This window comes from Chiloscyllium punctatum, chromosome 25 (genome assembly GCF_047496795.1).
Source record: "Chiloscyllium punctatum isolate Juve2018m chromosome 25, sChiPun1.3, whole genome shotgun sequence".
In the NCBI taxonomy this organism is placed as follows: domain Eukaryota; kingdom Metazoa; phylum Chordata; class Chondrichthyes; order Orectolobiformes; family Hemiscylliidae; genus Chiloscyllium; species Chiloscyllium punctatum.
The window spans coordinates 69,560,048-69,698,790 of NC_092763.1; the positions used below are offsets into that span (position 1 = coordinate 69,560,048).

A 138,743-nucleotide genomic window follows, 5' to 3' on the forward strand; every position below is an offset into this window, starting at 1 on the left:
TAGAAATGAAAAAATAAGCAGGATGAACACGTGGCTTGAGAGATGGTGTAGGAGAACATAGAAAAACATAGAACATAGAAAAATACAGCGCAGTACAGGCCCTTCGGCCCTCGATGTTGCGCCACCCGAAGCCTACCTAACCTACACTAGCCCAATAACCTCCATATGCTTGTCCAATGCCCGCTTAAATGACCATAAAGAGGGAGAGTCCATCACTGCTACTGGCAGGGCATTCCATGAACTCACAACCCGCTGAGTAAAAAATCTACCCCTAACATCTGTCCTATACCTACCACCCGTTAATTTAAAGCTGTGTCCCTAGTAACAGCTGACTTCATTAGCGGAAAAAGGTTCTCACTGTCAACCCTATCTAAACCCCTAATCATCTTGTACACCTCTATCAAATCTCCCCTAAACCTTCTTTTCTCCAATGAGAACAGCCCCAAGTGCCTCAGCCTTTCCTCATACGATCTTCCTACCATGCCAGGCAACATCCTGGTAAACCTCCTCTGCACTCGTTCCAATGCCTCCACATCCTTCCTATAATATGGCGACCAAAACTGCACACAATACTCCAGATGAGGCCGCACCAAAGTCTTATACAACTACAACATGACCTCAGGACTCCGGAACTCAATTCCTCTACCAATAAAGCCCAGTACACCATATGCCTTCTTCACAGCACTATTTACCTGGGTGGCAACTTTCAAAGATCTGTGTACATGGACACCAAGATCCCTCTGCTCATCCACACTACCAAGTAGTCTAACATTAGCCCAGTAATCCATCTTCTTGTTACTCCTACCAAAGTGAATGACTTCACACTTAGCTACATTGAATTCCATTTGCCACCTTACTGCCCAGCTCTGCAACTTATCTATATCCCGCTGTAACCTGCCACATCCTTCTTCGCTGTCCACAACTCCACCGACTTTCGTGTCATCCGCAAACTTGCTCACCCAGCCTTCAAGCCCCTCCTCCAGGTCATTTATAAAAATGACAAACAGCAATGGTCCCAAAACAAATCCTTGTGGAACACGGCTCCAAGTAACTGCGCTCCAAGATGAATCTATACCATCAACTACTACCCTCTGTCTCCTTCCAGCCAGCCAATTCCTAATCCAAACCTCTAATGCACCCTCAATGCCATTCCTCTGTAGTTTTTGCATTAGCCTGCCATGGGGAACCTTATCGAACGCCTTGCTAAAAGGAGGGAGGGATTCAGATTTGTTGGACATTGGGACCGGTTCTGGGGAAGATGGGACTATTACAAAAAGGGACGGACTACATCTGAACCAGACCAGAACCAATGTTCTTGGGGGAGTTTTTGCTACTGCTGTTGGGGAGGACTAGGAACCAGAAAAGAAAAAAGTAGGCAGTGAGGTGGAGACTGGAAACTGTAAGAATCATGAAGATAGTATTAATAAAGGGAAGAATAGGCGGAGAGCAGGTGAGCGCAAAAGAACTGGTGGCCTGAAATGAATCTACTTTAATGCAAGGAATATAGTGTGTAAGGCTTGGATTGGTGCCCGGGAGTATGACGTTATTGCCATCACAGAGACTTGATTGAAGGAAGGGCATGATGATTGGCAACTAAATGTTCCAGGATATAGACGCTTCAGACAGGACAGGGAGGGAATTAAAAGAGGGGGTGGAGTTGCATTGCTGGTCAGGGACATTATCACGGCTCTGCTAAAGAAGGACACTGTGGCGGTCTTGGGTAGTGAGGCATTATAGGTGGAGCTGAGAAATAAGAAAGGTGCAGGTACATTGTTGGGGCTGAATTACAGACCTCCCAACAGTGAGCGTAAGGTAGAAGAACAAATAGGTAAACAGATTATGAATAGATGTAGAGGCAATAGGGTAATGGTGATGGGAGATTTTAACTTTCCCAACATTTGCTGGAATACACTTAGCGTCAGAGGTCTGGATGGAGTAGAATTTGTACAAAGCGTCCAGGTGAGTTTTCTAGAGCAGTATGTCAATAGTCCGACAATGGAAGGGGCCATATTGGACCTGGTATTGGGAATGAGCCAGGACAAGTGGTAGAAGTTGCAGTGGGGGATTTCTTTGGGAACAGTGACCACAATTCTATAAGTTTTAGAATACTCGTAGATAAAAAGAGAGTGGTCCTAAGGGAAGAGTACTAAACTGGGCCAAGGCCAATTATATCAAAATTAGGCAGGAGTGGGGAAATGTGGATTGGACACAGCTATTTGAAGGGAAGTCCGCATTTGAGATGTTGGAGGCTTTCAAAGATAAGTTAAAGATAGTGCAGGATAGGTATGTCCCATTGAAGGCAAAGGATAGGAAGGGCAAGATTCGTGAACCGTGGATGACAGGAGAAATTGTATGACTAGCCAAGAGGAAAAGGGAAGCGTACATAAGGTCTAGGCAGCTAAGAACAGAATGGGCCTTGGAGGAATATCAGAAGAGTAGGACAAGTTTTAAACAAGGAATCAAGTGGGCTAAAAGGGGTCATGAAATAGTTTTAGCTAGCAGAATTAAGGAAAATCCCAAAGCATTTTATTCTTATATAAGAAGCAAGCGGGTAACTAGAGAAAGGATTGGTCCACTAAAAGTTAATGAGGGAAGGCTATGTGCCAAACCTGAGAGAATGGATGAGATTCTGAATGATTACTTTGTATCAGTGTTCACTGAGGAGAGGAACATGATGAATCTTGAGATTAGAGATGGAAGTTTGATTGGTCTAGATCACGTTGGCATAAGTAGGGAAGATGTGTTGGGTAGGCTAGAGGTTATTAAGGTGGACAAATCCCCAGGACTGGATGGGATCTATCCCAGGTTGCTGAGGGAGGCGAGAGAGGAAATTGCTGGGACTCTGACAGATATCTTTGTGGCATCCTTAAATACAGGTGAGGTGCCAGAGGACTGGAAGGTTGCTCATGTTGCCCCCCATACAAGAAAGTTAGTAGGGATATTCCGAGTAACTTCAGACCAGTGAGCCTGATGTCAGTGGTGGGAAAGTTGCTGGAGAGGGTACTGAGAGATAGGATCTATTTATATTTAGAAAAGAATGAGCTTATCGGTGATAGGCAACGTGGTTTTGTGAGGGGGAGATCGTGTCTTACCAACTTAATAGTGTTCTTCGAGGAAGTGACCAAGTTGTTAAATGAAGGAAGGGCTGTTGATGTCATATACATGGACTTTAGTAAGGTGTTTGATAAGGTTCCCCATTGTAGACTAATGGAGAAAGTGAAGTCACATGGTGTGCAGGGTGTTCTAGCTGGGTGGATAAAGAACTGGTTAAGCAACAGGAGTCAGAGTAGTAGTTGAAGGGAGTTTCTCAAAATGGAGAAAGGAGACCAGTGGTGTTCCACAGGGGTCAGTATTGGGGCCACTGTTGTTTGTAATATACATAAATGATCTGGAAGAGTGCACTGTTGGTATGATCAGCAAGTTTGCAGATGATACAAAGATTGGTGGAGTAGAAGAAAGCATAAGGGACTGTCAGAGAATACAGGAGGATATAGATAGACTGGAGAGTTGGGCGGAAATGTGGCAGATGGCTTTCAATCCAGTCAAATGTGAGGTGATGCATTTCGGCAAGTCTAATTCTAGAGCGAATTATACAATGAATGGAAGAGCCTTGGGAAAAGTTGATGGGCAGAGAGATCTGGGAGTTCAGGTCCATTGTACTCTGAAGGTGGATAGAGTGGTCAAGAAGGCATATAGGCCTTCATTGGATAGGGTATTGAGTATAAGAGCTGGCAAGCCATGTTAAAATTGTACAAGACAATGGTTCAGCCGCATTTAGAATACTGTGTACAGTTCTGGTCGCCACATTACCAGAAGGATGTGGACGCTTTGGAGAGAGTGCAGAGAAGGTTTAAGAGGATCTTGCCTAATATGGAAGGTGCTAGCTATGAAGAGAGGTTGAGTAGGTTAGGTTTATTTTCACTAGAGAAAAGGAGACTGGGGGGGGACCTGATTGAGGTTTACAAAATTATGAAGGGTAGAGACAGGGTGGATAGCAACAAGCTTTATCCCAGGGTGAAGGATTCAATAATGAGAGGTCACGCTTTCAAGGTGAGAGGTGGAAAGTTTAAGGGGGATACACGCGGCAAGTACTTCACACAGAGGGTGGTAGGCGTTTGGAACGAGTTGCCAGCAGAGATGGTAGAGGCAGGCATGGTAGATTCATTTAAGATGCATCTGGACAGATGCATTAGTAGATGGGGAGCTTAGGAATTGACCGACAGGTTTAGAGAGTACATTTGGATCGGCTCATGTTTGGAGGACTGAAAGGCCTGATCTTGGGCTGTAAATTTTCTTTGTTCTTGTTCCTTTAGCTTCCAACTTCTGGTTCATTTCTATGTCAGTGCCATTGATTTTCCTTCATGCAAGATTTTAGAAATGCACCCAGGTCATCCACTGTGGTGGGTGGGTTGGATTAAGAGAAAGATTTCTCCTCTCTGAAACTGTTATTATACTAAAATCAAGCTTTATGTAAAATTAAGTCTGAAATGCTAATTTTTTCAATAAATCTTAGCATTGTGAGTTACTTTATTTTATTTCATGTCTCGGTCTGCAGGCTTTCGTCTTATGTTGAGAAAGTTAGACATAGTTATGTCACATTCTGAAGTAATACAGCCTATAATTACTGTCAGTCTTGACATGGTAATTTCTGACAGATTTGAACAATTACTTCAAGCCTTTCACTGAAAAATGAGTCACGATGACCGATTTCACTTTCACTATTTGATTAGTGGACTATGAGAGCTAATCTTTGTTTGGATTTTAAGGGAAAACGTGATATTAAATGATGAAAGACTGATATCTTGTAACTGACATCTCACAGATTGGCTTGCAAGACAATTGCTTTGAATTTAATTTACAGACCCCAGTAAATCATCCAATGTCCAAACGTAAAGTTCTATATTAACTTTAGAAAGTTTTTTGACAACATTATTCTGATGACACAGGAGTGGTTTAAAATTCCATAACCCTTGTGACACAGTTTGACAAACAGAATCTAGAGGCTTCCAATTCTATACAGTTTTAACTGTCTAGCTTCCTGAAGGTAGTTAGTATTAGTGATAAGTTTGTGATCAATTCAGATGGCTAAAAGTAAGTATTCTGTGGCGGTGCCAGTGTTGGACTGGGGTGGACAAAGTTAGAAGTCACATGACACCAGGTTATAGTCCAATGTGCTTATTTGAAATCAGAAGCTGTTGGAGCATTCCCCTTCATCAGATGAAGTGAGAGAGAAGCACACACGCATTGAATTTACTGCCAGAGACATCAATAGGCAGAGAGATCAAAAGGTCATACAAATGGTGTGAATGGAGTGTCAACAGGCCGAATAATAGGTCTCTGAAGGTGATCAAGAGTATTAGATGGTGTGAGTAAAGTGTCAACAGCTGAATAACAAACCAAATGACTAGAATAGCATAATAGGTATTAGAGTCACATGCCGTGGGTCTAACCGAAGTTAACCAAAACTGTACAAACCAATTAAGGTAGAGAGATCATAATAAATAGTCAAGAAGATGGTGTCAAAACAGGACAGTAAGGAAGATTTTACAGATACAGAACAGCCTGGTGGGGCCACATATAGTACAACATACATGGGTACGGAACTTGGCTCTCAGTTTCTGCTCGGCGATTCGGTGTTGTTGTGTATCTTGAAGGCCACCTTGGAGGACACTTACCCAAAGATTGGAAGCTGAATGTAAGCAAAGAATATAAGTAAGATGTAAGTAGATTGTTTAATCTAATCTTGTGTTGTGAAAGGGAATTGTACAATATTGTATATTGGAATATGTACTTGACAATAACATAGTTGAATGAGAACTAATTCAACCTATCTATGCAGATGTAATTATATTTAATAGGCATGTTAAGGGCTTAATCTTTAGTCTGCTCACAAAACCAGGGAAGTTATAGTATATCTTTGCTAATGCTAGCTGATTTATGTTTTACCTTGCATGCTACTCAGAAACAAAATCTATTATTACAGCTACTAAAATGTCAGGAGTAATTTTATTGCTCTACGTTAACATTAATGTACAATTAGTGAATATCTACTTAATGGCACATGTATTGATTATAAAATTTTAGTTTTAAGAATTTTAAAGTTAACTGTAGACAATGCAACAAATGCAATTAAAGTACCCTGAGATCTGTTGCATTGAAAAGGTTGGGCCTTGTTGCTAAGAGGAGAAAGTGAGGTCTGCAGATGCTGGAGATCAGAGCTGAAAATGTGTTGCTGGAAAAGCGCAGCAGGTCAGGCAGCATCCAAGGAGCAGGAGAATCGACGTTTTGGGCATGAGCCCTTCTTCAGGAATTCCTGAAGAGACTAACGGTTAAAAAGGTAGGATCATGAAACAGCTGCTCAAGACACAAGACACCAGGCTAAATCTTGCATTTTCTTGGTTAAGTCCAGGTTAAGTCAGGCTTGTGGAGGGAAGCTCACTGCAAGGCCCAGCGAGTTTACTGACTGTATCGTATCAAACTTGTCACATTAATTGTTGACCTTGTCCCTATGGCATCCTTCACTACACGGGTTCCCAGTAATTTCTATCCTCATTGTGTGAATGTCTGAAATCTATACATAGCAGCAGCTACCAGATGAGGAAGCCAATGTGTTGGCATGCTGATCATGGAACCTCTCAGTGGCTGCACAGCCCCCACAGCTAGGAGGGAAGATTTGGCCTGTTTGTGGCCAAACCCTTGGACTAGTATTGGAGGCTGCCTTTAAATGTGCCCAGCCCCACCAACTGCCAGGTGTCTCCATGGACTTCACTAAGGACTACTCTCCTAGAGCTTTGAGACCTGGGATTGACTGCTTACCACAGATACAGTGTCTTTGGTGCAAATGCTGTTGCCACATGATACTAGTGTTGTACTGATGTGGTATACAGTCTGGTTGTGTGACTGCACCAACTGGCACTGCAAGGCAAGGTATGCCTGCTGTGAGCCTGCTGGTAGGTGCCAGGTGAATTCATACTAAGAGAGCAAGCAAGCAGCCCTGATAAGCGGCCTAGTCCACGCTGTGGACTGGGTACCTGTCCCTGTCAGATATCTGTACCCAATGCAGCCATGCACTACTGGTTGCTGGTGTGCCCTGCAAATGCAATACCGGACTATCAGGGTGCATTGGAGCGATATCAGCCTGGTGTGAAGGTTCATTGAATCTCAGATGCCAATGTCCATGGAGAAAGGTTATGTGCAGCTGGTGCCTGTGGATTGTGCCTTGAGCTACTGTTGGATTGTGCACAACATGGCAATCATTCAGATGAAGTGGCGAGCTAAATCTGCCAGTTACCCAGTCTGATTTCCATGTCAAGGTTCCCAAACAATTAATTTGTTGGGTGAGTTTGACAAGATTAAAAGCAGAATATTAATGAGGCCATCAACAAGAAGTTTAATATGCTTTAATCCCTGCTAATTGGCAACTAACCTCTGTCTTGCAAGAATTTGTCATGCTCCTTGTGAAAAGTATAAAGGTGGAGCGAAGTTATCTCAACATCTGGATCAACTTTGCCAGACATTTCTGTCATACATCTTGCCATAAATCATGATGCTCAGACCCCTATAAAATTCTGCCTGTATTGTTTACACTGCTGTCAAAATTGCACAATTCGGAGATTTGTTTCATTTTGGAGTTCAATTATAGCAAACCTTTTATTATCTGGCACGGGGGGCCAGGAGTGGGCTGTTGATCAAATATTCCAGTTGATCAAGAGGTCCACATAATCAATGTACAAACACTAAGTCCCTGTAATAGAAAAGTTATGCAGGGGGTGTACACATCACTGTTAAACTTTATTATAGTTGCCTCAAATAAAACCTATTGGCAGAAAGCCTTCTCACACCCTCAACTGAATACTCAGACATGGTGAAAATTATGATAATACGGTAAACTTCAAATATTTCAGGTACATAATGTTTGCTGATTCAGGTGCCCATTAAAAGAATATTGCTGTACATTACAAATATTTCAGTGAACTTTGAAATGTTGTAAAACACATTTAGTTTATCAGGTCAAGGAAAGAATTGTATATATGGGATATTAAACGCTAAAAATTAGGTGAAGGACAGCTTAGATCAAACTTTACTGTTATGGAGATAACTGAAGCTTAAGAGGGTTCTCTGGTTTCAATTTTATCAGTCTGTTTTCTGGAAGGAAGTTGGTTAGTTGCAGTTTACAGCTCAGAGGGTTTTAAACAAAAGTAGCTTCAGGCAATACAAATATTGCTGTTAGCAGATTCCAGGTTAGCAGGTATTCAGACAAAGACTAGTTCCTAGAAGACAATGGTAATTAAGTGCTGCTGAATGTGGGCTGAAGGATGCCCACAAGCAGTATTTGCTTGGTGCAGTTGAGGAAGATTGCCAATTAAAGAAATTCAAAAGAAACTTGGTGAAGGCTGTTTTATAAAAGCTGGAATTGTGCAGGCAATTCTACACTTCGGAGCAATGTCAGAAGTCTTAACAAACCTGGTCTCAGGAAAAGAGATTGAACTACTAAGAAATGAACAGTCAATGAGGCTTTACTCATCAGAGAGACTCCAAGCTAGAACTTTGAAATTTTAGAATTGAAATCCCTTGTAAAGGAGTAAGGGTTTAAATGCATTTTGATGGTCACAGCATTCCAAAAGTCTGGATGGATTTTTTTTACCACAGCAGCCATTTAAAATGCAGTCTGTTGAATCTTCAATCACAATTTGTCTTTTAACTTATAGGTACCCCATGTTAATCCTCAACACTAAATTTGAGTTTCCATTTAAATTATACAATGCTTAGAACCATTACCTCACCTATTCAGCAGACATATTTAGGCATAATTCTTTATGTGTGCTTTGTTCAAGTTTGTATAATAAAGATTATTGTTGTAGCTTTTCAATTCAACTCTGGAATTCTGCTTATTTTCTCAGTTCTTCCATGCTTCTATTCTTTGAACGATTACTCTCTATCAAACAAGATCATGACAAAGGTACAGTTTATTAAGTATTTTCAGAACTGAGATCAAACAACAACAAAAAAAATTACACTTGAACTGCAGTATCATTGGAAAATAAACAACTTTAAACACTTTTATTTCCACTCTCTGGTTTAGTTATTGATTCTCATATATCTTTTTCTACACTGAGTCTTATATACTTATTTTCCTTTTTTGGCCCAATCAGATCACTGATGTGATCCATGGGCAAAGTCATGAATGGCATATTCTGTGATTGGGAGAGTAGTGCATTATGTCTTCTTGTCTTCCTTGACGTTTTTCCAATATTTGGTAAAGTGGACATAGCTGTTGTCCTCTATCAACAAGCTGCTGTGTGCTACACCACAACCATAGACCACTTGGGCTGAATGGCCTGTTTCTGTGCTGACTTTATGGGGGTGGAGAGGGGTGGGGTGGCCAAGCAGGCACATCAATCAACAATATTTATTACAGAGGCTCTTTTGCTTTGTTTAAAAATCCTTCCCTAATCAGCATCCATGAACACCAACTAGCCACAAAACGGCATGACCAGCTATCGTTAGTAGCCACACACGCAGATAACAAGCAACATGAATTTGGCTGGGACAACACTACTATTATAGGACAAGCCAAACAGAGAACAGCCAGGGAATTCCTAGAGGCATGGTACTCATCCGCAGATTCAATCAATAAGCACATCGATCTGGACCCAATATACCAACCACTGCAACGGACAGCTGGAACTGACAACTGGAAGCGACAGATTCAAACCACTACAAATGCCGGAGGAAAGATCACAGAAGCGCTTCACAGGAGGCTCCCAAGCACTGAGGATGTCACCTAGACGGGGGACGAAATGTCTGCAACACAAATTCCAGTTTTCTTCTATTTTCATGAATGTCCTTCTTTCTCCATTTCATATACATGAATCCTTTCCACCTTCTAAAGTAATACATTCATCCCATTGCTTATGTGAAGAATATTGTCCTGTGTCTTTATCTTTAAACTGGGACTGTTCTAATGTTAAGACTGTATATTTGTGTACATTGCTCTGTGACACATCTAATGGTTTATGATGAATGGTTAAACCTACTAAGGCAACATAGTTTCAATGTTTTGCTTTAATTATGTCAAGCATCTATACATAAAGCAGTCTGCCAGGCTATTTGTGTGCATAGCTCCCAAGAAATACAAAATATGCTGCAGTTAATTATAAAGATGCAGCTAAAGATTGCGATCTCTACTAATTTAAGTGACTGAAGATAAAAGCTGGATTGAAGTGAAATCTTCCAGTCAATCTGTTAAATCTCGTACTCCATGAAATGAAGCAAAGGAACAGACTCCAGAGCATTGTCCTCAGAAGACCCACACAAAATGCCTGACATGAGTTCACAGGCACAATGAATCTTGAATGTAACACCCAGAAGATGTAGCTGCATTGAGGTAGAAAATGGCATATCTCAGGAAAGTTGTCAAGGAGAGTTTAAGCTACAGTTTTCAAAGCGAAACAGCTGTTTACGAATGTATCTGATCAACGTGTTCCTCCTAATCGGTTGCATTTTTTTATTACTAATTTACATAAAGCACTCCGACAACTTTGCAGCTCTTTGAAGATGTACCATGAAGTGTGACAATCAAGCAGGGCACATCCTCAAACCACAGATTGCAACCAATCTCTCTTAATACTGACATCTTAAACTTTGCTAAACTAAAGGACATAAAGAGTTGATGATTTTAATTTTGTATTTATCAGGACAGAGACACAAGAAACTAATCTTGGAAAGGGTTAATAGCAAGATGAGCGGGTATTTATTGTTGAACTGTGTTTGGGATGGAGCTGCAACAAAATCTGTTAACTGTCAATTACAGCTGATTAGACACAGAGCATGCAAGTCGAGTCTGATTGTATTGCCCTGGAAATGTAACAGGTTAGGAGGTCTGCATAACACTTTCCTCAATGACAGAGGTTCAAAGTATGGACACATTCCTGTTGTTTACAAAGTACAGGGTCCTGCGTGGGGACATATATATACTTTCTTGCACAATCAAGCTCATCTGATATGAATAAATCCCTACTGTGTTAAGAATGACCCTAAACCAATTTAAGATTTAATTCCCTGTTGCCAATGGTGGTCCAACCAATCAGTACCTATTCTCACATTGTGTAATTTTGAAGGAGTTTAGTTTCTTGTGCACTAATCCCAATGAGTGCAAGATTTTAACTTAGAGTCATAGAGACGTACAGTTCAGAAACAAAACCTTCGGTCCAACTCGTCCATGCTGACCAGATTTCTTAAATTAATCTAGTCCCATTTGCCAGCACTTGGCCCATATCCCTATAAACCCTTCCTATTCATATACACATCCAGAGGCCTTTTAAATGTTGTAATTCTAGTAGCCTCCATCACTTCCTCTGGCAACTCATTCCGTACACGCACCACCTTCTATGTGAAAACGTTGCCTCTTAGGTCCCTTTTAAAATTGTCCCCCCTCACCCTAAACCTATGCTGTCCAGTTCTGGACTCTCCATCCGAGAGAAAATACCTTGTCTAATTACCCTATCCATGCCCCTCATGATTTTATAAACCTCTATAAGATCACCCCCCCTCAGCCTCCAACACTCCAGGGAAAACAGCCCCAGCCTACTCCACCTCTCCCTATAGCTCAAATCCTCCAATCCTGGCAACATTCTTCTAAATCTTTTCTGAACACTTTCAAGTTTCACAACATCCTTCCGACAGGAAGGAGACCAGAATTGCTCGCAATATTCCAAAAGTGGCCTAATCAATGTCCTATACAGCTGCAACATGACCTTCCAACTCCTAAACTCAATGCTCTGACCAATAAAGGAACAATATGATCATGGCAACTCATCCAACTCAGGCCCGTGCTCCTTTCTCCCCATATCCTTTGATTCATTCAGCCCTATGAACTACACCTAACTCCTTCTTGAAAACATTCAACCCTTTGACCTCAACCGCCATCGGTGATGGAGTATTCCACAAGTTCCCCACTCTCTAGATGAAGCCATTTCTCTTCATCTCAGTCCTCAATGGCCTTAGGCTGACCACCAGGTCTGGGCTTCCCAGCTGTTGGGAAAAGTTCTTCCTGTGTTTCCCCTGTCTAGTCCTATTAGAATATTGATAGGTTATTTCCTAAAGCTAAGGGATAAGAAGGCGGCACAGTGGCTAGCACTGCTGCATCACAGCACCAGGGGCTTGGGTTCGATTCCAGCTTCAGGCAACTGCTAGTGTAGAGTTTGCACATTCTCCCTATGTTTGCATGGATTTCCTCCAGGTGCTCTGGTTTATTCCCACAATCCAAAGATGTGCAGGTCAGGTAGCATCTGGGGAGAGAAACAGGGTGAATAGCTCAAATTTGGTCATCTTTCCGTATGTGGTCTTGGGTTCCACACAGTTGCCAGCCTCTCACTGTGCAGAAGCTGGAAGACTCTTTTCCCCCATTGTCTATCTGTTGCAGTTATTCCAAACTTTAATACAGCAGTCTACAAAGCTCAGCTGTTGATGGGTCATTGCACTAGAAAATCAGTAGGATTACACAGAGTTGGAAATAGAAAGAAATAGCGATATGGATGCGGGTTTTCTTTTTTAACAGATGACAAGAAATGTATGGTCAGTGACAGAATCCTATTTCAGACACTGGCAACACTTGTTTCTTAAGCATTTTAGCATCATTATTATGAAAGCAAACTATAATGGTTGAAAGATCTTTCATCCATTCAAACAACTGAAGAGGCTGAGATCCCTGAACAATGCTAACTGATTGAAAGAATTTATCTTCACATAGTGAGCTGATTACTTATGGCTTTCTTGCAAATATTGTCCCACTTCCTCTCCTCCTGCTTGAAGAGATCATTATTTGAAAAAAGTAAGGTAATGTAATAAAGAGTTAGATGTGGTTGTAATAGGCTGTAATACCTTTGTTGACTTGGATGTTGATCTGTTGGTAGCATGTGTTCAGACAACCTTGAATCAAAATGTAATCATGCCATACAGCACAAATATGTTGACGTGATCTTCCGTTGATTGCTTCAACAAAAGAAAACAACGCATTAACAAACATTAAGAACACATTAAGAATACATCATTATTCTGCCATTCTCACTTTCCGATCACTTAATCTGCTCGATCACCTTTTCTCCCCCAGCACTCCACCCTCACACTATTGCATAAATGCTGACCCCTCCACACGTCATGTCAGCACTGATGAAGAGTCACCTAGTCTTGAAACATTGGCTTGCTCTCTCTCCATGGATGCTGCCTGACTCACTGTGATCGCCATCATTTGCTGTTTTCTGGACATTTTCCAGCATCTGCAATAATTTGCTCCTATATTAAGAAATAAATTTAGATTTTAATGTTAGACAATCTTAAAAGGGAAGGACTTGCAGTCATAGAACATAATAACATAAAACAATACAGCGCAGAACAGGCCCTTTGGCCCTTGAAGTTGCGCCAACCTGTGAACTATTCTCAGCTCGTCCCCCTACACTACCCTAAAATCATCCATGTGCTTATCCAAGGATTGTTTAAATCTCCCTAATGTGGCTGAGTTGTCTACATTAGCAGGTAGGGCATTCCACACCCTTACTACTCTCTGCGTTAAGAACCTGTCTCTGACATCTGTTTTAAATCCATCTCCTCTCAATTTGTAGTTATGCCCCCTCGTACACGCTGACATCATCATCCTAGGAAAAAGACTTTCACTGTCTACCCTATCTAATCCTCTGATCATCTTGTATGTCTCTATCAAATCTCCTCTTAGCCTTCTTCTTACTAATGAGGACAGGTTCAAGTCTCTCAGCCTTTCCTCATAAGACCTTCTTTCCAGACCAGGCAGCATCCTGGTAAATCTCCTCTGCACCTTTTCCAATTCATATAGCACCTTTCAAGATCTCGGCACATTCCAAAGTACTTTACATATGGCCACTTTTGTAATGTCGGAAATGTGACATCTGTCTGTGCAGAGCAAGATTCCACAAACAGCAATGTGCCAATGGAGCGGGTGTTGTTTGAAGGATAAAGTTGTGGTGAGATGTTCTTCTCTGATTTTCTCTAAAGGTCACCGTGATGTCCTCAGCATCTCCCGAAGAGGCCAGACATTGAACAAGGCAGCCTCAATGTAATTCTCGAGATTGGGCCACCCCACTCCCTATTGTGATTTGAATATTGCGTCTGACTCAGAGATAAGAGTGTGAACCCAAACATAATCCTTTAAATTTTCTTCAAACCCAAGAACTAAATACCACCCTTGTGTTATAGGAATAAGTGTTGGAGTCCCAGTGATTGGATCCAGTTATGAATCAGAGTCACAACAATAGAAATGTGCACAGTACTAAATTACAAATACCCTTAGGATCCCTTCTCCACCTAGTGTCATCAATCAGTGGATACAGCAAGATTTAAAAACAATATATGTTTGCAAGTCTCAATCTGCCGCAAAATAGCAGCAGTTCTGTTTGGAACTGAACTGAATTGCAAAATTCCGCTCATTGGAGCTCTCTTGGTGAAACTAAGTCAGAGCTCATTGTTTCTGGTGATATTTGGGGATGGGCTTGTTGCAACATTGTCACAGCAGAGATGCAGAATTATACATACATCACTGGGTTTCTCAGGAAGCCTGAGCTGACTATTTCATTCTCATGGATAAAGATAGGATTTCAAATCCATTTGTGGGACAGTGAACTGGCTCCCTAAAATAACAGAGGCACCTGAGAAGGTGCAAAAAACCCCCACAGATTTGACACAGGCTGAGAGGATATACTTACTGGGAATAACAGAGCAAACCGAGGTTCTTTTTTCAAACTGGAATCCTGGGAAGAGGCCATTAATATTCATTAAGTTAGGTGTAGAGAAAATGGGCTGAACTCGTGGTACTGCTGGCATTGGTCAATTTCAATTCCACTGCTTGGGGCGGCCATCCAATTAAGAGAGGGCAGACTGTTTCCATGCAAGTGCCAAACCAATCAGAGAGCTGACTGCTCAGCATTGCCACTGTCAATGGTGGCCATTATTGGGACTGCAAGGAAAGTGTACCCCAGTAGCTCGGAGCCCTGGAATTGTTGGAGTGGGGAGACAGGGACATTGTTCAGCAACAGCAGTGCCACTGGGAAGGGGGGTTTATTGAGGCAGGAGTCTCTTTCCAAAAAGAATGTGTCCCTCATCCCGAGCACGCTGGGAGACAGCCAGGTTTTCATTCCTGTATCCCCTAACAGCACTCCACCGCCTAACAGCAGGCAAAATGCACTGTCAGGAAAAAAACCCTGAATCTGCCACAACCGGGCACCAAATCAAAGGTCAATCTGTCAGTTTTCCTGCTGTTGGCAAAATGGCACCATGGTGGGAATGTGTCAGGCACCTGACCCTTTCCTGCAGTAACTTACCAACCTGCCCACTCCCAGCCCATCACTAAAGGGGGTCCGTGAACAATCCAGCCAATGTCTCCATTCTTGCGGGAAATTAGAAGAAACATTTACATCCCAAGGGTGGAGAGAATGTGAAACTCATTACAGAGGAGAGTAGTTGAGGCAAATAGCATGGGGGCATGGGGGGGGGGGGGGGGTAAGTACAGGAGGGAGAACAGGATGGACAGATCTGTTCCTGGGGTGAGATGAAGGGGTGGGATTAGAATCAAGGGAAGCACAAACCGTTTAGGTCAGTTGGCTGTTTCTGAGCTGCAGACTCAATATAAGGTTCTTGCAAACATTTCTTGCCTTGAACTTGGTGCCTCTTTACAGAAATGTTAGGCATCTTAAGGAGGCCTCACAAAGTAAACTCTTTTCACACAAGCTAACTTGATAAGGAATGTTAAAAGAGCTATTGTAGTGTAGCAGTTGTGTCCTTACCTCTAAACCAAGAGGCCTGGATTCAAGTTCTGCCTGCTCCGGAGATAACATTTCTGAACAGGTTACTTAGAAAACATCAAGAACAAATGTAAATTTACTTTCACATACATGGTTGAAATAGTACTCCAACAACAAAATACAATTATATAGCATACTTAATGGAATAAAAATAATCCCAAGACACTACAGGAGTCTTATAAAACAAAATTTGACATCAAACTACATAGCAATTTTTGGAAGGATTTGTAGCTCAGATTGATGATAAGTATGTAAGTTAGCTCGCTGAGCTGGAAGGGTTGTTTTCAAATGTTTTGTCACCATGACTCTCACTGATGATGTTACCTAGGCATGGTGACAAAATGTCTGAAAACAAACTTTCCAGCTCAGCGAGCTAACTTACACACTTATCAAACTATATAATTAGATACTGAGGAAAATGATCAAAAACTCTGGGCAAAAAGGAAGATTACAAGGAACACTTTAGAGGAGTAGCGAGCTAGTGAGGCAGAGGGTTAAAGAAGGAACTCCAGAGTTTAAGGGCTAAATGATTAAAAGAATGGTAAGGAATAATGAAATGATTAAAATTGGAGATGTTCAAGAACAAAATGAGTGCAGAGGGTTTTGGGGCTGGAGGAGAGAATAGACAAAGGGAAGGGCAAGTGCATGAAAATTTGGAATGAGGCATTGAAAATTGGCTTGAGTGTTTTTTGACTGGGAGTCAATGTAAGGATAGGAGGGTAATGGCTGAATGAGACTTGAAATGTACTGTAGCTTAAAACTGCTTTCATGAGAAGCTTGTTCATTATGATGTAAGGGCCTCACAATGTCAAGTTCAGCCAGGTTTGGCTCAATATCAGTGTTTAAGAAATAGAGAGACAGGGTCAATGAAAACAAAGTCCTACAAAGATAGTGCCATACTTTCTCTGATGGGTCTCCTCCTCATCTCTCTGACCACTCCAAGAGAGAACTACAAACAGGCTGCTGAGTTCTACATGGATACAAGATGTTAACCAGAGCAAGTTGTTTCATAGTTTGATCCACAACTGTGTTCACCAAGATGTCCTCCTCCTTCCAAGTTGTAGGTTTGTCTACCTTTATAATAAATGTATGATTAAATACTGCCCCCTGCAATATTTAATCTGATAGCTTTTCAACCTCTCAAAGGTAACTCATCCAGAGGGGAAGGAGGGAGATTGGTCAGGAAACCCACAGGATCAAGTGCAATGCCAGCTTAACACAGCACTGAACATCAGCATCTGTTGACTTCAGTGGCATTAGAACAGGAAAATACATAACATGTGAAATGAGCAACAGTTCCGCACAAAGTCAAAATTTCTCTCAGTCTTTTTACAATTATTGTTATTGAAGGAACACACAAGATACCGTTCATTAAAATAGACACCACCACTCAAGTGCCAGAATTGTCAAAAGTTAGTCCAAAATCCCTTATCTAATTGAAACTGTGCCTTATTACGTACTTGCACCCCTCCATAGTTCAGGAATACTAAGGTCTGTTTTTGTTCCCTACTGCAAACTTGAGGACAACTAGGTCAGCACAGACTAATTATCAAACTCAAACCTTCTTCAATTGTATGGTTCAATATCCTCTGTCTTCATAAACTTAGTCATCAGCACACCTATTTAAAACAATCAGAACAAAGCAAAAACTAAATGATGACATTGGAAATAGAACAAATCAAAATGAAACGACATTAACTCAGAGAAAGGTTATAATTAAATATTTTTGTACTATTGTGACCTACTGGCAATGCTTTCAGCTCTGGAAAAGAAAAGCTGGCATTACAGTGTTTTTCACAAAGAGCCATTCCTTACAAAACACAGATCGATCTAACAAAGGGTCTAGTGTCTCACACATTACACTTCATAACATTTTGGAAAGTAATCAGGTTAAAGATTGTAGGGGAGAGTATTTAATCACATGCTTGTAATAAAAGTAGACCGACAAATGGGAAGAAGTAGAAAGTCAATACTATCATAGCTGTGGATCAACCTATAAGTGTTATTTGAAATAACTAGCTCTAGTTAACACAAAGTATCCATGTAGAATTCAGCAGCCTGTTTTCACTCCTGTCTGGCTGGCAGGAACAGTGTAGCTAGTTCAACTGAGTGTAAGGTAGATAATGTTGCGATTCCAGTCATAGACTAGAGACTATAGACACCATCAGCTCACTGGCTTTCCCTGGAGGCTTGTACTTTTCTCTATCATTCATCCTGAGTAACTCTCATTTCTCCTTCTCCCGTTCCAAAACACGCTGCTCATTTGCTGGCCAGCCTTTGTGACACAGAAACATTAAATTATTTCACACCCCCACACCATGCAACCCCTCATCCCTTCCACCTCCCACTGTTTCCAATATTGATCTGAAGTCTTCAGAGTTTAAACATTCATTTCCTTCACACTCAGTTGCCTTTCACTGTAAAGCTTACATTGGACCATTATCCATAAATTCTATATGATCTCCAGTGGAACTCCAAACTTTTCCTGTGTTCTTCTTGCCTTCTGTCACTTCCCATTTCCAGAAGAGTAAGTTTGATATTCCCTAGGTTACCACAAGCAATATTGATCTCCTCTGAATGGCCTTTCCCCATATCCCCCACCCAGTTCATCCCTTGCTTCTCTCCAGGAATAGTTTTACACCAGATGTCCAATGGTGGCCCAGCACAGACCTCATGGAGGTTTCTCTGTTCCTCTGGCCCACGCTCATTACTCTCACATCCCAAATTAAAGTCAGAATTAAATCAAAAATCAAATTTAGTCTTTAAGCAGCAACAACAAAGAAAAACAAAAAAAAATCACATTTGTATCTTGTTATAATCTCAGAGTGTTTTGTAGCAGTTTCAATTGTTCTGATTTGCAGACACTTTCACTTTTTCGGGATGCAAGGCTGGTATTAATTGGCATTTTATAATTGCCACAAGAAGGTGCTGGTGAGCAGCTGTTGTGGTTTGGTAAAGCTGAGGAGCCAGGACACTTGTGCTGGAGTGGTAGTGTCCTTCCCTCTGAACCAGGCAGCCTGGGTTCAAGGCCTATCTGGCCTAGAGGTGTGTTATAACAAATCTAAAAACTGGTTGATTTAAAAATGTCTACAACTGAGTGGTTGAGGAGAGTTAAGAGTCCCCAGCATCGGAGTGGGAATAGAGTCACATGATAGGCCAGGCCAAACAAACTTCTTTCCCTGAAAAATATAAATGAGCTAATTAAGTTTTTCTGACAACCTAACAACTTCATGCTGACTCTTATTGATGCAGCACTTCCAGATTTTTAAATGTTTTAGCTCAAGTTCTCAAAGAAGCTATATGAATTCTGTATTTTCAGGTTATGCAGTTGTATTATGCAGTCTGTACTTTGGTTACATAACCATATGCTGCCACAGCTCATCACATGTAGTCCCATGGGCAGACAGTGATATAGTCTAATATCACTGGACTCATGATCCAGAATGAGGTGGCACGGTCACTCAGTGGTTAACACTGCTGCCTCACAGCACCAGGGTCCCAGATTCGATTCCAGCCTTGGGTGACTGTCTGTGTGGAGTTTGCACATTCTCCCTGTGTCTGTGCTCCGGTTTCTTCCCACAATCCAAAAATGTGCAGGTCAGGTGAATCAGCGAAGCTAAATTGCCCATAGTGAAAGGTGCGTTAGTCAGAGGGAAGTGGGTCTGAGTGGGTTACTCTTCAGAGGGTCAGTGTGGACTTGTTGGGCCAAAGGGCCTGTTTCACATTGTAGGGAATCTAAGCTAATATCAAACTGCTCTCAGCAATGAAACATTAAGCTATCTTCAGCCATTGTGAAACCTTTAACGAGAGGTTACGCATTCAAGGTGAGAGGTGAAAAGTTTAAGGGGGATATACATGGCAAGTACTTTACACAGAGGGTGGTAGGTGCCTGGACACGTTGCCAGCAGAGGTAGTAGAGACAGGCACCGTAGATTCATTTAAGGTGTGTCTGGACAAATGCATGAGTAGGTGGGGAGCGGAGGAATACAACTGCTTAGGAATTGGGCGATAGTTTTAGACAGTGTATTTGGATCGGCTCAGGCTTGAAGGGCTGAAGGGCATGTTCCTGGGATTTAAATTTTCTTTGTTCTTTGTTCTTTGAAGAAAATTTTTTGTCTTTACCTGGTCTGGCCGACATGTGACTCCAAATCTGTAACAACATGGTTAACTCTTAGCTGACTTCTGAAAAGACCTTCCACCCAGTCAGTTCAAAGGGCAACAGGAATGGGCAACAAATACTAGTCTTACCAGTGAAAGGCCATTGAGAAATAAAGGCTAAAACAAGCAGCACACTGCATTGGCTGATTTCCAGTTCACAGAACCAGCTGAATAGCTCATAAAACTTTATAAAACATTGCTGTCATAATTGAGAAACATCCATCAGGGAATTAGTGGGGACAATTGGTGAACTTCTCGCATGAGGAATTACCTAGGAGAAAGTGTTCAAATGTACAAAGCAAAGCTAATTTTAAACAGGTGGTCAATGTTTGGTTTGGCTTAAATGTAGAGTTCTGTATACAGTGGCTTCCTGTTGGGGTCATTGTGACACAGAGCTGAATAAAATTCCAGGTAAAGAGGAAAGTGGGAATTGGGCTGTTTTAATGCAGTGGTAATGTCCCTACCTCTGAACGAGATGGCCTGGGCTCATACCCACTTACTCAGGTGATAGTCACCTGATGAAGGAGCGTCGCTCCGAAAGCTTGTGTGCTTTCAATTAAACCTGTTGGACTATAACCTGGTGTTGTGTGATTTTTAAGTTTGTACACCCCAGTCCAACACCGGCATCTCCAAATCAGTACTCTAGAGATATGTCATAACATGCCCTGGGTGGGCATTTTTTAGAACCTGGCACAGAAGGAATACACTGCCATTTAATCATGGCTTGGGAGGAGAATTCAAAGGAAGAATTCTTGGACAAATTGTTGCCACTTCAACTGAACAAGGCACCAGGACTGGATGAGATACGTCCAAGGATTTTAAAATAAGTGAGCGTAACAATTGAGGGGGCTTTGGACATAATCTTTCATTTTTCCCTGGACTTGGGCTAGGAGCCAGAATACTGCAGAATTGCAAACATGACGGCCTTGTTCAAGAAAGGTTGTAAGAATAATTCCAGTGATTATAGCTGTGTTATTTTAATATCTTCTAGAAACAATTATTAGGGATTGTACTAGTAATCACACAGAAAAAGATGCGTTGATTAGGAAGAGTCAGCATGGATTTTTAAAGGGAAAATAATCTTTAATTAACATGCTGGAGTTTCTGGAAGTGTAACAGAAAGTGGCAACGAGGGTAACACTATTAATGTGGTATATATAGATTTATAGAGGGTGGGAATGCTATACATCATGGTATAAAAACACAGTAGTAATATGGATGCAAAATTGGCTCCAAATTGAAAGGAACAGAGGCTTGGTCAATGGATATTTCTTGGGCTGGAGAAAAGGTTGCAGTAGGGTTCTCGGGAGTGTACCATTGGGACCCTTGTTTTTCCTGATATGTGTTAGTAATCTGGATCTTGGTGCGGAGAAGACAATTTCAAAGTTTGCAGATGACACTAAACTTGGAAGAATTGTAAATTGTGAGGCTGAGAAATTTCAAAGAAGCATTGAAACGTTGGTGGAAAAAAAATTCTATTCTTTCTCATATCTCCCTTCATTCCCATAGCAGCAGGGAATGGAAGATTCACAGTAATTCTGACTCAGCCAGCATTTCAAAGTTGCAGACTACATTTTTAATTATTCTTGTTGGTATCTTACAATAGCTCTGAAAACTCACACAATCTCAGTTTGTCACTTCTGATACCATGTTTCAAGTAATGTGCTTAATGCTTTCCCCAAATCAAGGCGAAAACGAATTACAGCAGTGGTACAATCCTTATGTCTACCACAAGGCAGTCACTGCACTGTGCACAGATGCATTTCTCCAACCAAGGTACATGAGAAGTCAGACCAAAACAATTAAGAGTTTGTGAGGTTTAGTCCCGAGTCTGAAGCTATAAAATAGAAGGTTGCATAGAAAGAAAACTATTTCTCAGTGAGATAAGTATTATGGATGTAGGTAACTAGAACTTGCTTTGATCTGGTTGTAAGTTTGCTCGCTGAGCTGGAAGGTTCATTTTCAGACATTTCATCACTGAAACGCTTTGACCTGCTGGTTATTTGCTGCCTGTGAGAAAAAGCACATTTATATTGATTCATACATGAATGTTGACTCACCAGGTCTTTCAATAAACACTTGAAAAGATTGAAGAAGGGTATGTGAGATCCTGAATAAAATCTACAATATCCAGTTCAGATTACAGGGGGGAGTATCTTACTGTAATGCCCATTATATTTTAATATCTGGAATCTGAACAATATGGCACATTCCTAGACATAAATCACTCAGAACACTATGGGAGTAGATGTTAGTAAGGCTTCTATCTATATATGTTGCAGTACAAAAATAGTAATGGTACAGTTATGCTGCAGACACAGTGCAATGTGGAAATCCAATAGTTAAAGCAGTGAAGTTGCTAATAGCAGCCGAGCACTCATTGCACAGTGATTATTTTATATTTGTTCTTAGACTGTGCGCATTAAGCCCATAATTTATTACCCATTGCTAATTGCTTTTAAGACGTGGTGGTGAGCCACCTCTTTGAAGTACTGTCAGAGAGGGAGGTCTAGGTTTTAAACCCAATGCAGTGACAGTGAACAGATAGTGATATGGTGTGTGGTTGAGAGGAGAACTTTCAAGTGGTGGTATTCTCATGTGTCTCTAGCTCTTACCTTTCTAGACGGTAGATGTCATGGGTTTGGAAGGTGGTGACAAAGGGGCCACGGTGAGTTGCTGCACGGCATCTTCCAGAGCATCCTCAATAGACTCTTGAACCATGTCAGATTAGTTAACTGATGTTAAAGCAATAACCATTAGGTTGTATTTGTCAAGGTATTGATTCCCAAATTGAATCAAGAGTAATATTGATAAATAGTTTGTCACAATGTCTAAGATAAACTTCCAAAAGCTAATAAAGACTTAATGCTGACCTTGCTGACAGACTGTCACCCAGTAACCGTCAAGTCAAATAAACGCAGCACTTTAATGACACAAGCCTAATCTCAAATCACTAAAAATATAATTAACTGTATCATTAAACCAAATTAAAAGGGATTAATTAAATAAAATAAATGAAGCTCACGGTGAGAAAGTTGTTTAAGCCAGATCTTTCTGCAACATTAAACTGAAAAGTGAAAGTTTAAAGGTCATAGATCATTCTACTTAAAGAGGAGGCATTGTCAATACTGAAAAATGTTCAGCAAATATTTTTAATGTTGCACAGCTGGGGGCCACAAATAATATTGACTGCACCACCAAATGATGAATCATTTTAAGAGATCCCTGCAAATGGGCTATGCAGAATGTACACCACAATGCTCTGGGATCTGTGCAGAAAATCAATGGTTGATGGAGAGGGGTTATATGCTCTTAAGCACTATGCAGTAATTGGCTACTGAAGGGCAAGGAGAACCACTGTGGGCAGGGGACCCAAGTGAAGAGAGGATTTATTAGTTGGCATCGTGATTGACAACAGTGAATCTTATGATTTTGATTGACAAAATATCCTGTACATGGGAAATGAGAATAAGCTTGAGAAAAACTCTGATCATGGTCTTCACACATGATCTCCTATTCCTTTTTTCTTACATCCTCATTTTTTTTTTGTCCAGCTCTTATGGTTTACTGCTCAAAATTGCAATCTTCAAAATGAATAGCTGACATATCACAATGGCTGGACAAGTACAGTTCTCACCACACAACCTCAACTTTTCCAGATAAGCCCTGACTGTCGTGCTTTACATTTTTCCAACGCAGAGCTTCTATTACTCAGACCCTATACCCATGGTTCGTGTCAGCAGCTCAAACTGCATTGTTTTACATGAATATGCCATGTGACTGCCAAAAGTTAACTCTGTGGCATCAGTACTGCAGTATTTCTGCCATCTGGGTAAGCTGTAAAGTTAAATAGCAGTTCCTGAAAGCCAGATAAAGAAACCTGTGCCCTTGGAAACTTAGAATGTTTGTGTTCTAAGAATAGAATCTGGGATAGGTCTAATTCACATCCCAATGGATAAAATATTGAACCAAACATGAGAAAGAAAATTCTCATTTGGCTCCCCTTGTTGTCGTATTTCTGTAACAGTTTTTATTCCACAGGAGAACTCATTCATCAATGTCACTTGTTAAAATCACCTTCCACTCCCTCTCAGAGGACTGTTCAGTGTCTCTAATTCCCTGGATTCTGAAGCTGTTCAACTGTCCAATGAGTACAGACAGTCACTTAATAAACAGCAACCAATTTATTCGAGGAGTCTGCAACAGGCATTAGCATGAAGAAGAAAGAGTACGTTTTGTATTTCTTATAGTAAATGCCCTAAGGATTTCAGATTGGAACAAACACAAACAATAAAAACTTGACATTCTATAAGAAAGGGGTGACACAGTGGCTCAGTGTTTAGCACTGCTGCCTCACAGCACCAGGGACCTGGGTTCAATTGTAGCCTTGGACGACTGTCAGTGTGGAGTTTGCGCATTCTTCCCATGTCTGCATGGGTTTCCTCTCACAATCCAGAGATGTGCAGGCTAGAGGAGTTAGTCATGCTAAATTGCCCACAATGTCTAAGGGTGTGTCGGTTAAGTGGATTAGCCATGGGAAATGCAGGGTAACATGGACGGGGTGGGATGATCTTTGAAAAGTCAGGGTAGACATGTTGGGCTGAATGGCCTATTTCCACACTGTGGGGCATCTATTAAAAGAGTCCCATTTGGCTTGGATAAGGTTTGACAGTGCAAACATACACACATCGTGTGAAGCATCAAGTTCACTGGCAAAGCTATATTCATTACCCAGCACTAACTGATGGTGGCCTTCTTGAATTTTGTGGTGATGGTGTTTCCACAATGTTTTAAGATATAGAGACATGCCTGGGATCAGAAGGAGGAATTGAAAATGGAAAAGTGGCTAACATTGTTTTCCAAGGTAGGGAACCTTCTACCTTATATATACTGTGGATGCTGGAAATCTGAAACAAATACAGAAAATGCTGGAGAGACTTGATATACAGTGCTCTAATAGAAAAGTGAATTAGGTTGAACAAAGTACAATTAAAACTCATAGCACCTTCCCATGCAATCGCAGAAGGTATAAAAATTACCCATTCATCTCCTTCTGCCTCACTATCCAAGGTCCCAAACACACCTTACAGGTGGAGCAGCGTTTTATATATATTTCATTCAATCCAGTCTACTGTATTCACTGCTCATAATATGGTCTCCCTTTACATTGGTGAGGCCATGTGTAGATTGGGGTCCTGCCTTGGAGAGCACCTCCACTCTGTCCATAGGAATGAACCCCAACCTTCTAACTACTTATGAATTTCAATAAACCATCTTTCTCTCATTCTAACATATGTGTCCTGGGCTTGCTGCAAAGTCCCAATGAAACACAATACAAACTTGAGGAAAAACACTTCATTGCCCATTTCGGCACTTTACAATCTCTCGGACTCAATATTGAATTCCACGGCTTCATATCTAATCCAGCACCACTAATCCAGAATCTGGTTTCCAGCATCTGCAGTCATTGTTTTTACCTAGCTTCATATCTTGGCCACATGATGTTTGTCTTCCTTTTTTGACATTCTTCTCCCCCTTTCCCCCTCCCTCGCGCATGGGCTTATCTTGTTTTTGTCTTATTTACTTTGTCCTCAGCCAAAATAAGCCTTTTTCAACTTTCCTCATCTTAATTTATATCTGTATTTCTCTTTCACCTCCAGTTAGCAATACTTTTCTCTTTTGCACTGGTCCTCTAACCATCTGTTCCCCTCACCCTTCCCCTGCCTCAGCCAAAAGTGTAATAACCATCATTTTCCAGCCTCTTTCAAATCTGAAGAAGAGTCATATCAGACTCAAAATATTAGCTGTTTCTCTCTCCACCGATGCTGCCAGACCTGCTGAGTTTCTCCAGCATTTTCTGTGTTTCCTTCTTCTGGATAAGCACATGGATGATAGTACAATGAAGGGTATGTAGGTTAGTTTGATCTGAGAGTAGAGTCAGCACAACATCAAGGATCGAAGAGCTTGTACTGTGCTGTATTGTTCTACGTTCTATGTTCTACCTTTACAGCTCAATGCTGTTTTATGGATGTGCCAATGTATGTTTTATTGTTGCTGTCCTTTGATGCTGTCAGGTTTCACTGTAACTTGTCTCATATCTCAGCAGAAATCCCCTTCATAGTGTTAATAAGATAATTTTCTGAAGGTGGACAGGCAAATTAAAACATTGTTGAAAAGGTTTCATGAATAGAGGGAGAGAGAGTAGAAGAGCAAAAAAATGATGCTTCACCTCTACAAATCATTGGTCAGACCACATTTGCAGCATTGTGTTCAGCTGGGCACTTTATTAAGGAAGGATGTTAAAGCCCTGAAGAGATTGCAAAGGAGATGTACAAGAATGATACCTGGAATGAGGGACTTTAGATACAAGGAATGATTAGAAAGAATTAGCTTAACCTCCTTGGAGCAGAGAAGATGAAGAGGGGACCTTATCGAGGTCTTCAAAATTATGAACAATTTTGACAGGGTAAAGAAACAGATTCTGTTTTCACTAGTTGGTATATTAGTAACAGGGATCAAAGTTTCAAGACTGTCAGTCGGAGAGCTAGGAGTGAGATGAGGAGAAATTTCTTTATTCAGAGAATTACTACACTGCCTGGGAGAGTGGTGGAGGCAGATTCTAAAGGACATTTGCAAAGATATATATTTGAAATTGATTAATTTCAAGGATTGTGGAGATAGGGCTGGAGAATGGGACTAGCTGGGTAGCTCTTTTGGAAACCAGTAGAGACATGATGAGTCAAATGGCCTCCGTCTATACTGTAAACTTCTACAATACAATCTAAGGCCTTCCTTGCAAGAGGACGTGAGTGCAAGAGCCGGGATGTCTTACTGCACTTGTACAGAATCTTGGTGAGACCACACCTGCAAGCAGTGTTTGTCTCCTTATCTGAGGGAGGATGTCCAGACTAATTCCTGGGATGGCAGGTCTGATATACAGGGGAAGACTGGATTGGTTGTGAGCGCATGGTGGCACAGTGGTTAGCACTGCTGCCTCACAGCGCCAGAGACCTGGGTTCAATTCCCGCCTCAGGCGACTGACTGTGTGGAGTTTGCACGTTCTCCCAGTGTCTGCGTGGGTTTCGTCCGGGTGCTCCAGTTTCCTCCCACAGTCCAAAGATGTGCAGATCAGGTGAATTGGCCATGCTAAATTGCCTGTAGTGTTAGGTAAGGGGTAAATGTAGGGGTATGGGTGGGTTGCACTTCGGCGGGTCGGTGTGGACTTGTTGGGCCGAAGGGCCTGTTTCCACACTGTAATGTAATCTAATCTATATTCACTAGTTTAGATTAATTAGAGGTGATCTCACAAAAATTCAATCAGGATTAGATGGAGTAGGTGCAGGAAGGATGTCCTCAACAACTAAGGAGTCCACAATCTGGGGTCACAGTCGAAAGATAAATGGTAGGTTTTTTAGGATAGACAAGAGAAGAAATTTTGTTACCCAGAGTGTCGAGTCTGTTAAATCCTCTGCCACAGAGAGTGGTTGAGACCAAAGCATTGACTGTTTGCAAGGGGTTAGATATAATTCTTAGGGCCAAAAAGATCAGAGGATATGGGGCAAAAGCCAGAACAGAGCACTGATTTCAATGATCAGCCTTGATAATAATGAATATTGGAATAGGATTGAAGGGCTGCCTAGTCTACTCCTACATTCTATATTTCAATGTTTCTAAAACAACCCGAAAGTTGTTTTTGACAAAGTTTTGCTTACAAAAATCATGTCTTGTCTTGTCCCCCATTACATAGTTGTTTTATTTTTCACTGTGCTCAATTAGTTTCAATTTCAATGGAAGACAAAGAAATCCAGTCAATGGTTTCCATATCATATTGTGTAGTCAAAAAGAAAATTGAAGCAAGTTAACTAAAGGGAAGTAGTTAAGAGATAAAAGCTATTAGATTGGAGTTGAAGAGACTTTATGATGTAAAGGGAACTTTTATTGAATTCTTCAGCTTTTACATTGTTATATTTTTGAGATGTGGTTTCAATAAATACATCTTTATTAAGATACCAATCTACTGTGTGTGAATATTGACATTTTATAGGGTTGCATCATGAACAGAATTTATGTGCTCCTGTATTCTGTGTCTGACTGATATACTTATATGTAAACAGTGTGCTTTCTTACCCTTTGATTGAAAAGGGCACATTTTCAGAATGACAACCTGTAATTAGTGAAAAACTACACAGATCAGTGCTGGGCTCACCATTAATTCCACTATATTTTCAAGGCAAGTGAATATACTATTGCCAAACTTATGGATAACACAAAAGTAGGTGGGAAGGTGAGTGTTGAGGATGACAGAAGGAGTCTGCAGAAGTGCACTGACTGGGGGTAAAACTTGGCACTTGGAATATAATGGGGAAAGACTGTGCAAAGCTGCAGCACAGATGGATTTGGAGGTCCTTTTGCAAGAATCGTAAAATGTTAGCATCCCACTTCAGCATATAATAGAGGAAGTGAATGGATAGTTGGCCTTTTTTTGCAAAGGGAATGAGGTATAAACATAGAGAAGTTTTGTTAAATCTATACAAGGCACCAGTCAAACTACATTGGAATGCTCTGAATAGTTTTTGCCTCATTATCTAAGGAAAAATGTACTGGCATTGGGACGGATCCAGAGAAGAAACTCGTTAGTTATGAAAATGAAGAAAACAAATTAGATCCACAGAACTAAGTAAATCATGGTTTAATTCTTTTCTATTCTGTTGTTCTTCAAATTGCTTTTAAATATTTGTCAACATTTGGACAGAATGGGACTTTACAAATGCACATAACTCCCAATATGTAACTACCAAGAGCTATAAATGAACCATAGCTGTCAAGCCAATCATTGTAGACCACACTGATGCCTCTAAGGTAAGATCCTCTTACGCAGTATATTGTTTGAACATATATAAATAGCTTTAATTACACCTTCAGCTTTTGAAATTCATCTTAGCTTATGAGATATAATTAGATCTCAAAGCAAGCTTTGTTCTGCAAAAAGCACTTTAAAGAAATTGATTAATATAGACAACTTCCATCAATGTGCTAAAAATGTGGTGTCACTACAGTCTGCGGGTTTTTCAATTGTGAGTGTTGCTTTGAGCATAACGTGACAGGGTGACTTAATGTCAAAATTCCTAACTCCACTTTGAAATTACGTGAGGAAACAAGTTCTATGGAGATGGCAGAGACAGCCGAAGTAGTGTACAAGATGTTTAAGCTCTTTGAGGAAATATTCCCGATATGACACCTCCCAACACTGCATCCATCTCTTCTTGCAGGTAAAATGGATAAGACAAAAGGGTCACAAGCTAAAGCCATGCTATCTCACTCAAGACAACATTTATTCAAAGTTACCTCCCCTCTCCAATTTTCTTCATCCCTTTTATGCTTGTTTAATCCAATTAGTGCTATCGCCCCAGATAACGGTGGATAATTGAGATTTATTTAACATCCTGTAAAAATTTTTAAAGTCTAGCTGACAGAAGAATCTGCGATTTTAATTAATGAAAGCTGTTCAAGTACATAGATCCCTCAAAATTGCCAACCAAACGGAGAGGTTTGTTAAGAATGCATATGGGGTTTTGGCTTTCATTAACAGGGGGATCCGAGTTTAAGAGGCGCGAGGTTTTTGCCAGAGCTTTACAAGTTCCTGGTGAGACCACATTTGGAATATTGTGTCCAGTTCTGGTCGCCCTACTATAGGAAAGATACAGAGACTTTTCTCTCTGGAAAGAAGGAGGAAGAGAGGTGACCTGATCGAGGTATACAAGATAATGAGAGGAATGGCTAGAGTCAATAGCTAGAGACATTTCCCCAGGTCAGGATTGAGTGGCACGAGGGGTCATAGTTTTAAGATATGAGTAGAAAGGTGTAGAGGGGATGTCAGAGGTAGGTTCTTTATGCAGAGAGTTGTAAATGCATGGAATGCGTTGCCAGCGGTGGTGGTGGAAGCAGAGCCATTAAGGACATTTAAGCGACTGCTGGACATGCACATGGATAGCAGTGAATTGAGAGATGCATAGATTAAGTTATCTTATTTTACATTAGGATTAATTCTCGGCACAGCATCATGGGCCAAATTGCTGTACTTGTGCTATACGTTTTTATGTTCTATGTTCTACTACTGAACTTCCCTCAAGCTACCCCAGTAATATGAGGCTCTGATGGTCCTCTCTACTCTCTATTCAATCCTATTAATATATAAATTACATATCTGAAAGTCCTGCTGGGCATTTAGAAAGTCAGGTCATTAACAGCCTTTAGCACAGCTTTCATTAATTAGAATCACAGATCCTTCTGTCAGCTACACTTTGAAAATTTTTACAGCATGTTAAATAAATCTCAATTATCCACTGTTATCTGGGACGATAGCACTAATTGGATTAAACAAGCATAAAATGCAAAATAGTTGCACCATGGTGTGAATGAAGTTAATGAAGATGAGAAATATGTTTTCTTGATAAGATTTCACTTGCTGCCTGCCTTTTTCATCTAATAATAGGCACAACAAGAACTCTGGCACAGCAGAAGCTTCAGTGATATCTCTATTATGGATTTCTTGCCTGAGCCAGCCATCAAACAATAGGACATTGGTAAGACCTCGTCTGGAGCACTGTGTCCAGTTCTGGTCACCCTGTTATAGGAAGGATATTATTAAGCAAAAAAGGATTCAGAATAGATTTACCAGGGTGTTGCCAGGTTTGAGTTATAAAGAAAGGCTAGACAGGCTGGAACATTTTTCACTGGACTGTAGGAGGTTCAAAAGTGATCTTATAGATGTTTATAAAACCATAAGGGGTATTGATAGAATTTCAAAACAAGGGAGCATATTTATAAGGTGAAAGGACAGACAGTTAGGGCAATTTTTTTAAACAATATTGGTTTGCATGTGGAATGAACTTTCTGAGGAAGTGGTGGATGCGGGCACAGTTTTAATGTTCAAAAGACACTTAGATAAGTATATGAATAGGAAAGGTTTGGAGGGATAAGGGTCTGGAGCAGGCAGGTGGGACTAGTTTAGTTTGGGATTGCATTCAGTATGGATTGGTTGGACCTGAAGTCTGTTTCTGTGCTGTATGACTCTATGCATCTAGTAAGTTCTTCCATTCAAAAGAATTAAATGTAATATTAGCATAAAATCCTCTTATGGAGAAATGGACAAAGAAAGACCTGAAGACCAAGACAGTGCAATCCCATATTAGAGACCAGACCATCTCCTCCCCCCACCCCCCCCCAACCCCAAAAATGTTTTATGGAGATTGCCTGGACGCTAGCGTTTATTTTGTTTTCAAGGTCAAGTGTAAGACACTGTGATCCAGATGTGATTCAATTGATCCATCAATAAACTTTAATCAAATTTCACTTTATTCTGACAGTGCAATTAAAATGCAACAAAACAAAGTATGGGTATAACTTTATTCTATTCACAGAGTTAACAAGACAATGTATTTAACCTTTAATCATCAACAATTCCAATATAGGCAGAATCACATAAACATGGCAAAATGCAATGCAGGAAAGCAGTAATCATTTCATGTGCTGTCTCTCTCCAATCCAGTAGAAAGAAACACTGAAAGAAACAATCCGTACTTTTGATTTCTAAGAAGAAACTCTCTGACTAAGTTTTTGATCTCGCAGTAGAGAGAACTCCAGCAGCTAACGAACAAAAAAAAGAGCAACTGAAAGCAAAGCAAAAGTCCTCAGGGTCCGTGTGAACCTGAGACTGCCCACTCGTGATTCTTTTGTCTTATTCTGAAAAAGATACTCAGGGAGAAACCCAAAACTATTTACAAACAAAAACAGAAATTGCTGGAAACACTCAGCAAATCTGGCAGCCTCTATTTCAGGTCAAGTGATCTTTTCCTCAGAATTGATGGAGGCTAGGAAAATGTCAGTTTGTATGCAGAAGATATAGTGGGTGGAGGAGGTAAGGAGTAAATTATAGGTGGGGATAGAGCCGAAAGACAAAGAAGAACAGATGGACAGATGAAGGCGTGGATAATGGTTAGCCTAGGAGAATGAATACCTGGTAATGGAGATTATTTACAGCTGTGTGTCATAGCAGACTATGTGATAACAATATTTTGCCTGCCGGGAGAAGACACCTCAGCACCACAGTGACAAAACCCTTCTGGAGAAACAGGATAAAACACATCTCTAAAAGGCACAGTTTTGTCACAACATTCACTCCTGAGTTCTTGTAACAGGTGGGATGTTTCATTCTATCTCCTACTTGTTTGGATGCAGTTTTCAAAGTGCTGTCCAGAAAAAGATGCATCTTTTTCTCCAGAGGTTATCCTTCCCTTCAACCCCTCCAGCACAGGACTTCCATAACCGCTTCCTGGAAGGAAGCCTTTCAGTCCATTAATCCATCTCTCCACCATTTCCATCCTCGAGAAGTTTTAAGTCAGGAAATAGTCCTGTTAGGCAATATTTCAATATTATGCGATGTCTCATTTGCCTATAAGCAGTTACATAGAAATTATAACATAGAAATGTTCAGAATTACCAATCTATGCCAATGTTTATTCTTCACACATGATCCTTCTTATACTATTTCAGTACATTGTATTAGTAGAACCTTCTGTTTCTTTCTCTTTCATTTTGTAGTGTAAACTTCACTTAACAAACATTTATGCCATTCACCTCAAATATTTGATATAGTAGCAAATTCCACTTGTAAAAAGGTTGTTCTTTTTTTCATTATCTAATATATTAGGTTCTTGCATTACAGTTGATGACTACACCAAAAAAACCCCAAAGTGGCACTTTGCTATGTCCAGTAGTCATGAAAAGCATTACGTAAATGTAGGTTTTGTTTTTGTTCATTAACGATACAATAACAAAACATTGTGACCTTTAATGCTTAGTGGTCAGAATAATAAATGTACTGTCTGAAATAAAGTACAATTCATTCTGCTGCCATGTTCTGGTATATTCTGAGTTTTCAATCAATATTTTGTATTTTTAAAACTAAAATAAAAGGCTGCAACAGATGGCCACCTGAGGGTCACCTGCTTTCTTTCATGAATCGAATCCCCTCCCATGTCTCATGAGGAAACAAAAGAGACATTTCAGGCTGGTGTTAAATTGATGCCTCCCCAGAACTAATTCGGAAGGGAAATTTCAATTTGAATAGCGCACTCAAACATAAAGGCCTCAGAAGCAATGGAGTGGATCATGGAATACTTTCAATGCAGCAGGGACTACATTCTTGTTAGGCAGGGGAATCAAAAGTTATCCGAGGCAGATGGGAATGTGCAATTCGAAACAGAAAGAGATCAGCCTCAGTCTTATTGAATGATGGTGCATGCCTGAGGGCCGAAAGGCCTACTACTACTCCGAGTTTGTATGTTTGCATATCATACATGTATTTATATAACACAGGTCGTCAAAAACAGAGTGTCAAACAACAACACAAGGTGATTGGAAAAAAAGACAGATTATCCTTGCTTGAACTTGCAGAAGTCACGTGATGTGGAAACCATTTTGGTTGCCTACTTTAAAAAAAAATCGCTTATGAAAAATGGGCATCAGAGGCTGGGCCAGAACACCTTTCCCAAGGATGTTGCCAGGGTTGGAGGATTTGAGCTATAAGGAGAGGCTGAACAGGCTGGGGCTGTTTTCACTGAAACGTCAGAGGCTGAGGGGTGAACTAATAGAGGTTTACAAAACTATGAGGGGCATGGATAGGATAAATAGACAAAGTTTTTTTCCCCTGGGGTCAGGGAGTCCAGAACTAGAGGGCATAGGTTTAGAGTGAGAGGGGTAAGATATAAAAGAGACCTAAGGGGCAACTTTTTCACGCAGAGGGTGGTACGTGTATGGAATGAACTGCCAGAGGATGTGGTGGAGGCTGGTACAATTGCAACATTTAAAAGGCATTTGGATGGGTATATGAATAGGAAGGGTTTGGAGGGATATGGGCCGGGTGCTGGCAGGTGGGACTAGATTGGGTTGGGATATCTGGTCGGCATGGACAGGTTGGACCGAATGGTCTTTTTCCATGCTGTACATCTCTATGACTTTATAAAGGATCAAATCTGTTCACAGTATTTCAGCAATGGTCTGACCAGTGCCTTGTATCATTTTAACAAGACCTCTCTATTTTTATACTCCATTCCTTTTGAAATAATCACCAGCACTCCCATTGCCTTCCGTATTACTTGCTCAACCTGGATGCTGACATTCTGTGATTCAGCTGACTGACGTATCCATCAAAGTCTCGCCTGAAAGTCATCACAATTTGTTCTCAGCCTTTTGTCCTAAGCAAATGGTAAAGACGCCCATCAGAATTCAACAGGATTATTCCTGGGAGATTTCATTAACTCCTGACTGCAATTGTAACTGAGCTCTGAGCAGGAAATTCACAGTCAATTTCATGTCAAATGATCTTCAGTCAGGAAAAGGAAAGGAAGCAAAAGTAGCAATCAAGGTAAGTTTTTTTAAACATGCCTTCATAAAGTCAGAAGGACATAGTTGTGGAGAAAAAAATAAATGCACAGAATTATTTATCAAGACCCAATGTACTGACATTACACCTTAATTCATAAGCTATTAACTCTGATTGACAGTTTGTTAATTGCTTTGTCTAAACTTAACTTCTTAAAGTTATATGGTGATGGTTCCACTCAAATCTGTTTACTCTCATTGCCTTTTGCTTAAAAATGCAAACTACCAATTTCACTTCGAGGATCAAGATGAAACTTTTAAGGCAAATGGGATTCCACTTCATTTCACTGAGCTGAATTGATGGATTTAAACTGGGGTCCTTTTTAAAAATAATACTCAATACATTCCCTGAAATGCAAAGAGCATGAAACAATCTCTCTTCGGTCCTTTTCACTTATCTGCAGTCTTTGATATGATTGTTCACACAATCCTCATTCAACATTCTTCCACAGCTGGATTCCCACCTGCTTAGCTCCATTCCTTTGTAACCAATCATAGTCAGAAAATTACCTGCATTAGCGTCTTTTCTTGCTTCTTCACTGTTACCTCTCCTGCCCTGTAAAATCTATCCCTGACACCCTGTTATTGTATATCTATGGTGTTTCCCAACAGTGATACCATCTGAAAAGGCAGTCCAAATTTCCACATGTATGCTGTCGGTACTCAGTTCTATCCCAGCAATACCCCTCTCCAGACACTCCCTAGGGGTTGTGGATTCCAAGACAAATTATACTGTGCTGCCGACGTCCTAACTCACATTAAGTCCTGTTGACCCATTTTTCCTAGGTTTGATGACCAGCACTGATGCTCAGTCAAGGAAGAGCTTGATTTTACAATTCTTATCTTTACTTATAAATTGTGCATAATCTTGCCCTTTTCCATATCTGAAATCATTTCTAGTCCTATAGCCTTTTGGGTTATCTGCATTCCTCTAACTCAGGCATCTTGATATTCCATATTTTAATACCCCACTACTTCTGCCATGCCTTCAGCTGCCAAGAATAGATTTCCCTCCCTGAACTGTACTACCCCCCCCACCCCTGCAACTTTACGGAACTCTTTAAGACATAGATCTTCAGCCAAGCTGTTGCTCATCATTCCTAATATCCACTTTGGGGCAAATACAGAAAAGGATTATCAGGATTTTGCCTGGTTTGGAGGGTATTAGTTATGAGGAGAGATTGGACAAACTTGGTTTGTTTTCAATTGAACATCGGAAGCTGAAGGACAACCTGATAGAGGTTTACAAAATTATGAGAAATATGGGTGGGATGGTTCGTTGGAGTCTTTGTCTCAGGGTAGAAATGTCAGTTACAAGGGGACATGTGTTTAAGGTAAAAGGGAAAAGTTTAAAGGGGAAGTGAGAGGCAAGTTTTCTTACACAGTGCATTGTCTGAGGAGGTGGTAGAACCATCTATAATAGCAATATTTAAGAAGCATCTTGACAGATCAATGAATAGACAGGGAATAGAGAGTTATGGAATGCTTGGAGGCAAAATGTTTTTAGTTCAGAAAGACATCATCTGTTGGTGCAGGCTTGGTGGGCCAAAGTTCTAATTAGATTTGTGTGCCATATTATATCTTATAATGTCCTTGTGAACTGCCTTGGGGTGCCATACATTAAAGGCTCTATAAAAACAAAGTATATTGCTGCTTGCCATTGTGTTGGACCAATTTGTACAACATTGCTTTTTCACCTAACAGCTTCTTTCCATCCACATTTTCCACTGTTATTATCGAATTTTCAATGTTATTTGATGCCAGTTGAGGAAGTACTGCAAAACATGAAAAACAACAAACTCTTACAACGTACACAATTCTATTTCAGGAAAGCAAGGAAGGGAATGAATGAAGAGGTAACTGGCAGTTTAGCAGAAACAGCCTAGAGGTATGCTGCCCTCATATCTTAATGCCTTTGTTACTTCATTCTTTTATGATAGCGTTCTTCAACCAATTCCTAAAATTCCCAGAGCCCAAGGATTCTGTGAGCATTCCTAAAGGATTCCACACAACTTTCAGATAATTTGAAAAATGTCTCAAATTTTTCCATTTGTCATAATCCAGGTTGTGTGAAGAATTACACTGACAACCAATTAAGTATTGCTAGTCAGGTTTGCAGTGTGGCTGCACTTGTTTATGCTTGAAGCTACATATATTGATATTCAGGACCCTGTTCTTTGGAGAAGGAAAGAACACATACATACCTGTTTCAAATCAACAAAACAGGTGGGTATCTATTCATTGGCTCATTTCTCAGAGCAAAGCCCTTACCAATCAGAATCAACCTCCTTGATTAGATTACTTACAGTGTGGAAACAGGCCCTTCGGCCCAACAAGTCCACACCGACCCTCCGAAGAGCAACCCACCCAGACCCATTCCTCTACACCTAACACTATGGGCAATTTAGCATGGCCAGTTCACCTAATCTGCACATCTTTTGGACTGTGGGAGGAAACCGGAGCACCCGGAGGAAACCCACGCGACAAGGGGAGAATGTGCAAACTCCACACAGACAGTTGCCCGAGGCGGGAATTGAACCCAGGTCTCTGGTGCTGTGAGGCAGCAGTGCTAACCACTGTGCCAACATGCCACCCATTGGTTTAAAATCTAAACAATGCCTAGTAGCTAATAGTCAATCATCAGTAACAGCTACATTGTCCATGGCAATGCTAGTGTCAATCAGAGTCCACCTGCCAACCAATCAGCACTTTCCGCTCATTCAGTCTATATATTGGTTTCCCCTTTATGGTGTGGAAATCATCCTGATGAATGCAAAATGGAAACCTTCAACAAACTGTTTCTTTCAGCAATGCTGGCATTTTCAAGACAAATTGTTCTTAAAATTAACCAAAATAATAACTCATTCATTTACTTTGTCTCATAACCTATGACGATGTGGATTCATTAACTCAGTTGACTGGACTGCTGGTTTGTGACACAGAGAGTAACACTAACAGCACAGGTTAAATTCCCGTCCTGGTTAAGATTACTATTAAGTTTCCACCTTCTCAATTTTGCCTGAGGTGTGGTAACCATCCAATTAAACCACCACCAGCTGTCTTTCACCCTTCTGGGACTCTGGCTACCTTTCCAGAGATAGGGGAGAGAGGATTGGAGTTCCAAAGAATAGTACAAAATAAATCCTAAAGAAAAATGCAAGATTAAAAGGTACCATCGTAGGATCTGCGTCCTGCTCAGCCACCAGCTCAAGCCCTGTACTCACCCCATTACTTCCACCACACACTGAACAAGGCAGGAAACTCAGAGTGGCGAGGAAAGCTGAACTTCCATTAGAAACACTTGCTGGACTGACATTAGCACTGCAATGACAGACATGATAGGAATGGCAGACGATTCTCCTACTCACAGGTGACGTTGTCTGGCTGAGGGTGGTGAGGGGTTGTGGGGTGAGCTGGTTCTCTAACCATGTCAAAAATAACTGAAGAACTACATCTCTTGCAAAAAGCATCCTCTGAGGGTATGTTAAACGGTTACAATTAGCAGAATAAATGGTGGCATGGAGCCCGATTATACAATGCACAGTGAGCCACACTGTGGGTATGAACGCAATCTGGTGCACTCTCCTATTTTCCAGCTCTCTGGGCTCAGAGTGAACATGGCTAAGCAGTTGAGATCAAAAAGGAGGATGAATGCTCTGACAGCTCAGCAGATGGATGTTTAAATTAAAAAACACAATTTTTCAAAGTGATCAACGGGCATGGACAGAGTAATTGAACTCCCTTGATCTCTGGTTAATTAATATATTCATCTGCATCAGTCCACTCAAGGTAAAATATCTCAATTAGTGGAACATAACCAGATGAATAAGGTACACCATGTATTGTATGAATGGTGTCTGAATAATTAAAGCTGGTTAAGCTGGTCTAACATCCCTTTGGTAGATTTGATGCTTCACAAGTGGAATTTTACTTTTCCCAAGATTTCGATGGTAGTGATGAAAAATGTGAAGCGTTTTTGAATTGGTTGCACACGTGATGCAATTGGCTCAGTGATTGTTAAAAATAAATTGCTGGAGATTTAACTCCTAACGTTCGTTTTAACAGACAGGAGAGAGACTTCACAGCTTATGTGAAATTCTCCAGGGTCTACAAGGCAAGACCATTGTGGGATTGATGACTGCAAAAAATATTCAAATGTATGTAAGAACACTTCGGCATGGTGGCACGGTGGTTAGCACTGCTCCCTCACAGCTCCCGAGACCCAGGTTCATTTCCCACCTCAGGTGACTGTCTGTGTGGAGTTTGCACATTCTCCCCGTGTCTGCGTGGGTTTCCTCCGGGTGCTCCGGTTTCCTCCCACAGTCCAAAAATGTGCAGGTTAGGTGAATTGGCCATGTTAAATTGCCCGTAGTGTTAGGTGTAGGGGAATGGGTCTGGGTGGGTTGCACTTCAGAGGGTCGGTATGGACTTGTTGGGCTGTAAGGCCTGTTTCCACACTGTAAGTAATCTAATCTAAAGAGGAAGACATGCAATCCTTTTCTGATGGGACCGGAGCTGGGATTTCTTTTACATATGCAATTTCTAACACTCTTGAGGCCATTTCTTAATACCTGGGGCTTTTTACCCCACTTCAATTGCACTTTCTAGATGCCAATCTTCATAACAGCATGGGAGCAATTTGACCAGCTCTCCCTTCGACCTCAGATGAGCATCAACTGCTCGGATGCTGATGGTGGGTGGCTGCTAGGTTTTAGATCTAGGGTGGAGTCTGTGAAACACCGTGCCTACCACCACCTTGTTGGGCCCCCTTGTCCATTTTCCTCTCATGACCCATCCGCACCTCCCTGCTCACCAAGAGTTAAAGAGCACTTTAATGTAATGAAAGGCAAAGGGAAGTCTTTCCTACATCCTAAACTTGCAGAGTGAGTGTGCTGGCCATCGATCGGGACCAGAACGCACTGAGCTGATGTCTCGATTGTGACAATGCTGTCACTTTGAGAGATTATTTTATCCTTTTTTTTAAAGGCAAAGGCGCAGAGCTGTCTGTAAGAAAGTAAACAATTTGTGAGGCCTTGGGTTTTTTAAAGTTGAAACAATGGAAGTAGCTTGGGTGTGGCCAGCTCTCACAGATCAGGCTTTCTTTGTTTTTAGCTTGTTTAAGTTTTTCGATTTAACTTTGAGCAGAATACTGGATACTGGAAGGTTTCTTGAACGTGCAACCAGCCAGGATCATACATAGTCATTACAGACCACGGTGCTACATTGTAACCAAAGAGAAACAGTTTAGATTAGATTAGATTACTTACAGTGTGTAAAAGCTCAATATATGACACACCAATCATGTACAAAGAGAGTGAGGAAGTATACTTTGATGATGATAAAAATACCAAGGAACTGCAGATGCTATAGAAATCAGAATAACAAACAGAAATTACTGGAAAAACTCAACAGGTCTGGCAGCACTTGTGGAAAGAAAGTAGAGTTCATGTTTTGAGTCCAGTGACCTTCTTCAGAACTTGATGATGACTGCATGGTGATGTTGAGTGACAGTTACCAGCAACAAGGCAACCAATTTGTCAAACAACTGCAACAGAGAACAGCATGAATCTCTCCTGATGGTTGGTCAGGCAGCATCTGATGAGCAGGAGAATCGACGTTTCAAGCATAAGCTCTTCACCAGCCTCATTCCTGATAAAGAGCTTATACTCAAAATGTCAATTCTCCTGCTCCTCGGACGCTGCCTGATTAGCTGTGCTTTTCCAGCACCACACTCTCGATTCTGAACTCCAGCATCTGCGATCCTCACTCTCTCCAGAGGTGGTGTCAGAAATACATATATTAATGGACTATGTGAAAAGAAATACTGAGAAGATATTGAACTGTTTGGACACTTTCGAATATAAAAAGGGTTTACTACCCTTAATTGCTGGAACACTTTGCAGCAAGGCTGTAAGATCTCTCACTCTATCTTTCTCCTGGCCAAAACCAGTGTTTTATACAAATTTAACATACCCCTTGCCACTGTACTCTCTGGTTTTAATAATAATGCCTAGGATACCTTATCCCTTATTAACTATTCTCTCAACCTGTCCTGCCACCTTCAATGACTTAGGTATGAATACATCCAGATTGCTCTACTCCTGAATCCCTTTTAAAGATTGGACCATTTATTTGTATTATCTGTCCAGATTCTTCCTTTCAAAATGATTCAATTCACATTTCTCAAAATTGAGTTGTGTGTGCTCCCAGTCTGCCCATTACACCAACTTGTCCATATCCATTTGAAGTTCTGCACTATCCTGCTAAGAATTTACAATGCTCCCAAGTTTTGATTAATCTACACTCTTGATATTTTGTCCTGCAACCCAGCTCTAGATCATCACTGTATCTCAGGAAATGCAAGGGTTTTAATAGAGACTCTGGAAGAACTCTGCCAAACACCTTCCTCCAGCCTGAAAATCCTTGATTAACCATTACACTTTATTGCCTGTCACTCTGTTGCCTCTATTCTATGAGCCATCACATTGCTCACCATTCCAATCTATGGCACTATATTAAACACCTTTTGGAAATCAATACGCACCACATCAACATCATCGCTTCACTGCCCTCATAACCACTTTGAAAAGTCCAGCAAGTTAATTGAACATGTTTCACTCTTAAGAAACCTCTGCTGACACTCTTTAATGAATTTGCATTTGTCCCATGACTATCAATTATGTCCCAAATTATTGCTTCTAGAAGTCCCCACCATCAAAGTTAAATTGACTGACCTTTGTTGCTAGGCTTATTTTTACACCTTTTTACAAATAAGAGTGGAACATTTGCAATTTTCCAATTTTTAGCACTTCATTTGAGTCTCAAAAACTATTGCCAGTGCTTAGAAAGATACAATCTCAATTCTTTTAGTGTCCTTAGATGGACCTCATCTGGCACTGGTGTCTTATCCACCTGAAATACAGAAAGCCAATCGAAGACCATCTCCCTATCAATTTTAAACCCTTCAATTGTCTGACCTATCTGTTCTTTCTCCATGGTCTGAGTAATATTTTCTTCCTGGGTAAAGAAAGCTATAACATATTAATTTATTACCTCAGATATGACCTCTGTCTCCATGAATAAATATGGTTTTTGGTTCCTAATCATCCCTACTCTTCCTACTAGCATTCATTATCTTAGTGCCTTTTAAAAAAAAACTGTGCAATTCCCTTTAATGTTAGCTGCTAATCCCTTTTCAAAATCTCTCTTTGCTCATCCAAAGGTGTGCAGGCTCATTGGATTAGCATAGGGTTACAGGAATAGAGGGGGGATCTCAATCTGGGTGGATGCTCTTCAGAGGGTCATGGCAGACTCGATGGACTGAATGGCCTCTTTCATCTAGGGATGCTATGATTATTTGTTTCATCTCTGAACCTTCTATTTTAAGCTTACTTCTCAATTATACCTGCCTGATATCAGTCATTAAGCACACTTCTTCTTCTTGATGTCTGTCATCCAGGGAGCTCTAGTTTTGGTTACTCTACTTTTTCTTTTCGAGGAAATTTACCTTGGCTGCTCTGAAACACTTCTTCGATGATTTCCCAATGAACAGCTCCAATTTTGCCTGCCAAACATTACCTCCAATTTATTTGGCCCAGATCTGATCCTACCTCAATGAAGTTACCTTTCGCTAGTTAATTGTTCTTACTCTGGATTGGTCTTTGTCCATTTCAATAGATAGCTCATATTCCCGACTGTTCTCTTCTTGATCTACTTTGCCCATCTCATTCCCAAGAACCATGGGGTCTAGTAGTGCTTCCTTTCTTACTGGAGTGCAAACACGCTGCTGGGGACCATACTCCTGAACACACTATAAATTCATGCCTCTCACTGCCCTTTACACAACTGTTATCCCAGTGCATTATCAGATAATTAAAATCCCCTCAATGATTGTGGTTCTTTTTTCAGTTTATTGAAATTTCTTTGCAAATTTGTTACTGTACATTTTTCCCACTATTTGGTGGCTTAGAGTCAACACTTAGCTATATATTTTTTGTTCATTAGATCTAGCTATATAATTTCTATGTTCCACCACTCTGGAACATTCACTTCTCCAGCACAGAAGTGCTCTCCTTAATCAATACCTCCCCTCCTCCTTACTTTCTCCCTTTCCTGCACAGGAATAGTAAGGTGTCCTGTCCTTTTTTGACCAAGATCTCAGTTATAGCCACAACATTGTATTTCCACAGGGTAACCTGCAGCTCCAACTTAACAATCTCTTTATCACATTCTTCACCTTCACATGCGTATGTGCGGTAACCCTGAGTTAGACTTCATTACTGTCTCTCTTACTCTGACTCCATCTGTTCAATTACTATTCCTTTACAGAACTCCTTTATATCAAGCATCAATGAAATATTGCCCTTATCTTGTAACACTGCAACATGAGAACTAATAAACTGATTAAGAAGTAAATACCTTAAACACAAGAAACATAAAATGTTTATTTGCATCTGTGGTGTTCCATGGTACCTCGATAACTCCTTGACACAGTCCTTTCAACCTCTATTTCTTCGTCATTTAGAGCATTCACGCAGCAGCAGCTCTGGCACCATAACACCATTTGTATCATAAGTTAAAACTTGAGAAGTGCAATAAAGGTAGAAACATATCACAGCACCAGCGTCCCAGGTCCGATTCTAGCCTCGGGCGACTATCTGTGTGGAGTTTGCACATTCTCCCAGTGTCTGTGTGGGTTTCCTCCGGGTGCTCTGGTTTCCTCCCACAGTCCAAAGATGTGCAGGTCAAGTGAATTGGCCATTCTAAATTGCCCATAGTGTTAGGTGCATTAGTCAGAGGGAAATGGGTCTGGGTGGGTTACTCTTCGGAGAGTTGGTGTGGACTGGTTGGGCCGAAGGGCCTGTTTCCACACTGTGGGGAATCTAATCTAATCATTGGAGCTCTTGTACACAGCTCCCCAATTTTACCCTTTTCACTCTCTTTCTTTGTAAAGTCTTCTTTTGTTTTTCTTTTACTCTGAAACTTGCTCACCTTCCTTGTTCTGAACTTAACCATTATATCCTTAAGCTGCTCCTTTCTTTGAGTTAATTATCTTCTTCCTCTATCATTTGTCCTTTTAAAACAGGCCTGCTTTGAAACTTGAAATCATCTTCTCCTATACCAGCCTAGACAAGGCCCTTGCACCCCTTTATACAGCTCTTATCCAGCCAAGGCACATTCATAGGCCTCCTATTCATTGTCCAACCCAGATATAGTACCAATACCACCAACCACTAGTTATACTGTCTATATCCAGCCCAAGAATAGGACTAACCTTGTATCCTCTGCATTGCCAATAACCATCCCAGAGACAGCACAAACCCCTGTCTAACAATTCTCAGACCTTTCCCAGACAGCATCAAACCTGGTCTATACTGGCCAATCCAGCTCAGACACAGAACCAACCATCTGCTACCCTGTTCGTACCCAGCCCAGAGCCTCCCTTGGCTGTCCATTGCCCATATTAGGTAGGCACAGTCTGCCTTTGAAGCTGCTTATGTCTAGTCCAGGGGCACTCCTCACCTTCATGGACAATGCTTACAATGTAGCCAAGGCACAGCTTCATCACTCTCAGCACTATCTACACCACTGACCCTCCTTAACAATGTCTATATTTAGGTCAGAAATACATCGTTAGCCAGCTTGACAAGCTTTTCCAAACAAAATGATTGCATCACACAAATGAGTGAATTAATTGCTTGTCTCTTATCTACTCAAGTTTCTATGTTGTAAGGACCGTGCTGTCAATGTGTGTTTGCTGTCTCTAGGTTTTAGCGTGGGCTCTCGGCAGCTGGCTGATTAGATCTGAATGCACCGTCAGTGAGGCAAGTCTCTAATACACATTTTAGGTGGAAAAAATCTCATGGTGCACATAAATGGACATGTGCAGACATTAACATTTTAAAGCAACAGTGTGGGGCTGTGTACAAGAGCTCCAATGATGAATGATACATTTCTACTTATCAAGTTTTAATTTATGATACAAATGGCAAAAGGTGCCAGAACTGCTGCCATATAAAAATGAAGGTTGACATTTCGAGAGGGTGTGTATTGTTGAACTTGGATACTATTAAAATAATTACTTTTCCCCATTGTTTATTTGTCTTGCCCACAAATTGCAGTATTATAGTGCGGATTCTCTATATATCCTGTGCCAGGATCATGATGGGTGGCATGGTGGCTCAGTGGTTAGCACTGCTGCCTCATAGCACCAGGGGCCCGGGTTCGATTCACGTCTTGGGCAACTGTAGACAGTGGAGTTTACACATTCTCACTGTGTCTGTGTGGGTTTTGTCTGGGTGCTCTAGTTTCCTCCCACAATCCAAAGATGTGCAGATCAGGTGAATTGGCTGTGCTAAATTGTCCATAATGTTCAGGGTAAATGTGGGGGAATGGGTCTGGGTGTGTAACTCTTCAGAGGGTTGGTGGGGACTTGTTGGGCCAAAGAGCCTGTTTCCATACTGTAGATAATCTATTCTAATCATATATTCTTTATTCTTCATCCCTGTTCAATGTTCTGACTTTGGACATGCATTGCATATAGATTTTGACCCTTTTACATGAAAGGAAACATATTTTTCTTTCCTGTTTGTAATATTGAAAGATCTTGTTGTAACTGTTTCCCACTGAGTGAAACGGAAATAATGGCAATGGGCAAGAGGTCAGCTGATTCATGCACTCCTGCCCCATCCACCACAAAATAGCATGGTCCTGTGATGTGACCCCTTATGCTGTCAATTTCTGATCTGCCTGAGAGAAATCAAAAGACAGATCCACTTTCCTGTATCTCCAAGGTTTGGTACATTGCCAGCGATAACAGAACAGAATTTCTGACCACTCATTCAATCAGATGAGGATGAACAATTAACACTTGCCTCTGAGTCAAAAGATAATGAGAAGAAGTTTGAGTGGAATGGGCTATGTGAGAAATATGGGGAAACACAGCAAGATTGAAAAGAACATAAGAACGAGGAGCAGGAGTAGGCCATTTGGCCCCTCGAGCCTGCTCCGCCATTCAATAAGATCATGCCTGATCTTTTCATAGACTCAGGTCCACTTACCCGTCCTCTCACCATAGCCCTTAATTTCTTTACTGTTCTGTCTATCTTTCCCTTAAAACCTTTTGACAGGCTAGTCTCAATTGCTTTACTGGGCATGGAATTCCAGAGATTCACAACCTATGAAGAAGAACCTCCTCAAATCAGTGCTACATCTGCTCCCTCTTATTTTGAGGCTATGTCCCTCCTGTTTTACTTACACCCACTAGTTCTATCCTATCTATTCCCTTAATAATCTTATATGTTTCCCTAAGAACTCCCCTCATTTTTCTAAATTCCAATGAGTACAATTCCAGTCTACTCAATCCCTCCTGCTCCTTGGATGCTGCCTGACCTGCTGTGATTTTCTAGCACGACACTCTTTGACTCTGATCTCCAGCATCTGCAGTCCTCACTTTCTCCTCATCTTATTCTATTCCAGGAATTTGTTTTGATTTATTGTAGTCACGTGTACCTAAGCACAGTGAAAAGCTGTGTTTGCAAGCATTACGGGCAGACCACAGTAGGCAAGGACATACAGACCATAGGTTGCTTAGACAGAGCGAGGCATGCAGATTACACTGCATAGGAGGTGTGTGAAGCAAGATCAACATTAACCAAGTCAACATTAGTTGAAGTTGGAGAGTCCATTCATCAGTCTAATAACAGCAGGGAAGAAGCTGTTCCTGGACCTGTTGGTGTTCAAGTGTGTTAAAGTTGCTGAACCTTCTGCATAATGGAAGATGTTGTAGAAGAGCATTGCTGGGGTGGGAAGAGTCTTTGATGATGTTGGCAGCCTTTCCACAGCAACATGAAGTGTAAATGGAGTCCGTAGAAGGAAGGTCTGGTCTGGTCTGTGCACACAACCTTTTTATAGTTTCTTCTGGTCCTGGGCAGAGCAGTTGCCATACCAAGCCATTATGCACCTGGATAGTATGCTTCTGTGATGCATTTTTAAAAGTTGGTGAGGGACCTTATGGACATGTCGAATTTCCTAAGCCACTTGAGGAAGAAGACTCATTGTTGTGCCTTCTTGACCATCGCAACGCACAATGAAGGAATTCCTTTGCTTTTATCTATAATCTGCAGGCTTCGAACTAAAGTTTGCTATCACCAAATCTCCTGATATTTTTCTTGTACTTCTTTCAGATTTGATAGCATCTGATACTCTTGGTTTTAGCCATCTATACTACACACATAATTAATCCAACTCTCACTGAAAACAATTAATCTGCTTTCTCCTCAACATCTGTCCACAAAGATTTGTCATCAAGAAAAATTATAAATAATATTATAGACACAATTTCATTCACAAACACTGAGTAGATAGGAGGAATCTTCATAAAAATAAGAATAAATCAATCCAAAGCAAACATGGGATAATAGCAGATATATCATAGCAAACATCTGGAAATGAATCATACAGCAAACAATAGCTTTTAAAGTTTTGCATAATTAATACAAAGAGCTGCAATATACTGAGGGATTAGCCTGATATCAAGAATCATGAAGACAAAGATTTAACCTGGTTATACCATTGTTTAATCCGTAAAGTATGTTAAACACATAGAGACTTGCATTTACACTCTTGTCTGTGACTAACAGGTCAAATCGGAGGTGGGTGAAAGAGATAAAAATGCAGCGAAACTTGCACCACGTATTCCCATAAAAAGGAAAGACAAACACCAAAAATTCCTTTTGAGATCTAGTCTGAAAACACATTACTTTTGTGTTATCACCCAATTAAAAAACGGCTCCTTTTAAAGTCCGATGGTGTATTTGGGCCAAAAACAGTTAGCATTGCAACACTGAGGCTGCCAACAACCTCTCCACAAATGAGTGAATAATATCTTTATAAACCTTTGGTGTTATTTGTAAATGAAAAGCTAAAAATGAAAGCACTGAGAACTAAACTTTGGTGGAATATTTTGTTTGAATCTTATAAATTCCTTTCAGGCTCAGTTTCCAAGAGCACAACATTGTTTGCACTCCTTTGTATCATTTGGTGGTTGGTTTTCAGTAATTTCTCTTTATATTTGCATGTGGGAATTACAAAGGTATTCTTATGTTGAAGGTATTCTTTCACAAACTCTAGGTAATCCATGTGGTCACTAGTCACATTGTTAATCTTTGGCAATTGCTTCCGGTCACAGCGCCTGCCTGGGTATAGAACAATAGTCAACATATTTCGTTCAAACAAACCATTCTCTACGGCATTAAATTCAGGCAGTCAAGAGAATGGGAGGCAATCTGAACTAGTTGCTTGGCTTTGATCAATGGAACCTTGTTTCAATCCTTACTCAGATGAAAAGAATTGAAAGTCTGGCCCAGACATTTAAAAGGTCCTTTTTAAAATAAGATTAGCTAATGAGTCTTGAGTAGGCATGGGTTCACAGCAAAATATCTGCAACATACGTAAGAAATGTCATGCATGATTGATACACGAATGAAACATATATATATTTATCAGTAAGTGCCAAGATGGGAGTTAGGTATCTTACTGAGGGTGGAGAAAATTTATTCCAGCCTGCACTTTTTGTACTGGTTCAGAAGTCACACAACACCAGGTTTTAGTCCAACAGACTTACTTGAAATCACAAGTTTTCAGAGGACTGCCCCTTCATCAGCTGAAGTGAAGAAAAGCAGAGACATCAAAAAATCATACCAATGGCGTGAATGGAGCGTTGATAGACTGAATACATCGCTGCAGGTGATCAAAAGTGTCAGGCAGTGTGAATAAAGTGTCAACAGCTGAATAGTAAGTGAAGGCATGATCTTTAATCCGATTAATTGAGGCAGAGAGATAATTACAAAACAATTAAAAATAAGCTGGCGCTGGAGACAAACCAAACAGCTGGAATAACATGATAGGTAGAAGAGTTGCTTGCTGAGGGTCTCACCAAATTAACAAGTAATCCAAAACTGTACAAACTAATTAAGGTAGAGAAATCATAACATGTTACTTAGATGATGGTGTTAAAATAGGACAGTAAGGAAGATTTTACAGATATAGAACAGTATGGTGGGGTTACATATAACGCGGTATGAACCCAAGATCATGGTTTAGGCCATCTTCATGAGTATGGAACTTAGCTATCAGTTTCTGCTCAGTGATTCCATGTTGTTGTGTATCTCAAAGGCTGCCTTGGAGGACACTTACCTGAAGACTGGAGGCTGAATGTCCGTGACCACTGAAGTGGGATGGAACATTCTTGATTGGTGATTGTTGCATGATGTCCATTCATCCATTGTTGTAGCATCGTGTGGTTTCACCAATATACCATGCCTTGTGGAATCCTTGTCTACGGCATATGAGTAAGACAACATAGGCCAAGTCAGATGAGTATCGGCCATGTACGTGGTAGCTGATGTTCCCACATGCGATGGTTGTATCCATGTCGATGACGTATTCAGCCTATTGACAGTCTACTCACACCATTTAAATGATCTTTTGATCTCTCTGCCCATCTGCTCTCTCTACCTATAAATTCAGTGCCTGTGTGCTTTTCTTCACTTCACCTGATGAACAGGCAATGCTCCAAAAGCTTGTAATTTCAAATAAAACTGCTGGACCTGGTTTAATGTGCTTTCTGACCTTGCCTACACCAGCACTGTTTTGATAACAGAATCATTTATGACACAGAAGGATGCCACTCGACCAATTGCGCCAACAAATAATTCTTTGAAAGTGCTCATTCCAGCATTCATATCCTTTGCATAGCAACATTTTGGCCTGGAACAACAAGGAAGAGTTCACTGGAACAGTTCCTTGTGGTAGTTTGATACTAATGAATGTAGGGAAAAAGCAGTAAAAGCACAGGAGACCACGCCCCTTGTCATGTCTACGCCACTTTTGTTCCCTACCCAGAGTTTGAATTTTCTTCTTTGCTTCAAATATTTATCAATAGCTCACTATAACTTGCTTTTTCCTACTCCATCTGATACAAGGTGTCCTCATAGATATAAACTCTCAGTTTCCTTCTTTCAATTTCTTTTGCCTAGAAAAATAAATGCCAAGTATCAATGGGATATTTCTGAAATAAACCAGCTAATTAACTTTAGAATTTCAAAAAGGGTCAAAGTGATAAATTAATGGGCCTTTTTATTTAAGATTATTTTATGTGATGTGCGTATTGCTGGCAGGGCCACCATTTGTTGCCCTTCCTGAGGTGTCCTTGAGAAAGTCATGCTGAGCAACCTTCTTGGCACACTGCAGTCCATATGCTGAAGGTACATGCACAGTTAGGGGAGGCAGTGGTATTATGACAAGAGTAGAGTGGTGCTGGAAAAGCACTATAGGTCAGGCAGCATCAAGGAGCAGGAAAATTGATGTGTTGGGCAGGAGCTCTTCATCACGAATCACTGCCTGAAACATTGATTTTCCTGCTCCTTGGATGCTGCCTGACCTGCTGTGCTTTTCCAGCACCACTCTAATCTTGACTCTGATCTCCAGCATCTGCAGTCCTCACTTTCACTAGTGGTATTGTGACTAGACTGAGGTATTCCAGTAGACTGAGGCGAATGGTCTGAGGACATCACCTTGAATTCCATCATGGCAGATGGCAACATTTTAGTCAATAAACATCTGAAATTAAAAGTTAATCTAATGGCAACCCTGTAATCATTGTCAATTGTTGTAAAAAAATCCATCTGTTAGCAATCTCCTTTAGGGAAAGAAACCTTCCACCCTTACAAGGTCTGTCCTCCACGTGACTCCAAACTCACTGCATTGTTGTTAACTCTTAACTGCCCTTTGAAATAGTCCTAGCAAGCCAGTCAATTCAACTGGAAATTACAGATGGACAATAAATATTGCCATACCTAGTGGCACCCACATCCTGTGAGTGAATAAAAAAGTCAGGAGGGATTTCCAAGGTATTGATCCTGCAAGGTAAGAGCAGTATATTTCTAGGTATTATCGCTGGACTGTTATTCCAGATACCCAAGTAATGTCCTGGGGATTCAGGTTTGAATTCTGCCACAGCCGATAGTGGAATTTGAATTCAATAAAAATCTGGAATTAAGAATCTAATGAATATATTGCTGATTGTCAGGAAAACCTTATCTTGTTCACTAATGTCCTGAAGGGAAGGAAACTACCATCCTTACCTGGTCTGGCCTACATGTGACTCCAGACCCACTGCAATGTGGTTAACTCTTCACTCTGGACAATTACAAATAAGCAATATATGTTGGCCTAGCTGGGGATGCCCTCATCCTGTGAATGAATATAAAAAAAGTCAGGACAGTGTCAGATTTAGAGCAGAACTTGCATATGGTACAATTCTCATGCATTTGTTGCTTCCAAAGCTCTCTATGGAAAGAAGACACTCAACCCTGTGACAGAAGAAATTCCTCCTTATCTCAGTCTTAAATTTGTCCTCCTGTATTCTGAGACTATGCCCTCTGGTCGTAGAGTCTCCCACAAGGGGGAAACACCATCTCAGAATTTACTCTGTCAAGCTTCTTAAGAATCTTATAATGTTTCAATGTGATCACCTCTCATTCTTGTAAACTCCAAAGATTAGAGTCCCAACTTGTTTAACCTTTGTTCATAAGACAATCTCTCCATATCAGGGATCATCTGCGCGAACCTTCTCTGAACTACCTTCAAAGAAATAATATCTTTCCTTAAAGAAGAGGACTAAATGTTTTCACAGCACTCTAGATGTGGTCTCACCAGAACCTTATCAGTCGTAGTGAGACTTACCTATTCTAATACTTTAAATCCTTAAAAATAAGAGCCAACATTTCATTAGCTTCCTGATTACCTGCTGCATCTGTGTGCTAGTTTTCTGTGTCTTGTACACAAGTACCCCAAGACACATTGTGTTGCAGCTTTTCTCCATTTAAATAATAGCTCTTTTATTCTCCCTTCCAAAATGAAAAACTTCACGTTTCCCACACTATACTCTATTTGCCAACATTTGCCCACTTACGTAACCCATCAATATCTTTTTGTACACCTCTTGTAGTACGATCTTTACTCATCTTAACGTGAGGCATGACCACATGGTTTGGAGACTGTGGTATGGTTGAATTTTGTGGAAGGGCAATCAACACATAGGATCAATAGTCAAGACGTTAGATGGAACATTAGATGGTTGCATCCTCACTAGCCACTGGAGAGGCCCTGGAGGACTGGCGAGTAGCTAACATTGTTCCTCTGTTCAAGAAGGAAAATAGGGATAATCCAGGAAACTATAGACTGGAGGTTGGGAAGATATTGGAGACAATTCTTAAGGATAAGATTTCCACACATTTGGAAAAGCATGGCCTAATTAGGCACAGTCAACACAACTTTGTGCAGAACAGGTCATGTCTTACTAACTTAATTGAATGTTTTGAGGAGGTGACAAAGGTGATCGGTGAGGTTGGTGCAGTGGATGTTGTCTACATGGGTTTTAGTAAGACTTTCAATAAGGTCTCTCATGGTAGGCTCAGCCAGATGATTAAGATGCATGGGATCCACAGTGACTTGGCCACTTGGATTCAGAATTGTCTTACCATAGAAGGTAGAGATTAGTGATGACAGGGTGCTTTTTAGACTGGAAGTCTGTGACCAGTGGTGATCTGCTGGGATTGTACTGGGAGCTATGTTGCTTGAAATATATACAAATTACTTGGATGAAAATATAGATGGCTAGCTTGTGTAGAACTGTGGATAGTGTAGAAGGTTCCCAAAGAATACAGAGGGATAGAGATCAGTTGCAGATATTGGTGGAGAAATGACAGATGGAGTTTAATCCTGTTAAATGTGAGGTGCTGCACTTTGGGAAATCAAACGTTTAGAAAGACTATACAGTTAATGGCAGGACCCTGTACAGCACTGATGCACAGAAGGATCTTGGGGTTCAAGTCCATAGCTCCCTGAAAGTGGCCACACAAGTACAAAGGGTGGTAGAGAAGGCATATGACATGCTTGCCTTTATTCTTTTGGGGAATTGAGCACAAGAGTCAGGAGGTCAAGTTGCAGCTTTATAAGACTTTGTTTAGATCACACTAAAGAGTATTGTGTTTAATTCTAGTTTCCACATTCCAGGAAGGATGTACAGCCTTTGGAGAAGGTGCAGAAGAGATCTGCCAGGATGCTGTCTGGATTAGAGGGTACGAGTCATGAGGAGGGACTAGAAAATCTCGGGTTGTGTTCTCTGGGGTGGCGGAGGCTGAGGGGAGACTTGATAAAAGTCTATAAAATTATGAGGTATATAGATAGCGTTGATGGTCAAAATCTTTTTTTCCAGAGTTGGAATGGCCAAAACTAAAGGGAAGGTGAGAGGGGGAAATATAGACCACAGAGAGTGGTAGGAGTCTGGAAGGCGTTGTAGTGGTGGAGGAGGATATGGTAGAGGCATTTAAGGGACTTTTAGATAAGCACATGAATATGTAAGGAATGGAGGAATATAGACCAATGGTGAGTGGAAGGGAATGGTTTAATTTGGTGTCATGAATGGCACAACATTGTGGGCTGAAGGGCTTATTCCTGTCTTGTACTGTTCTGTGTTGTATGAAAAATAAATTTTAAGGTAACCCTGGAAGAGAGACAGATTTGTCTTCAAACATAACTTTTGCTCTGAACTAATCTGCCAGGCAGATTTTCTTCGCTAGTAAATCCAAATATTATAGCTATAAAAAATAATCTCCATGATAAATTTACAAATCCCAACTAAAGTCACCTTGCACATTTACAATACTCAGGCCAAATAGTTCCTAACTTTTCCCATTGGTAGCGTCTGCCATTTACATATAGTTCACCAACTACTTTAGTTACCTCATCAAATGTTTAAGAGCCACATCTAATAATAATGAAAGGATATTTGCAATGCTCATTCATATACATTAGTGCAAGAGACTTTTTTCTGATAAAAGTAGGGCACATCAGTTTAAAAAGAATGGACATATCTTCCACATCTGGTCCCAGCATGACACCTTTCCATGTCACGAAGAAAACGCCTTTATTAAGATTCAATGGAATGCCTTCACTTTAATCTCAGTGCAACACACTCGAACACACTAAGCTTCCTAATTTGTACAATAGCAAACCAAACTAAAAAAATTACAAATTGACATTCTTTAGAACTCCTTTTGTATTTTCACTACTTTGTTTACATTGATGATCTCCAGTTTTGCCATTCTATCTTGCCTCTTTGTCTACTCTATTAATGTTTTACATAATTTTAAAATATTTTCACTAGGTCATCCCGAACGCTTTTGCTTTCAACAGAAAAGAGCCCCAGCCCATTCATCCTTTCTGAATAGCTAGAAATTTGCAACACTGATATCATCCTCATAAATCCTTTTAGTTTCAATTATTATTTAAGAAAGGTGGTAAGGACAAGCCAGGGAACTATAGACCAGTGAGCCTGACGGTGGTGGGCAAGTTGTTGGAGGGAATCCTGAGGGACAGGATGTACATGTATTTGGAAAGGCAAGGACTGATTAGGGATAGTCAACATGACTTTGTGTGTGGCAAATCATGTCTCACAAACTTCATTGCATTTTTGAAGAATTAACAAAGGGGATTCATGAGGGCAGAGCGGTAGATGTGATCTATATGGACTTTAGTAAGACGTTCGACAAGGTTCCTTATGGGAGACTGTTAGGCAAGTTAGATCTCATGGAGTACAGGGAGAACTAGCCATTTGGATACAGAACTGGCTCAAAGTTAGAAGGCAGAGGGTGGTGGTGGAGGGTTGATGTTCAGACAGTAGGCCTGTGACCAGTGGAGTGCCACAAGGATTGGTGCTGGGTCCATTGCTTTTCGTCATTTACATAAATGATTTGGATGTTGAGCATAAGAAGTATAGTTAGCAAGCTTGCAGATGACATCAAAATTGGAGGTGTAGTGGACAGTGAAGAAGGTTACCTCAGGTTACATTGGGTTCTTGATCAGATGGGCCAATGGACTGAGAAGTGGCAGATAGAGTTTAATTTAGATAAATGTGAGATGTTGCATTTTGGGAAATCAAATCTTAGCAGTACTTATACACTTAATTGTAAGGTCCTCAGGAATGTTGCTGAACCTTGGAGTGCAGGTTCATCGTTCCTTGAAAGTAGAGTTGCAGATAGATTGGATAGTGAAAAAGGGATTTGGTATGCTTTCTTTTATTGGTCAGAGTATTGAGTATAGGGGTTGGGAGATCATGTTGCAGCTTTACAGGACATTGGCTAGGCCACTTTTGGAATATTGCATGCAATTCTGGTCTCCTTCCAATTGGAAGGATGTTGTGAAACTTGAAAGGGTTCAGAAAATCCTCCAGGGTTGGAGGATTTGAGCTATAGGGAGAGGGTAAATAGGCTAGAGCTGCTTTCCCTGGAGCGTCGGAGGCTGAGGGGTGGCCTTATAGAGGTTTTATCTTTTTTTCTACCATATCGAGGTTTATAAAAGCTTGAGAGGCATGGATAAGGTAAGTAGACAGAGTCTTTTTCCTGAGGTGAGAGAGTCCAAAACTAGAGGGCATAGGTTTAGGGTGAGAGGGGAAAGATATAAAAGAGACCTAAAGGGCAACCTTTTCACGCAGAGGATGGTGCGTGTATGGAATGAACTGCCAGAGGAAGTGGTGGAGGCTGGTACAATTGCAACATTTAAAAGGCATCTGGATGGGTATATGAATAGGAAGGGTCTGGGTGCTGGCAGGTGGGACTAGATTGGGTTGGGATATCTGGTCGGCATGGACGAGTTGGACCGAAGCCTCTGTACCCGTGCTGTACGTCACTATGACTCTATGACCAAGATATTCTACTGTAGTAACCATTTTGTTTTGATGTTCAATCACCTTATGCTCCATGTTTACATCTTGATCAACTTACCCATGAGTAAGTTTAAAATGCAGTGATTTCTACGAGTAAAGATAGCAACACCACCAAAGCTATATCGCCATTCCTGCACTGTTGCTGGGCCCAAATCTCTGGATCCTTTCCCTTTGGCTGCATCCACACAGCAGTTCAAAAAGGCAGCTTAACACTACTTTCTTAAGGGGAATTAAGGACACAACTAGCCAGTGATGTCCATATCCCATGAAAGAATATTTTAAAAACAAAAAAAAATCAGCTTTGTTTTTCCAGTGATAAGCACAGATCACAAACTCTAACCTAGTGAGAAACATTTCCAATGACAAACCAATCAAATAACAGTTTCTATGATAAAATTATCTCATTGACTTTACCTCACAGCAAGTCAATTAATCTTTACAAGATAAGACCATAAGACATTGGAGCAGAAATTAGGCCATTCAGCCCATCATGTCTGCTCCACCATTCAATCATGGCTGATTAATTTCTCAACCCCATTCTCCTGCTTTCTCCCTATAACCCTTGATTCCCTTGACAATCAATAACCTATCTATCTCAGTCTTAAACATATTCAATGATCTGGCCTCCACAGACTTCTGTGACAACATATTTCATAGATTCACCACTCTCTGGCTGAAGAAGTTTCTCCTTACCTCCATTCAAAATGGTCTTCCCTTTACTCTAAGTCTGTGCCCTTGGGTCCTAGTCTCCTGGAAACGTGTTCCCAACATCTATGCTGTCCAGGCCATTCAGTATTCTATAAGTTTCAATTAGATCCTCCCCCCATCATCTTTCTAAACTCCATCAAGTATAGTCCCAGAAACCTCAAGCATTCCTCATATGTTAAGCTTTTCATTCCAGGGACCATTCTTGTGAACCTCCTCTGACCCATTCCAGGGCCAATACATCCTTCCTAAGATATGGGCCCCAAAACTGTGAACAATACTCTAAATGTGGTTTGACCAGAGACTTTTAGAATCCCAGAGATACATTCCTGCTATTATATTCAAAATAAATGCCAACATTGACTTAACCTGCAAGTTTACCTTGAGAGAATCCTGGACTAGAACTCAAGTCTCTTTATGCTTCAGACATGACTTGTGCAGCACCTTGTCAAAGGCTTTCTTGGAGTCCAGGTAGATAACATCCATTGGCTCTCCTTGGTCTAACCGGCTCATTATCTCCTCAAAGAATTCTAGCAGATCACTTCCCTTTGATGAAACCATGCTGACTTTGCCCTATTTTACCATACGCTTCCAAGTATTCGGGAAATCTCATCCTTCACAATGGACTCCAAAATCTTACGCACTACCAAGGTTAGGCTAATCAGCCTGTAACTTTCCATCTTTTGCTTTACACCTTTTTTAAACAGAGATATCATGTTAGCGATTTTTCCAGTCTTTTGAGACATTCCTGAACTCTAGTGATTCTTGAAAGATTACCACTAACACCTCCACTATCTCTTCAGCTATCTCCTTTCAAACTCTGGGGTGTAGTCCATCTGGTTCACGTGATTTATCCACTTTTAGACCTTTCAGTTTTTCTAGCACCTTCTCCTTGGTGACGACCACCATACTCAGCTCTGCCCCCTGTCTTTCTTGAATTGTTGGGGTATTACTCGTGTCTTCCACCATGAAGACTAACGCAAAGTAATTATTCAGATCCTCGGCCATTTCCTTGTTCCCTCCTACTATTTCTCCAGATTCATTTTCCAGTGGTCCGATGTCCACGTTTACCTCTCTTTTGTCCTTTTGTGAAGATTTATTCACAAAACCAACAGCAGTGACAAAGATAAATCAATCTCATTTATTAAGATTTATTGTAAAATGGTTGGAATGTTCCACTTAAGACTATAAGATACTGGAGAAAAATTTTGTTTTAAAATACAAGTGCACTGATTGAAACTGGCAACCGTTGAACAGCACAGTGTGATTTACAGCACCACAGTAGACAGACACTAACAATGCAATTTCTAGCCAAACTCTCAATGTGTTCTCCCTTAAAACAGTCTGTTGCAAATGTCATGTTTACCCATCTTTTCTGAATTTTCCAATTGCATTTACACAAATTATTTGATGTTCAAGTTAAAAATATATCTAAATCCCAAACAAGGAGAAACTTTTGAACTTATGTCAAGCTAAATCAAAGAAAAATTAGAAATTAAAAACATAAGAAAATACAACCAAACTTCGGGTGGCACCTTATAACATATTTCTTTTGGAGGCAGATTGTCAGTATTGCCCATTTTTAATTCAGATTTCAAACATTTTTGACTTTATAAAAGATAGACTCCTTTTAAGTCCAATCGGATTTTTAACATGAATAATATCTGAATTGGCCGCTGCACAGTTTAGTCACATTTTCATTAATTGCTTGGGGTTCACTGAAGTCTTCAGGCAAGTGCCCATGTTAAAATGCAACATTGCCAAGCAAATGTCTTCAACTTTCCATTTAAAATAACATAAAACTGTTTTCTTTAGTAGTGGGAGTTGTTAGTAGGTCTGAATATTTTCATGCCCATGAAGAAGTGGCTTTTAAAGCTAAAGAAAGCACATTAGAGAGATAGCATTCGTCACTTTAGAGAAAATTTAATTCAGGGAGAATGTACAAGAATATTAGAAAGATGAAACTATTGGACATTGTGGTATTGGTTAAGATTTAAGACGGAACTTGTGTAGAATTAGACAGCTGACCCATAAAATACAGACCAGACAACGGAACAGCATAGGAACGTGCCCTTTGGCCCATGATGTTGTGCCAAACATGACGCCAAATTCAACTATTCCCTTCTGCCTGCCCTTGGCCCATATACTGCCATTCCTTACATATTCATGTGCTTATCTAACAGTCGTTTAAATGCCCTTATTAGATCTACCTCAACCAGCACCCCGGCAGTGCATTCCAGACCCCCAACACACTCTGTAAAACACTTGCCCCTCACGTCGCCTTTGAGCTTTCCCCATCTCACCTTAAACGCATACCCACTAGTATTAGACATTTCAACACTGGGAAAACGGTTCTGACTGTCAACCAGATCTAGGCATCTCATAATTTTGTAGATTTCTATCAAGTCTCCCCTCAGCCTCGACTGCCCCAGAAACAACAAACTGAGTTTTCCAGTCTCTCCTCATATCTCATGTCCTCAGATCCAGGCAGCCTTCTGGCAAACATCTTCTGCATTCTCTCCAAAGCCTCCCACATCTTTCCTGCAATGGGGCGAACAGAAGTGAATGCAATACTCTAAATGTAGCCTAACCAAAGTCTTGTAAAGCTGCAACATGACATCCTGACTCTTGTACTCAATTCCCTGACCAACAAAGGTGAGCATGCCACATTCCTTCTTTATTACCCTATCTACATGCATGGCCACTTTCAGGGAGCTATGGACTTTTACCCCAAGATTCTTCTGTACTTCAATACTGTTCAGAGCCCTATCACCTTTGTACTTTTCCTTAACATTTGATCTCCCAAAGTACCTCACACTTATGTGGATTAAACTCCTTCTGCCTTTTCTTCACCCATATCTGCGACTGATCTATATCCCACTGTATCCTTTGACAATTTTCAACACGATCCATAACTCCATCAATCTTTGTGTCATTCACAAACTTTCTAACCCACCCATTTACATTTTAATCAGTCAGTTATATATATATCACAAACAACAGAGGTTCCTGCGGAACACCATGAGTCATAGATCTCCAGCCTGAAAACCACCCTTCCACCACTGATCTCTGCCTTCTATAGGCAAGCCAATTCTGAACCCGCACAGCCAAGTCACCGTGGATCCCATGCCTCTTAATTTTCTGGATGAGTCGACCATGAAGGATCTTATTGAAAGCCTTTTTAAAATCCACGTAAACAACACCCACTGCTCTACCCTCATCGATCACCTTTGCCACCTCCTCAAAAAATTCAATCAAGCTAGGAAGACATGACCTGACCTACCCTACACAAAGCCATGCTGACTGTCCCTAATTAGGTCATGCTTTTTCAAATGCGTGTAAATCCTATCCCTAAGACTTCTCTCCAATAGCTTCCCACCACTGAGGTAAGACTCACCAGTCTTATAGTTTCCTGGATTATCCCTATTTCCTTTCTTGAACAGAAAAACATTAGTTACTCACCAGTTCTCCAGTGGCTAGTGAGGATACAAATGTCTTGGTCAAGACCCCAGCAATCTCCTCTCTTGCTTCTCTCAGTAATATAGGGTGAATATCATGGGGACTTATCCACCTTAATGTTCATCAAGAGATCCAACACCACTTCTTTCTTGATCTTAAAATGCCCTATCCACACAAATCTCACCATCCTCCATATCCTTCCCCTGGGTGAATACCGACACAAAGTAATCATTTAGGATCTCACCCATGTCCTCTGCCTCCAAGCACAAGTTCTCTACTTTATCCTTGAGTGGTCCTACCTTCTTCTAGCTATCCATTTGCTTCTAATGGATCTATAGAATGCCTTGGGATTCTTTAATATTACTAGTCAAGGTCATTTTATGGAAAAAGCGAGGACTGCAGATGCTGGAGTGTCAGAATCGAAAAGTGTGACGCTGGAAAAGCGCAGCACGTCAGGCAGCATCTGAGGACCAGGCCAGTATTTCATGGCCCTTTCTTGCTCCCCTAATTCCCTGCTGGAGTGCTTTCCTTATATTCCTCACAGACACTGTTCGATTTTAGCTTCTTAAACCTTACATATCCTTCTTTTCTCTAAATTCACAATCTCCCTTGATATTCAAAGGTTCCTTACTTTGCTATCCTTGTCATCCCTCCTTACTGTAGCCTGCCAGTCTTGACCTCTCATCAGCAGGACTTCAAACAATTCCCATATGTCAAATGTGGACTTATCTGATAACAGCTCTCTTCAATTAACACTCCCTCCCTTCTTCCTAATACTAACATAATTTGCCTTCCCCAATTTAGTATCTTTTCGTGAGGTCCGGACTTATCCTTGCTCGTAGTTATCTGAAAACTTAAGGAGTTATGATCACTGTTTCCAAAATGCTAGCAAAGGAGTGGTTAGGAAGTATTTCTGTTCTCATCCACTGAAAGAGGCTATCAATAGATGCAAGAATACAGCTCAGTAGGTACTGGTTGCCATGCCACTGGACCAGAGGCCATTCTTCTGTGAGAATCAATGCAGTGTATTTCAGTATTTCTTTTAATTACGAGGATCACAAATGGTGATAATACACACACACATTTCAAGAAGAGATCATCAGATGCTAATCAAGCTATGTAATGTTCAACACAGGGATAATAAAGTAAACTGTGGAGCAGAACAGAGCTTATTTCACCTTTGCTTGGATTTCAAAGGATGACTGGGAATGGATGTAACTGCTCTCCATAACTGATTTTGTTGTAACACAGCAAACCGTCCATAAGCAATAGGAGACCCAAAAACAGGTCATCAAGTCATCTGATGCAAAGGATTTTAAGGAGACAGAAGTGTACAGCTGCTCAAGACAGTGAAAAAAATAATTTATTAAAGTACAGCAGATACTCAAACACACTTGTATACTGTTTATCTAAGATTATGTCAATTACATGACGTACACACTTAGATAATTATACAAATGCAAATAAAAAATGCATGACAGTCCTTTTTTATACAAAGCACAGCCTTAATAGAGAATCAACAACATTCAAACATCTATTAAGTTCTTCCTTTTCATTACCCATCTTTAGTCTCTACAGATTAAATGAAACATGGTACAAGTGATCCTCTTTAATTTAAAGCGGTTTAATTAAATAACAGAATCTCTGAAGATGTTTGGTTGACCGCTTGTCATTGAGATTGTGGGAAGAATCCACCAGGAGTCTATGACGGTGATCACTTAAACTGATTGTCAATCAGGGTACCTTTCATCTTGGCTTTCTTCGCCTCCAACTCCGCCTGCAAAGAAAGGAGATGACGGATCTTTACAGGAGCCTTTAACCTACTATTTGGTGAAACCAATAATTATAAATTGATTAACAGCGTCAAGACAACTAAATAGCTTGACTTTTTCTCCTTGCAATCACATTAATACTGTGCATTTACAATAACTACGAGATAGTGAGGGCTGCAGATGCTGGAAGGTCAGGGTCGATAAAGTGTGACACTGGAAAAGGCACAGCAGGTCAGGCAGCACCTGAGGAGCAAGACAGTCGACATTTCAGGCATAAGCCTTTATCAGGACTGAAGAAGGGTTACGCCTGAAAGGCCAACTCTCTCGCTCCTCAGATGTTGCCTGACCTGCTGTACTTTTTCCAGCACCACACTTTATAGATTTACAATAACTTACAGCCACGGTTGCTACATTTTCAGAGGAGGTTGGAATGGTGGGGGTTCAGTTTATTTCTGATTAATTTATTTCTCAATAAGAACAAATATTTAATCTATTATATGCTTTGTTTTCCAGAATGAGATCCAGGAAAAACATTAGCTAAGTATGCAGTGGGTATGGACTCAGCATCAGGTCCAAAAACATTCTGCTATTTGTTGATTGCAGTGATGGCAAAAGGGGAAGAAAGCTTGAATGCACTGGCTGTCAAGCCTGAGTTAGTACAGGTTGCATTCATATTTGTGGAATACCACCGACAAATCAGACATCTGGCCCAGCAGCAAAATTCTAGCTGGATTACTGGGTATTGCAAAAGCTACACAAGCGAGCTTTCACTACTAAAAATATCTTGGATAAACCCTTTCTTTTTTCAGTGGCATTACACTAGAGAAGCATTTTAGTTTTGCAGAGGTCTCACAATTTATGCAGAGATTTTACTTTGGTCCCACTTATATGAAAAGCAGATCCTGAATCTGGCCTAATGGATCTTGATAGGAGTGATGGTAAAATTGCTAATACATTTACCAGTTCCTGCAGTCTCTTCTTGCTCATGCCCTTTCTTTCCAGCTGCTTCTCAATCACTTTGGCATTCTGCGCATAGGAATCAGCAATCTCCCTCTGTCAAATGCACAAATCACAGGTTAGTGTCATTTTGTAACAATTTCTAATTCTGACATTCATACATATCTGGGTTGTTGTAAGCTTCTAATACAATGCCCATGAAAGAATAAGATTTTTTTTAGTGGACAGCAAAGAGAGTTACCTCAGATTACAACAGGATCTGGACCAGATGGGCCAATGGACTGAGAAGTGGCAGATGGAGTTTAATTCAGATAAATGCGAGGTGCTGCATTTTGGGAAAGCAAATCTTAGCAGGACTTATACACTTAATGGTAAGGTCCTAGGGAGTGTTGCTGAACAAAGAGACCTTGGAGTGCAAGTTCACAGCTCCTTGAAAGTGGAGTCGCAGGTAAATAGGATAGTGAAGATGCGTTTGGTATGCTTTCCTTTATTGGTCAGAGTATTGAGTACAGGAGTTGGGAGGTCATGTTGCAGCTGTACAGGATATTGGTTAGGCCACTGTTGGAATATTGCATGCAATTCTGGCCTCCTTCCTATCGGAAAGATGTATTGAAACTTGAAAGGGTTCAGAAAAGATTTACAAGGATGTTGCCAGGGTTGGAAGATCTGAGCTGCAGGGAGAGGCTGAACAGGCTGGGGCTGTTTTCCCTGGAGTGTCGGAGGCTGGGGGTGACCTTATAGAGGGTTACAAAATTATGAGGGGCATGGATTTGGTAAATAGGCAAAGTCTTTTCCCTGGGGTCGGGAAGTCCAGAACTAGAGGGCATAGATTTAGAGTGAGAGGGGAAAAATATAAAAGAGACCTAAGGGGCAACGTTTTCACGCAGAGTGTGGTACGTGTATGGAATGAACCGCCAGAGGAAGTGGTAGAGGCTGGTACAATTGCAACATTTAAGAGGTACTTGGATGGGTATATGAATAGGAAGGGTTTGGAGGGATATGGGCCGGGTGCTGGCAGGTGGGACTAGATTGAGTCGGGATATCTGGTTGGCATGGATGGGTTGGACCGAATGGTCTGTTTCCATGCTGTACATCTCTACGACTCTATGATTTAGAGAATCACAGAATTGTTACAGGACAGAAAGAAGCTGTTCACTGACTTACTTCCATTTTTATGAACCATAACAATCTGAGGAGTTAGTGATTAAATTTTGAAAAAATCCATCCTCTAACACAGCTATAAAGCAAAACACTGCAGATACTGGAATTCTAAATAAAACAAAGCACTGGAGAATCTCAGTGGTCTAACAGTAGTCTACATTTGGTCTCGCTAGTTTAGAGCAATGTCAGCAACAAAAAAAGCAGATTAGATTATAAGAAATAAAAGTAAAATGCTGTTTCACCTGGGAGCTGTGTTTGAGACCTTGCCGAGTGGGGAGGAAGGAGGTCAACAGACAGGAGTTACATCTTCTGCGAATGCATGGGAAGGTGCCATGGGAGACTGATGGAAGAGCACACCATGGTATCGAGGAGGAAATGGTCCTTGTGGAATGTTGATAATGGAGGGAAAGATGTGTGGGGGCCCTCGGCTGAGGAAAAGATCATGTCAGAGATACCCAAAGAGGTGGCATCATTGGAACTGACATGACAGAGAGAAACTGGGAGAAGGGAATGGAATCCTTGCAGGAAGCGGGGTGCAAGGAAGTGTAATTGTGATCAAAATTCACAAAAGCTAAAGATTCCACATCTGTAGTGAAGTCATTAATGTGCACAAATGAGTGGGTTGGGCAATAAATGCTGGCCAACTGGCAATGCCCACATCCCATAAAATGAATAAATAAAATATCAATTACTTGTTTAAATATTTCTCATTTTACCTACAGATTTACCAGTCAACAGTTCAGCTCAACTTACTGTGCAATTCTCATTTGTTCAAAACTTGTTTTAAATTTAAAACCTTGTCTTCTGGCTCTTCCTCATAAACTTAATATCAATCATGAGGCCACTGTTCACAAGATGCTCACTTATCATCAGCTTATTAACTAATATTGGCTTGTTGCCTAGCATTACATTCAGTGCAGTGCACCTTCTTGTTGAGTTCTAAAAATAATATTCTCGAAAACTGTCTCAAATACATTTTGCTATTAAATTAATTGTCTTAACAACTTGGACTGTTCTACTTTGGTCAATCTGTACAAAAAATTTAAAATCTGCTGATTGCTAAAACTTTATTTTTTGACTATCTCACAATGTATCCCTGGAGTATGTGGTGGAACACTGGCAAAACTGGTATTTATTGACCATCCTTAGTGGTGCCAAAAATATTAGGACATAACTGTGTTCTTTTTCAGGCTTTTACGTGGGTTAGTTAAGCATCAGCTACACTGGTAGGTGATGGGGGCACTGCCTGAAACTAAACAAATTTTGAATAGAACAACTTTGGGACATATACGATTCATTCTGTGAGTGAAACAATGCATGTTTCAAGGCATCAAATCTCAGACAACTAGTTTTGAAGATCAGTAATTAAGGCAACAGAAAGTAGGAATTACAATTAATTAATTTTACCTGGGTAAAGATACCCTAATGATAATATTGGTGACTTAGGATTCACCTGGAATAAATAGTAAACTGACAAGCCTAAAGTTTATTGATTTTCCCCGACTTCTTAGAGAATGAGGTGTCATTTGCATCTTTCTGATCCAATTCATGTTATTTTTCATAGTTATAGTAATCATTTGTTTTCCTTAAAAATCATTGACAGCATTTGAATAGAGACATAGAAAATAAAAGCAGAAAAAAAGCATATGATATTTACCAGTAGAATTAAAATGCATGAAATATTTTGCAGGTTATATAGTTGTACATTAATATTTATCAATGATGAATATTATTTCACCATTAGATTTAATTTCTAAGTAGCAAAGAACACAAAAGTTAACATTCCAGTCTATCAGTCAAAAGAAGAGTTTAATCTATGAAGAAACTCACTGCTTCGATCTCCTCTTCCTCTTCATCGATGGTGGACACAGTGACAGAGCTGAATTTACCCATGTCTTTGGTCCTCTTTGTCATCATTACCTGTGGAAGCAAATATCCAGTCAGTTATTAAGTCACATGCTGCTTCATATTGCAAAATTAAAAAGCAATATGCAAATGGTTCAAAAGAGATAATATAGAGCCTTTTATTTTGAATCTCTGCGGACATATTTATTTCTCATGTAACAACTGCTTTTTGTTTTACATTTTTCCTAATGTATTATGTATTCTGTACCAAGCCTCCAACCAAGGCTGTTTATAAGCAGTGAATCAAGAGCAATTCTGAACAAATGCACTGCCCCAGATTTGATAACTTGCAGGCAATTCTTTGGTCATGGTCTCCCGCTGTCAGCACACCTTTGATCAAAAGAATTACGAGCCTAGGTCAATACATTACTCAAGGCCACATAATGTTGGAGCACAAGTCAGGGTGCTTGACTTTATAGTTGAAATATAATGCATATGTGTTGTATATTTAGCATTGTATGATAACATAAATAATATTTATGTACTGCCTGTAGGGGCATCGTCGTACATATTATTAATCTTTTTCCCTGAATGGTGCAACTTAATTAATTTGCCTAACTGGATATACAATTTATAGACATAGAGCAGCAAGGTTATTGATTTTAAAATAAAGAAATATATCTCAGCAATTTGCTGCTAGAAAGAATATTAATACTATATTAGATCAAAGAAAGAGGCAATTATGGCATGGTGACTTACAGCTTAAACTTCAAAGCTGCAATGTCAATATGGGTGAGGGGAGAAGGGGAGGGAGAGGAAGGAAGGGAGAAGGGATGAAGGAAGAAGGGATGGAGTGAGGGAGGGAGGGGAATGGAGAGAGAGGGATGGGGGTGAAGAGAGAGAGTTTGCTTTTGTTTAGAAATATTTTAAAGAGGCGACATTTTCCACTGTGCTATACATCACCATTCCAATGTATTCCGGCTAGTCCTGCATATTCCATCCTCTGCAATTTTGAGATCACCCAAAAGTCTGTTGCCTGGGTCTTACGTGAACTGGGTCTAATTTCCCTATCACCTGTGCTCCAAAATAATTTATTTATAATCCTCATTTTGATGCAAGATAAAACTGCTAATTAACTATTGAGATGAATATCAGAATCAACCAAAATAAGATTGTTGTTGATAAACCATCAGGTGACAATCTTGGACCATCCAGAAGAATTTGCCAATTACACAGTAATTAACTGACATCACTGCACAACAAAACTTATATTCATAGAGCATATTTACAAAGACAAAATATTCCAATGTGCTGCACAGGAGCTTTACAAAGTAAATACACCAAATCCTTGTATTCTGCAGATAGGGGCATGGAGATCTCACAGCTAACAAAAATACAGTGTAAGTCTTCTACCTACTGCAAAAGGTTCGTACAAACAGACTGGAAGAATCGATGGGAAACAAAAAGAAATTGGGTCTGGGGTTGACATGGATCCATGGGTAGCGAATCAGCTGATAATGAGGCATGAGTGTATAATGTTCAGCTTCATTTAGAGAATTAGATGAGATGATCAAAAGCTTGATTGAAGAGATACAGTTTACAGTGTGCCTTAAAGTGAGGTACAGATAGAGAGAGAAGGATCTTCCAGTATTGGGGTGTAAGCAACTAAACGCATGACCAATGATACAGCAAGCAAAATCAGGAAGGCCAAAATACCAGAATTAGAGGAGAACAAATATATTAAAGAATGTGAGGCAGAATGAGATTACAGTGGGACAAGGTCAAGTAAAATATAATCTCTAAATCATCCATCTCTAAATCCCTGGTGACATCTACTTGTACTGCAAAACTATTTTAAATTCCTTGGGGAAATGGTAAGTTAGAAGAATCTTTAAGGAGTTATAAATATATCAGCAAATGAATCTCATGACATTATTCTTCCCATAATTTGGCTATGAAATGGAAAATAAATGTATGAGAAACTTATTTTTCTTGTCTCTCTTGCTGTGCAGACTTCCAATTACAGCATGCAATCACTTTTATGGCTTTAGAAGTGCAACAAACAACAAACAACCAACAACCTGCCACAGCTATCGCTGTAAATACAAATGGGTTCACTGACTTAATTCAAATCAGCAGGAGCAGAAAACTGGTGAGCTGTAACCGGATTGGTAGGCTCTGGAAAGTCAGTATCGAACCACTTTTATGAAACATATACAGCAACATAAAAAGGTAATTGCTTATTTAAGATTGATGAAGTGTTCCTACTGATCCATACTAATGAAATCTACAATCCATATCCCTGAAGGAGCAGAATTTGCTTTGGTTTACGAAAATAATCTGATCGTCAATTTTAACTTTCAGTTGCATCCTGGGTTCACTGGGAAAAGATTTTCCTTACTTTGGGTGTTCTAGTGTTACATTTAAATGGTCAAATGCCAGATTTCAGATTGGAAGACCTTCTTTTTGTAGGTACCACTGTTACCTATATCTACTCAATTCACTCACTACAAAACTTCTGTTTGGAATGTATCAACATGTGGAAATGGAGCAAATTTCCATTTCATGTGTTGGAATGAAGTACTAGAGACTGGGTGCACAGATGGTTACAGATGCAGGTTCTCTTCATGCTGCTTCAGTGTTCCTATTATCCTACCTTCAGTTCAATTTTGCTATTTTTTATATATGCCATGCTGACTGAATTTACATCTTTTGTACCCACAACAGAGTGCAGGTCAATCTGCTATAACGTGCGATTTGTTAACTCTAATTCGTTGTAACATGATTAACGAACTGGGGACACTACGTGAACTTTTTTAAACTTTTTGCTGGCTGTCATGTGATAACACCATCAACACTTTAAGTGCTGTTTCTAAAGCACGATTTTTCTATAATGCGGAGTTGTACAAGAATGCAACCAGCGTGTCATAGAAGAACTACCTGTAACTTTATACATTGGAGCATTACCATGAATAACAGGGTTGAGTTTGTCTTGGATTCTGTGGACTTTAAACAAGACTAGTATTATACAGCTGAAAATGTGCTGCTGGAAAAGCGCAGCAGGTCAGGAAGAAGGGCTGATGCCCGAAACGTCGATTCTCCTGTTCCTTGGATGCTGCCTGACCTGCTGCGCTTTTCCAGCAACACATTTTCAGCTCTGATCTCCAGCATCTGCAGTCCTCACTTTCTCCTAGTATTATATAGCCCCAATCATACCTCTCAACTTTGTTTGAAATGTAACAAGCATAATAAACTACCTTAAAGAGCAGAAACTGTCATTAAGGTACCAAACTTGCAACTGAATAGTTCCAGGAAGTAGAGAAAACTGATTAAACAAACTGCACCAAATATAGTAGTGCCCTCATGTACTCTGCCAAAATGGGGGTCCGAATTGAAGCATCAACCCAAATATCATCCAAGTTGGGGTACACTAAGCCAAATATAGCATCCACATATAGGATCAGCATGATTTCAACACCACAAGAAATCAAGCTTGAGTCCTTCCTGATCTGTACATATTATCTATTCACTCAAATAAACTAGCTGACCCAGAGGCATGTCTATCCCAAGCTTTTCAAACATCAGAATACAAATATTTATTGTCGAATCGCATCCATAATTTTTCTACTTTTTCAATTTTGATTCCTGAAAAATAGTTTCATAATAAAAATGTTGAAACAAAAAGCTGTATTTAACCAAGTAACAGTTTGGAACAAAAACATTATTTCAGTCTTTAAGTGGCAAAGTTGAAGAAACTTTCAAAAGTCATCCACAAATCAATATTTGGTAAATCTTGAGTAGAGTCAATGACTGTCAAATCTCATGCATTAACATAGAACATAGAACATAGAAAAATACAGCGCAGTACAGGCCCTTTGGCCCTCGATGTTGTGCCGATCCAAGCCCACCTAACCTACACTAGCCCACTATCCTCCATATGCCTATCCAATTCCCGCTTAAATGCCCATAAAGAGGGAGAGTCCACCACTGCTACTGGCAGGGCATTCCATGAACTCACGACTCGCTGAGTAAAGAATCTACCCCGAACATCTGTCCTACCAGCCCTTAATTTAAAGCTATGCCCCCTCGTAATAGCTGACTCCATACGTGGAAAAAGGTTCTCATGGTCAACCCTATCTAAATCCCTAATCATCTTGTACACCTCTATCAAGTCACCCCTAAACCTTCTTTTCTCCAATGAAAACAGCCCCAAGTGCCTCAGCCTTTCCTCATACGATCTTCCTACCATACCAGGCAACATCCTGGTAAACCTCCTCTGCACCCGTTCCAGTGCCTCCACATCCTTCCTATAGTATGGCTTCCAAAACCGCACACAATACTCCAGATCCGGCCGCACCAGAGTCTTATACAACTGCAACATGACCTCAGGACTCCGGAACTCAATTCCTCTACCAATAAAAGCCAGTACGCCATATGCCTTCTTCACCGCACTATTTACCTGGGTGGCAACTTTCAGAGATCTGTGTACATGGACACCAAGATCCCTCTGCTCATCCACACTACCAAGTATCTGACCATTAGCCCAGTACCCCATCTTTTTAGATTAGATTAGATTAGATTACTTACAGTGTGGAAACAGGCCCTTCAGCCCAACAAGTCCACACCGCCCCGCCGAAGCGCAACCCACCCATACCCCTACATCTACCCCTTACCTAACACTACGGGCAATTTAGCATGGCCAATTCACCTGACCTGCACATCTTTGGACTGTGGGAGGAAACCGGAGCACCCGGAGGAAACCCACGCAGACACGGGGAGAATGTGCAAACTCCACACAGTCAGTCGCCTGAGGCAGGAATTGAACCCAGGTCTCTGGCGCCGTGAGGCAGCAGTGCTAACCATACCAAAGTTAATCACCTCACACTTACCCACACTGAACTCCATTTGCCACCTTTCCGCCCAGCTCTGCAGCTTATCTATATCCCGCTGTAACCTGACACATCCTTCCTCACTGTCAACAACTCCACCGACTTTCGTATCATCCGCAAACTTGCTCACCCAACCTTCTAGCCCCTCCTCCAGGTCATTTATAAAAATGACAAACAGCAATGGTCCCAAAACAGATCCTTGTGGAACACCGCTAGTAACCACTCCAAGATGAACCTTTACCATCAACTACTACCCTCTGTCTTCTTCCAGCCAGCCAATTCCTAATCTAAACCTCCAACTCACCCTCAATGCCATACCTCCATATTTTTTGCAGTAGCCTACCATGGGGAACCTTATCAAAGGCCTTACTAAAATCCATATACACCACATCTACCGCTTTACCCTCCTCCACCTCCTTCGTCACCTTCTCAAAGAATTCAATAAGGTTTGTGAGGCACGATCTGCCCTTCACAAAACCATGCTGACTATCCTTGATCACATTATTCCTATCCAGATGTGCATAAATCCTATCCCTTACAATTCTCTCTAAGATTTTGCCCACAACAGAAGTGAGGCTCACCGGCCTATAGTTACTAGGGTTATCCCTACTCCCCTTCTTGAACAAGGGAACCACATTTGCTATCCTCCAGTCTTCTGGCACTATTCCTGTCGACAACGAGGACATAAAAATCAAGGCCAATGGCTCTGCAATCTCCTCCCTTGCTTCCCAGAGAATCCGAGGATAAATGCCATCAGGCCCAGGGGACTTGTCTATTTGCACCCTTTCCAGAATTTCCAACACCTCTTCCCTACATACCTCAAAGCCGTCCATTCTAATTAATTGTGACTCAGTATTCACATCGGCAACAATATCCTGTTCCTGAGTGAATACTGACAAAAAGTATTCATTCAGTGTCTCCCCAATCTCTTCAGCCTCCACACGCAATTTCCCACTATTATCCTTGACTGGACCTATTCCTACCCTAGTCATTCTTTTATTCCTGACATACCTATCGAAAGCCTTTGGGTTTTCCCTAATCCTACCAACTAAGGACTTTTCATATCCCCTCCTTGCTGCTCTTAGCTCTCTCTTCAGATCCTTCCTGGCTACCTTATAACTCTCAATCGCCCTAATTGAACCTTCACGCCTCATCTTTACATAGGCCACCCTCTTCCCTTTAACAAGGGATTCTAATTCCTTATTAAACCAACGCTCCCTCACACGACCCTTTCCTCCCTGCCTGACAGGTACATACTTATCAAGGACACTCAATAGTTGCTCCTTGAACAAGCTCCACATATCAATTGCGCCCTTGCCTTGAAGCCTACTTTTCCAAGCCACGCATCCTAAGTTGTGCCTCACCGCAACAAAGTTTCCCTGCCCCCAGCTATAACTCTTGCCCTGCAGTGCACACTTATCCCTCTCCATCACTAGAGTAAAAGTCACTAAATTGTGGTCACTGTCCCCAAAGTGCTCACCTACCTCCAATTCTAACACCTGGCCTGGTTTGTTACCCAGAACCAAATCCAGTATGGTCTCACCTCTTGTTGGCCTATCTACATATTGTGTCAGGAAACCCTCCTGCACACAATTGACAAACACCGACCCATCTAACGAACTCGAGCTATAGCTTTCCCAGTCAATATCAGGAAAGTTAAAGTCCCCCATAACAACCACCCTATTACTTTCACTCTTCTCCTGAATCATCCTCGCAATCCTTTCTTCGACATTTCTAGGACTATTAGGAGGCCTGTAGAAAACTCCTAACAGGGTGACCTCACCTTTCCTATTCCTAACCTCAGCCCACACTACCTCAGATGGCGAGTCTTCATCCATCGTCCTTTCCACCGCTGTAATACTATCTTTGACAAGCAATGCCACACCTCCCCCTCTTTTACCCCCACCTCTGACCCTACTAAAAAATGTAAACCCTGGAACCTGCAACAGTCAATCCTGTCCCTGTTCTACCTATGTCTCCATAATAGCCACAACATCGAAATCCCAGGTACCAACCCACGATGCAAGTTCACCTACCTTATTTCGTATATTTCTTGCATTGAAGTATACACACTTCAAGCCGCTTTCCAGTTTACAGGCACCCTCCTTTGAGATTGATGCCATGTTCCTAACCTCCCTACACTCCAGGACCTGCACCCTAAAGCTACCGTCTAAGTTCCCATGCCACGCCATGGTATATGAAGGGTATGGAGTACAATCATCAGGTTAAATGGTTCAATAATTTATCTTAGTGCAGAAAACTATTCTCTATATGAGAAAGATGAATTGAAACATTAAAAAGTTCACTTGAAACTATGCAAGAGTATTTCAGATTAGTGATCACATATTTCAATGGCTTGCAGCTAGACTGTAGTAATTACTGGCAAAAATCTGGATTACTTCCACTTAGCTTTTTTGGTTCGGGGTCAACTCACTACCATAAAGTAGCATGAGTCATTGTAAAATAATTTGCAAATAACCAGGAATAAAAGTTTTCTAGAGAAAAATACATTAACATACATACTGAAATAAAGAGGGCACATCAGCAGCAGCACCGTGTGGGGCTAAAAATGAGGCATCAGTCTGAAGCTACGTCACAGCACTACCTAAAGAGACAGAGACTACTAATCTGATGACCGATGGAACAGACCCAGTTGTGAATAAAGAAATAAACCCTAACTCTAACCCAACTAACAGGAGGAGAATGATTCACAAATAGCCTCATACACAACAACAGGGAAGTCCTGCACATCAATACATAAAAAAAGGCTGAAACATTTGCAATAATCTTTAGCCTGAAGTGCCCAGAGGATGGTCCATTTTGGCTCTCTCACCGACGCTCAGTTTAGTTAATGCCAGTCATTCAGCTCCTGACCTCGTTACAGCCTTAGTTCAAATATGATGTGGAGGTGCCAGTGTTGGACTGGGATAAACTTAGCCTTAGTTCAAACATAGAGAAAACAGATGAACACATGAGGTGAAATAAGAGTGACTCCCTTTGACATCAAGTCAGCTATCGACTGAGTCTAAAGTGAAGTAAATGGGAATCAAGGGAATACTTTCTGTAGGTTGTACTTAGTACAATGTAAAATGATTGTGGTTGTTGAGAGTCATTCAATTTCAGTATACTACTGCATAGGTACATTCCTGAAGAAGGGCTGATGCCCGAAACGTCGATTCTCCTGCTCCTTGGATGCTGCCTGACCTGTTGCGCTTCTCCAGCGACACATTTTCAGTACTGCATAGGTACCTCAGGATACAGGCCAATTATCCTCCGCTGTTTCATTCATGACGTTTCCTCCATCGTAATGCCAAAATTGGGGATATCCACTGGTGATTGCACAGCTGGGCATCATTTGTGACTTCTCACACAAGTCCAGGTTTGGGCTGATGTGGCAAATAACACTGACACCACACAAGTGCCGGATAACGATCACCTCCAACAGAGAGAATCTAACCATCATCTCTTAATGTTCAACGGCAATACCACTGCTGAATTCCTCACTGTAACTCCCCAGAACGTTAACAATCAGCCAGATATTAATTTGGAGCAATTGGATAAATGTTTTGGCTGCAAGAGAAAGTCACAGGCCTGGAATTCTACAGTAAATAACTCAGCTCCTAACAACCCAATGTCCATTCACCACCTACAAGGCATAAAGGCATGAGTATGATAGCATGTTCTCAAATTGGACAACAATATTCAAATGGATTGGCACCATCCATTGCTTTCAACATTTAGTCTTCACCACCAACACACAGTGGCACCAGTGTCTACCACCTTGAACATCCAATGCAGTAATTCACCAAACCTCCCTTGATAGATAGAGTTTACAGGTTTGGAAGGTGCTATCATCAATAAGGACAAAGGCAGTAGATACACAGGAACACCACCACTTGCAAGTTTTCTTCCAAGCCACTCAATATCCTGACGTGAAAATATATAGCCACTTCTTCAATGTCAATGGACCAAAATCTTGGAAATACCTCCATTGCACAACTGTGGGTGTCCCTACAACAAAATGACTGCAGCAGTTCAAAGCAGCAATTCACTATTACCTTCTCATTAGGGGTGGACAATAAATTCTGACCCAGCCTGCAATCCCATGTGAATGAAGTATTTTTTTAAAAAGTTCAAGACTATTAATTTAAAAATTTCTTTTTTCATTCTGCTCCATCAACTTTATCTACGTTAAAAGAAGCCCAAGATGAGCAGTTATCATATTGAATGGCAGAGCAAACTCAGTGGGCCATGTTTACTCCTGCTACTATTTCATGTCTTCAAATAACTCTGCACCATATACCACATTACTCTGTTTTAATATACAGACTCTAATTTCCAAAGAGTATATGCAATCTGCAAAATCGAAGTGAGGTTTTCTCCTGTACTTGGATACATCTGGATGCTAGCTGAGGGACATGGTAGGTAAACGGGGAAAAAAAGACAGCGGATGGAAATAAGCATTAAGTTGCAATAAGGCGCATGAGAGGATATCTGGATTAGTGGTGCTGAAGAGCACAGCAGTTCAGGCAGCATCCAAGGAGCAGCAAAATTGACGTTTCGGGCAAAAGCCCTTCATCAGGAATAAAGGCAGTGAGCCTGAAGCGTGGAGAGATAAGCTAGAGGAGGGTGGGGGTGGGGAGAAAGTAGCATAGAGTACAATAGGTGAGTGGGGGAAGGGGATGAAGGTGATAGGTCAGGGAGGAGAGGGTGGAGTGGATAGATGGAAAGGAGATAGGTAGGTAGGACAAGTCATGGGGACAGTGCTGAGCTGGAAGTTTGGAACTGGGGTGAAGAGGGGGAAGGGGAAATGAGGAAACTGGTGAAGTCCACATTGATGCCCTGGGGTTGAAGTGTTCCAAGGCGGAAGATGAAGCGTTCTTCTCCAGGCGTCTGGTGGTAAGGGAGCAGCGGTGAGGAAGGCCCAGGACATCCATGTACTTAGAGTGGGAGGGGGAGTTGAAATGTTGGGTCACGGGACAGTGTGGTTGATTGGTGCGGGTGTCCCGGAGATGTTCCCTAAAGCGCTCTGCTAGGAGGCGCCCAGTCTCCCAAATGTAGAGGAGACCGCATCGGGAGCAATGGATACAATAAATGATATTAGTGGATGTGCAGGTAAAACTTTGATGGATGTGGAAGGCTCCTTTAGGGCCTTGGATAGAGGTGAGGGAGGAGGTGTGGGCACAGGTTTTACAGTTCCTGAGGTGTCAGGGGAAAGTGCCAGGATGGGAGGGTGGGTTGTAGGGGGGTGTGGACCTGACCAGGTAGTCACGGAGGGAACGGTCTTCGCGGAAGGCGGAAAGGGGTGGGGAGGGAAATATATCCCTGGTGGTGGGGTCTTTTTGGAGGTGGCAAAAATGTCGGCGGATGATTTGGTTTATGCGAAGATTCGTAGGGTGGAAGGTGAGCACCAGGGGCATTGATCCCACCACCAGGGATATATTTCCCTCCCAACCCCTTTCCACCTTCCGCAAAGACCGTTCCCTCCATGACTACCTGGTCAGGTCCACACCCCCCTACAACCCACCCTCCCATCCTTGCACAGTCCCCTGCCACCGCAGGAACTGCAAAACCTGCGCCCACACCTCCTCTCTCACCTCTATCCATGGCCCTAAAGGAGCCTTCCACATCCAAAGTTTTACCTGCACATCCACTAATATCATTTATTGTATCCGTTGCTCCCGATGCGGTCTCCTCTACATTGGGGAGACTGGGCGCCTCCTAGCAGAGCGCTTTAGGGAACATCTCCGGGACACTCGCACCAATCAACCACACCGCCCCATGGCCCAACATTTCAACTCCCCCTCCCACTCTGCCGAGGACATGGAGGTCCTGGGCCTCCTTCACCGCCGCTCCCTCACCACCAGACGCCTGGAGGAAGAACGCCTCATCTTCCGCCTCGGAACACTTCAACCCCAGGGGATCAATGTGGACTTCAACAGTTTCCTCATTTCCCCTTCCCCCTCCTCACCCTAGTTCCAAACTTCCAGCTCAGCACTGTCCCCATGACTTGTCCTACCTGCCTATCTCCTTTTCCACCTATCCTCTCCACCCTCCTCCCTGACCTATCACCTTCATCCCCTCCCCCACTCACCCATTGTACTCTATGCTACTTTCTCCCCACCCCCACCCTCCTCTAGCTTATCTCTCCATGCTTCAGGCTCACTGCCTTTATTCCTGATGAAGGGCTTTTGCCTGAAACGTCAATTTCGCTGCTCCTTGGATGCTGCCTGAACTGCTGTGCTCTTCTAGCACCACTAATCCAGAATCTGGTTTCCAGCATCTGCAGTCATTGTTTTTACCTAGCATGAGAGGATATGAGGAGTGGAGTATAGGGTAGCATTTGGGAATTTGAAGATTTATGGGGATAGGTAGAATTAGTGGCATGAATGGGGAATGGGGGTACATTTGGGGATGAGGGCTGGAGGATTCCTTTACATTTTATTCTTTTGTTTTGACCTTTGAACATGATATTTGAGCAAGGAGGCAGGCTTTCCACCCAATCCACAATGGGAACTGGCTGCTCCTTCAGTTCTTCCTGGGTCTCCTAGCCTGACACTGAAACCAACATGAACACCAGAATGAAAATAAGTAGTGGTGCTGGCCATTTTTAAAAGGTGAGGATTCTGGACGTGGATTGCTTCCATCTCTGTGCACACGACGCAGGAATGAAAATCATTGCTTAGTATCAAGTTTTCAAAAGAATAAGCTTGATTCCCATTTACAGCAATTGAGCAGATTTGCTTATATTTGGAGCTGGGGTACATGAATCTTAGAATCGGACATTACTGAAGAGGCCCTTTACCCCATCGAGCGTGTATCGCCCAAACTATGCTAAATCTACACCACTCCCACTTTTCAGCATTCGACCTATAGCCTTGAATGTGGTGGTACTTCAAGTGGTCATCCAAATACTTTTCAAGGTTGGGAGGTTATCCTTCTCAATTACCCCGTAAGCATCCGCTGGGTGAAAAGACCTTTGCGCTCTGAGGAAGGGTCACTCGACCTGAAAAGTTAACTGATTACTGTCCACATGTGCTGCCAGACCTGCTGCGTTTTTCCAGCAATTTCTGTTTTGGTTTGCTCAAAACCCCTCTAAATCACGCTCAAAGCTTCATCCCTGCTGTCATCAGACTTAAGAATTGATCTCACATATGTTAGAGTTGATCTTTCTCTGTAACTATAATGTTGTAATCTGCATTGTTCTTTTGCCCTAATGTAGTTATACAAGATATGATTTTTCTGGTTAGCATGTAAAACAATACTTTACACTATCTCAGGATATGTGACAATAATAAATCCAATCAAAATGTGTGACCCTTGTTGTTGACCTTCAACTAAGCATAACAAATGCCATCTAACCAAGCTGTTAATGTCACTTAATCTTTTAACCTCCATCCGAACCCTTCAACCTCTCTGTTCCAAATAAAACAACCCAGGCTTATCAAGCCTTGCTTCATAGATGAAGGGTTTTATCTCAGGCCACATCCTGGTTAGTCTCCTTTGCACACCACTTCAGTTCAATCACTTCCTTCATTTGGTACACTTGCCAGAACTGCACACAGTCCTCCAGCTGTGAGCTGACCAAAGTTCTGTACAGCTCCATGTTACGACATGGAGTAAACTCTCCTGCATAATTTAAAACCAGCAACACCGAAATGATTTAAAATGTGCAGTAATCTGTGAAAATTCGATAGGCCAAGAACTAGCTAAAGTAAAAATTAACAACTTTATTTCTTAAAGTATAACAGAGAATAATTAACTAACAACTATTTACAATTCCTTACTCTAATCCATCAGTTAGCTCCACATCTATAATACTAGTCCAATAAAACTCCCGATTACGATTTACAAAACAAAACTTATTATCTCAAAACTAGGCAGCTTTTGTTTTCTCTGAATTCCAGTCTTCTTTTCTTCTTCTTCGGGATTTCCACTTCACAGGTCGATAAAGGTACCTTTAAGAGAGCTATTTTTCAGACAGTCTTTTTACATGCTAGACTTGGCAGTTCTCCTCTCAATTGTTCAATTTCCCTGGTCTTATACCCCAAAGCATTGGATTGTGTCATTGGCTTTTAAGATTGTCAATGTATTAAATTCAAACTGGATTGGAGTTTGGTGTTTTTCAGGGTATAATTTGAATTGATTGGCCTAATTCGATTCTGTTTTATCATTTCCAGGCAACCAGCTAATTGAGTTATTTAACCAAATATTACATTATATTCCTTTTCAGAACACTTCGTTCGGTCAGGTAGTTCTGTTGCTTTTAACTCTCTTAAAGGACAGTACACCCACATCTTCATAACATCCAAAATCACCTCCCTTTTCTTATAGAAAACTGTGATAAATGGGTTCCATGTGCGTCCTTAACTACCCTACTAACCGTTCAATGATTTGTGGACAAGCACCCCAAGATTCCACTGTTCTCTGAGCTTTCTAGTGTTCTGCTATGCATTGAGTTTGGCTTGCATTTGCCATGAACACATCACCAAGTTTTTCTGAACCTAAGCTCACACGGATGAATTGGTTTTTTTGAATAAAGCGTCAGGTTCACAAGAGTTGACACTAAAGTGGATCTGATGTTTCATTTAGAAACAGTAGTGGGCCATTTTGCCTTTTGTGCTAGCTTCATTATTTAATTAGGTCATGACTAATCAGTGTTTTAAATCCATTTACCTGCCTCGGCTCCACATCTACCAAATGTAAGTAAAAGTTTTGGAATTCAAAAACAAATAATAGAAAATGCTGCACGTCAATCAATACCCAAGGGACCAAAGCAATTTTCATCATTTTAGGTGTAGAATGAAAGGTCCTGCTGATGCATTAACCTCTATTTCTCTTTCAGGTTGATATTAACCTGTTGTGTCTCTCAATTTTAACGATATTTTGATGCATAGACTGCAGCACAAGTTTACTATCTGTTAGATCTTGAAACAAAAATAGTGTTGCTTTGAGGGACATTTCATCTTTGTTAGCAATCAATCATTGGCTTTAAGTGAGAACAAAGTTGGGCCAAAGTAATTTGCTAGGCTAGGTATATCAAACTAAAACAGTGAAACTATTTCCAAAGGAATACTGCGTTCAATTCTGGTCATTCTGCTATAGGGAAAATGTTGTTAAACTTGGAAGGATGCAGAAAAGATTTACAAGGACGCTGCCAGGTTTAGTGGGTTTAAATTACAGGGAGAGGCTGAAAAGACTGGGGCTGTTTTCCCTGGAGCGTTAGAGGTTAAGGGTTGACCTTATAGAGGTTTATAAAATCATAAGGAACCTGGATGCGGTCAATAGCCAAGGTCTTTTTCCTAGGGTAGCAAAGTCCATAATTAGAGAGCAGAGGTTTAAGGTGACAAGGGAAAAATTTGAAAGGGACAGAGGGGCAACATTTTCAAGCAGAGGCTGGTGCATGTATGGAATGAGCAGCTAAAGGAAATAATGGAGGCTGGTACAATTACAACATTTACAAAGACATCCGGATGGGTACATGAATAGGTAGGGTTTAGAGGGATATTGGCTGATAAATGGGACTAGATTAATTTAAGATATGGACGAGTTGGACCGAACAGACTGTTTCTGTGCTTTACAATTCCATGACTCTATTTCAACATGAGGAATAAAGTGCACTCCCCCATTCCTCATCCATGCCACATTATATCTTCTACCTATCCTCATAGAATTTCAAATCCCGAAATGGTATTCAACACTCAACTCTGCATACCACTTCAAACTCCCTATGTCAACATTGTGCCTATTTCCACCAGCATACTTTCCCTCTTTCCATCTATTTTGCCAATTCATCTTGTATCCAGATGTATCCAAGCACACAGGAGAAAAACTAAAATTTATCACTCAAAGTTCTATTTTTCAGACTGCACTCTTATTGAGAAAAAACACATTCATTAAAAAACATCTTGCTTTGACACTGTTTGAAGGGTTCAAGGTTGAATAGCTTGACAGGGCTAGACTGACTTTGGCATGACTTAACAAGTTGGATAGCTCTGAAGATTTTATGCACCTTTTATTCAAAATTTTCCGCACTGTCATAAATGCCAATGGGTCCATGATCTCCATTCCCAAATAACACATGATTCCCCCATTCAGAAGTAGTCCTGGAACCTTAGCTCCATAGGCACTTCACTTCTCCAAAGGGGGACTCTGGCAATCCAAATGAACAGCCCTGAGGACAGTCCTTCTCTAATCTAGTCTAATATTGAATTCAGATTTCAGATATCTGGGAAGGAGCTCCAAAACGAAATGTGAGCGAAGACAGCTGATCATTTACAAGGTCAGCTACCTGTGTGAACCACACATGCATAAACCAAGGTCCATCCCAATCCTGACCAGAAAAATGAAAATGCCTGGTTTGGGGGAAGTGACTTAGGATTTGGGACATCTTCCATCATTTTCATCACGGCAGAGACAGTCTCTGATATGGTGAACATCTGGGCCCAACACTTGCTTATTTATCAGCTAGAAGGGCTTTATCGTTGCTCTGAAGCAAGTAAAGGAAGGCTGTTATGTGTAGCTTTGCCACTGTAGTTTCCTTTGCCATCTATCAACTACAGACCGGCCATCATAAATGCGGGTTCGGTTTCTGCGGTTTCAGTTACCTGAACATATTACTGGAAACATTCCAGAACCAAGGACTGGGGGGATGCTGGGAAGTTATGTTTCCCATTTAAATGAATAGGTTTGCTCTTATCCACAGTTTCAGGCTTCCACGGTAGGTCTTGGAACATATTGCCCGCGGGTGTGGGGAACTACTGTGCTTGATTTTCTGAGATGCACACTTTGAAGTTCCATAAGAAGTTAAATGCTGAACCTAAGTTAATCTCAATCAACTTGATGCAGATAAAAGAAACTTACAATTTTCATACAGTGTTGGGCTGACAGAATTTGCATTTTGCACCTTCTATTGGTGATTTATGGTTTGGAACTACTTCACCATCAGCTGGACAAAAATGCTGCTGGAAGGGATAAGGTAGTCAACTACTCGTATTGTAACCAAACTACTATTCTGCAGGCTCTCTCATGTCTGGGGTTCCTCTACATTGTTATTTTTTTAAAAAATGATTGTGCTCACAACAACCAAAATCTATGTGCAACATTTTGAATAGTGGTTACAAAGTCCTGTTACGCAACTGAATACTGAATGGATTCAGAATTACAACGGAACAACAAAGCAGGAAACAAAGAGCATACAGCCAGGTTGGCAGCAGCTATTTTTTTCCAAACATTTGGGACTTTAATACTTTATTTTCAACTACATCAAAGCAGAACAGAAAGAAGCATCAAAATTAATTTTTGTCAGGTTTTCAAACTCTTAAGCATTGTCACTTAAGCACCTCTTTTGCAGTAGTTATAGTGAACAGAGAACTTGAGGGGTCGGGGTGTAAATAACTTGTGTTGATTTAGTTCTTGTTTGTGCTATAAACAAGGTGTTATTATCAGTAGTGAAGAATGTTAGGATCAAAACAAACATTAGCAGAATCCTCGCAATAGTCAAAAACACCCTTGGAAATAAGTTCAGCTTGTCCCAGAGACACATTTCTAAGCTTTATAGGTCAGCCAAGGTGCCTTTAATTATTTTCCCATAAAGATGTTTGGCTGGGGTCATTTGAAAGCAGTCCACCACAACTTGTTACAAACTCAACTCTTCATTACACAATACTGCTTACATTCTAGCATAATAACTTCCTTGAGAATAACCCAAAAATACTGAAGCCTCACAAATATACTGTTGTCTCTCAGGTTGTAAAATCAACCAACATTAGGTGTCTCAATAGTTCTGTTAGCATTTGTACTACTGGGTTTGCAGTTGAATCATGCCATCAGACCACCAGTGAGATGCAACATATATATCCTGTGTATAAGTAATCTGCTGGAAATCAGTTATCAAGATACTTCACTCTCTGCTGTATCCAATACGCCCTGATGAAAACATCCACTATATTAACTAAGAGTAGGTTTGTGATCAATTGCTGTGCTTTGCACAGTCAATTACTACCATCACTCATAATCTAGGTTTTTGAATTAAACAGTTATTGTTACTTGTGGCATCGTATCCAAATCAGTACCTTCAGTGAAAAGCAGGAATATTTGTTGGAAAAGGGGATTGACCGAATAAGAGAAATTATCAATATTTTTCCACATGTTCCATTGGACCATCTACATTGAAAACCTCAATGTCCCTAACAGCCATTCCATTGTGTCTTTCCCCTCATGTCCCCATTTATTGACCAAGATTTGGGAAGGTTCCAATTGTAAGCTTTCTTTATAGGCTCCCCTTGTTCAAAGTAATTTCCTTCACACTTTGGTCATTAACACTGTCATCATTCCTAACTTGATTCATGTATAAATGTCTCCTTGCTCCTTTAAAAAATAAAAACTAACATATTGTTAGCTGAAATACGCATTAAACATACTATGATATACCATGTTGTATTAGGTTGCTGTTTACTAAATCTGAAACTTACTTTATTACTAAACAGCATAAGGAACATTTTGTAAAATCTGCACTGCCAAAAGTTTTGACTTTAAGAGCAATTAGACTAACTGGATTAACTTACCCCCCCCCCCCACAAGATGTGAGCACTCTGCTGATGGGAACCAGCACGTATTGCTCAATTCTCTCATTGTGCCAAAAAGGTGATGGTGTGTGGAGTTCTTGAACAAGTACTTCCACATTCTGCACATTAACCAGAAGTCCGGTTAGGAAGGAACTGGGAAAACAAATTTTAAAAAGACTCGATTGGGGCAGCAAAAATTTAAAAAACTGCAAATTCAAATCATAACAGAAAGTGCTAAAGAAATTTAGCAGGCTGGCAGTATCTGAACTTGAACTTCAGTTCTGAAGAAATTATACTGGACATAAAACATAAGTTTATTTCTCTTTCCACAGGTGCATCTAGGATTGCCCCCTCCTTGGTCTGAAAGATTAAAAACTATAAACTCAGGAACCAGGATCCTCTAGCTCAACAGACTAAGTAAATACTTTGGTATATATCAGGATAAGAATATGTGCAATGATAACAACAGATGGCTTATTTAGGAAATATAATAAAGAGAGAACCAGGAAAGAGTAGAAATATGAAACATAGGGCAATTCTTTCACTCCTTTTCTTTGAGGGGATAGTTTTAATAATTTTTGAGCAGTGGTAAGAATAAAATACCTCAAAATACTTCACAAAAAATCCTTTTTGCTATTTTGAGCAATTGTCTCAGTTCATTTGCAAACACTAAAAGGAGTGTACACATCTCTCAATGGTACGTATTAGGACTAACGTTTTTCCCAAGATATATAAATGATCTCTATGCACAGGGGACAATTTCAAACTTTGCAGACATCACAAACTTGGGAGAATTGTAAGCTGTGAGAAGGCTACTGGGGAACTTCAAAAGGACATACTAAAATGGGCAGATTGATCGTGGATGGAATTCAATGCAGAGAAGCGAGAGATCATGCACTTTGGTGCAAAGAACATGTAGAGGCAAGGGTACTTTTGTAAAGAATATGCAGAAGTAGTTCACCAGAATGCATATATAACTCAGTCATTAAAGATGACAGGACTGATAGCGAGAGCTATTAATAAAGCATTCAATAGGCTTCATTTGTAGGAGGACAAGGTTCAAGAGCAGAGAAATTATGAAGAACTTACTTAGGACACTAGTTACACCTCAGCTGGAATTCGGTGTACAATTCTGGGTACCACTGAGAAAATTAACGTGCAGTGGACAGAAGGCAAAAGGCGTTTACAGGAATATTTCCAGGAATGAGACACTTCAATCCATGAGGATAGATTAGAGAAATTAGGACTGTTTTCCCTCGGAAAGAAGACAGCTAAGAATGAATCTGATAGAAATTTTCAAAATCGTGAGTGGTGTGGACACAGCAGATAGGGAGAAACTGTCCCTGCTCGTAAAAGGATCAAAACCCAGACGGCACAACTTTAAAGCAAAAGAAACAAATGCAAGGTAAGATAAATGGTTTTCCAGAAAATCAATTGAAATACACGAAGTGCGGCTAAGGCAGTTCACTTGAGGCATTCAAAAGGGCATCAGATGATTATTTAAATTAATTGATGTGCAGAGAAAAGGCTGGAGTTGAGTACTAAGCAGCATTTTGAATCAAATGGAACTGAAAAGTCTGGTTTGCCACGAAAGTTTTAAATCGTGATTTCACAATCTCACTATTGGACAGTGACTACCTTATTTCCTCACACTTAGATCTTGTTACAAGTCCACCTTGTCTTATTTATACTTCTAATTCTATTCTTCTGTCCTTGGTAACTATATGGTGCAACTTCCCAACAGAGAGTCTGAGAGGCACTGACAATTGCAGCTCGCTATGTGCTTATCATAACCATCAATTATCTTTACCCAATGACCTTAGAGTCCGTGGCCACTATCCTCCATGACACTTTATCCACACAAGTTGGGCAATGGGCAACCACCAGTTCACCACATCATACTTGCTCTTAGGTGAACTGTCTTTCAACAGTTTACTTCAGAGCTCAGAGACACCCAACACCAGTATGCTCCTGTCAGATTACTGCTTGCAGAGACACAAATGCATCTATACAGGATGTACCTTATGGCTGTCAGTGCTCACTCAATTTGCACTTACTTGGAGACTGTCAACACCTGTGGCATGTATTTTTTTTTGCTGCAGAAGATGTAGTAAGCCGTTTGTCATACTGGGAAGCATTGCACATTCAAGGATATGAAGCAGTCACTGCACAGCACTGTCAAATCTGCACTATGCAACATCAGCCAACACACCAAATATGGTTCAATCAAAAGGCCATATCTCAAAAGCAAACTGCAGCTGTCATTAATGGACCTCAGTGGGACTACAATTGGTCAGGAGATACATCCACAGTCAGTCCATGATGCTCATCTGATGCCAACCCAGGGATTAGTCAGATACTGGGTCGAAGTGATTTGTTAAATTGCAATCCAAAGAGTGTGCTAAGGTCAGTCCTGCAGACAGGGGATAGCACTAATGTCTGTCAAGGCACTGCAGAGACATTAATACAGGTGTAGTAATGTGGAGGTGAAAACAGACAGATTGAGAAAATATGGCCTATGATGACACAAAGGAAGGGACTAAGTGTGCTGTAAATGGATGGAACAACAATTTGTGGTGATGCAGGAGCAGAACAGGTAGTTACCGGCTTTCAGTGAGTGAGTAGGAAATGCCAGAGGTAGGAAAGGTCAGTAATTTGGGAGGATGAGGTGCATTCTCATGAGAGTTGTAGTCCATGAGCCTTAAGAATGTAAGTGTACGATGGCAGAGTTTGCGTGAATGTCAGTATTAAATAGCAGACACAAGGTGATGGTACTTAGAGTCATAAAGTTATTCAGCATGAAAACATACCCTTTGGTCCAACTCATCTGTGCCAACCAGACATCCTAAGTTAATCCAGTCCCATTTGCTAGCATTTGGCCCAGATCCCTCTAAAACCTGCCCATTCATGTATTCATCCAGATGCCTTTTAAATTGTACCCACCTCCATTACTTCCTCGGTCAGCTCACTCCACACATGCACTTCACCTGTGTTAAAAAGGTTGCCTGTCAGGTCCCTTTTAAATCTTTCTCCTCTCATCCTAACTCAATGCCCTCTAGTCTCCAGCGCTGGGAAAAAGACCATAGCTATTCACCCTATCCATGCCCTTCAAGAGTTTATAAACCTTTATAAGGTCACCCCTCAGTTTCCAAAACTTCAGGGAAAGAAAGCCCCAGGCTCTCCCTCGCGATCAAACCCTCCAACACCTGCAATACCCTTGTAAATCTTTTCTGAATCCTTTCAAGTTGTAACTTTGTTATAGCATCTTTCCTATAAAAGGGAGATCAGAATTGAATGCCATACACTAAAAGTAGTCGAAGCAATGTCCTGTACAGCTACAACATGACATCCCATCTCCTATATGAACCATTTTTCTGCACTGCTGGACATTTCTTTTAACCCAGGGCATAACACTGACCCAGGTTGCCAACTGGGTCCATGCTGGCCAGTTCTGTTGGCATGGCCTCCTTCGGTGGTAATCAGGAAAAACGAATGCCCTTCTCTCTATAACTCCGTCCACTAACACCTCCACATCCCCATCTGTGAAATGAGGAGTGGGCTTTGCTTTCTGGGCCATACCTTCAATGACGATCATGTGAAGGACAGTTCCTTTGTTGCAGCACCTTATGGAGTGTGCAGCTGGGCTTTAAGTATGGCCATGATGTGGAGACACCAGTGTTGGATTGGGGTGGACAAGGTCAGAAGTCACACAACACCAGGTTACAGTCCAATAGGTTTGTTTGAAGTCACAAGCTTACGGGAGAGCTGCTCCTTCATTAGGAGAAGTGACTTGACCTGATGAAGGAGCAGTGCTCTGAAAGTTTGTGATTTCAAATAAACCGTTGGACTATAATCTGGTGATTTGTTACTACTGACTTTAAATATGGCAGAGGTATGAGTGGTGGATGGTTCGAGCAATGGCAAGCATATCCACCTCGACTCTTGAACAAATGGATGGGCAAAGTGCACCAAATAGTTAAGATTAGAGTAGTGCTGGAAAAGCACAGCAGGTCAGACAGCAGCCGAGGAGTATGAAAATAGACTTTTCAGGCAAAAACCCTTCATCAGGAATGTCAGCCTAATACTGATTCTAATCGGAGGAGAAAGTGAGGACTGCAGATGCTGGAGATCAGAGCTGAAAATGTGTTGCTGGAAAAGCGCAGCAGGTCAGGCAGCATCCAAGGAGCAGGAGAATCGACGTTTCGGGCATGAGCCCTTCTTCCTGCTCCTTGGATGCTGCCTGACCTGCTGCGCTTTTCCAGCAACACCTTTTCAGCTACTGATTCTAATCTCCAGCATCTGTAGTACCCACTTCCGACAAAATGCACCAAAAGAGTCCAGTTACATTATACAGGAGAAAATCAAAATATTTAGAGAGAAAAATCTCTATGAGCCACTGCAGACTAGGCACCATGAATCTCACTTGAGAAAACAAAAACTGAAAATGGGAAAATTCAGCCCAATGTCCATTTATGCCTCTGAAGCATCTGAGGTTGTTAAAGGCATTACGCAAATGCAAGTAATTGCTGTTCTCAAATGCTTGACCTTCTGTTGAACCTAAGAGTTCTTCCAAACTCTCAACAGGGACAGGCGTTACATGGCATTGACACCACCGTGTTCACAAGTTCAATATCTGCTCCGTGAGGTAAGCTCAGCCATCACATGGTGATGGCCAGGCTATGGTTGCTTTCAAAACTCTTGGGTAAAGAGGAAAGACAAAAATAAAGGACAGCTATCTAGAATCTCCGGCTTGAAAAGATGAAAAAAAAAACACCACCAGGTTACAATAAAATCAGGTTTCACTGTAATAACCTCCACGAAGCTGGGTAACGGACTCTGATGGACAAGATGCGTCGGGATCTGCAGGTTGTAGTTATAGTGTGCTGCATTACCATTTGATTAAGAAAGAAAACAAACAAGTGCAAGAATACTTTACAATGAAAAAAATTAGCTATTGTATTGTAAAAAAGGGTATGTTTTCATTATATCAAAAATGAGACTGAAAGATCCACGAGAATTCCATCAATGGTTCAACATAACCATGGAGGCCAACATCAAAACTGTGGAGTTCAGTAAGGGATGGGGAAGTAGTGCAGATAATTACTCCTCCTTCACAATATTGAGATAAGCTCCCAGCTAGAGGAATTGCTGAACTTAAGTCAGGGATTGTAGCACTCACACTGTTTTGGTTGAAGAACCTCTGTTTAAATGGACTAATAGTTACAGACCCCAATCCAAAATCATAATACTTCATTATAACACTTCTATTTAAATACACAGAACGTAATATTACTTCAGACTATTCTAAGGAAATATGCAGGTCAGTTTCTTTGGCTGCTTGATATTTGGAAAAAGATATTTTCCTATTGCTTTGGCTGCTGTAGCCAAATCACTGTGCACTTTTTCCTGCCGCTGCACATGCTCATAGAAAAGTATTTATAAAAGATATACAAGAAATACATGTCAAACTTGTCAGTGGTTCAGTGGCAAGTCACGCTGTGCTTAATGTGGATCAGTTACAGCAGCACATTTGTGAGCTTTTGAAACATTCCTGTATCATGGCAGTGATGGTTGGAAATCAGGTGATTAGAACAGTCATGGGTAATCACTGGTCGATCACAATTATCAATGGTAATGCAAAGCGTTGCAGGGCTCTTCTGGTGCAGTAGTACTGTATTTAACACTGAGCTAAGAGGTTTGGGTTCAAGTCCCACCTTCTCCAGAGGTGGGTCATGACATCTCTGAACAGGATGTTTCAGACAAAAATGCAGAAGTTTACATACTTGTTGCTAATGAATGACATGATAGCCAACTGATTTTTACTTGATGTCCCTGATTGCCTCTCAAACACTTATTTTAAAGACCACCTGGAAAACCTCCACAGAGCCTCAGTGAGTTTTGAGAACGATTGAACTGCAGCAGTGCAAGAAGGAAGCTCCACAGCACGTTAAGGGGACATGAGGGGTGGGCAACAAACCTTGGTCTTTCTAACGACTCTCACATTTCACGAAAATGTTATTTAGAACCAAAAAGTCAATTTCCATTTTTTAAATTGATTCACAGGATGTGGGATGTATGTGTGTCACTGGCTCAGCTGGCACATACTGCCCATCCCTAAGTGCCCAAAAGGCAATTAAGAGTCAACTACACTGCTGTGGATCTGGAACCACATGTAGGCCAGACCAGGCGTCCCAAGATGGTGGTGGCAGGCTCCTGAGCCAGAGCTTGTCTCCTCAAATTGCTCCTCTTAATTTTTAAAGAAGTTTCTCTTTTATTTACTTACCTTTGGTGGGGGGGGGGGGAGATTGGAAGCTCAGTCATGGAGACAGCGGTGGCGACAGCAGCTGGGGGTTTTGGCAGTCAGTTGTAAAGTGGCTGATACACCCACACAGAACTCTGGCATTCAGCAGCATCATGGCTTCTTCGATGTCCAGAATGGTACCAGCGTGGGAATCCAGCAGGAATGCGGGAGCAAGCAAATCCTGGCGGCAGCAGGGAAAGCAGGAACAGGCAGTCGGAGGCAGCTGGTGGCGACAGGGGCAAGGTCAAGGTCGAGCCTGAGCCCAAAGCTGGAGAGGTTGAGCCCTTGCAAGGCGTGCCAGGACAGCCAAGCACTTACGGATTATGGTGTTCAACTGTTAACTGTGTTTCTTTGTTTTTGCATTTTTTAGCAAGGAGGACTGTAATGGTTAACTTTTTAAACTCTTCTTTTCCTTATTTTTCTGCTTTGTACCTTAGGTTCCATACGTAAGATGGTGCCATAAGCGGCCACTTGGAAACTTTTCATGTACTCATGTGAGTACATGTGACAATAAACCTAATTCAATTCTGTTCAGTTCAGAATGGTAGTTATCTTCCCTGAAGAACATCAGTGAACAAGATGAGTTTTTCTAACATTTAGAATTGGTTTCATTGTTGTTATTAAACTCCTAATTCCAGATTTGCATTGGATTTAATTCCACCATCTGCCATGGCAGGTTTTGACCCTGGCTCCTGAGGACATTACCAGGGTCTCGAGATTAATAATGGATAATATACATCCACATATTTTACTGGGTTAGTCACTTTAGGGCGGCACGGTGGCTCAGTGGTTAGCACTGCTGCCTCACAGCACCAACGGCCCAGGTTTGAATCCAGCCTCGGGCGACTGTCTGTGTGGAGTTTGCACATTCTTCCCGTGTCTACATGGATTTCCTCCGGGTGCACCGGTTTCCTCCCACAATCCAAAGATGTGCAGGTTAGGTGAATTGGCCATGTTAAATTGCCTATAGTGTTAGGTGCATTAGCAGAGGGAAATGGGGACTGGGAGGGTTACTCTTCAGAGGGTTGGTGTAGACTTGTTGGGCCAAAGGGCCGGTTTCCACGCTGTAGGGAATCTAATCTAATCTTTAGTATCTTCTTTGCGAGAACAACATTAAACTATTTTGGGATATTTCTTTCCTTTATTCGTCTATTATCCACATCTCAGCTTTCTACTGAAAATAAATGTTGATGTTAGGTGACCCTTTAATTGTCTGAACAGTTGACAGAAAATTGCAATAAATAAATATTCAACATTTCTCCCTTATTTTTAAAGGATTACCTTCTTTGGTGGTTCCTGCTTTTGGCTGTAAATACTCGTGGTGCCAAATCCTTGTCCAAACTTCACCAAAGCACCATCTACAATAAATGTAACGGGAGTATTCTTCTGTTGATGCTGATAAAAGAGGAGCAGTCCACATCTGCAAAGTTGCACAGTGATTACACTTTTCCAGGTTTTTTAACAACTAAGAGATAAACAAATATCTAGAAGCCTTAAGTGTGTGAAATTTCAAAAATAAACTAAATACTTAGAAAAGACAGTACATCTTTTAAATCAACAGCTAAAAGATAATTAAAATCTTAAATAATCAAAAGAAAATTAAAAGTTTATAATCGCCTCCTTACAGTTTATTCTCAAAATTCTACTGCTTCTTTCAGAATTTTTCAGCTGGTTATGAAAGGAACATGGTGTGGTTTCATGTAAACAACTGAAGCACGCACAGCAAAAATAAAGTGCTATAAACATGAAAATACAGTTTAAAATAAAAGGGCAGGTCAACACTGTCAAAAACTGAAATGATTTAATAAAGGTTTGTCATGGGCCAAACATTCCTTTACTGTTAACAATTTAACGTCAAGACTTCCATTAAACAAAATCAAGAAATTCCAATTTAACTGTTTATTTTGGTCATCATCTCTTCAAATGTTTCCTCCTTCTATCCAAGGAATGAAATAAATCAAACACAACAGATGTATTTTACAAATGAGGTGGGCTAAATAACTCTTGACATTGAAGAAAAATTCCTTTTGTAGTTCCTAAACATTAAGGAATGTATTATACCACAGGCACTTTTTGGATTATTTTTGCCTGCTGTGATATTAAACTTTTTTGAAGCTTCACAATGTTGAAAAGACTTTATGTAGTCACATTGTTTTCATTCTACTACTCATTTGACTTGATTCTTGAAATGCAGGAGCTTAAAATGAGCTTGCTTCCTGCACTACCCTTTTAACCTTGCAAAGGGGACCATTTCAACTGCCTTTGAAATCTTATAATCTGATGAACAAATTCACTGTAACTTTTATTAATAATTCAATAAACTTTCATGTTTTAAAAACAGTTTAAATTACAGAAGAGTAAGTTCTAGAGGTCTCAGGATATAATGGTGGATAAATCTCCACAACCTGATCTAATGTATCCCAGAATGCTGTGGAAAGGAAGATAGGAAATTACAAGACCCCTTCCAGAAATTTAACAATCCCACAACACCAGGTTATAGTGTAACAGGTTTATTTGCAAGCACTAGCTTTTGGAGCATTGCTCCTTCATCAGGTGGTTGTGCCTCATGACTTGAGGGTGGCTAATGTTGTACCTTTGTTTAAGAAAGATTGTAAGGAGAAATCAGGGAACTACAGACATGTGAGTCTGACTTTGGTTGTGGGTAAATTGTTGGAAATTATTATAAAAAATAGGATTTATGGCCATTTAGATATGCAAAAACTGATTAGGGATAATCAGCATAGTTTTGTGTGAGGAGAATAGTGTCTCGCAAACTCGATTGAGTTTTTTGAGGAGGTTACCAAAAAGGTTGATGATGACAGATGTTGTTTACTTGGATTTTAGTAAAGCCTTTGACAAGGTTCCACATGGTAGACTAATTAGTAAAGTTAGGTCACATGAGATTCAGGGTGAGCTTGCCAATTGGATACATAATCGGTTTAATGACAGGAGAGAGTGTAATGGTGGAGGGTTGTTTTTCGGACTGGAAGCCTGTGACCAGCGGTATTCCACAGGGATTGGTTCTGTGTCCTCTTTGTTTGTAATTTATATAAATGATTTGGATGAGAAGATAGAGGACATGGTTAGTAAGTTTGCGAATGACACCAAAATTGGTGGACTAGTAGACAGTGGAGAAGGTTTCTAAGACTACAGAAGGATTTTGATCAAATGGGTCAATGGCAGATGGAGGTCAATCTGGAGAAGTTCAAGGTATTGCATTTTGGTACAACAAACAAGGGTAGGGCTTATACAATTAATGGGTGGTGTTTTAGTACAGAGGGACCCAGGGATGCAGGTACATAATTCTTTAAAGTTTGCGTCACACGTAGATATGATGGTTAAAAAGGCATTTGGCATGCTTGCCTTCATTGCTCAGTCCTTGGAGTATAGCAGTTGGGATGTTATGTTGAGGTTACAAATAACATTGGGGAGGCCTCTTCTGGAATACTGTGTTCAGTTCTGTTCACCCATGATATAGGAAGGATATTATCAAGTTGGAGAGGGTTCAGAAGAGATGTTGCAAGGTATGGAAGATTTGAGTTATAAAAGAAAGGCTGGATAGGCTGGGACTTTTTTCACTCAAGTGTGGGCAGTTGCAAGGTGACCTTATAGAAGTTTATAAAATAATGAGAGGTATAGATAGAGTTAATGGTAGTTGTCATTTACCCAAATTGAAGAATTTCAAGACTAAGACTTTTAAAGGTGAGAGAGGAGAGACATTTATAATAGACGGAAGAGGCAAATTTCTTTTACACAGAGGATGGTTTGCATGTGGAATAAACTTCCTGAGGGAATGGTGGTTGTGGGTACAATTACAATATTTAAAAGACATTTGGATGGATACATGAATAGAAAAGGTTTGGAGGGATATGGGCCAGGAACAGGCAGGTGGGATTAGTTTAGTTTGGGATCATGATTGGCACGGACTGGTTGGCCCGAAGGGTCGGTTTCCGTGCCTCTATGACATTATGAAAACCATAAAATATAACTTCAAACTTTCCAAAATTCAAAGCAGTCTAGGAGTTGAATGCTGTTCTTAATTCTCAGGATAATATTCTAGCTTATGCACAACCCCAGATAAAATAGAAGAGAAAGCCTTTTACCTAAAAGGCCATTCTTTTCATCCATCAAGCCTCCACCTTTTCAGCACTAGGAGTTATTTCATTGTTATTATTACCCTGTACTTGCTTTTTGTTTTCATCATGCACTCTAAATATGCCCTCCTTCGCCTATTTCGCTTCTTCATATATGCATCTCGCTCAAAACTTCCAGTTGTCAAGCCTAATTCATTCTTATCCAAATGAAAATGGTGAAATTCTAACTTTCCACTTAAAAAATTGACAGGCTATGCAGCAGAGTTTCAGCCTTGGGTGTAACTGACTGTCCTGACGTAAGTTGCACTGGATTTTAGTCTTCCTTACATTTTTTCTCCTCAAATTCATTTGCATATCACTAAACACACAGACTGCTACGTTCCATTGCAGTTGGGCAATGTTTCTGACTGATTTTTAAAGAACCCTGGAGTCATTTATATAAAGCAGTTAAAATAGGTTTATCACAAGAAAAAAGCAATTTGATCAAACTGTCTAGGCCACCACGAGTAACCTGATTTTAAATAACTGAAAGGTAATTAAATAAAACCAGCTGCTAGTTTCTAAATAGATTCAAGTAAAATCATATTAAAAAGCTTTTTAAAAAGTTTTTTTTTCAGTGTCCATGCATTTAAAAAGAAAGCTTAGCATTTAGGTCTTCCTTGGAGGCCTGCAAGCTGCGGCTATTAGTGGAAATTCAAATGGTATTTAATCCAATATAGGGCTTTGGTCACAGGGCTGGTTCCTTATAGAACGCTTTCTCACCTGGCATGTAAGATCACACTTAAGCTGCACCTAAAATTTTGAGATCCTTTGCACAAGTTTCATCAACTTAAGAAAAACTGAGACAAAAAAAAACCCTGTACAACTGAACAGAAATCTTGACTCATTTTATTTTTAAAACATAGTTAAAGATAGTGCAATATTTCATCTAATTGCTCAGTGGGTAACGGTAATGACATTTAGGTTGGAAGTCAATTTATTCTCAGCAATCTATAATTTATTCCAAGAAGAGTAGCCAGTGCACAGAAACATGAAATGCCTGAATACAAATAGTGATACTTCCATATAAACTCCAATCAAATCCTTCCAACTAAAACTAAAGTCTTAACTATCTAGTTTCTTCTTGAAAAGAACGTGCAACTAAATAGTGAATTTCACATGTTTTGGACATCTCGAAATGCTTCACAATCAATTTCATGTCGTCAAATGTGCAGGCATTTGGCAAGTGCCAAGGTTCCACAAACAACGAGAAAAGCTAAACAACTTTGACTTTGATAAAAGTAACTGCAGCCAAGGGATAAATGTACATCCGAAAGATCCAAGTTTACATCCACCCATGCAAGGAGGAGAGGTTGTCTATTTTATCTCTCATCCAAAAATGACTCCTTCCACAAAGCAATACCTAAGTGCTGCACTCAACTAGATGAAATGCCCTTGTTTTTGCAATGCAGCTTGAATGCAAAGCCTTTTGATAAAGGGTGCTACCACGAACATTTTACAGAATTCAGTATTTGTAGAATATTCCCCTTTCTCTCCCTTCAACCCCCTATTCCACCACATGCTTTGGAAATTGCTCCCTATTTCTCTTAATTTATATCCATAACTTCTCATTAGTATCCAGCTATATCTTACATTTCTCTCGAAATAAAAGATTTTTAACCACATAGAATGGTTGTCAAAGTCACTATAAATGAAACATATTGAGAACTGTGAAAAAGATAAACATAACACTTTCTCAAACCCACTGTTTGCTGATAATTCAATTCTACATTCATCAGCCTCCTCCAGATTGCATGACCTCAACAGTCATGGCTACTAGTGTTCTCACAGTTTAAAAGGGAACCATTTTATTTGACATCTTCCATTAGAAAATAAAAACGTTGTTACTTTCAATTCTTGGAACAAGTAATTTTCTGCTAATTTTTCACACATATTAAAATTAACAGTATCATCTTGCCTTAAATTTCATTTGCTTGTCACAGAGTCTTACTATTTCTTCCATTGTTAAAGCTGCTTTCATGAAACTTCAACATTTCTTAAGCTTATAAAATTGTCACTACCATGACAGTGCTATTCCCCAAGAGTGTAGCACTTTAAACCAGAGAGCCACCACTGTTGATCCCATTTTATTTCCGAACGCACTTGATCTCAACTCCCCATGTGCAACACCACTGTTGGACTGACAAAAATGATTCAATTATAACTAAATGACAGGTACTTACTTTCCACATTTTTTCCTGAATTGTTTTTCTATTCCTTGTGGCCTACAAACAGGAAGAATAAAACGATGAATGTTTTAACCGATCAGACTCATTCAGAATTCACATTTGCACATAACTTGTAACATGACCCTGACTTGTTTCAAGAAAGTAATGAAAGAAATGGAAATTACTTCTGCAATTCAATTACTCACAACCATATGTGCTGGTTAGTTATCTCTTAAGACTTCTTTATATGAAGAAGATCTTGCAAATCTCTCTTCATAACCTTAGCTACTCAAGTGCCTGCATCACAGATGATTTCTTTTATAATTAAATCATAAAGTGATGTTTTTCTGAGGGCAATACCACTTCACAGCAGACAGTAAAATCTTTTGCCCAGGAATCTGTCATACTGCAACAGTTCACTGTTGATTCAAGTGTAGACACTTTTATTTTCAACTACCCAAAGAACATTACCACTACCCAAAAAGACACAGCCAACTTACCGTCGAAGATAAATGCTCTCATCTTCCTCAATATTACAGAACTTATGAGCATGCTTGGATGCATCAATAACACGTGCTCGGTCTTGCGGTCTCATGGGCAGTTTCTCCAAATGACAATCTAATGAAAGCAATAAAAAAAGTTAAACATATAAACTTCATTTCTTGATCACTTCTTAAATAGTCTGAGACTGAGTCACATAAACCAGAAAACTCTCAAATTTTATCCTAATCTATACAGCATTCATGGATTTCAGCAAAGGGGCAGAAGGTAAGGGTGTCTTCGCGGTCCTGGGTTAGGAAATTAGTGGAGGAAAATAAAACATTAGGTACGATTCCTGCTTCATTCACAATCAAACAGCCTACCAACATTAATCATCTGAATTGTACATGAAGCATCATCTCAATGGTGAGTCATCAGAAGTTTGCAGTCACTGAAGTAAAAATGTGTTTGTAATAAGAGGGGAGTAAATGTGACAGAATGGGGGGAAAATTAAGAAACAGATCTTTTTGTGAAAATGCACATTTACCTGTAATCCTAGTAAGGAAAGATACATCATTTTTTGCTTTCAATCTTGCGATATCATTGAATCCCAAAGTGAAAGGGGTCATATTGCAAGATCCTTCAAGTTGCAACTCAAACAATAACCAATTTAGAAACAAATTGTAATAGGGTAGGAGGCCCTCTAGATTGACTGATTTGAGAGAGGTATCTTAAAACCAGGACACATTGACACACAGGTGGGTTCTACATCAAACAATCACATTTTTAGGAGTGGTAATGGAAGCAAAAAAATAGCCTCTGAAAACTATACCAAATATTCATTTATGAATCATTCCAATAGCTTACTTTCAATGGAGTCCATTGAAAACTAGGTAAAAACAATGACTGCAGATGCTGGAAACCAGATTCTGGATTAGTGGTGCTGGAAGAGCACAGCAGTTCAGGCAGTATCCAAACAGCAGCGAAATAGACGTTTCAGGCATAAAGGCAATGAGCCTGAAGCGTGGAGAGATAAGCTAGAGGAGGGTGGGGGGTGGGGAGAAAGTAGCATAGAGTACAATGGGTGAGTGGGGGAGGGGATGAAGGTGATAGGTCAGGGAGGAGGGGGTGGAGTGGATAGGTGGAAAAGGAGATAGGCAGGTAGGACAAGTCCTGACAAGTCATGGGGACAGTGCTGAGCTGGAAGTTTGGAACTAGGGGGAGGTGGGGGAAGGGGAAATGAGGAAACTGTTGATGTCCACATTGATGACCTGGGGTTGAAGTGTTCCGAGGCGGAAGATGAGGCGTTCTTCCTCCAGGCGCCTGGTGGTGAGGGAGCAGCGGTGAAGGATGCCCAGGACCTCCATATCCTCAGCAGAGAGGGAGGGGGAGTTGAAATGTTGGGTCACGGGACAGTGTGGTTGATTGGTGCGAGTGTCCCGGAGATGTTCCCTAAAGCGCTCTGCTAGGAGGCGCCCAGTCTCCCCAATGTAGAGGAGACCGCATCGGGAGCAACGGATACAATAAATGATATTAGTGGATGTGCAAGTAAAACTTTGATGGATGTGGAAGGCTCTTTTAGTGCCTTGGATAGAGGTGAGGGAGGAGGTGTGGGCGTAGGTTTTACAGTTCCTGCGGTGGCAGGGGAAAGTGCCAGGATGGGAGGGTGGGTTGTAGGGGGGCGTGGACCTGACCAGGTAGTCACGGAGAGAACGGTCTTTGCGGAAGGCGGAAAGGGGTGGGGAGGGAAATATATCCCTGGTGGTGGGGTCTTTTTGGAGGTGGCGGAAATGTCGGTGGATGATTTGGTTTATGTGAAGGTTGGTAGGATGGAAGGTGAGCACCAGGGGCGTTCTGCCCTTGTTACAGTTGGGGGGGGTGAGGTCTGAGGGCGGAGGTGCGGGATGTGGACGAGATGCGTTGGAGGGAATCTTTAACCACGTGGGAAGGGAAATTGCGATCTCTAAAGGAGGCGGCAATCTGGTGTGTTCTGTGGTGGAACTGGTCCTCCTGGGAGCAGATACGGCAGAGGCGGAGAAATTGGGAATATGGGATGGCATTTTTGCAAGAGGTAGGGTGGGAAGAGGCGGAATCCACGTAGCTGTGGGAGTCGGTGGGTTTGTAAAAAATGTCAGTGTCAAGTCAGTCGTCATTAATGGAGATGGAGAGGTCCAGGAAGGGGAGGGAGGTGTCAGAGATGGTCCAGGTAAATTTAAGGTCAGGGTGGAATATGTTGGTGAAGCTGATGAATTGCTCAACCTCCTTGCGGGAGCACGAGGTGGCGCCAATGCAGTCATCAATGTAGCGGAGGAAGAGGTGGGGAGTGGTGCCGGTGTAATTACCATTGAAAACTACTTTAACAGCAAGCAAAACAAGCATGTCACCCTGGTGATAAATAATAAAAAGGTGGAGAATTTAATAAAATACAACTGAAATTCAAAGGCTAAATCATAAGAACATAACTAGCAGGAGGAATAGGTCATCAGGGACTTCGAGCCTGCTCTGCCATTCAATGAGATCATGGCTGATCTTTTCGTGAACTCAGCGCCACTTACCCACACTCTCATCATATCCCTTAATTCCTATATTGTTCAAAGAAAAAACTACCTTAGCTTTAAAAACATTTACTGAAGTCGCTTCAACTACTTCCCTGGGCAAGGAATTCCATAGATATACAACCCTTTGGGTGAAGACGTGGCTTCACAATTCAGTCCTAAATCTGCTCCCTCTAATCTTGAGGCTATGCCCTCTTGTCCTAGTTTCACCTGCCAGTAGAACATCCTCTCTACTTCCAACTTAATTCCCTTCATAATTTTACATGTTTTTATAAGTCTTCTGCGTTCTAATGAATAAAATCCAGTCTACTCAGTCTCTCCTCATAAACCAACCATTTCAATTCTGGAATCAACCAGGTGAACCTCCTCTGCACTCCCTCCAGTGCCAGTACGCCCTTTAGTATGCCAGTAAGGCGTCCAAAACAGCATGCAATACTCCACATGTGGCCTCACCAGCCTACTGTACAGCTGCAACATAACCTCCCTGCTATTAAACTCCATCCCTTTAGCAATGAAGGACAAACTTCAATTTGTTTTCCTCATTATTTGTTGTACCTGCAGACCAACCCTCTGTTTCATGCACAAGGACACCCAAGTCCCTCTGTATAGCAGCATGATGTAACTTTTTACCATTCAAGTAACGACCCTTTTTACTGTTACTCCTACCAAAATGGATGACTTCACATTTATTATCATATTCCATCTGCCAGACCTTTGCCTACTCAAAGTATCCATGTTCCTCTGCAAAGTTTCACAGTCCTCTGCATACTTTGCTTTGCCACTCATCTTAGTGTCATCTGCAAACTTTGACACACTACATGTGGTCCCCAACTCCAAATTATCTATATAAATTGTGAATAATTGTGGTCCCAACACCAATCCCTGAGGTACACCACTAGTCACTGATTGCCAGCCAGAATAGCACTCATTTATTCCCACTTTTTGTTTCCTGTTAGTCAACCAATCCTCTATCCATGCTAACACATTATCTGTAATGTCATGCATCCTTATCTTATGCAGCAGCCTGTCAAAGGCCTTTTGGAAATCTAGGTACACCACATCCACTGGATCCCCATTGTCCACCTTGCTCGTAATGTCTTCACAGAATTCCAAAAGATTAGTTAAGTATGACCTGCCCTTCGTGAAACCATGCTGTGTCCACCTAACGTAACAATTTCTATCGAGATGCCTTGCTATTTCATCCTTGGTAATAGACTTAAGCATCTTCCCCACGACTGAGGTTAATCTAACCAGTCTATAATTCCCATCTTTTGTCTACCTCCCTTTTTAAATAGTGGTGTCACATTTGCTGTTTTCCAAACTGCTGGAACTGCCCCAGAGTCCAGTGAATTTTGGAAAATTACCGCCAGTGGACTTGCTATTTCTCCCTCCATCTCTTTTAGTACCCTGGGATGCATTCCATCAGGGTCAGGAGACTTGTCTATCCTTAGCTCCATTAGCTTGCCCAACACTACCTCTTCCATAATAACAATTGTTTCCAGGTCCTCACCTACTTTTGTCTCTTTGTCAATTTCTGGCATGTTATTAGTGTACTCCACTGTGAAGACCGACACAAAATACCTGTTCAATGCCTTGGCTAGTTCATCATACCCCATGACTAAATGCCCCTTCTCATCCTCTGAAGGATGAATGTTTACTTTAGCCACTCATTTTCTTTTTACATATTTATAGAAACTTTTGCTAGCTGTCTTTATATTCTGTGCTAGTTTTTTCTCGTGTTCTATCTTACTTTTCTTTATAGCTCTTTTTGTGGCTTTCTGTTGACTAGAAGTTTTCCCAATTTTCTAGTTTCCTGCTGATCTTGACTACTTTGTATGCCTTCTTTTTCAATTTGATTGCCTCTCTTATTTAGTTAGACACCCATGGCATATTATCCCTTTTCTTTGGAATATATTTTTGATGAGCACTTTGAAAAATTGCTTTGAAAGTTCTTCACTGCTCGTCAACTGTCCCACCATAAAATCTGTGTTTCCAGTCTACTTTAGCCAAGTCCTCCCTCATTCTATTGCAGTCTCCTTTGTTTAAGCACAGGACATCGGTGTTGAATTTTATCTTCACACTCTCCATCTGTATTCTAAATTCAATCATAGTGATTGCTCTTTCCAAGTGGATGAGTCAAAGAGTGTGGTGCGGAAAAGCACAGCCAGTCAGGCAGCATCCGGGGAGCAGGGGAATCAATGTTTCGAGCATAAGCTTTTCGTCAGGGATGAAGGGGTAGTCCAAGGGGGCTGAGAGATAAATGGGAGTGGGGTGGGACTGAAGGGGATGGAGCTGAGAATACGAGAGGTAGATGAAGTTGGGGGTGAAGGTGATAGATCGGAGAGGAGAGTGGAGCGGATAGGTGGGAAGGAAGATGGACAGGTGAAGAGGGCGGTGCCAAATTGGAAGGTTGGATCTGGGATAAGGTCGGGGGGGGGAGGAAATGAGGAAACTGGTGAAATCCACATTGATCCTGTGTGGTTGGAGTGTCCCAAGGTAGATGATAAGGCGTTCTTCCTCCAGGCATAGGGTAGTTAAGGGTTTGTCAGTGGAGGAGGCCCAGGACCTGCATGTCCTTGGCAGAGTGGGAGGGGGATCTAAAGCATTGGATTCCAGGGCAGTGGGGTTGTTTCATGTGCATGTCCTGGAGATGTTCTCTGAAGCATTCCACAAGTTGGTGTCCTGTCTCCCCAGTGTACAGGAGACCACATCGGGAGCAACAAATACTGTAGATCATGTGTGTGGAAGTGCAGGTAAATCTCTTGAGCCATTGGACAGAGGTGGGGGAGTGTGAGCGCAGATTTTGCAATTCTTGAGGTGGCAGGAGAAGATGCCAGGAGGGAGGGTGGGTTGGTGGGGGCCTGGACCTAACAAGGGAGTCGCGGAGGGAAAGCTCCTTACAGAACGCAGATAGGGGTGGAGAGGGAAATATATCCCTGGTGGTGGAGTCTTTTTTTTCTAGGTTGTGAAAAGGGCAGAGGCTAATGCAATGTATCCGGAGATTGTTGGGGTGGATGGTAAGGACCAGGGGGTGGGTTTTCTGTCATTGTTGGGGGTGGAGGGGTAGGTTCGAGAGCAAAGGTGCGGGAAGTAGATGAGTTGCACTGGAGGGCATCATCGACCAAGTCGGAGGGGAATTTGCGATCTTTGAAGAAGGTGGACATCTGGTGTGTTCTGCTTTGGAACTGGGCCTCCTGGGAGCAGATGCAATGGAGGTAGAGGAATAGGGAATAAGGGATATTGTTTTTACACGAGTCAGGGTGGGAGGTGGTGTAGTACAGGTATATGTGGGAGGTGATGGGTTTACCTATCCACTCCACCCTCCTCTCTGATCTATTACCTTCACCCCCAACTTCATCCACCTATCGCATTCTCAGCTATCTTCCCCTCAGGGCCGTCCCCCCTCCCATTTATCTCTCAGCCCCCTTGGGCCACCCCTTCATTCCTGATGAAGAGCTTATGCTCGAATCTCCTGTTCCTCGGATGCTGCCTGACCGGCTGTGCATTTTCAGCACCACAGTCTTCGACTCTGATCTCCAATATTTGCAGTCTTCACTTTCTCCCCTTTTCAAGAGGATCCCTAACGGATTAGATTAGATTCCCTACAATGTGGAAACAGGCCCTTCAGCCCAACCAGTCCACACCAGCCTTCTGAAGAGTAACCCATCCAGACCCATTTCCCTCTGACTAATACACCTAGCACTATGGGCAATTTAGCATGGCCAATCCACGTGACCGGCACATCTTTAGACTGTGGGAGGAAACTGGAGCACCCGGAGGAAACCCACGCACACACGGGGAGAATGTGCAGAACTCCACACAGACAGTCTGCCTGAGGCTGGAATCGAACCCGGGACCCTGGTGCTGTGAGATCATTAATTATTCCTGTCTCATTACAAAGGACCAGATCTAGGATAGCTTGCTCCCTTGTCTGTTCCATTACATACTGTTCGAAAAAAACTATCAGGGATACACTCAACAAACTCCTGCTCAAGGCTACCTTGATCGAGCTGGTTCGACCAACCGACATGATTAGATTAGATTCCCTACAGTGTGGAAACAGGCCCTTCGGCTCAACAAGTCCACACCGACCCTCCAAAGAGCAACCCACCCAGACCTATTCCCCTACATTTACCCCTGACTAATCCATCTAACACTACAGGCAATTTAGCACAGCCAATTCACCTGACCAACACATCTTTGGACTGTGGGAGGAAACTGGAGCAAACCCACGCAGACACGGGGAGAACGTGCAAACTCCACATGGACAGTTGCCCGAGGCGGGAATTGAACCCAGGTCCCTGGCGCTGTGATGCAGCAGTGCTAACCACTGAGCCACCATGCCACCCCAAACATGTAGATTAAAATCCATGATAATTGCCGTACCATTTTTACAGGCATTACTTATTTCTTTGTTTATTGCCTGCCCCAAAGTGATGTTATTATCATCACCAGCCTATCAGGGACTTCTTCTTCTTAGAATTTCTAATTTCCACCCAAATGGATTAAACCTTATTCTCCACAGAACCTATATAATCTCTCAGCACTGCCCTAACGTCATCCTTGAATATCAGAGCTACACCACCTGGATATTTAACTCCCAATTATGACCATCCTGTACCTAAATGACTACTAAATCATATTCATTCGCGACGATTTGTGCCGTTAACTGATCAAACTTGTTACAAATGCCGTGAGCATTCAGGTAAAGTGCCCTTATGCTAGTTTTCTTACCCTCATGATTTCCAACATCTCTAATAATATCTCCCGAATTAGCTTTCCTTTTTACTTCTTTCATAGTGTGCCTTAAACGTAAACCCTCCTGCACACATGCTAACCTGCTGCTTAACTTTTTGTTGACCATCATACTTTGTTTTCCCTTTCCCTTCTTCCTGACTCACTAGTTTAAAGACCTGGTGACCACCCTATTTATACTTTTTGCTAGAACACTGGATCCAGATCAGTGAAAACATGCATTTCCCGGGTTGGTCAGAAATATTAACAGGCGTGCAAAACTGTTTAAAATTCACTCAAGGGGAGGATCCAAGATGGCGACGTCCTGGGAGAATCATGTTCGCTGGGCTCCACGTTGCAACACTGACCTGACCGAGAGCCAGAACCCATCCAAAACATTTGATTGTGCGTAACAACACAGCAAAGGAGCTGGAAACCTGAAAAAGTTTACTTACCTGTGTCCTTGCAGCTGGAGAATGCCAAAGAAAGGAGAAAGCTCACCAGGGGTGGGGCCACCGTCCAACCCTCTGAAGCAGCGGGTTTGCTTACTCACCAAACCCTGGTTGAGGACCTGGTGAAATCCTGTGAGGTCCTGGGGAGGCAGATCCAGGAAAAAATTGAAGAAAAATTGGCTCCTGTAGCTGCTATGCCACAAGACCTGGGAAGAAGGACCGATGGGCTTGAGCGCTGGGCTGGAGGGGTAGACGCAGAGGCAGAGACTGACTCCTCCAACAGCCGGATTGAAGCCCTGGAAACACAGGTCCGGGGTCTGTTACATCTGGTAGACGATCTCAAAAACAGGGGCAGAAGAGAGAACTTGCACATTGTTGGCATACCAGAGAGGATGGAAGGTGAGCTGCCAGTGGAGTTCTTCTAGGAGTGGTTCCCAGAGTCCCTTGGCTTGGAGGCTCAGAAGGGAAGGATAACAACTGAAAAGGAGCCCACCAGATTGCTGCACGAAAGCCACATGCAAATCATGCCCTGTCCAGGTAAGGTTCCATCATTATAAAGATAAGCCGTGGGTCGTGGAAGGCTCTAGAACCCAGGGGAGGGAACTGAAAGTATTGGTAAGTGGTGGCTCCAGGGTCATGTTTTTACAAGACTTCTTGGCTACAATGGTCTGGAAAAAGAAGTCCTACGATGGCATCAAGAGGAGATTGAGATAGCTTGGGATCCAGTATTCTTTAAGATATCCAGCGGTCCTTCAGATCAATTATAATGGATCCATATGTTTGTTCGACTCATCAGAGAAAGCGAAGAACTTTGTGGACACGATAGCTTGAGTCGAACAGCCGAATAGACGGAGAGGACAGAGCTGTTTGGATTTGCTTTTCTTTAAAAAGGACTTGGTGGAGTCTCCTTTTCTGGTAATAAGTTGCGTGAAATGATGCCCGGGATGAATAGAGTATTTATTTCTAATTTCTAAGTTATGTTAAGGGATGTTATGTCTACAGTCCTAACCTTGCTCTTGGGTTTTTTTTCTCTACCGGGTGGTCGGTGTATGTGGTGTCACCCTAGCTGGTAGGAGTCAAGAGGGCGGTTGGGATGGTTAGTAGGGTTGTAGGATGTGTAGGTACCCCCTTCAAATGGTACCCTCACCCTGATGCATTGCCCTCCATGCCTTGACAGAATTGATGACTATTGGGCTATGGCAATATTCCATAGCTGTTACTTTGGTTAGACCCTCTGCATGTTATTCTAATTATTTGGTTAGTCTCCAGCACCACCTTATTTTTAATTTTTTGTAGTTATCTCTCTGCCTCGATTAATCAGATTATAGATTATCCCTTCACTTGTGATTCAGCTGTTGACACTTTACTCACACCGTCTGACACTCTTGATCACCTGCAGACTTTTATTATTCAGCCTGTTGACATTCCATTCACACCATTTGTATGACCTTTTGCTCTCTCCAATTATAAATTCTGTGCCAGTGTGCTTTTCTTCATCTAACCTTACGAAGGAGCAACTCTCCGAAAGCTTGTGATTTGAAATAAACTTGGTGGACTAAAACCTGGTGTCGTGTGACTTCTGACCTTGCTTAAAATGTTACAGGAGGTTCTGACTCAATCATCCTTTCAAATAGTAACTTCACCATCTGAATGAAAAAAAAATCTTCTCAACTCTTCCGTTAGTCTTCTGCTTTACATTAAAGCAATGTCTGCCACTAATGGAAAAAGTGCCTTCTATCTACCACCCCCAAGCTCCTCATAATAGAGCCATAATCTTGTATATCTCTAGGAGGTTCCCTCTCATCCTTCGCCACTGGAAGGAAAACAATCCCAACCTGTTTATTCGTTCTTTGTAGTTCACACCATCCAGTCCAGGCAGCATGCTGGTAAATCGTTTTTGCATCCTCTCTAGTGCAATTACATTTATAATGCGTTTCTAGAGACACGTGCTGTACTCCAGTTATGGCTTAACAATTTATACAGTTCCAGCATAGCCTCTTAGCTCTTATATTCAATGCCTCAGTGAATAAAGGCAAATATTCCACATGCTTTCTTAATCACCTTATTTGCTTGCCCTGCTACATTCAGGAATCTATGGATATTCACAATGAGGTCCCTCTGATCTTCAGTATTTTCCAAGTTCCTCCCATTTATTGTATAATCCCTTACCTCGTTAGGCCTCCCCAAGTGCATTACCTCACACCTTTTTAGGTTGAACATTTCCCATTGCTCTGCCCAGCTGACCAGTCCCTTGATTTCCTCCTGCAGTTTACAGTTATCCTCCTCACTATTTACCAGTAGCACTGGTATCTGTTGCACTCTATGTCTAGGAGTTACTGGCAGATCACTTCTCCTCCACTTGTAGCACCTGGCATAGTTGCTGTTCTATTAAGCCTGGATTGCCAAGGGTTGGAATTCGTAGTTAGCTCCTTCTGTCAAACACCCTAGACTCACAGAAATCAGGATACCACTATCAGAAGATGAGCTCTCCTGATATCCATGGAGAAAATGAGAAAAGATCGCTAAGAGCTCAGGTATTCCAGTACCTTTCTCTCTTGTCCAGAGTGCTCTTTTAAAACTAAGAAAATGACGCAGAGCAAACTGGCAGGCACCCATCAGTTTAGATGAAGGTGACAGTTACAACACTGCTGAGAGTACCCTTTCAGGAGAATACTGCTTGAAGTGATGGCCATCAATATCAATTAATTGTATCACTCAGAGCTGGGGAGTCTATTTCCATTACGTGTAACTGTGACATAAACTCTACTTTAAGATTATGATTCAACAACACCGACCAAAGTTTGAAGGGGTAGTTCAAAATCAATTCCTAGCCAGTAGTTTGTTTATACTGGTGAATAACAAATGTAACAAATCAGAGGCTTAGCCAAACTTCTTGCACACAAACTTAGCCAAAATTCCAAAGCTGCAGTCCACCCAATAGGTTTTACAACATCCTGAGAAAATTTCTGCGCTCAAGACATTTATCACTAACTTTAGGAGTACATTAGCTCCAAAAAAATCACGAAAAGATGTGCTTACATGGAACTCGAATGGCATTTTGTTGGAGCTGCACTCATCCAGGCAACTGGGGAATAATCTAACTTGTACCTTGATGATGGATGAGCTTTAGGGAGATAAGAGGCACGTTATGTGCTACAGGATTTATATGGCTAGCTCAGCTTAGCGTCTGGTCAATGATAATCACCTAAGGTTTCTGACAATGGGCAATTCAGTGATTGAATGTCATAGAGCAGTACAGGATGGAAACAGACCTTTTGGTCCAACTCGTCCATGCCAACCAGATATCCTATATTAATCTAGTCCCATTTGCCAGCATTTGGTCTATAAGCCTACAAAACCCTTCCTATTCATATACCCATCCAAATGCGTTTTAAATGTTGTCATTGTCACCACCACTTTCTCTAGCAGCTCATTCCATACATACACACCCTTTGCATTCAAAGTGTTGTTTTTCTGGCAGTGTCTGATGAACTCTTAATGGCCCTTGAAAATCCAGGGGAGATGGTATAAATCACATGCCGTGCCCTACACATATTCACAGCAGCTCTCCAAAGTGAACAGCCTCTGGCATGTTAGAATGACATAGGGAAGGGAAATTGGCAAGTCAGATCCATAACTTCAGGAATGTCAAGGAAAAAGGCTTACATTTTCTCATGTTGGCAAAGATAATTGGTTGGCACTATTGCACAAATTTCACTTGCCATGCAAGACGTGGATATTGTTCAGGTCTTGCTCCATTTAAGCATGGGCTGTTTCAGTACCTGAGAAGTTGCAAATGGCGCTGAACATTATACAATCATTAGTGAATACTCCCACTTCTGACCTTTTTGGAGGAAAGGTCATCGATGAAGCAGCTGAAGATGGCTGGTTCTAGGACACTGTCCAGAAGAACTTTTTGTTGAGCTATCCTGGGACTAGGTATGACTTCAACTGGCGTAGAGTTAGCCCCAATTGCTAAGAACCCCAGTTTTGCATAGGCTCCTTCATACCCCACACGGTCAACCATCAACCTACTTTATAACAACATATTTTCTTCTCTGACATTTGATTCCTAGTTTCTGCTTAAATGTATCTAAACTAGTTGCCTCAACCACTTCCTGTGGCAATTAGTATCACCTTCTCACCACTTTCTGGGCAAATTACTTCTTTCTGTATTCTCTACAGGCTTTCTCATTGACTATCTTATGTTTGCTATCCCCCAATTATGCCATTCCCACAAAGCAAAATGGATCCACTCAATCAAAACTTTCACAATTTCAGGCACCCCCTCAGCCTTCTTTTTGCTACAGAGAGCAGCGACTGAGCCTATCAATCCATTTCTGATATGTATTCACACAAACTTTTGATTTCAACTTTGTAGATCTTCACTGCATCCTCTCCAGTGCCTTCAGTGTAAATGTGGGACCTAACCCCAGGGGCCTCAACATCTCCAGTAGCCATGGTGCCAACGAGGGTGCTGCACCTATTAAGCAGACCCTCAACATGTGGGGGCCCTCCAAAACGAAGGGTGGTGGTGGATGGCTGAGAATGTCATCCCAGCCAAGAAGGCAACGAGATCAACCACCTGCTCCACTGCAGTTGCAAGCACAGGAATCATACAGAAAAGCAAGACAGTGGGGAGGGTGATGGCTCAGTGATAATCGCTAGACTATTAACCCAGAGATCCAGGTAACATTCTGGCGCCCTGGGTTCGAATCACACCATGGCAAAAGATGTTGAACTGAAAGTCTAATGATGACCATAAAACCACTATCAATTGTCAGGAAAAGTCCATCTGGTTCAATAATGTTCTTTAGGGAAGGAAACTGCTGCTCTGACCCATCAAGTTTAAATCTGACTCAAGACCCACAGCAATGTGATTAACTCTGAACTGAGTCTGGGCAATTAGAGATTGTCAATAAATGCTGGTCTAGCCAACAATGCCTTCATCCCATGAACAAATTAAAATAAACACAGCAAAAATAGCACTTCGATGTACTTGAGGTTCAAGTACTGTTTCTAATCACTCATGATTCCTGCTCTCTCAACAGACTTCCAGTGTGGGAGCAGAACGTTTTTGGCCAGATCCTCAGCTCTGTCAAGGCACCCAGTGAACCTGGCCACAAGTTGCAGAATTGTTAGAAGGAAAAGGTGTCCATCTGCATTAAACTGAACCTTTACTGCACTGAAATTGAAATGGCATCGGGGTGATCAATGATGCCCTCACTATATAAGGAAAGGAATCTCAGGCTACCAGAGCCCCTTGCTGGGGCATGCTGCAAGGTTCCACCAGATCACATTGCATTGAAATGAATTGAAACACAATAGCAAATCATAAAGCAGCTGGAAAGTAAAGATCCCTTCACAGTTATTTATTAAATTAAATCTCTACTGAAGCTATAGCTGCTTTAGAAAAAGCTACTATAAGCTCTACTTGTGGAATTTTCACAAAAGCAGATCAAAACCTGCTGGACTGAAGAGATAACTAATGAGCAATAGACAGAATATTAATAGTTTGCTGTTGAGCATGGTGTTTGTTCGATTTACTTTATCTGCAGTCAGCAACTAATATTTCCGCACTCAAAGAATTAATTTTGTTTTCATGTTATCAAACATTATTAAGGCCCTGTATTTTGAAAGTATTGGGTAAAAAAAACTTTCTCTATCACTTGGTAGTACAGAACTTGTTGAATACTGAAAAGACTGATACGCTACCAAAGCTTATCTTGCAGTGACCAAGAATACAAGAATGCTACATTTCAAACTTTCACAACAATTCATATGACAGGAGAAAAGATGAGACAGAAAGCATTAGGGAACTTCAGTCTCTGCTTCTGAGTAATTCAAAAGAAACCACAAGGCTTGAGCATATTACTTTTGTTTGCAGAGAATTGGTACCAGATTATGAATGTATCTTTGGAGAGACAGCAGAGTCAATGCTTCAAGTTCAGTGACCCTCCTTCAGAACTGGAATTGAAGAAGGGTCACTGGATCCAAAATGCTGACTCTGCATTTTCACCACATATGATTCTAGACCTGCCAGGTTTCTCCAACTTCTGCTTTTGTTTCAGATTTCCAGCATCCAGTTTCTTTTTTTTTCGATTGTGAAAGTGCCTTGCTTTTAGCAAACCTAAATAAGCCACATGCTGAGCTCTACTGATTATCTTAAATTTGTCGTTAGTGTCTGAACTGAAGGGAATTTATATTTGCCAGGAAATGGTGTTGGAGAGACTGTTAGGTCTGAAGTCCCCAGGACCTGATGGTCTACATCCCAGGCTACTGAAGGAGATGGCTGTAGAAATCGTGGATGCATTGGTGATCATTTTCCAATGTTCTATAGATTCAGGATCAGTTCCTGCGGATTGACGGGTAGCTAATGTAGTCCCACTTTTTAAGAAAGAAGGGAGAGAGAAAACAGGGAATTATAGACCAGTTAGTCTGACCTCAGTGGTGGGAAAGATGCTGGAGTCAATTATAAAGGATGAAATTACGACACATCTGGATTGCAGTAACAGGATAGGTCAGAGTCAGCATGGATTTATGAAGGGGAAATCATGCTTGACTAATCTTCTGGAATTTTTTGATTGATTCACATTCCCTGCCTGTTCAAGTATCTGTCTAAATGCTTCTGAAACATTGCAATCAAGTCTGCTTCTACCACCTCTCCGGGAAGCATGTTGCAGGAACTACTACTCTCTGTCTAAAAAACCTGCCTTGCATATCTCCTTTAACCACTGTGCCTCTCACCTTAACCTAACTCCTTAGTATCTGACATTTCCATTCTGGGGAAAAAGACTCTTGAGTATTCACCCTATGCCTCTCAATTATATATACATCTATCAGGTCTTCCCTCAGCCTTTGATACTCTAGCGAAAACAATCCAGGCTTGTCCAACTTCTCCTTATACCTAATATACTTCAATCCAGGCAAGATCCTCTTCAAAGCCTCCACATTCTTGATAGTGTGACAATCAGAACTACACACAATACTCCAAATGTAACCTAACTAAAGCTTTATGCAGCTGCAACATGACTTGCCAACTTTTATATGCAATGTCCTCACCAATGAAGCCAAGCATGCCAAATGCCTTCTTATAAGACCATAAGTCATAAGGGCAGAATTAGACCATTTGAAATTGGAGGTGTAGTGGACAGCGAAGAGGGTTACCTCAGATTACAACAGGATGGGCCAATGGGCTGAGAAGTGGCAGATGGAGTTTAATTCAGATAAATGTGAAATGCTGCATTTTGGGAAAGCAAATCTTAGCAGGACTTATACACTTAATGGTAAGGTCCTAGGGACCGTTGCTGAGCAAAGAGACCTTGGAGTGCAGGTTCATAGCTCCTTGAAAGTGGAGTCGCAGGTAGATAGGATAGTGAAGGCGGCATTTGGTATACTTTCCTTTATTGGTCAGAGTAGAGTACAGGATTTGGAAGGTCATGTTGCGGCTGTACAGAACATTGGTTAGGCCACTGTTGGAATATTGCATGCAATTCTGGTCTCCTTCCTATCAGTAAGATTTGGTGAAACTTGAAAGGGTTCAGAAAAGATTTACAAGGATGTTGCCAGGGTTGGATTTCTGAGCTACAGGGAGAGGCCGAACAGGCTGGGTCTGTTTTCCCTGGAGCGTCGGAGGCTGAGGGGTGATCTTATAGAGGTTTACAAAACTATGAGGGGCATGGATAGGATAAATAGACAAAGTCTTTTCCGTGCGGTTTGGGAGTCCAGAACTAGAGGGCATAGGTTTAGGATGAGAGAGGAAAGATATAAAAGAGACCCAAGGGGCAATTTTTTCACGCAGAGGGTGGTACGTGTATGGAATGAGCTGCCAGAGGATGTGGTACAATTGCAACATTTAAGAGGCATTTGGATGGGTATATGAATAGGAAGGGTTTGGAAGGATATGGGCCGGGTGCTGGCAGGTGGCACTAGATTGGGTTGCGATATCTGGTCAGCATGGAGGGGTTGGACCAAAGGGTCTGTTTCCATGCTATATATTTCTATAATTCTATGACCATTGGGTCTGCTCCACTATTCGATCATGGGTGGTATGTTTCTCAACCCCATTCCCCTCCTTTCTCCCCGCAATCTTTGATGCTCTTCCCTATCAAGAACCTATCTACCGCTGTATTAAATACACTCAATGACTTGGCCTCCACAGCCCTCTGCAACAATGAATTCCACAGATTCACCATCCTCTAACAGAAGAAATTCCTCCTCATCTCAGGTGTAAAGGGTCATCCCTCCACTCGGAGGTTGTGCCCTTGAGCGCCGGCTTCTCCCACGTCTACTCAATTCAAGCCTTCCCATATACAGGTAGAAGATCCTTTATCCAAACATCCAAAAACCGAAAAGCTGTGAAATGCAAAGAAGTTTTGTGAAGATTTTTTCTCATTAACAAGGTTGATTGGCGAGCAAACAGTTAACCCAAGTCGACACCCACTGAACGCGTGTCACTCAGATGCGATGTGGGGGGCGTGGCCAAGCACCGATTGGCCTCGGGTTTCTCGGTGAATGCTCCAAGTTGACACTGACCCAATGCATGTCACTCAGATGCGATGTGGTGGTGTTTTGTGGTGGGGGGGGGCATGGCCAAGCACGTTCTTACTTAGAAGTCTGCTTCTCTGGTAAGATTTTTTTTTAATTTCACCATTAAACTGCCACTTATTCTGAAAACCAAAAAGTTCCAAATTCCAAAAAACAGCTGGTCCAGAGCATTTCAGATCAAGGATCTTCTACCTGTACCATAAGTTTCAATGAGATCCCCCTTCATTATTCGATAGAAACAAAAACAGAAGCTGCTGGAAAAGCTCAATTGGTCTGGCAGCATCTGTGAAAAGAAATCAGAATTAATGCTTTGGGTCCGGCTCAGAACTCAGAAGAACACTGCCCACCACAACTCTTCTATGACCAAGCCGATTTTGTATCCAACCTACCAACTCACCATGGATTCCAGGTGAGTTAATCTTCTTGACCTGTCTACCATGGGGGCCTTGTCAAATGCTTCAATATCAACTGCAATTAAACTTCAAATTATCATGGAAAGGTGAAGTATCTCAAAAGTTTGAACAGATGCAGTGGAGCTATGCGGACAATCCATGAGGATCCTGACAGAGGCAGTCAGTATCACCAAGAGGAGTGGGCAAGTCATGGACCCTGAGACAAGCAGTCAGCATTATCAAGAGCAGCAGGCAAGAGAAGGACCTGTGACAGGCAGTCAAAAATAGAGCTGGAGACTTCATCATCAACACATATGCACAATCGGGCAGGCTGACAGCAACATGGACGTCACGTTAAATGGAAACGTTAAATCGCTAAGCTGCATGACATCTTCAGCACCCCTGCAGACAGAGCGCACTGTAGATACACCAGGTCATGGCCAGATGGGTCTCTCCACACAAGGATAAATTTCCTGTTTATGTCCCACACATTCTCAGTCAGATCCAATGATGCCAAGCTGGTGTTCTTCTCTGACCACTGCTTCCTGCTGGCCGATTATCACCAGGATAAATCAGCAAGCTGGCAAGGAAATGTGGAAGTTGAACATGAAATTGCTGACCCCGGAAAACATTGAGGAGCTCAAAAGGGATTACACAGGTTGGAGAACTGTGAAGCCCGTCTTTGAGTCTCCAGCAGACTGGTGGGAAACAGACAAGGAGAACATCGAGGGCTTCTTTATTCTCAAAGCTGCTCAGAAGGTGAGAGCGCAATGGGGAAAACTGTCTAAAGTCCACAAAAGTACTCAGAACCTACTCCTCCTGCAGATGATGGGGTTGAAGTCACGGAAGATCTCATGGTGAAGGGACAGCAAGCCTTGCTCTTTGCCTCGGAAGCCTCCAAGATAAAAATCCAATCCAGGGGTTGCACCAAGGAGCAGGAAGAGATGTGCTCTTGTTTTTTCTCCCAGAAGGTGCACAGGAAGAGCTCTGTGCTCAGCAGCCTCAAGGAAGAAGATGGCTCAATAATATCATTTCAGTCTGACATCCCGAGAATCAGCAAATCCCATTATGTCAAACTGTATGACACGAAGCCCACAGACAGCACAGCCTCCCAGATATTTCTATTCTCTAACACGGAGGTTCTAGATGACATTACTTGGGAGAGGGTGGATCAGCCATATTTTTTATTTCAAAAATATACTTTATTCATAAAATGTTTTGAGTTTCTGTACAATTGGTGGTGCCAATCATAGGCGCACCTTGCATTTCTTTACATAGAGAGATCGGAATTAATCATTCGTATATACAGATCTATACGTTTACCATCCATATATTTAGTGGAGGCTTCAGCGGAGCCCACTTACTGAGTGGGCCCCCTGTTCTTCTTTGGCCAGCAGACGTTGTTACATGATGGTCTTTCCCCATTGTGCCTTGGCGGCAGCTGCCCCAAGCTTCAGCACATCCCTCAACACGTAGTCCTGGACCTTGGAATATGACAGTCTGCAACAGTCAGGGCCAGCTCCTTCAGCTGGAAGATCAACAGGTTTCGGACAGACCAAAGAGTATCTTTGACCGAATTGATGATCCTCCAGGCACAGTTGATGCTCATCTCGGTGTGCATCCCAGGGAACACACCGTAGAGCACAGAGTCCCGCGTCACGGAGCTGCTTGGGACGAACCTCGACAAACACCACTGCATTCCTCTCCAGACTTCCTTTGCATAGGCACATTCCAGAGGGTGGTGTGTGACAGTCTCGTCCCCCTCGCAGCCACTTCCTCTGGATGTGCTGACCAAGGCCCTAAAGTCCTTAGAAAAGAATAAAACTCCCCAAAGCAACAGCTTACTGGCCAAGCCACTTTCAGCTCCATGGGACTTGACTGACGAGGTCCTGTTGGAGGCGTATACTTCAGTCAGTTACCACGTGCGAATCCATGAGGAAAGGCATCATTAGCCTCATCCACAAGCAGAAGGAGGAGGGGGAGGAAATTAGAAATGGCCGACTAATTTCACTTTTGAACGCAGATTAAAAAATGTCATAGCCAACTAGGTGAAGCTCTGTGATCAGTGATTCACCCCAACCAAAACAAAAAAAAAAAATCCAACACAGGTTCTTACAGAACAGATGTAAGAGAGAGGGAGGATCAGCATGGACCTGCTTCTTTGGGTCCAGCAGCTCCACAACAACTGTGCCATACCAGGCAGGAGAACCTCAGAGCCTCACACTATACTTTGACAGGATATCACACCCACATATGGGATGCGCTTTACAAAAGGGGCTATGGGGAGGGAATCTGCAATTGGATCTGACTGTTCTACATCAACATCGTTGGGAGGCAATGGCCTAGTGGTTTTATTACTAACCTATCAATGTAAAAACTCAGCTAATGTCCTGGGTTCGGATCCTACCATGGTGGACTTTGAATTCAATAAAAAATCTGGAATTAAGGGTCTAATGATAACCATGAATCTATTGTTGCAGAAAAACCCATCTGGTTCACTAATGTCCTTTAGGGAACAAAATCTACACCAACATCGTTAGTGCTGGCTCAGTTAATGAGTGAAAATCAGAAAGTTTCCTGATCAAATCAGGCAGGGCTGCCCATTCTCTCCTGCTTTATTTGTGAGTTGTACCCAATGCCACCCTCATCCTGATGGCTACCTTGGCATGTGACTGCATCAAGTGCGCATAGACTCTCAGTACGCAAGCACTAAGTACCACTTTGAACTGAGAGTCTACCTGTCTCCGGTGTTGCGAAGGAGGTGACTGGCCTCGTTTCCATGGTATGCGTCACATAGTTGGACCCTTCCATATCACCTGTCCTTCCTGGAGAAATTTGTAAAGAAAAACACATTTGACCACAGGTCCATCAGGAAGAGGTCTGTACGTAGCATCCTCAAGACGCTGCAGGAAAAGGAGAGGGTGGATCCTTTAGCAGACTGTCAAGGTCATTTAGCAGAATGGCTTATCACCAGAATTTTCCAACAAGCACCAAGGCATTAGTTTGCTGGTGGTGAGAAGGACACTATCAGCGATATGCTTCATGTACACCCGGACTCTGTGCACCCACTGCACACTGCCCTCAAAGCGCTGCATGGTGGGGTAGAGACTGTCACACATCCCTGCTAGAATAGGAGTTGGGATCAAGTCTGGAGAAGGATGGTTTTTGTCTAGGTTTATCCCACACAACTCTATGATGCAGGAGTCTGTACTCTATGGTCTGTGCCCCAGGACAAACAGTGTTATGGACCATGCCAAGCCCCCTCAAACCATTTCAAGGAAGTAGGCCGGATCCTAACTTTGCTAGTCGCTTTAAGTAGGTGTGAAGTGGATATTCCAGGAGTGATGCAGCTGGCCCAACCACTTAGGTTTAATCAAAAACAGAAAGATCACCGAATTAAACACATACAAAAGAGAACAGAATATGGAATAACTTTACCCGTCTGAAAACCCATAAATTATCCCAACTTAATGATGCTGTTACAAATACTTGTAACAATCCCCATAAACACCCCTTTACAAAAAAAGAAAAAAACCCAATACAGGTTCTTACAGAAGAGATGTAAGAGAGAAGGAGGATCAGCATGGACCTGCTACTTTGGGTCCAGCAGCTTCACAACAACTGTTTGCTAAAACCAAACCAAACCAGAGAAAAGCTGAACTGGGAGAACTCACCACTCCCCTTTCATTGTACAAGTGTTTTATTTTAAACTTGTACAGCCTGTTGCCTGAGGCTGTATCTGTTAGCTATAATCAAATTGACTCTGAAACCCTTCAAACCATGACCTTGTGGAATCACTGCTTTTACGACCTCTCAAATAAATGTCAAGGACAGCATAACCTGTTAAAGGAGCAGCATCATCACACCAAGACAAACATGGACTATGCCTGGAGAACCATCAACTTGGTAAAAGATACTCTTTGATCTGCCTGAAACTTGTTAGTCTTCTAGAGCAAGGAATTGATCTCAACTGAATGTTGCAGACTGGCATATTCCAAGGTCCATGTCTATGTGCTGAAGGACACACGAAAGCTAGGGGCAGCTGATGCTAAGGTGCAGTGGGGAAAGACCATTGTCTGAGGTTTTAATGCCAAAGTTAAATGGTTGGGGGGAACAGTTCAGTTCTCGGACCCTCTGAATGCCTCAAATATATGTAAATATAGTCTTGTACAATTCAGAAATGCCTTTGGTTTATTTGTGGATAGTCAAACTTCAATGTTTGTTTGTTTCTTCTGATGCAACTTTACAGAATCAAACTGCTTCAGTGACTATGTATGAAAAGATATTTTTATGTTTGAAGTATATTTTTGAAAAAGAAAAAAGGGCATTCAAAGACAGAGCTGAATTCATTGAAGCTGACTGGAATTGGTTCTTGCTCTATTACTGAGAATGATGTCTGTTTAGTAAGGCTCTCACAGACATGCAGACAGATAGGAAGAGGATCTGTGTGGGTCTCAAGAGAAGTAACAGTGAGGTTAAGGGAGCAGCAATAGAAACAAGGGTCCAGAAGTGGAGAGCCTGGGGGCAGACCTGTTTGATACTTGAATGCAGCAGTGAGATTAAAAGAAGTAGTGAGTGCTGAGAGGTCCCAGAAGCAGAAAGGCTGCTGGCAGACCTTAGTAGGATTTGGGAATAGTGGCAGCAACATTGAAAAGAGCGAGAGTTGACAGATCCCAGAAACAGTCGGAATGGTGGTGCAACTGCTTCAACAAAATCAAATGGTGAAGTTACAGGACAGCAAGTAGGTCATTCATTGGTATTTCTCATTTGCTTCCTTAATTGGATATTAATTCAAAGTGATAAGTATAGCTTAAAAAAAAAGTAACTAATGGTTTAGAACTTTAAAAATAAATGATTTGCTTTGGAGAGTTAAGGAGGTCTGGTTGTTTGCCCCAAATCAATAAGAATAAGATTTTTCCAGTTTGTACTTAAGTCGGACTGAGGGTAAAGTAAAAGCAAGATCAGCACATTGTAAGGAGGATTTGACTGCACTGGAGAAGGTGCAGAGGAGATGGTCAAGAATGCTGTCTGGATTGGATGGTCTGAGAAATTATTGGATAGGGTTGTTTTCCTTATGGCAGATTTTGAGATGGGACTTGATAGAGATATATGGGATTATGTAGGACATAAACAAGATAGTTAGGAAGGCATTTTATTTCACTTTCAATGACTGGGTCATGGACTTATAGTAAGTGGTAGAAGGCTAAGAGGGGAGTCAAGGAGAACTTTTTTTCCTACTACAGATGAGAGCAGTCTGAAATTCACTGCCTGGAAAGATGGTCGAATCAGAAACCCTTGTAACATTTAAGCAGTATTTAGATATTCACTTGGTTGCCATAGCCAGCAAGGCAATGGACCAAGGGCTGGAAAATAGGATTGGAGGAGTCAGATCTTTGTTGACCAGCATGAACATTTGAGTGAATAGCCTCCTCCTTTATTGTCAACATCAAAGAGTCTAGATTAAACAAGTTGTTTCATTCTACTACTATGCAGTCAGGACAAGACTTATTTTCCACTAACATCATGATGCTGTCAGTCCAAAAGCCATTCTGTCTACCAATTAGTCATACTCACTCACTCTCTGCCTCCCCACAAACTTGTTATTCATTTATTTTTGAAACTTACTATCAAATCTACTTCTACCATCCTCTCAGGCAGATCATAATAATTCACCGCATTAAACACCTCTCTTCTCCCCTCTGGTTCTTCTCCAATTATGTTAAACTTGCTTTCTCTGGTTACTAACTTTCCTGTCATGGAAAAGTTATCTCCTTGTTCATTCTTATAAAACTAGATTGGACATTAAAATAAGCACGAGTGGAGTTAGCAATGGCTCTGGATTTAATGTAGAGCATGTATTAATAAGCCAGTATTTTTTTAAAAAGTTGGAGAAACTAAATCAGCCTTTATTAGTTCCTTTGAACAATTGCCAAGAGTGGACTAAACTAATTGTAGCATGCAAATGCACCTCATGTTTCATTAGAGAGTAGATTCTGGTGGGCTTCTGGACCAGGAAGTCTGGGTTCAAGTCCCACATGCTCCAGGGGTGTGTAACAACATCTTTGATTAGAAAAATAGGTCAGAGCAGATTCTATCTTCCAGTCCCAACCTTCAGACTAAAGAGACAAGTGTTCTGCCACTAAACGAGAAAGCCTGACATACCTAAAGAAGTTTCCCCATTTTCTTGTCGGAGCAAATTACTGCAGATGCTGGAACCTGTTCTGAAAACAACAAATATTCTGATGAAGATTCATCTGGACGCTAAACGTTAGCTTGCTTTCTTTCTATGAATGCTGTCTGACCCACAATGATCTCCACTATTTGTTGTTTTCAGTCCCTATTTTCTTGTGTCACTTCTGACAAGCCTTCTCTCTAAAATGTCAGCTTGATTTCCACCCTCAGGTCATGATGAGCCTATTCTTTTTCCAGATTTTACTAGTTTAATTTCAGACTCTCACGCTGCCACATCACGTCTTGTCAGACCTGCCACTGTCACTCACCAAGTTTGCCGTACACCATCTTCAATCTACAAACATCATCCCATTGTACTTCAGGGCTGTGCGTTGTTTCTCACTTCGATAATAATTTTGGTTCACTTATAACAATAATGAACTCTCAAACATAAAATATTGTAAATTTCAACATTAGTGTTTTTAAAAATACAATAAAACGAGAAAAATGAACGTTTCAACGTTCAATAAACATTAAATGTTTCAATAAAACCCCTATCTCACACGCCCGAGCGGGGGACATGCTCAGCCGGAAGGACTCAGTACTTGAGCCCGAGGCTTCAGGGCCTGTCGAGTTTGCTTACCAAGGACCAGCACCATCTGTCCGCACAGACAGTAATAAACATGTAGGGGTTTCTCGCCATCGTCGTATTCCTCGCGGTCCCGGGTGTCGGAACACACCACACTGCGAGACACCACTTTCGGCATCTTGGTTCAGAGGAAGGAAGGAACAATCCCCTCCCCCACCCCGCTCTGGAGATAGGGCCTATTCACGTGCCGCCATCTTAGACACCCGATGCATTGTGGGATCGCAGCCAGCCCTCAAGACATCGTCCTGTGGATTGTGCAGCTGAGTGGAAGTGCCCGCCGGTCTGGTCACATTCTCTCCCTCCTGCTTCAACCATGATTTCTCACAATGTGATAACAGAGATCATTCGAAGAGAAAAGAAGGGTCACGGACAATTTCAAAAAAAAACCTCACAAAATGTAAACGTTGTTGAAAGGTCATAGAGATGCAAATCACGGAAACAGACCCCGAGATCCAACTCGTCCATGCCAACCAGATATACTAAATTAATTTAGTCCCATTTGACCCATATCGCTCTAAACCCTTCCTATTCATATACCCATCCAGATGCTGTTTAAATATCATAACTGTGCCAGCCTTCACCACTTCCTTTGGCAGTTATTCCAGACACACACCACCCTTTGAATGAAAAATTTGCCCTTTCAGTCCCTTTTAAATCTTTTCCCTCTCCCCTTATACCTATGCCCTCTAATTTTGGACTCGCCTATCCTGGGGAAAAGGTCTTGACTATTCACCCTATTCATGCCCCTCACTATTTTATAAACCTCCCTCTGACACTCCAGGGATAAAATGCCCCAGCCTTTCCCTGGAGATCAAGCCCTCCAATCCTGCTAACATCCTTGGTACCCTTTTTCCAGGTCAAATTGTGTGTTAGTGTGGCCAAATGGTCTAAGATGCTAGACTTAATTACTTGTCCCTATTCAGTAATGGGTTTGAATCCCACTACTACCAGAATGCCAGGTGGTGTGCCCCAGGCAGTTACCTTGAAGGTGTTATGAAAGTTGGAAAAGAAAGGAGACAAAAGGTTGAAGCTTTTTGTCTTGTACTTATCAGAAATAATACTCGAAAAGAGGTTTGAAAAAGGGACAATGTCATGACTGGCCTAACTAATCAGCATTTTTTCCATACTAGATAAATTGTTTCCCTCTTACACTGTTTAACCCATGACCACTACCATCTAGAAGGACAAGGGTCAACATAAATTGCTAGCCCAACCAGTGACTCACACATCCCATGAATGAATTATAAAAATAGAAGAGCAGCAGATGCATGGAACAGCACCCTGTGGACCACCCCCTCCAAGCCACTCACCATCCTGATTTGGAAACATGTCACTTCTCCTTCAGACTCACTGGGTCAAAAGCCTGGAATTCTCTCCTGAACAGTATTGTGGGATTACCTACACCGAAAGACTCCAGCAGTTTGAGAAGGCAGCTCAACATTGGCTTCTTCCGTCCATTGGAGAGTTATATTTTACTGATACCTGACAAGCTTCTGAATAATAACCAGATAACTGGTCTTTGCTCAAGAGTCAGATTATCCAGTTTTTTAAAAAAAACATTTTTCAGACAATGGCGTTGCTGCCCAGGCGAGCATTTATTTTCCACACCTAATACCCAGAAGGAAACTTAAGAATCAACCATATTTCTATAGCTCTGTGGTCATATGTAGACTAGACCTGGTAAGAAAAGCAGTTTCCTTCCCTAAAGGACAGTAGTGAACCAGATGGGTTTTTCCCCAGCAATTGTTCATGATTGTCATTAGACTCCTAATTCCAAATTTTTATTGAATTCTAGTTTTACCATGGCAGGTTTCAAACTACCTGGGTCTGTGGATTAACAGTCCAACAATAATACAGCGAGGCCATCACCTCCCTTTGAATACATTCTCTAAAACATATGTCTGGCAACGCTGATGAACTTACCTTCAAATTTGCATAAAAACCAACCTGAATGATCATGTCTGATGAATTAATGTAAAAAGACTAAGTCACCTGCATCTTCTACATGACCTGAGAATAATGTTGAAGCAGGTTATAAAATGTGAAAGAAAACATATTTGTCTCAATCTTATTCAATATTATTCTCACATCATTGCTTCCCTGAACTTTGTTCCAAAATATCGAGTATCTTTCTCTTTTGTATCTCTTCTTCAACTAGATCATGTCACTACCAGGCTATCAAGTGTAATGTTCTTTTTTCTCTTTTTAGTGTATTTTTTTAAAACTACAGTTGAAATAGCCTGGTATTAGTCTCCAAATATCTATCAATTTTTATCTTGACCATCCTCAATGATTGAACTTCCAAAGCCCTCTGGGGGAGAGAATTCCAAAGATTCACCACTCTTTGAGTAAGGAAGTTCCTCCTAATCTTAGTTTTTAATGGCCCACTGCTTATTGTGAAATTATGTTACATTTTTAACAGACAGGGGAAACAGCCTACCTGTATTCACCCTGCCCAGCCTTGTAAGAATTTTCTATGTCTCAAAGCGATCACATTTCATTCTTCAAAACTGAGAATGCAAGCCCAGTGTTGTCAATCTTTCCTCCTAAAACAATCCTACCATCTCAGCAATTAATCAGGTGAATCTTAGCAGAACTCACTCTGGCAAATAAAGCCTTCATTGGATTAGGAGGCTAAAACTATACAAAGCACTCCAAGTGAGGCTTCACTAAGGCTCTACACAATTGCAGCAAGAAATCTATACTCAAATCTCCTTGTAATGAAAGCAAACATACCATTTTACTTCATTATTACTTGTTGCATTTGAATTCCAAGTATCAGTGATTCATGAAGAACACCCAGGTCCTTTTTGACTTCATTTCCCAATGTTTTGCCATTTAAGAAATATTATATGAATAAGGAGGGGTTTGGAGGGATATGGACCGGGTCCTGGCAGGTGGGACTAGGTTGGGTTGGGATATCTGGTCAGCATGGATGGGTTGGGCGAAAGGGTCTGTTTCCATGCTGTACATCTCTATGACTCTATCTTCTTGGTTTTTTTTCTTTACCAAAGTGGATAACCCATGACAAACTTTATTAAAGAGGAACTTTACTCCTCATCAGAATTTGAAATACATTAATAGCTTACAAGAAATATTCATAAAACTAATTTTAGCAGTTTTAACAGTTTCCTTTGACAATAATATCACATCACAACATTGCCTAATATGGCACAAATTGACAACATAATCTATAGGTAATCCATAGATGTCTGGTAGGGTAAATGGGGGGGAGAAAAACATATCAGAACATTGGAATTAACAATGCATTTTGGAGTTTCAAGTATATGTCTAAAGAAGGATAACAAGAGCATCACATTATCTAATCTGGGAATGCTTGATGTGTCTTGAGTTCATGCCCAAATGGAAATGTATTCAATTCTGGAGAACTAGCATGTTATTTTAATAAGGCACAAAAATTCTAAAGATTCCCTACAAGAAATCTAAATGATCTTAAATAAAATTGCAAATGTCACTTTATTTGACATTTACCATTTCTAGCTTTTTTTTATAATTTCATAACACAAAAATAATTCAGCTTCTCAAATAAATGTAAAATGTCACAATGATCTGGCAGGGTTTTGTTTTCATATAAAAATATTAATAAAAGTCAGCAATAAATTAATTGTACTTAAATTGAAATAACCTCAAGACATCTGAAGAGCTTCACCACACAAACAATGAGAGATGAGTGTAGTGATTGCTGTTCTTTGCTCAAAATAATAGCCTTGAGCCCATTTGCTGCAGAAATCCTAATCTAAACTTTGGTTGCGTCTCGACTTAACTATTGCCATACTTTCCTAGCTGGTCTTTCATCTTCTGTAAATTTCAGCTCTACTGCTTGCAATACATATGAAATGCTTGTAGTCAGCTTTTTCCCCCGATTCAATCCAGGATGAGTTCAGATAACTTAGCATGAACCAATCATTATACTTAAGGTCTACGTGGGTACATAGCTCTTACTATCCCTCAAGCTACTGTTAGTAATGTTGACACCTCTCATATATGGTAAAGGTTCTGAAGTCAGTAATGTTCACCAAAAGGGTAAAAACAAGGACTGCAGATGCTGGAAACCAGCATCCAGAGTGCCTCCAGAGTGTCCAATCCTTTAATAATCTTATACGTCTCAATCAATTAGAGTGGTGCTGAAAAAGCACAGCAGGTCAGGCAGCAACCGAGGAGTAGGAAAATCAACCTTTTGGGAAAAAACCCTTCAATGTTCATCAAAACACAAGGATTGTTTTCTGTCTTCAAGTTCTGTGACACAATGTTCTTCCTCAGGATTTTCTTCCAGCTCACACATATTAAAAAATGTGACCTGGCACGTTTATGTGTTTTGACAATAATTCCACGATTAAAGAAATTTTATTCCATGTGATCTCCCAGTTAGTGTATGCTGAAACTTAATGGAAAACCATGTAAAATTGTCTCAGAGAGCATAAGCAGCTATTAGATGCAGTTTAGTCAATATCTTTTTTGAAGGGAAACAAAGCGTTTACCGATGCGGAGAGGGCATTTGTACCCTGTTTTGACATCCAATTTGTCCTTTGAAGCTCTTTTCTTTCATAGCCACTCATTGTTTTATGCCCCATTTGCGATAGTCAGAAGGTGCTGTAGGATATTTTGCTGCCTTTCCTTTACATTTTTCATTTTGTTACAAAATTTCTGTAATCTTACGGCAAGCCTGCACATCTGCTCCTTGGTGTACACTAAGAAGTTTTGTCTAATTTGACCTCCTCACTAAAATAGTAGATAGATGTACAGTTGGTGCCAGTTTTGAGATATAGTGGCTGGTTAACCCTACAAAGTTGCACAGCATATGTATAATGTAGTCAAAAGTATTGTGCTGGAAATGCACAGCAGGAGAGGCAACATCCAAGGAGCAGGAGAATGAGCTCATTCCTAATGAAGGGCTTATGCCCAAAATATCGATTCTCCTGGTGCCTGGATGCTGCCTGACCTGCTGTGCTTTTCCAGCACCACACTGTCAACTCTGATCTCCAGCATCTGCAGTCCTCATTTTCTCCATATGTATAATATAGCCAACAAAGCTTTGGTCCTACTGCCTCAAGAGTGCTGCTCACTTAATTTACAGATATCTGGAGATCCATTAAATAATAGTGCATCTGATATCCCTCCATTTCAGATCACAGTGATAGTACCTTTATATTAGTCACATTCCAACTCAGGCCACGCTGCACCTAGGATCAAATCCTCTTTCATTCACAGTTTCTACTTTTCATTATTATAATCACAGGATTGTTGAATCTTACAGCAGAGGCAGAGGCAGAGGCCAGAGTGTGGTGCTGGTAAGACATAGCAGGACAGGCAGCATCCAAGGAGCAGGAGACGATTTGGGCATAAGCCCTTCATCAAGCAGAGGCAATTCAACCCATTGAATGATCCATTCAGTGAAACCCACTCACCTTGTCAACTATATGTTAAGAATCCTTGTGACATTACCATTCTGAATAAGTGTCATATTAGACTTGGAACATTAATTCTGTTTCTCTTTCCACAGATGCTGCCTGATCTGTTGAGTTATAATAGACAATAGGTGCAGGAGTAGGCCAATCGGCCCTTCGAGCCGGCACCACCATTCATTACGATCATGGCTGATCATCCACAATCAGTATCCTGTTCCTGCCTTATCCCATAACCCTTGATTCCATTATCTTTAAGAGCTCTATCCATCTCTTTCTTGAACATATCCAGAGACTCGGCTTCCACCGCTTTCTGGGGCAGAGCATTCCATATATCCACCACTCTCTGGGTGAAGAAGTTTCTCCTCAACTCTGTTCTAAATGGCCTACCCCTTATTTTTAAACTGTCCTCTGGTTCGGGACTCACCCATCAGCAGAAACATGCTTCCTGCCTCCAGAGTGTCCAATCCTTTAATAATCTTATTCGTCTCAATCAGATCCCCTCTCAGTCTTCTAAACTCAAGGGTATGCAAGCCCAGTCGCTCTAATCTTTCAACATGTGATAGTCCCACCATTCCGGGAATTGACCTCATAAACCTACGCTGCACTCCCTCAATAGCCAAAATGTCCTTCCTCAAATTTGGAAACCAAAACTGCACTCCTTGTTGAGGAATTATGAATTTACTCCTGTTCTTTCTTTTTTTTTTCAGATCCTCAGTATTTGCACCATCTTCAGTATTCTGCTTTTGTCTGGGAGAAAGATCAGATTTATGTATGGAAACAGTCCATTGAGCCCAAAAAGTCCACATTGACCCTCAGAAGAGTAACCCAACCAGACTCATTCCCCTACCCAATGCATCTAACACTATGGGCAAGTTAGCACGACCAATTGACCTAACATGCACATCTTTGGATTGTAGGACGAAACCAGAACACCCGGAGGAAACCCACGTAGACACAGGGAGAATGTGCAAACTCCACACAGACAGTTACCCGAGGTGGGAAATTGAACCTGGATCCTTGGCACTGTGAGGCAGCAGTGCTAACTTGTGAGCTGCTGACCCTTATTGTCACACAATAATACTTCTGCATTTCCTATTTTTCTCAGTTATCAGAGGCATCATAGTATATATGGAAGCATTGCTTTGATGTGAACTTTAACTAATTATGCAATTTTCCCATGGTAAAAAAACAACAAATCCTGGTCAGTTACCTGCAACTCAGTTTTTGCTATATGCTATGTCAAGGGGGCGGCATGGTGCCTCAGTGGTTAGCACTGCTGTTTCTCAGCACCAGGGTCCCAGGTTCGATTTCAGCCTCGGGTAACTGACTGTGTGGAGTTTGCACATTTTCCCCGTGTCTGTGTGGGTTTCTTTCGGGTGCTCCGGTTTCCTCCCACAATCTAAAGATATGTAGGTTAGGTGAATTGGCCATGCTAAATTGCCCATAGTGTTAGGTGCATTAGTCAGAGAGAAAATGGGTCTAGGTGGGTTACCCTTCGGAGGGTTGGTGTGGATTTGTTGGGCTGAAGGGCCTGTTTCCACACAGTAGAGGAATCAAATCTTAGTGGCCCTAAAATGCATAATTGTACATATCTAGAGTCTCATTCGTGGGGAGACATTGGCCTAGTGGTATTATCCCTGCACTGTTAATTCAGAGCTCCAGGTAAAGTTCCAGAGACCTGGGTTTGAATCCTGCCATGGCAGCTGATGGAATTTGAATTCAATAAACATCTGGGGTTAATAGTCTTATGATGACCTTGAATCTATTGCCGTTTGTCGAATAAACCCATTTGGTTTGCTAATGTCCTTTACCAGACAAAACGGTCATCCTCATCTGGTCTAGCCTATATGTGACTCCAGACCCACAGCAATGTGGTTGACTCTTAACTGCCCCCTGGACAATTGGTGATCGGCAATAAATGCTGCCCTGCAGCAACACCCTCATCCTGTGAATGAATTTTTAAAATTCCTTCAGAAAACCACACTTCAAAATTGAAGGAAACACCTTTTTGGTTGAGGAAGCCATGCTTTTCAGTGTGCTTCTGCCCATTGAGAATAAAGCGCATTAAGTTACAAAATTTAGCTATCAACTTTATTTCCATGTTTAGAACATTGCCTCAATGCATGGCCCCAGACACACTGTCTGCACACTCCAGGAGAATGACTAGCAATGTTCAGAAACCACCTGTTACAGGTAACCTTCCTTTCTTAAAAAAAGACACTATACAAATGAATTAGGCAGCTGCAGTTTTATGGAAACAAAATTGTTTTGAAGGATCTTTGCATGACATTGAAGCTGCTCTTTTAATCCTATCTGTAAGTCTAAAGCCTCATTTTTTTTCCATAGAGTAATTTAAATATACATGGCATTAGCAACTTTTGAGAAGGTTTGTAGCTCAGGTTGAGGTTCTTGATATAGGCTTGCTCGGTGAGCTGGAAGATTCGTTTTCAGACGTTTTATCACCATAATATCATCAGTGAGCCTCCGGATGACTCACTCTCACTTGTATCCTTAGAAACAGATGAAGAAGGACATCACTTCGACTGGAACAACACATCCATCCTAGGACAAGCCAAACAGAGACACACACAAGAATTCCTAGAAGCATGGCATTCCAACTGAACTCTATCAACAAACACATTGACTTGGATCCCATTTACTGCCCCCTGAGAAAAAGGAAGTGGCAGCACCACAGGAAATGACATCACCAACCCAAGGAAACATAAACACATAAATAGAAAGTGGACCAGTGCTTCATCATGAAGGACTTATGAAGGCCTGATGAAGGGCTCATGCCGGAAATGTTGATTCTCCTGCTCCTCTAATACTGCCTAGCTGGCTGTGCTTTTTCAGCACCACGCTCTTTGGCCAAGATAAGCTTGTCAGACAGGATAAAGAAAACTACCAGAGACTTAAAAAGTAAAACAACCTTCATCTCTAATAATTCCTTCGGTATATCAAAGTTTGGCTGATTGTCAAGAATTATAATAACAGTTTGCTGTACTGAAAGCATTCAGAACTGCATGACATTGTTGCAATCTGATAGAACAATTTTGGATTCCAGCATGTTATTAAAGATATGCTTAAGGGTCTTGCAAAACACATCTCATCTGCTTAATCACCCTTGAGAGAACATCAGCTGAAACAGCATTTGAATCTACTTTAAGCTTAATGTATTTCAAGTTTCTTTATTTTTCCTAGAATAGTGGCCTCAACTATCAGATTTTTTATATTTACAGTAAAACACATAGCTGGTATCAAACAAGATTCTGAAAATTTGGAGACTGATGAGAAATACTCTTTAATAGCATTGAAATATAATGGAAGTTCATGTGATTCCTCAACATCTTTTAATGAATTTAACATTCCTTTTTGGTCTTCTAGTTACTAAAATGGATTTGAAAAATCTTTTCTGTCATAATTTTTGTTCTCATTCATTCATGAGATGTGGGCAACACAGGCTAGGCCAGCACTTATTCTCCAACTCTAACTACCCAGAAAGAGTCAACAACATTGCTGTGGGTCTGGAGTCACATGTAGGCCATACCAGGTAACAATGGCACTTTCCTTCCCTCAAGGGCATTAGTGAACCAGATGTGTTTTTCCTGACAATTGAACTGTGGTCATCATTAGACTGTTAATTCCAGATTTTTATCACATTCAAATGCCTCCATCTACCATGGCAGGATTTGAACCCGAATCCCCAAGACATTACTTGGCTTTTTGGTTTAACATGCCAGTAATAATGCCATTAGACTATCACCTCTCGCTACGGGAAGTTTTGTGGGAAGTACTCCAGTAAATTTTCTTAATATCATATAGGCAAAGCAACTAGAAAACAAGTTATTTCAAAGCTAATGTCATGTAATGGGACAGGTTAATTAATAATCTTATGCAATATGATCCTCAGTGGAAGTGCAATCATAATTTAATAGAATTTCATATTAAGTTTGACAGTGGTATACTTAAATCAAAAACTATAGTTCAAAGTTTAAGCAAGCCAATATTCTCTTGTGTTTGCAAGAATGGCAGGCAATTTCATTGAAATGGATATGTTTCATAGACAACTTGTCTGGGGATTCTAGAATGAGGGGATATAAACTTAGGAGACAAACACAGAGAATGCTGGAGTAACTCACCAAGCCTGGCAGCATCTGTGGACATATAAACATAAGAACCTAAGAGCATAAGAACTAGGAGCAGGAGTGGGCCTTCTGGCCCTTTGAGCCTGCTCTGCCATTCATTAAGATCATGGTTGATCTTTTTGTGAACTCAGCACCACCTACCCACCCTCTCATCGTATCCCTTAATTCATTAATTGTTAAAAAGATATCTTAGCTTTAAAGATGTTTACTGAAGTAGTGTCGACTACTTCACTGGGCAGGAAATTCCATAGTTTTAAAATCCTCTGGATGAAGAGGTTCCTTCTCTATTCAGTCCTAAATTCGCTCTCCCTAATTTTCAGACAATGCCCTCTTTTCCTAGTTTCATCTGCCAATGGAAACATCCTCTCTACTTCTATGTTAGCCATTTCCTTCATAATTTTATATGTTTCTAGAAGATCCCCCCTCATTCTTCTAAAATACAATGAATAAAATTCCAGTCTACTCAGTCTCTCCTCATAAGTCAACACCCTCAACTCCAGAACCACCTGGTGAACGTCTTCTGCACCCCCTCTAGTGCAGGTACACCCTTTCTCAAGTAAGGAGACCAAAACTGCATGAAGTAATTCAGGTGTGGCCTAACCAGCACCCTATATAGCCTCAACATTAACCTCCCTGCTTTTCAATTCCATCCCTTTAGCAATGAAGGACAAAATTCCATTTGCCTTCCTAATTACTTGTTGTACCTGCAGACCAACCTTCTGCAATTCATGCATAAGGACACCCAGGTCCCTCTGCACAGCAGCATGCTACAGCGTTTTACCATTCAAGTAAAAACCCTTTTTACTGTTACTCCTACCAAAATGGATGACTTCACATTTATTAATATTGTATTCCAACTGCCAGACCTTTACCCATTCACTTAAATTACCTATGGTCCTCTGCACAGCTTCACAGTCCTCTGCACACTTTGCTCTGCTACTCATCTTAGTGTCATCTGCAAACTTTGACACACTACATGTCGTCCCCAACTCCAAATCTATATAAATTTTGAATAATTGTGGTCCCAACACCAATCTATGAGGCACACCACCAGTCACTGATTGCCAGCCAGAATAGCACTCATTCATCCCCACCCTTTGCTTCTTGTTAGTCAGCCAATCCTCTATCCACGCTAATACATTATCTGTAAAGTCATGCATCCTTATCTTACGTGGCAGACTCTTGTGCGGTACCTTGTCGAAAGACTTTTGGAAATCTAGGTACACTACCTCCACTGGGTCCCCATTGTTCATCTTGCTCGTAATGTCTTCATAGAATTCCAAAAGATTAATTAAGCATGATCTGCCCTTCATGAAACCATGCTGTGTCTGCCCAACAGGACAATTTCTATTGAGATGCCTTGCTATTTCTTCCTTGATAATAAACTCAAGGATCTTCCCCAATACAGGAGTTAAGCTAACCAGACTATAATTCCCCATCTGATGTCTACCTCACTTTTAAACAGTGGTGTGACATTCGCTGTTTTCCAGTCTGCTGGTACTGCCCCAGAATCCACCAAATTTTGGAAAATTATCACAAGTGCCCTTGTTATTTCTCCCTCCATCTCTTTTAGTACCCTGGGATGCATCACATCCAGGTGAGGAGACTTGTCTACCCTTATGCTAGCTCTTCCATGATAATGATTGTTTCCTGGAGGTTCACCTACCTTTATCTCTGTCATTAGTTTCCTCCACTATGAAGAGCAACTCAAAATACCTATGCAATGCTTCGGCCATTTCATCATGTCCATAACTAAATGCCTCTTCCTCTAAATGACCAATGTTTACTTTAGCCAGTCTTTTTCATTTTATATATTTAGAGAAGCCTTTATATTCTGTGCTAGTTTTTTTTCTCATGTTCTCTCTTATTTTTCTGTATAGCTCTTTTTGTGGCTTTCTGTTGATCTTTAAAGTTTCCCAATCTTCTAGTTTCCCGCTGATCTTGGCCACTTCGTATGCCTTCTCTTTCAATTTGATAGCCTCCCTTATTTCCTTAGACACCCATAGCAGAGTACACCTTTTTTACAGTCCTTCCTTTTCACTGGAATATACTTTTGATGAGCACTTTGAAAAATTGCTTTAAAAAAACCTCTATGGCTCATCAACTGTCCCACCATAAAATCTTTGTTTCCAGTCTAGCCAAGTCCTCCCTCATCCTATTGTAGTCTCCCTTGCATAAGCACAGGATTGGATTGGATTTTATCTTCACACTCTCCATCTGTATTCTAGATTCAACCATACTGTAATTGCTCCTTCCAAGAGGACCCTTAACTAAGAGATCATTAATTATTCCTGTCTCATTACACAGGCTCAGATCTAGGACAGCTTGCTCCCTCATTGGTTCCATTATATGCTATTGAAGAAAACTATCGCAAATACACTTAACAAACTCCATCTCAAGGCTACCCTGACCAAGCCGGTTCGACCAATCGACATGTAGATTAAAATCTCCCATGATAATTGCCATACCATTTTTACAGGCATTAGTTATTTCTTTGTTTATTGCCTGCCCCAATGTGATGTTATTATTTGGTGGCCGATAGACTACACCTATCAGTGACTTTCTCTTCTCAGAATTTCTAATTTCCACCCAAATGGATTCAACTTTATTTTCCATTGAACCTATATCATCTCTCAGCACTGCCCTAATGTCATCCTTCAATATCAGGGCTACACCACTTCCCTGACCTTCCTGTCTGTCCTTCCAAATTGCCTGATACATCTGGATATCCCAGTTGTGACCATCCTGTAACTATGTCTCTGTAATGACTACTAAATCATTATCATTTGCGATGATTTGTGCTGTTAATTCATGGACCTTGTTACAAATGCAAGGAACATTCAGGTAAAGTGCCCTTTAGTGAGTTTTTATACCCTCTTGATTTCCAACATCTCTAGTAATATCTCCAGAGTTATCCTTCCTTTTTACTTTCATAGTCTGCCTTAAACTTAAACCCTTCTGCACAATGCTAACCTGATGCTTATCTTTTTATTTAGCATCATACTTCCTGTTGTTTTCCCTTTCCCTTCCCCCCGACTCACTAGTTTAAAGTCTTAGCGACGACCGTGTTTATCCTTTTCGCTAGAATGCTGGTTCCAGAATTGGTTCAGGTGGAGACCGTTCCATCGGTACAGATCCCTCCTGCTCCAAAACTGAAGCCAATGCCCCATGAAATGGAACACCTCCTTCCCACATCACACCCTTAGCCACATGTTTGCTTCCCTAATTTTCTTGTCCCTAAACCAATTTGCATGTGGCTTGGGCAGTAATCCAAAAATTATAACCCTTAATGACCTGTTCCTTAATTTCATTCCTAGTGCTTGATCATCCCCAAACAGGTCCTCCCTCCTATCCTTGCCTATGTGGACCACAACAACTGAATCCTCCCCCTCACACTCCAATATTCTTTCAACTGCTCAGAGATGTCCTGCACCCTGGCACTGGGCAGGCAATGTAACATGTGGGACTCCCCATCTAGCTCACAAAGGATACTATCTATCCCCCTAATTATAGAATCCCCTATAACTACCACTTGTCTTTTTGCTCCCCCCTCTTGCTGGGTTTCTGCACCATAGTGCTATGGTCAGCTGGCTCATCCTCCCTGCAGTCCTTTTCCTCATCCACACAGGGAGCAAACATCTCATATCTGTTGGATATGGTCAAGAGTTGAGTGTCCTCCATTCCTGAACTCAGGATCCCCCTACCAGCCTCACTTGCAATCACACCCTGTTGTCCCTGATCACTAACTGCCTCCTGAAACAAAGCATCCAGGAACTTCTCCCCCTCTCAGATATGCTGCGGTGTTTGAAGCTCAGATTCCAGATGATCAACTCTGAGCTGGAGTTCCTCCAGCAGCCAACACTTGCTGCAGATGTGGTCGCTACAGTTCACAATGGGATTAGTCAGTTCCCGCATCTTACAGCTACAGCACATCACCTGCCCAGCCATCTCTATTTAGTTAATTGCTTTATTAATTATTTATTAAACAGAGTTAATACTTTGAGTCCAGTATGACTCTTCTGCAGAATTGCTATAAATATGGTATATGAGAAATTTATTCACTTGAAGGGCTCTGAATCTATGGAATCCTCTGCCACAGCAGATTGTGGATGTTCCATTTATGTTAAATATCGTCGAGATTGTATTGAGAGACTGGTGAGAACCAAAAGAATCAAGTAATGTGGGAACAGGACAAGAAACATAAAAAATGTAAAGTTTTAGCCACAACTTCATTCAATCTTGGAACAGGCTTGTGAGACTGAATATACCTAGTTTTTAGCTTCTTATTTATTTGTGCTCCTTTACTGTCATCTGCACTGATAGCTGTTTTTGCTTGTCTTTCATTGACCATTGTAGTTCTCTCTATTCTCTTATGAATTATTATATATTCTTTTAATTATATACCTAAGGCAAAACATTAGGTACACTTCTTGGAGTAGTTCTACTCTATAAATAGGCTATTAACTTATCTCCAGAAACAACAGATGAATAGTTCTGGGAAACAGTCTCAACAATGTCTCTAGAATTTTGATTAGCCTTATTATTGCACATTCTAGACTGAAGATTAATAAATACATGCATGGGGTTTGAGATTGAAGTGAGAAAACAAATTCTAATCTCAAATTTGAGTCATTATTTTCAAACAATTAAGGGATAATAAGTTGTTCTTCATTTTTAATCAGAATATTCCTATTCCATAGATATTTCTGTCACAGTAATTTAAGTTTTGAAATTTACTTTTAAATATTTTTATCATCCTGTTCACACCTTCTAAGTGAATTGTGATCAAAGGAATAATATTCATGGAAGAGTAGCTGGCAAGCCTTTAAAAGCATCCAAAAAATGATATTTATATGCTGAAAAATGTTTTAATATGATGGTTAAGAAGAAAATCAGGGAGTTTATAGTTTGATAGTTAGCATCACGATCATTAGACTTTTCTGTCAATGATAAAGTGAATGGAATCTACTGCTGATCTTGAAGGATCACAGATCACATAGCCATAGAAATCTTTGTTGCATTAATTTCAGTTTTCCCAATGTTAATTTCATTTTAGCATCAGGCATTTGACATTCTAAAAATCTAAGATTAGCTTTATAGACCCAAAAAGGTTGTTCATCACAATTTATGGCTAAGTACTCCATTAAATTCTAACTATGCATCATTCCACAACGTTTAAACTTTTCAATCATTTTACATTATATATTAATATGGAGAGAGCATTGGCTAACTATAAGAAATGACGAATTGGGATAAATGGGCATTTATTAGACTTGCAAACAATAAGTAGTGGAGTGCCACGGATATCCATGGTCGGACTTCAACTATCTATGATCTATACTAATAACTTAATGACATTACTGAGTACATTGCAGCTAAATCTACCGATAAAGTGAAGATGAATAGGAAGGCAAGCAATGAGGGGGATTCAAAGAATTTGTAAAGGGATGCAGATAGATTGAGTGAGTGGATGAAAATTTGGAAGATAACATGTATAATGTGGGAAATGGATGTTGTCCGCTTTAGCAGGAAGCATCTTGGTTGATATAAGCAATATGTAAGCAGACTATTATTTAAGTATAGAGAGACTATAAAATACTGATGTTCGGAAGGATGTGTTTCCTGGTACATTAATCACACAAAAAGATAGATTGTAGGAGCAGAAAGTAATTAGGGAGGCACTTGGAATGTTGGCCTTTATTAGTTTATGGGGAGAATAGAGGTTAAAGTGGGAGGACATGCTACATCTATACAAGGCATTGGTGAGTCCACATATAGAATACTTTGTACAATGTTAATCTCCTTACTAACAGACAAATATACTTACATCTTAGGATGAAAGGGTTTTATTCTGAGGATAATCCAGTGGAAAATATCCCATCAGACTCCTGACTTATACCTTGAGGATGGTGGACAGACTTTGTGGAGTCAGTACATGAGTTACTCACTACAGAATTCTTAACTTCGGACCTGGTCTTCTAGCCAAGTATTTAATGGCGAGCCCAGTTCTGTTCCTGATGGATGATAACCCTGGGATGTTGAAATGGGAATTCAGCATTGGTAATGCCATTGACTGTCAAGGGGAAATGTTTAGATTCTCTCTTGCTGGAGCTGGTCATTGCCTGGCATTTGTGTGGCATGAAAAATGTTACTTTCCACTTGTGAGCCTAAACCTGGATTTTTCATCTCTTGCTGCAGTTAGGCACAGTCTACTTCAGTATCTGGGGATTTGAAAATGGTGCTGGATGTTATGCAATCATCACCTGGCATCCCCAGTTTGACCTTATGTTGGAGACAATGTAATTGGTGAAGGCTGAACATGGTTGAATCGAGGACATTACCCTGAGAAACTCCTGCAGAGCTATCCTGGAACCAAAATGATTCATCTTTAACAACTACATCTTCTGATGTGCCAGGTATGACTTCAACCAGCTGGGGCTTCTTAATACAAACTCAGTCAAACACAGACTTGCTAACAAGTGTAGTCCCTCTAATCTTATTTCTGGAGTACAGTTCATTTATCCCTGGTTGTAATGAGGCTGTATCAAGGCATGAGTTGAGTGCATGGCAGAACCTAAACAGAGCATCATGAGCATATTATAACTAAGCATGTGCTACTTGGTAGTCCATTTCCATCACTTTACTGATTACTGAGAATGTATGGATGAGGTGGTAATTGGCTAAGGTGGTTTGCCCAACTTCTTTACCATTCAGGATTGGACTATTTGTGGACCCTCTTCCTACAGAAAGTTGCTTAATTGCTCAACACCATTGATAACTGGATGAGGTAGGTCTGCAAAGCTTAGATCTGATCCATTGGTGGTGGATTAACTTAACCCTGTCTATCACTTGCTGCTTCTGCTGCTCAGCATGCACATAGTCCTGCATTATAGCTTCCCCAGGCTAGCACTTCACTTTGGGTATGCCTGATGCTGGTGCCAGCTTGCCTTCCTGTACACTTCATTAAACCATACTTGATGGTAATGGTAGACTGGGGATATTCCAAACATGAAGTTGAGTATGGTGTTGGACAGCAACACTGCTGCTGTTGCTGATTCTCCACATTGCTCCACAGATACCCAGTCTGCACCTTGGGCAAAGAGATGGGTGAGGACGAGGTCAAGTACATTTTCCCTCCTGTTAGTTCCCTCAGCATCTTCTGCAGACACAGTCTAACAGCTATTTCATTTAGGATGTTACCAGTAGTTGTGCTGCCAAGGTGACTGAGATCGACTTCCTTAGCCGGAGTACACTTGCACCTTTGTCACCCTCAGTGGTTCCATCAAATGGTGTTCCACATGCAGGAATGCTGATTCATCAGCACAGGAGTGGGGTGGATGCAGTATATGACAATCAAAAGAATTTTTTGTCAATGTTTGACCTGAAGCCATGAGACTCTCTGGGATCAAGAGTCAATGCTGAGGATTCCCAGCTAAGGCACCTCCCCCTGACTGTATAACATTGTGCCACCAGCTGTGCTAGTCCTACAATTGAGACAGGACATATGCAAAATTGGTGATGGTGATGTCTGTAACATTATCTATGATATCATTCCATGAGCATGACAATGTCAGGTTGTTTTTTTGACTTATCTGTAAGGTAGCTCTCCCTGTTTTGGCACTAGCTTCCAGATGTTGTTAAGGAGGACTTTGCAGGGTCAACAGGGCTGGGTTTGCCATTGTTGTTTCCAGTGCCTAGGTTGCTGCCAGGTTGGCCATTCTGCTTAATACATCTTTTGAGACTTTTTAGTGGGTTGATACAACTGAATACTCTGCTAGACCATTTCAAAGGACAGTTGAGAGTCAACTGCATTGCTGTGAGTCCAGATATAGGCTAGACCAGGTAAGGATGGCTGATTTTCTTCCCTAAAGAGCATGAGTGAGCCAGATGTGTTTTTACAACAATCAATAATAATTTCATGGCCACTGTTAAACTTTTAATTCCATATTCCTTTGAATTCACATTTCCCTATCTGATGTGGTGGAATTCAAACCTGGATCCTGAGATCATTACCTGGTGCTCTGGATTACTCAACCAGTGACAATGGCACTCCACCACTGACAGGCCTCGATGGTAAACAAAAAAAAACCCACAAGTCTATCATGTCAGCTTTTGCTTGGGATCTGACTTTTCTAAATTTGCCACCAACTGGAATCATAACACATCAAACAATATGGCCTCTCTTAAATAGGACACAAAGCACTAAAGTGAGTTGCAAAAATGAACATAACTGCTTTGGTACACTTACTCTCTCTGTAGCTTTTCAAAACAGCTTTGAGATATTTAAACCTCATGAGAATATAGCAAGAGAGTGCTACTAAAATAGGCCCCATCACTTTGCTGAGGTTTCTGAGGTTTCTGAGGTTTTCTGTATTGCAGAATCCTTTATCGAAAGATTGAAAAAAGCTAAATAGACTGTTTTGTTTTTTTGTCTGGTCCATGCCAGAAAGAAAATTCCAACAATGATATAAAGGTTCCGGTCAGTAGAAGCCAGGGTTAGGAGGGTCACAGATATAAGTAGTGTTAAGACAGAGCAGCCATGATCTTATTCAATGCTGGGCAGATTAGCCTATTCCAGGTCCTATTTCTTATTATCTTACAAAATACACAACACAAAATACAAATTCACAGATTTTCACGAATGCTTCTAATCATTTTACAAGCTGATACACCTGGGAACCAATATAATTCCTGTCAATCTCTAATTTCCACTTATGTCAGGCTACCAATTTATAACAGACAAGGTAATGGGTTCTTGAATAGCTCCCCTGCTTCATACTCAGCAGTTCCTCCTTTGCTGATTATGTATTTTCTACAAGGAATTCTGCAAAAGTGATTGCAGAAAATTGGGTAAGATGTCCAAACCATTTACCAGTTTATTAAAATATGCAGTTGTCAGTACATTTTATGTTACATAATGGTAGTTCCTTTTGGTATAGAAGGAAATCTGATGAGACCTTTGCTCTTCTAAAGCGATGTGTGATTCTTAAAACAGAAGTGCATTTTGCACATTCTGCCTTTTTATCCACTGGAACTGACTGATCTCTACAAGGTGAATGCTGCGCTGACACCCAGAGTTTTAAATGATCTTGTGAAGGAGGTAACCTGGTGGAATGAGCAAGAGAAGTGTCCTGCTTCCATGACACTGCAATAATAGACTGAAAACACAAAGCAAATAACTGCCTGAAACATTTCTGCAAAGACCTGGAAGCTTTGTTGCATGAAATTCAATAACTTGACCTGAAAAGTGTGAGATTCAAGCTCAGTTGTTCCCATCAAAGAAAGTTAAAAGTAGTGGATAAACTCAGTGGGTCTGGCAGCCTCTGTCGAGATAGAAATTGGGTTAATGTTTCGAGACTGATATAACTTTTCAGCAAAACTGAAGAGAGTGTGATGGATTTTATGCTGTTGAGAAATGAGAGAGGAGCAAGTGAAAGGGGAGGTCAGGGAATGATTAGATGGTAAGGGAGTTTAGACTCCTCCTGCCCTGGTTCTAATCTCTTCTACTGTCTTCTGTTGGGACAAAGATACAAAAGCTTAAACACATGTACCAACAGATTCAAGAACAGCTTCTTCCCCGCTGTTATTAAACGTCCGGTTGGACCTCTCAAATTTCAAATTTAATGTTGACCTTGTTCTTTGTGCATCTTGTCTGCAGACATAACATTGCATTCCTCGCTCTGTTATATTAACCTTCAACACTTTGTATGGTCTGATCAACCTGTACTGCACACAAAACAAAACTTTTCACTGCACCTAGGTACGTGTGACAATAATAAGTCAAATAAAATCAAATCAAAAATTAAAGTTTTAAGACATCCAGAACAACCTTCTTTGTAATATGAACATTTTTCAAGATGTCACAATCTATTTCCCCACATTCTATTTCTTCTATGTCCTTCTCCACAGTAAATACTGATGCAAAGTACTCATTTATTATCTCCCCTATCTCTTGCGTTAGGCTGCCTTGCTGATCTTTGAAGGGCTCTATGCTTTCCTTAGTTACCATTTTGTCCTTAAT

The 138,743-nt window shown here is 41.2% G+C and overlaps 1 protein-coding gene across 1 annotated transcript; it reads right to left on the minus strand.

Annotated features, from left to right (window-relative positions):
- Nucleotides 1-60,724: 60,724 nt before the first annotated feature.
- On the minus strand, nucleotides 60,725-119,368 carry steep1 (STING1 ER exit protein 1). Its single transcript, XM_072595493.1, has 7 exons — nucleotides 119,146-119,368; nucleotides 95,672-95,789; nucleotides 95,187-95,228; nucleotides 90,152-90,290; nucleotides 65,100-65,189; nucleotides 62,112-62,204; nucleotides 60,725-61,156 (listed from the first exon to the last, which is right to left on the minus strand). The coding sequence occupies exons 1-7, from the start codon at nucleotides 119,267-119,269 to the stop codon at nucleotides 61,094-61,096; spliced, it is 669 nt and encodes a 222-aa protein (XP_072451594.1). The 5' UTR covers nucleotides 119,270-119,368; the 3' UTR covers nucleotides 60,725-61,093.
- Nucleotides 119,369-138,743: the final 19,375 nt, after the last annotated feature.

What these genes read in the sequence shown, in the direction of transcription:
- steep1 (XM_072595493.1), bottom strand. Translation starts at nt 119,269, where the DNA reads ATGCCGAAAGTGGTGTCTCGCAGTGTGGTGTGTTCCGACACCCGGGAC. An exon ending in GAGAGCATTTATCTTCGACG is followed by an intron (nt 95,229 to 95,671) that starts GTAAGTTGGCTG and finishes TCCTGTTTGTAG; the next exon opens with GCCACAAGGAATAGAAAAAC. An exon ending in AGAAGAGACTGCAGGAACTG is followed by an intron (nt 61,157 to 62,111) that starts GTAAATGTATTA and finishes CTTTCTTTGCAG; the next exon opens with GCGGAGTTGGAGGCGAAGAA.